Genomic DNA, 129,379 nt, shown 5'->3' with positions numbered 1-129,379 from the left:
TGCAACCTCCGCCTCCTGGGTTCAAGCGATTCTCCTGCTTCAGCCTCCTTAAGTAGCTGGGATTACAGGCACTTGCCACCACCCCCAGCTAATTTTTGTGTTTTCAGTAGAGACGGGGTTTCACCATGTTGGCCAGGCTGGTCTCGAACTCCTGGCCTCCGGTGACCCACCTGCCTCAACTTCCCAAAGTGCTGGGATGACAGGTGTGAACCATCACGCCCAGCCTACAGTTTAACTTTAAAGCAAGGATGATAATAGTCTCTTCCCAAAACTAACTCCCAAGGAGAAAAGAAGGGTGTACACACAAGTAACAATGTTATGTTAAAGATTTATAAGAGCATTGTGACCTGGCCAAGGACAAAGAAGTTTCACCTCCTCAGACCCTTGCTGCCACCCAGGTGCCTGTCATTGGTTATTTCTTTACCTCAACCACCTCCCTATTCTCCCTTACCCTAACATAAAAGGAGCCTGAAATGCATATTAACTTAAGGTGGCTTTTTAGGACATGAGTCTGCCCATCTTCTCAGTTTGCTGAGAAGAATAAATAAAGAATAAGTATTGCTGTAAGAATAAAGTTGCTTTCCTTGCCCCAGTGCCTTGTCTCTTGACTTACTGGCTGTTGTGCAGCAAGTGGTACCAGCTTGAATTTGGCTACATTTGATGAATACCAATTAGCCATCACAAATGATGTTTAGTGATATAGAAAATGTTTATGTTATAATGTTAACTTGCAAAGCAGGACAGACAATTGAAACTACACTGCCGTGACACAGCACTGTGTTTTTAAAGCACCCCTGCACAGCGGTGCAGGTGGGAGGCAGAAGCAAGGTAACACAATACAGGAAAATGTTAATGGTGTTTGTATTTGAGATATGGGATTGTGGGAGGCATTTATTTTCATTCCTTCAACTTCTCAGTGTTTTCCATAATTTTTTCAGTAAACGTGTCGCATTTAGAAATTTGTAGAAATAAATTTTTTTTGGCTTTTTTATTTTATTTTATTTTATTTTTTTAGAAACACAGATTTATTTATTTTTTTATTTTTTATTTTTTATCCCTCCCCCCTCCCCGCACCCCACAACAGTCCCCGGTGTGTGATGTTCCCCTTCCTGTGTCCATGTGTTCTCATTGTTCAATTCCCACCTATGAGTGAGAACATGCGGTGTTTGGTTTTTTGTCCTTGCGATAGTTTGCTGAGAATGATGGTTTCCAGCTTCATCCATGTCCCTACAAAGGACATGAACTCATCATTCCTTATGGCTGCATAGTATTCCATGGTGTATATGTTGGGTATATACCCAAAGGATTATAAATCATGCTGCTATAAAGACACATGAACATGTATGTTTATTGAGGCACTATTCACAATAGCAAAGACTTGGAACCAACCCAAATGTCCAACAATGATAGACTGGATTAAGAAAATGTGGCACATATACAACATGGAATAAATGTTTTTTAAAAGGAGGCTTGGTAGTAAAACAAATGGGGAAATAGGGAAATGGCTTGAGAGTGATCATTTAGCATGGGTGTCATCTGAGAGTGTGGTCAGTGGACAAGGTGATGCTGGTGTAGGTGGAGGGGATGCTGGGAAGGGCGAAGTGGTCGGGGAAGGTGAGGGTGGGAGGAGCAGCCAACCTAACAGAGGAGAAAGATACTTCCTCTGAGCCAGAGAGAAGGAGGTGAGAGTGGGTGACTTCAGAGATGTATTGGAGGGAATTTTTACCTAATAGCTTTTATTTTCTTTGGAAGCTGGGAGATTCAACTGTTGAGGGTTGAGATATGGGGGTGTGATTAGGATTTGAGAGGGGGAAATATGTAGCTGAGTCATTGTGGGGAGTGGGAAATGAAGTCATGAGGAGACAAGAATAATGGTGGGGCTCTGAGGGGATCCCGCCTGAGGCTGGAGCACAACCTTTGTCAGGGCATCAAGAGCCACGCTCTGGAGAGCCCTTCAGTGAGAACCGCAGGGTGGCAACAGGAGCAGAGAGAAAGTCCAGCTGGAGTTGGGCCCTGATAGGGCAAGTTGTCTGGAGGACAGAAGGTTAAGATCCACAGAGGGTGCTTACATGAATATCTTTGAAATGACCAATGTGGGGTTGGGGCCAGAAGACAAGGAAATGAAGCCAGGAAGTGTCTGACACCTTGAGCAATACACAGGACAGAGGGATTGATGCTCTCAGTGAAGCTGATCAAGAGTGAATCAAAGGTGGACAAAAGGTGGCTGAGGACAGAGTGAGGGGGACGTGAGGTCTGCCATCCAGGAAGAGGATCACTAATCCATGAGGGTGTGACTGAGGGAACCAGGGGGTGGCAGAAATGCTGTGGAGTTCGAGAAGGCAAGATGGAAAGAGATGCAGATGTTGGATGAGTGGGCCATCAGCAGGGTCATTAATGTGGCTGGGGCAGGGGAGGAGAGAATTGAAATGGATCAGACAAGCTGCCACATGTATATCAAAAAACGCAAAACAGATCAGAAAGACCTCTGTACCATAAAATAGGTCCAGAAAAAGCTGAGGTTTTCCTAGTTGGGGCTCAGGGGAAGGCTTCTGAAAAAAATGATATTTGAGGTGGGTGCGGAAGTAGCATTTAGACTTATGGTGTTGGGAAATGGGGCAAGAGGCAATACACACGGAGTAATATGCGGTCACCGAGGGACAAGAAATCCCAGGTTTGTTCGAGTAAGATCTAGTAGCTGATCTTACCTGGTTAGAGTATAGTATTTAAAGGAAATAGGATGGAGAAGGGGAAGGAACAGATTTGTAAAGCCTTGTTGAGTCCTTCCTCTAGGCAGTGTACCAAGAAGTAGTGAAGTGAAAAAGAAAGTCAGGACTGGGTGCTATGGAGAGTGCAATGGAGGATGAGATGGAGATGATAAAAACATTATTGCCCAATCCAGTTATAGCCATGGCTTGTCTCAGTGGAGACCTAAGGAAACACAGCAATGTATGGGCTATGGATGAGATGGGATTCCAGAAAGGGGCTGGCAGCTATCCAGTTTGGAAAAGTCCTCCCATCCTCCAGAGATTGCCATCGCTTCCTGTATTGAGGGCCTGAGAGTTCATTCATCCCATGGCCTGGTCTTGACCTGAATCATCAAACTACGATCAAGGCAGGCTGCTGCCTACTCATTCTGGACCCTAGCTCCTGAAAGCTTGATATGCCTCAAACAGAACCCTTTTTGTTGTCTGTCCTTTCTCAGAAGTATCATCTCTTTTCGATTTCTGCTTCTTCTTCCTCGACTTGCTTTACCATCAGGTATGCCTCCTTTGCCCAAATCCTTCCACCAGGCCTTCTGAAATTTCCATTCTATAGTGGATAAAAGACTACCTGCCCTACTAACTGAGTCATTTTCTGTGCTCAACTTGAGTCTCACTTTTGCTCAAGCACAACTTCTCCATAACAACTCTGGAATGGATGCTTATTTTTAGTAACATTGGTATCCTCCCCATTTTCCAATGTTACTTCCAGGATATTAGTCCTCTGTGCTCACATAAAACCCTTTTTCTCAGCCAGGTGTGGTGGCTCACACCAGTAATCCTAGCACTTTGGGAGGCCGAGGTGGGCAGATCACCTGAGGTCGGGAGTTCAGGACCAGCCTGACCAACATGGAGAAACCCCGTCTCTACTAAAAATACAACATTAGCTGGGCATGATGGCGCATGCCTGTAATCCCAGCTACTTGGGAGGCTGAGGCAGGAGAATCGCTTGAACCCGGGAGGCAGAGGTTGTGGTGAGCCGAGATTGCACCATTGCACTCCAGCTTGGGCAGCAAGAGCAAAAAAAACAAAAACAAAAACAAAACAAAACAAAAGAACGCTTTTTCTTTGAGGACCATGCCACCTAGCTTGCAGACACTTTCCTCTTCCTGTTCCTGCCATCTTCTGACCTACTGGCCTCTCTATGTTGCTAACATCTTTGTCTCCTGGCTTATACTCCTGCCCTCCACCTTCACACTTGTCATTATTCACATGGATTCATCTTCTGTACAGACAACACCCTTACTTCTTTCTCACCTGACCAGCTTGACACCAGAGACCAGCATCTAACTCCACGTGAAACTGATCTACTCTTTGACTGTCATTTTTTCCCCCAACTCGATTTCTCCTTATTTCCACTGTTCTAGGCCACCCTGGCAAACTATAGCCAAAGGCCAAATTCAGCTCCCTGCTAACTTTGTAATAAAAGTTTTATTGGAACACAGCCATGCCTATTCATTTATATATTGGCATATTGGCTATGGTTGCTTTCTTCCTAAAATAGCAGAGTTGCATTGAAATAGAGACCACATGGTCCATAACACCAAAGATATTTACTATCTGGTCCTTCACTAAAACGTTTTCTAACCCCTATTCTAGACAAAATAAAAATATCTTTCTACGAAAGTAAAACTTGAGCATTATAGAAAGTTTAGGAAATAAGACAAAGCATTAATACAAAAAGAAAAGCAGCTCCCCATTATTCCATAATTCAGACATAATCACTGTTAGTATTTTAGTTTTTCTTCCTGTAACTTGGTAATTTTTTATGTCTGTATGTATATATTAATATGTCTACATATATAAATTAGTTTTAGAAATTCAGGATTATGCCACTTTATAACCCACTTTTTTCATTTCAAAATATATTATCAATGTTTTTCTATATGAATTGTTACTTTTTTTATAACATTTAATTGTTACTTTTTTATAAACACGATTTTAAATTTCTGCAAAGTAGTCCATGGAGTGAAGATAACATCATTTCACTAGCCAGCCTACTAGTACAGAAATTTTTTTTTTTTTTGAGATGGAGTTTCGCTCTTGTTGCCCAGGTTGGAGTGCAATGGCACGATCTCAGCTCACTGCAACCACCACGCCCGGCTAATTTTGTATTTTTAGTAGAGACGATGTTTCACCATGTTGATCAAGCTGGTCTCCAACTCCTAACGTCAGGTGATCCACCTGCCTTGGCCTCCCAAAGTGCTGGGATTACAGGCATGAGCCACCACGCCTGGACAATTTTTGTATTATCTTAACATCCACCAAATATTCTTAATTGGTAGTAGTGACACAAGTATGGAAAAATGCACCTGAAATCCAATAACTTTGAAACATGTGTTAGACATGATTAAAATCCACTAAGAAGGCAAATAAATGAGACATATGTAATGCTATTAATTTAGGAGAGAACACGCTGTAAAATAATAATGTTAAGAAAGTACAGAGCAGCATTAATACAAAAAATGTGCTATAAGGGTAGTAGATTTAACAGCTCTATAACTCATTCTCTCTATTATTATTGGGAATAAGTAATTCTAAAATAATGCACATTTTGAATAATGCTGTCTCCAGGTATGCATCATTTAGAGGAAACAAGTCACATAGGAAACTGTTTTAGGTAATTCTAGTGAGGAAATCCTGAAGACATTTGGAAATGCAATGTTAGAATTCAAGAAAGAGGTCCAATCTGGAGCTATTAAGTTGCAGTTATCTGGGTAACAATGATAGTTTAAATCATGAGAGAGGATAAACTTGCCAAGCAGAGTACATATTTAAGAGAAGGTCAACAACATAATCTTCTGAGGCCACCAAATTCAGAGGATGAGGAGCAGCAGCAGAAAGGGAGGGCACTTACTGAGAACCTAGAATGTGTCAAGAAGGTGTCCTACATAAATTTGTAGCATCTCATTTAATCCTCCCAACACCAGTACATCAGCTGTTATCTATGTCTGGTTGTATAATGTGGGCAGCAGGAAGTGAAAGGTGAAGCAGTTTGGCTCAGGTTTTGCAGGTCTATATGACTTCACTGCTTCCTTGAGAGACATGAGATCAAGGCATGCATTAGCCAGACATAGAAAAATAGACATAGAAAAATCATCTGCACAAATTTTAAGTTGGAGAGGAGGGAAACTGAGGTAATGCAAATGAAACAAACTAGAATTCACTGCCTCAGTAAATGCGCCCCCCAACCCCGGCCCACTCATCTATCCAGTTCACAAAGCCACAAATCCAGGAATTATCATCCTTCATGTCTTTCTCACTCCCACATCAAATTCATCAGCAGGTCTTGGGAGTTCTACCTCCAAATTATATCCTCTTTTTATCATGTCCGCTGCCCACCACCTTAGACCAACTCATGTTCATCTTTTCTCTAGAAAGCTCTAGTGACTTTCTATCCTGTGGCTACTGTTGCCCAGCTACAGCCCACTCTCCACTCTCCCTACAGCAACAACACCAGTAAACTCTTGATAACCAGGATGCCCCAAGAGCAACTGCATCTGCCAGTGGTCACCATGACCTCAGAGTCAGTCATCCTTACTGCTCTTTCTACAGCATTTAGCACAGCTGCCCACACCTTCTTCTCTGGCTTCCGTGACACCTAGTGGTTTTTTTTACCTTTCTGGCCTTTCCTTTTGGTTACTGGAATATTGGCAAAACCTCTAGGCACAAGTGATAAGGTGAGTGTCAACACTTGATTCATTCTCCTTGGTTTAAAGTGAAGTCACTCAACTGGGTGTCAGTCCTACCCTCTAAAATTCCATCTGAAAGGGCCCATCACTGAGGCAGATCAGAAAAACTTAATGCTGATGGACAAAAATTGAAATTGCCCAGGGACCATGCTAAAATGGGGAGCGTTTATTCACATATGCTATCTGAGCACTTGGATGGTGTCTACAAATGTCCACGGGATTCACCTGTCCAGGTATCCTTTATCTAATGATACTACAAGTCACAGCTTTAACTTGGGTCCTTAAAATAGATTGGCTAGGAAGACCAATCTTGTATTATAAAATGAAGTGTATACAGTACACTCAACATACATCTTAAACATAATTAACAACAGATATAAAGTGAGGATCTTGTATTAATTACTAATCCCTCCTTACCTCGGTACTGGAGAAAATCAATGGATAGTTTATTCTGTACAAAGTTCAGGAGCTTGGCCCACCTTTAGCAATATTTTCTCTCTCTTATAAAATGAGAATTATTTTCTCATAAAGAAATGGTCATATCTTGGCCGGGAGTGGTGGCTCACACCTGTAATCCCAGCACTTTGGGAGGCCGAGGTGGGTGGATCATGAGGTCAGGAGATCAAGACCATCCTGGCCAACATGGTGAAACCCTGTCTCTACTAAAATACAAAAAAATTAGCTGGGTGTGGTGGCACGCACCTGTAGTCCCAGCTACTCGGGAGGCTGAGGCAGGGGAATCATTTGAACTTGGGAGGCGGAGCTTGTAGTGAGCCAAGATCATGCCACTGCACTCCAGCTTGGGTGACAGAGTGAGACTCCGTCTCAGAAAAAAAAAAAAGAAAGAAATGGTCATATCTTATGGGTTGTGGAAAGATCCTAGTCTCACTTTTTCCTGTATCTGGCAATACAGCAGGTTTTTTTCTCTTTTGGTTCTATTTTCACTTTGATTTTGATTAGGGACACTATGTGGTTGTTGGGATAAGAGGCTATGCATGTGAGGGGAACTGGGATGAAGTTGCAATAAGCATGACCACATTCAGCTTAGAACCTTCTTTATTAAGGAAGGTCTTTCAGGCACTTTTATTAACAGGCACATATAAGCTTAGCAAGAGCACCTTTCAAAGTCACAGTTCCAATGGTTTTTGTAAGGTCAACCAGAGGCAGAGAACACAATCATGGTGGCTTACCATCAAAATCATGACAAGTTGTCAACCTAATGCCTTCTGTCAAACATAACCACCACCCACTCTGCTTCTGTCCCGTGAGGAGTGACGGGAAGTAGGGATTCAAGACTTGATATTAATGTAGATCACATGTGACACTTGCGTGGCCAGCAGACAAGGCCTCCCACCCATGCCCGGGCTTGGACAAAATGGTGGCTATGTTTTCTGTGCCAAACCTCCTCATCTCTGCCATGTCTAGCCTAGACCTTGAAGTGTCTGATCCTCCCTGGACATGGAGGAACCACTGGCCCAGCAGCAGCACCAACACTAGGCTGCACCACTGTGCGTGTTTTCCGGGGGTGCGACACTTCTCCTGAGAGTGACCTCCATGAGACCACACCCATGAAGGTGTGGCGCAGGTCGTAGTGCGCCCGGTGCAACTGGTGTGCTGGGGAAGCTGCCGCTAACACATGGGAGTATGGGGGTGAGCCAGCTGGAGGGGGTCCAGGTGCGCCAAGTGGAGGGGATGGAGGTGCATCTGGGTCCACCACGGGCGTGGGGACTGCTTCATTGGCACCTTCTGGTTGGGGCTGTGAGGTCACGGGCTGGAAAAAGGACCATTTCCTTCAGTTAGTTTGCTTCCTCCTCCCAGGCAAGACCACCCACAGGCCCAGGTGGCACTGGCACCCAATTTCCTCACATTATACATTTTTATTTGCAAAGAGTCTAGCAAGAAAGGACCTACCTAAGTACGAGGGATTGTCATCAAGGTTACAAGGAGGGGTGACTGGCCTATGGTGGCCCTGGCCTCACCAGGATTGTCTTGGTGATGGTGGACTCACACACACATGTCCAATGAGTAAAAGCACTCCACCTATGGCTCACCCTTGCCCAGCAGTGCAACCCTCTTTGGCATCTGAAGCTGCAGCCACTGGGAGCTAACAGGTAGATCTGGCCACCTGGTCTCTGTAACTCAGAAAACCACTCCCACCTCCCACAAATAAAAAGGTGGCTTTGTCAACTACACAGTAAGATTGTTCTTCCCTGTAGTCACTAGTTCATGGGAGAGAAAGGCATAGCTGAAATATCCTTCCGTTTGATGATGATTCCACATACCCGAGTGTTATTTCATACTGTGAGGTTCAGAAGCACAGGAGAGCAAATGTCCTGTCATCACTACTGTACTGCATAAATGTGAAGGGGTCGTTGTATTCTGAAGGTGTAGGCAAGAATATTCACGGAGCTATTACCTGTGTTTGGAACACCGTGCAGGTCACTGCAACTTCTTCCCCACCAAGCTTCTCACTGAGTGTTGCCTTACAAAAGCCATATTGCTGCCCACAGAGAAAGAGGAGTTATTTTAACTAATTTAAAAAATGGATCCCCCCCAATTTCATTGACACTCCAACCTTAAATTAGTTTGAAAAACCATTTTTCTTAAAGTTATAGTTTCTGCTTGTGGGAGGTATATGATTCTATATATAACATGGAAATACAGAAATACTTTGAGAGTGAGAGAGATTACCCATAATCCCTTTCTGGTGATGGCCTAGAAAGAAGGACTGTTGACATTGATGCATTTCTTTCTTATTTTAAAATACTATTAAATATGATTTAAAAATTGAGATCATTGTGACTATACGATGTTGTACCCTGTGTGTTTTCACTTGCCATAATAGCATTTTCTCATATCATTCATTATTCCTTGAAAACACAATTTTTACTGTCTGCACAATTTTCTATTTACTGATGTGCATGCATTATTCAATGACACCTTCCTGTTGGACATACAGATCTCTCTTTTTTGGTCTCTTTATATCTATAATAAATCATTTTTATAGATACATTCTGTCAAATGTCACTGATGAATTCTTTTTTTTTTTTGAGACAGAGTCTCGCTCTGTTGCCCAGACTGGAGTGCAGTGGCACAATCTTAGTTTACTGCAACATCTGCCTCCTGGGTTCACACCATTCTCCTGCCTCAGCCTCCCGAGCAGCTGGGACTACAGGCGCTCACCACCATGCCCGGCTAATTTTTTTGTATTTTTAGTAGAGACGGGGTTTCACCATGTTAGCCAGGATGGTCTCGATCTCCTGACCTCGCGATCCGCCCGTCTTGGCCTCCCAAAGTGCTGGAATTACAGGCATAAGCCATCATGCCCGGCCACTGATGACTTCTTTAGACTAAAATCCTAGAAGTGTACATTATCGGCTCAAGGACTTGAAAGCTTTTGTATCAGGGTTATATGTATAGAAAATGTGCACTTCACATTCCCAGTGGGTGGGCGTGACTTGGCTTCATTAGCAAATAGCCTCTGTCTTTCCCCTAACTCCATGTGCTTCCAGTGGGTGAGATGATTTGATGACAGCTCTTAAAGGGATGAGGCGACACCCTAAAGGAAGGCTTGCCGTGATCCACAGGGAGTGGGCATTTGCACTGTTATTCTCTGTCTGCAGCCCCGAGATACAAACTAACCAAGGAGGTTCTGTTCCACAAACAGCTCTGTCCGAGTGGTAATACCCCAAGGTCCCGGCCCACTCACCTTTTCTGCCAGCAGGTTGCACTTAGCTGCCTCTGTGTCCTCTTTAGCAACACAGTCAGTGCCAGACATTGTAAACTCCACGTAGGTAGAAGGTGGGAGGGGCTGAGAAGAGTACATGAAAATGCTCTTGAGGAAAGATGACTTACAATGAAAAGGGCAGAGAAGGAGAGCAGGAAGCAGCCTCCTTCGGGGAGCACCATTCATGCAGACCATGGGTCGGCCCAGAAGACATGTCCCTCAATGGCTTACATAGGGCAGTTGCTATGGGGTTGTGTTCTCAAGTGCTTGTAATTTAGAGGTAGGGGTTGTGTCTTCCTTGTAGGAGGGGCAAGTATCCATCACCGGTCCTTCAGGGTGGAGGTGAGTTTGCAGATAGGAAACAGGAATCAGAAGGCCAGCCTTAGACTGATAGGAGTGGAAACCCTGCCTCCCCGCAGCCCTCACTCTTGGGCTGCACTTGAGACCCAAGGTTCAGGTTACTCCAAGATAGGGTGGGAAAGTGAAGAGATTAATACCTCTTCCACCTGTTTCATAGAGCAGGATCAAATGAAAAGATTTAGATGAAAGTATGGAAGATATCACTTGAGCTTTTCTTTCTTATAGTAGTTGGAGCATATGGACACAATAAAATATCTGTTATTTGGTGTAGTCTGGGGTGGGGATGTTCTGAGAATCACATATTCTGATTAATAGAATTGCCGTCTATACTAGCGTATTTCCAAGTATGGCCATGGCTGATATCCAGAATACATTTTCTTAAACATTTCAATTCTGTTGCATTCCAATGTGCTAAACCACCCACAGTACAATGAGATGTTTTCTCCAGTGACTCCAAAGGCATTTTAGGATCTTGCCATTATAAGCTTATCAGCACAAGTGAGTATTAATTACGAGTCTGTGGCAGACGTTCAGCGGAGATGGGTGATAATGGAGCCCAGCAAATTTACAGTGAGTGCTTCTGGCCGACGTGGGAACCTCTACTGGCTGACACTGAGCTTTAGTTTTAGCTGGAACGGAGGGAGTGGGGATGTACCTGCCGGCAGCTGTGGCTGCTGGACGTTACAGTGGCTCAGCATGGGGGAGGCGCTGAGGGTGTTGGGGTCCTCATGACACTCAGGAACCTCATACCCCCTTAGGATGCTTTCTTCCCTTTCCAAACAACCCTCTCCTTGCTTTCTCATCGCTGCCCCTGCGCCTGTTCTTCCCTCCCTCCCGCTCCACCACGTACAGTACATTCCTGAAGTGCCACCGAACCGCCCAACCTGTCAAAAGAATCTCAGTCTTTACCACAAGCTGAGCCCGGGAAATTTCCTCCAGCTGAAAACGGGAGCCGTTGTTTTGAGCGTTGAAGGCGGCCAGGGCAGCTTCCGCGGCGTGCACCACCCTGGTGTCGTTCAGCGGGGCCAGCAGGGGGCAGTCTTGGCACACCTTGCGCACGTCCTCGGCCGAGTCTGCTCGGAGAGAGGAAACCAGGATGTGGGCAGCCATTCTCCCTGGCATGGCCCCAGCTCTGCTGCGTTAGCAAGGGCTAAGGCATGCCCCAAATAGCTTCAGGCACTTTCTCTGCTTCTTACTAAACCTTCAAAAGGCTCGTGCTATGCTGACATTTCCGCAGGAGCTCTTATCATCACGAGGCAATTTTCACCTCCAGTAAGAATAACTTCTTATTTTTTTGAGACAGGGTCTGACTCTGTGTCACCCAGGCCGGAGTGCAGTGGCGCGATCTCGGCCCACTGCCACCTCTGCCTCCCGGGTTCAAGGGATTCTCCTGCCTCAGCCTCCCTAGTAACTGGGATTACAGGCGAGCACCACCATATTTTTTATTTTTAGTAGAGATGGGGGTTTCACTATGTTGGCCAGACTGGTCTCGAACTCCTGACCTCAGGTGATCCACCTGCCTCGGGGGGGTGGATTACAGGCGTGAGCCACCGCACCAGGCCAAGAGTAGCTTCTTAAAACACAATTTTAAAAATCCCAGAACCCAGGAAATTTGGCTTCTCCTTTTCCTCACCGACAAAGCAGCTAGAACTACTTAAGTTGAAAATTATTCAGATCCCTTCCCCACTTTCTCTACAAGGAAAAAATAAGAATAAGAATAGTCATCTGTACCTGGACTGGAATCGCATTTTGCGTATACCACGGAAAACTTGCCATCTAGTTTCAACAACTTGAAGTCACAGTCTCCTTCGACAGCCTGGAGAAAGAAATCCACGTGAGGATGGCTGCCCTTCCCCTTCTCACCCCGGGAAGGCTCCCTCCAGGCATGGCTGTCAAAGGTGCCCCTTGCAAAATCGCCTTCACTGGGTAATACTGAAACATGGCACTCTCTGCTTTCAGGGATACAACGATATAGTTAATCACTTGCAAAAATCAGCCCCAGGGCAAAGTGGCATCAAATGGCAATTTTATTTATGATGATGATGATGATGATTATTTCGAGATAGAGATTCACTGTTGTTGCCCAGGCTGGAGTGCAATGGCAGGATCTTGGCTCACTGCAACCTCTGCCTCCCGGGTTCAAGAGATTCTCCTGCCTCAGCCTCCCGAGGCGCTGGGATTTACAGGTGCCCGTCACCACGCCCAGCTAATTTTTGTATTTTTAGTAGAGATGGGGTTTCACCATGCTGGCCAGGCTGGTCTGGAACTCCTGACCTCAGGTGATCCACCTGCCTCAGCCTCCCAAAGTGCTGAGGTTATAGGCATGAGCCACTGCGCTCGGCCACAAATGGCAATTTTAGAAACTGCACCCTGGCTAGCCAAGAAGGCAGGCTGAGAAGCTGGGTGAATCGGTGGAGCTGGCCGAAGGGCCACCCACAGTCATCCTAAGAAGGGTACTCACATGCTCCTTCAGCTGCCTCACGCTGCATCTTGCCACAGGGGTGGGGTCCAGCACATGGCAGGTGGTTTCCAGGGTGTCTATTTCAATCTCAAACAGCTCTCCGGAGGGCTGCTGTGGAGACAAAGAGTGAAGCCGTGAGCAGCCTATTCCCCTGATCCTGTGGTGCGGGCCACGGTGTGCGCCCTCATTGGGCTTGAGCGCACCCCCCTTTTGGAGGTGAGGGAAATGTCATTCTTACTGTCAGTCTGCAACTCTGTCTAGCTCTGAACTGGCCTGTGGGCAGGACAATGACCAGGGCTTGTCTGGTCTTCGTCTGTAGATTAAGAAAGCACCAGATGATGCTCGCAAAGCAGACGGGGTCCTGGGCTTGAACAAGTCGATGGAGCCACAGCCCTCACTCTGAGCTCTATTTGAAAACTACAAATGAGTATTAACACTTATTTGTATTTATTATTTATTTATTATTTTTAAGATTTCACTCTTCAAGCAGTGCTTTGGAAAATGCAGGTTTGGATTTTTCTCAGACAAGCTGCAAAATAAGGTGGTGTAGGGTAATATCTTAGTGTCTTTTTTTTAATCTCCTCTATCCCTCCCTCTCCTTCTTTCTTTCTTCCTTTTCATTATTTACTTTCCTTCCTTCCTCCATTTTCTTTTCCCTCCTAGAGGTTTTTGCTGCTGTTGTCCTTGGCTTTTCCTCTGTCTTGGCTTGTGCAGCAAGTGCCGGCATGCAACGATGCTGCTCTCTACTTCCCCCTGCTGGCAATAATGGGGAAGGGCATGTCTCCCTCTGACAGGAAACTGGATGTCACTAGTGCAGACATGAGGGAGCTTGCAACAATCCTTGGAGATATTCTCGTCAGTTCACCTGTTTCTGTATCTTGTCTTCGAAGCCTGAAAAATCCAGAAGGTACAAGTATGCCTTTTCTTCTCTCAGCCCAGCTCTGCTTGCCTCTCATTGGTTCTGCCTGACTCACTAGTACCTGAAGCCTCAGCATCCCCTCCCCTGGGAGAAGCTCTGCATTTTATAATGTCCAGGTGTGCCCAGAGTGACTGCCTGAAAGCGTTCACAGCTCTGGCCAACAGGAACCGGGTGCACCTGGGTTTCTCAAGGAAACCAACTCTGAAGCTCTGCCTTTAGTGAAAGTCACAATGCCCATTCATGATTACCTTTTCCCTCAGATGTGCGTGTTGCGTGTTCATTTCTCCTGAATTGATCAGTGTTTCCTCCTAACCACCATTGTGCTTTAATATGGCTGCAGCACTCTTAAAATCCATCCGGAGCAATCCTGATTTGAAATATTTTGTCTCTTTGTGAGACGGATGGCAGTCGTCAGTCGGTCCAGGCTTCCTGTTGTTGACCTTATTTTCCAACCTAGATTGTAAGCTCTTATGGGCACATATTATGCCTTTTTCACCACTGTATTAGGTTGAACCATTAAAACGGCCAATATTTGGTTGCTTTTGATATAGAAAAATGGCAGTTTTATATGGTTCAACCTAATATCTCTGGTTCTTGTCCAAGGAAGGCTTGTAATACATATTTGCTGAAAGAATTGTCCTTAATCAGAAATAAATCTAATTTCAAAACAGGCAGTAGACAGACAGCTGCTTCCCACCTCTCCAAATCTCTTGACTGATCCCCGAGGCATATTTCCAGCTTGATTTTTCTTGTCACTGGCTTCAAGCTGTGTTGGTTTCTTGTCTAGTGTGTGAGGAGGTGAATTGTGTTTATGCCAAGACTTCTCTCTGGGATGTGGGTAACTCTCTTTGGGAGGCAGTTTGTGTAGAAGAAGGAACACAGATCTGGAATCAGATCCCAGCCTGAAGACTTAGTAATTATATGATTTTGGACCCCCCCCCCAAAAAAAAACCACACACACACACACAACAGGGCCTTGGTCTCCTCTTGGGTAAGACAAGAACAATATATGTATATATGTACCACACGGCACTAGGATGCAGGACCAGGAAAGAGTAAATGAGATAATCTGTGTGAATGGGGCTGGCATATAGTAGGCATCTGCCAGATGCTAGTTTTATTCATTCTCAGTCTTTGTTAGAGAGAAACCAACCAAAGACAGATACGTGATTTTCAGCCAGTGGTAACTTGGCAACTAGGAGCTGGTCTCTTGGGTCTTAGTTTTTCCAGCAAGTTACACTTTCCATCTGTGATCTGCAAACTACCATTTGAAGCACTTTTTCTTCTGCACACCACCCCACACCCCACCCAGCTCCCTCCTGACACCCATGACTGCCGTACAGAATGTCTCCTCTCTTGCGCTCTGCCTGCCCCTTCCCTCACTCCTGGGAAGAAATCAGAGAACTTACTCCTCTGTGGTTTCATTTGTACTGGGTGATGGTGATCTTTTGAGGCACCTGACTGAGCTCCACGTACACATTATTTCAGCTCATACACAGCAGGTCCACTTACCCGAGGCCACACCTTTACTTCATCAATCTGGTTCAAGGTGTGTTTGTATCCCCAAGGATGGTTTTGATTGATGTAGTCTATAGCCACCAGAGCTGCTTCCTCAGTTTCTGGATCATCGCAGTTCGGTTGTCTATAAATCAGCCCTGGGCCATGTGGGGCTGAGTGGCAGCCCCAGAGCTGAGCAAGACAAAGGAGCAGGACGAGGGACTTCATGGCTGCCCCAGAGAGGCCCTGGCAGGCGTGCAGGTGGTTGGAGGCTTCGGGACAAACCCAGGTGCTCTGCTAGGAAAGGTAGACCCATGGAGAGTGGTGGGCTTTATTTATCTGTTGGAGCCTGCCGGAAGAATTGCATAAGGATATAGGATGATTTCTGCTTTGGTTCAAAAAAAAAAAAAAAAAAAAAAAACACCCTGCAAACATCAGCCCTGGAAAAGCAAACAGGTTAGGACATCGCTGGTCCCCAAGAAATCTGCCAAAGTCCATGCTACTGTGGGGGAGATGCTCCAAAGTCTGCTTGGAACATGGTAATAGCAGCAAAGAGAAGACAGCTGAGGGAATGAGGTGGACATGGTCAGCCTCAGAGTGCCATGGGTTTGGCAGCAGAGGAAATGTCTTCTACTGTGATCTGAGCATGCCATGGGGTCTGTGAGAGGGAAGGGAGGATACTCAGCAATTTGATAAAATTCTCTAATGTCAGGAGGAATTAGCTTTCCAAGAGGAGTCCTACAGGGAGAACAAGGCCCACAGATATAGCAAAGGTACAGATGTGTATAGGAGATGCCAAGATTTTGGGGGAAGATTCTTGGAGAAAAGAAGAAAGGGTGAGAGATGTTTCTGCCTAAAGTGGAGAATGGAGGTGGAAGGAGGGGGTTCCTGTGGCAGGACCAGGGTGGGAAATGACCAGCAAAACATGTGGGGTTCCCTGCCCCTTCTCTTCCTTCTCCAGACGTCACTGCCAGGGCCCTGCATGTGACAGCACAGATGGGCACTGACCAGAGTCTCCTAGCACTAGTAACCTAGTGCCCCTGCCAGTGCACAAGGGCAGCAGAGGGGAGTCCTGATCTAATAGCTGCTCATTTGACACAGCTCTGGGTTTGAGTCCTACACTGCAGGCTGAGATGCTGCACGAGCAGCTAAAGACACAAATGCCCCTCAAACATTCTTTGCAGACTCAGCAGAATTACAGTGTGTCTTTCTGGCCAGAACAGAGGGCCAGTGTTGACTCCAGGCACTGCCTATTAAGTGACCCTTGACAATTCCAAGTGTGACATCCAAGGAGGTTTGGCAGGATAAAGAGAGGCTTGGGAAATATCACACAAGGACCTGGTTTGGTTTAATCTGAAGCAAAGAAGCCCTCTCATGGAGACCAACATGGGCTTCAAATATTTAGAGGCCATCATTGTGTGCGGGTGAATTTGTTCTAATGTTTGATATTGCTTCAGAGAAAAAAAAAACTGGTTAAAAAAAAGGAAGAAGAGGGGCCCCTCCAAAGGGAAGCTTAATATTGATTTTCTGGGGTGAGGATTGGGGTGAGGGAGGTGAAGTGAGTGGTGATGGGGCAGAGAAGGTAGTTGGCAGGACTGTTTTCACATTTACTCCCAGCTGTTCACACACCGCACAGAATCTTAATGACAGAAGCTCAGAAGGTGTGGCCAGGACTCCAGGTTTTCTCCAAGAGGGGGAACATGACTCTTCCAGATGCAAAACACACTCTGGTCATCTAGCAAGATGATCCTCAAAGCCAGGGGCAACCTTCCATCACCTTATACTCCATTTCACTCAGGGCCCTGACTCCTGAACTGTGTGTGGAAGTTATGCTTTTCTTTATATAATCTTAAAAAATATTGAAGGGCTGGGCACGGTAGCTTACACCTGTAATCCCAGCACTTTGGGAGGCTGAGGTGGGCAGATCACGAGGCCAAGAGATTGAGCCCATCCTGGCCAACACAGTGAAACCCCGTCTCTTCTAAAAATACAAAAATTAGCTGGGCATGGTGGTGCATGCCTGTAGTCCCACCTACTCGGGAGGCTGAGACAGGAGAATCACTTGAACCCAGGAGGTGGAGGTTGCAGTGAGCCGAGATTGCGCCACTGCACTCCAGCCTGGCAACGGAGTGGGACTCTGACTCAAAAAAAAAAAAAAATTGAATAAAGTGTGGTGTGGTGGCACACACCTGTAATCCCAACTATGAAGGCAGGATGATAGCATAAGCCCTGGAGTGGGCTATGGCTGCAGTGAGCTATGATCGTGCCACTGCACTCCAGCCCAGCCAACAGAATGAGACTGTCTGAAAAAAGAAATCATTCACGATCTCATCATGCAGAGATAAACAGTGTTAATGTTTTGGTGCATTTATATCTTTTCTTTTTTTCTATGTAAAATAATATTTTAATATAATTTTGATTATACTGCATATACAGCTTGTAAAATTTTTTCACCTATCATTTTAACTTGAATATTTTCCTATGTCATTAAGTAGACTTAAAACTATGTTTACAGGCCAGGCGCGGTGGCTTACACCTGTAATCCCAGCACTTTGGGAGGCCAAGGCAGGTGGATCATGAGGTCAAGAGATAGAGAGCATCCTGGCCAACATGGTGAAACCCCATCTCTACTAAAAATACAAAAAATTAGCCGGGCGTGGTGCTGGATGCCTGTAATCTCAGCTACTTGGGAGGCTGAGGCAGGAGAATCGCTTGAACCCAGAAGGCAGAGGTTGCAGTGAAGGGAGATTGTGCCACTGCACTCCAGCTTGGGCAACAGAGTGAGACTGTCTCAAAAAAAACAAAAAACAAAAAACAAAAAACCACAAAAAAAACCCACTTTTTTATTTAGGAATCTTTGGCTTTTGATTCTTTTTTTCAGGATAGATTTTTAGAAGTAAAATTATTGATTCTAATGATTTGCACATTTTTAAAGTTCTTAATTTCTATAGTCAAATCGTCTATTTGACTATGCCAATTTATCCCCCTTCCATTTAGCTGTTGTGTGATGTCAGCTCAGCTGTTTTCTCTTTTCCTCTGCTACTGCTTTCATGCTGACTTTTGTGGGAACGTAGATATGTGAACACTATCAGAACTCTTTTTTTAAAATGTAATTTATGAATACCTTTGCTTTTATCTCAACTACTCCGTATGTCTAATACTTATAAACTAAAATAACTTTGGTATCAAGCTGAATAGAATGATCCCTTAGATTTCTTCAGTTTCCTTAGAAAGAAATGTTGCCATTTACTTACTGGAAATGAGGAAGAAAATAGATGATATTTTGGTGTGTTTTCCAAGATGGCTGTAGCATTAGTGCCAATGGGTAGTTCCCTGTGCCTGATGACACCAGTTTTAAACTTTAAAAGATTCTCACTTGCCAAATGCATGTGGGACTCATAAGTGATCTTCACATGCTGAATACATATACTCATGAGTAATCTTGGGTCAGTTTGATCTAACTGGCTCCAGCTTCTTTGCATATCAGTAGGAGATAGGCATTTCCTCCGTTTTCTGGTCCTTTGCTGCATTATTTTAGTTACTTTTCTGTGCATTTTTCTATGAGGCTCACATCACAGCAATAAAATAATCTTCATTCCATTCACACTATGATGGCTGATAGTATATTGAGGATATCAAGGGCTTGTTAGAACTGGTCAAGGAGAGCAGGCCCAACAGTTTAAGGAGCAGGAGAGGATCAATAATCTCCAGGAGATGGCAGCAGGGCGCCGGGCAGTGCCTGCTGGGTGCAACCCTTGTGTGGCTGACGGCAGAAGTCTCAAGATGGCAGCTGTCTTAGTTCATCTGTGTTTCTATAAAGGAAAACCTGAGGCTGGGTAATTTATAAAGAAAAGAGGTTTATTTGGCTCATGGTTCTGCAGGCTGAACAAGAAGCATGACACCAGCATCTGCTTTTGGTGAGGGCTATAGGCTGCTTCCATTCATGGCGGAAAACAAAGAAGAGCTGGTGTGTGCAAGCACATGGTGAGAGAGAGAAGAGATGCCCGGCTCTTTTTTTTTTTTTTTTTTAAACAACCAGCTCTCATGGAAAATAATATAGCGGGAATTCACTCATTACCACCAGGATGGCACCAAGCCCTTCATGAGGGATCTGTCTCCATGATCCAAACACCTCCCATTAGGCCCCACCTCAAACATTGGGGATTAAATTTCAACATGAAACGTGGGGGGATAAACATCCAAACTAGAGCAAAAGCTAAGGATGGCACCAGGGTTCCTGAATTTGTCGAAAGGACTCTTTGCCAGGGAGCCACTAGAGCAGGTGTTGTATTTAAACTATTCCAAGGCAGAATTCAGTGTTTATAGTTGCAGGCCAGGAACCGCAACAAGAAAGATCACCATAAGCTCAGGGTCGGAGTTTCTCAGAGGTTGATTCCATTAGTGGATATGGGTATAGGAGGAAGAGGATAGATATAGAAAGATGTGAAATATCCAGTCAGGCAGCAAGAGCTAAGGTGATAGCTAGAAACCAGCCTCTCACAAAACAGAAGATGAAAAAGTGCCTGTCAGCAAAAGCCAGAAGGACAACTGGTTTCTGTAGGGAGGAAATAGCAGTGGTTGTTTTTTAAATCATTAGGTCAGGTTGATGACTCTGCCCTTTCTGGTACTTAAAGGGCCTAGGCCCTGATAGACTGGGTATTAATTTCACTCAAAGACTGGGTGTTTCTTCACTCATATGTTCAATGAACAAACATTCATTGAGCACCTACTATCTGTGTTATCAGATGCCTGGACACAGAGTAATGAGAACCACATGCTCTGGAGGAGCTCATCTTGACTCATTTAGTCCGGCAATGCCTGATCAGCAAAGAACTTTATGTTAATATATGAAATTATCATAATATTGTTATACAAATTATCATAATTTCCTGTGGAGACAGATTGGGATTTACTTCGCCAATGTAAAGCACCAGTGAATGAAAGCAAATTACCCTTGTCCAAGGACCCATCTGGTTTCTTGTGGAAGTAACTGAGCACCAAGTGCCCTGGAAGTCATCAACCCATAATTAGGAAGAGCCCCTTGTACTCAGCGCCAAAGTTGGGAGATGTGGGCCCAACCACAGCATGGCAAAAATGACCATAAGTAATGGCTCCATCTTTTGGGGTGGAAAAAGGGCTCTGTAAGCCTTCCTCCAACCCTGCCCTGATAAGCAGGACCTAGCTCTGCAAATCCAAACCCCAGAAAGGAAATTGCATTTGAGAACATATAAAGGGAAGAGTAAGGCCTGGATTAGAGTAGGGCAAGGGAGTGGGTAAAAGTGCAAATTTCAAGGAGGCCTCTCCCTTGGAGTTGCTGCTTCTTAAATGTTGTGCTCTAGACCTCTCTTGCTGCACCTTTGTCCTGCCCTGTGGAAAAGGCATAATCGAAACCCAGGATAGAATACATGTTTCTGGCTGGACGCGGTGACTCACACCTGTAATCCCTGCACTTCGGGAGGCCGCGGCGCGTGGATCACCTGAGGTCAGAAGTTTGAGACCAGCCTGGCCAACATGAAGAAACCCCATCTCTACTAAAAATACAAAAATTAGCCAGGCATAGTGGTGCGCACCTGTAATCCCAGCTACTCGGGAGGCTGAGGTAGGAGAATCGCTTGAATCCAGGAGGTGGAGGTTGCAGTGAGCCGAGATTGCGCCATTGCACTCCAGCCTGGGTGACAGAGTAAGACCCCGTCTCCAAAAAAGAAAAAATGTTTCTACTTCATCAAATATTTTTTCTCTTTCAAGGGAAGTTCTTTTAACATTTGGGCTGGTGATCCTATGTGTGCAATGGGCCCCAAAACACAGCAATCCTTGCAGTAAACTTTTCATCATCACATAAGAAACAATGGGAAACCTTCCATTCTCTTTTGTACAATAGGAAGGAGACTTACTACTACATACTGTTTAGTGTGGCCTTGACACTCACTTAAACATTCTGTCTTATAAGAGAATCACTTCACGGTTAAAGAAATCGGGAGAGTTGAGCTTTCCAGGCCTGGAACAGCACCTGCTCAGGAAAACAGCGTCATCATAGCTCCTGTTACTGACTTATTCATAAAAGGCATGAGAGCTGAACTATTCTTATCCTTCCTCCTTTACAGAGGGAAAAAAGGCTGAGAGGTTCTGGAACTTGACCACATCACACGCCAAGAAAATGGAAGGGCCTGGATTTAACCCAATCACTTTATTTCTGTATTAACCCCAAACCAAAAGTATAAGGGGCCCAAGAAAAGCTGGGGAGGTTGGCTGCTAGACACCAGTCTCCTGCTAGACACTAAATTGAGCAAATCATTATTCTTGACAATAGAAAACATGGCTGCATTAAAAAAGGATGAGTTCATGTCCTTTGTAGGGACATGGATGAAGCTGGAAACCATCATTCTGAGCAAACTATTGTAAGGACAGAAAACCAAACACCGCATGTTCTCACTCATAGGTGGGAATTGAACAATTGAACAATGAGGACACTTGGACACAGGGTGGGGAACATCACGCACCGGGGCCTGTCGTGGGGTGGGGGGAGGGGGGAGGGATAGAATTAGGAGAAATACATAATGTAGATGATGAGTTAATGGGTGCAGCACACCAACATGGCACATATATACATATGTTACTAACCTGCACATTGTGCACATGTACCCTAGAGCTTAAAGTATAATAATGATAAAAAAGAAAACATGGCTGCGTGTTGCTATATTAGAAAAGAAAACTGATTCAAACTCAATCTTGTTGATATGAAAATAAAAATGTAAAATATAAAAAAAGAAAGGAACAGAAAAATGTATTGAGTTTGGTCAACAGTTAAATAATTTAAAAGTTAGTTTGCGCCCATAATTTCAGTCAGTAGAAAATATCTGGATCTTAGTTTTTCCAAAAAACACTTTGACTTGTTGACTTTAGCAATGACTCAGCCGGTATTAAAGTTATCTCTATTTCAGGTTTAGAAGGTAAATAAAGGGTAAATGATTACACTGTTTCTAGTCAGATATTTTTCAGGGAAAATGCTAGTCAATGCAGATAGTCACATCCATCTTTCCTGCTGGTTTCTGTCACCAGACTTTGATGTCTTCAAAGCAAGGCGAGTGAGTGGCACTCTTCAGACAAGAAGGAAGATGGCAGGTAAAATCAGACAAGAAGGAAGATGGCAGGTGAAATGATCTTCTTCTAATGAGCCCCGTGCTGTGCTTGCCGATGTCCTTGGTCACGGAGATTTTCAGAAGAGCCATGGCCTTACCAGTGAAGGTTACACAGAGGCCACTGGAGTCAAGTAACTCATTGCACCTTATTACATTTAGGCACTTCTTTATCCATCATGCAGATTACTGGGATTGGAAAGGGTCCTTTCAACAATGAGTCAATATTGAAGATTCTGTGGAACCATTTATTGACACATATTGGGTATTCTCTGGACACATTCATTAACTTCAAAACTGTTTCTTGGACATTGTGCTAGGTGCTAAGGAAACACAAATGGAAGGTATAATTCTTGTCTTCTGGGTGTTCACTGTTGGGTCTGATGCCATACAACTATTGTGAACACACGAGGGAAGTGTAAGCTGTGGTTCTTGCCCTCAGCCTGAGGAGAACAGTCCCTGAGGTGGAAGGGTCTCCAGACGACAGCAGTGTCCATGCCTTATTAACTCTTGATTTCCAGCATCTGCCTCCTGCCCAGCGCAGTTGGGCCCCAAACCTGATCACTGACGGGGTTGCTCTGGACCAGCCCATCACTCAATGCAGAGCTTCCCTCCAGTGTTTGGTGTCTGCTTGAGGATGTGGAGATATGAGGGCCTCTCTCCCACTCCTGCGGCCCATTCCATTGTTGCTTCACACTGATTACTAAGAGATTTCCCTGCCTGCCTTGTAACCTCACCAACAAACCCAGATTTTGCCCTCAGGAGCTACACGAACTAAAACACTATACAGACTAAATCCCTGGTCTCTATATTATGCTTCAGGTATTTAGAGACATCTGTGCTGTATTTTGTTTTCCTTCTCTGGCCTCCAATATCCCTATTCCTTTAGATACTTCTCAGGTGAATTAGTTTTGAGACTACATCATCATCCTATTGACCAGGCAAGACTAGCACCAATGATTAAATAATAGGATGAATCATCCTGTGATTAGGAGTGAAATTAATTCTTAGCTCTCTGAGTGGGTGTGATCTGGTGCATGCACATGTGTGTACATGTGGACAATTCAGCAATTACAGGATGAAGATTAGCCAGCTGCTACTGGCAGGACAGGAGGGGTTCTCTTGGTTTTCAGAGGCATATCTGGACCCTCAGAAACATTAACAATGAAACCAACAAACAAGTCCTTCTTCTCCATAGACTACCTTGATGAGACTTCTTGAATGTTGAGAGGGAAAATATATGAGGCTAATGGAAGACCCATAAGAGGGGACTAAGCTTCCCACTCTGCTTGGATCTGGCATGGCTCTTGGCTGTAGCATTTCTTTACTCTTTGTTGTCTGATCTCTTGAATGCACTTGAGGATATGGGCAGTCTTTGCCTCTCATGTTCTTGTTAGAATAGTAGAAGGAGATGAATTGAAATTAAAAGGGTGCAGATCACAGGGCCAGGGCAGCTAATGTGGGCAGTTTTCTGTCTGTGCTGGGATTATGCAACAGGCAGTGAGATCATTTGGTGGGTTAAGCAACAGATTGAGCCTCCAGAATTTAGATTCTTTTTTTTTTTTTTTTTTTTGAGACGGAGTTTTGTTCTTGTCACCCAGGCTGGAGTACAGTGGCACAATCTCGCCACCTCGTGGGTTCAAGCGATTCTCCTGTCTCAGCCTCCAGAATAGCTGGGATTACAGTACAGGCGCCCGCCACTACGCTCGGCTGATTTTTGGTATTTTTAGTAGAGATGGGGTTTCACCATGTTGGCCAGGCTGGTCTCGAACTCCTAACGTCAGGTGATCTGCCTGCCTTGACCTCCCGAAGTGCTGGGATTATAGGCGTGAGCCACCGCGCCCGGCCAGAATTCAGATTCTAATGGAGACTGAAGTGTGGGAGGATGGATACTTGCAGGAAGGTAAGGGTAAGATGGAGAGAGGCTGGATGGGTGGGAGGCAGGAATGTGGGAGCAACCTGATGAGGGAGCTTACATGGAGAATCAGGATAGACCCAAGTCCAAACCCTGGTGCCACTATTTACTGGCTGTGTGACCTAACTAGAGATTAAATCTGGCTATGCCTTTGTTTCTTCATCTGTTAAACATGGGCAGTAAAACCTGGCTAGTAGAGATGAGCTGAAAATTTAGTGAGATAACATTTGCAAAATGCTCAGCGTAGGGCCTGGCACATGGTAAGCTATCAATAAATGGGGGTCCTTTTTTTTAGGAGGGGTGATGGAGTTTCACTCTGTCGCCCAGGCTGGAGTGCAGGGGCGCGATCTCGGCTTGCTATAACCGCCACCTTCTGGGTTCAAGCGATTCTCCTGCCTCAGGCTCCCGAGAACCTGGGATTACAGATGCCCACCACACCCAGCTAATTTTTGTATTTTTAGTAGAGATGGGGTTTCACCATGTTGGCCAGGCTGCTCTCGAACTCCTGACCTCAGGTGATCCACCCGCTTTGGCCTCCCAAAGTGCTGGGATTACGGGCATGAGCCACCGCGCCTGGCCGATAAATGAGAGTTCTCAATAGCTCTAATAATACACTAGGACTGAGAGCACAAAGAGGCAATATAGGGAACACTAAAGACCAAGATACGGTCTTTGCCTTCAAGTGGCCTATCTTTAGAAGCGATACATCCTGGTGGCTAAGAGTAAGGACTCCTTAGCTTTATCACCTCGGGCAAATTACTTAACTCACTGCATCTCATTTTATCCTTCTGTAAAAGGAATAGCAGCAATGCATACTTCAAAGGACTAATGAGAGCATTAAATAATACGGTATGCTTAGCATTCCTGGCATCAGGTAAGCGGCTGTATTACCACTTACTCAGACGGTAGAAATATAACAGGTAAACAGTGCTAGAGGCCACATCTTTTTGCATCAACATGCTGGCAAAGAGAGGGTTGTGTGTCGGCAACTTCCTGTAGCAAGAGGAACCAGAAAAAAAAGGGGATAGTGGTATTGTAGGAAAACAACCGATCAATCTTTCCCCATTCTTTGTGCTACAAAGACCATTGTTCCTGTGCTACAAGGAACAGTGGCCAACTCAGGGAAGCCAGTGAGACAGGACTCAAAGAGAAGAAGGCAGCAGGCATAGTCAGAGTGGCTGGTGGGGGCTCGGGATGCAGAGTACACAGCTAAGTTTCCAGCAAGGTGGAGAAGCAGGCACAGAGGTGCTGGGACACTGAAACAGGGCTGAGGAAGGAGAGGCGAGCAGCTCAGAAGCTTCCCTGGGAGGGGATTCCATAGGCATTTAAAAGATTGTGTTTGCCCGGTGGACTTTCAGCTTCCCATTGGAGTCTGCAAGTATAATCACCAGGGCCGGCTTCCCAGGTGTGTGTCATGTGCAGGGCCCTGCACTTAAAAGGACCCTGTGCTTGTGGAATGCTCTGCTGTGGCTGTCTTGAAATTCTTTTTTTATTCGAGACAGAGTCTCGGTTTTTTACCCAGGCTACCGTGCAATGGCGCTATCTGGGCTCACTGCAAACTGCGCCTCCCAGGTTCAAACGATTCTCCCACCTCAGCCTCCTGAGCAGCTGGGACTAAAGGCACGTGCCACCCCGCCCGGCTAATTTTTGTATTTTTAGTAGAGACGGGGGTTCACCATGTTGACCAGCCTGAATTTTTAACAAGGGCCCTGGGTTTTCATCTTGCATTGGGCCATGTAACTCATATAGCCGGTCATTAATCATAACTAGTACATTAGAGGAACAAAATGCTGTAGGCATTTGCAGGAGAGAGTGGGGGTGGTGCGGGGGGAGTGGATCATTTCCAGCTGAGGGTGGACAGGGGGAGAGGAAAGAAGGTGCTGTGGACAGGGGACACTTTGAATTTGACCCTGAAGGATGGGCAGGATTTGGATAGATAGAAATGGGAGTACAGCTATTGGTTGGAAGGAATATGTTGGCAAAGTTGAGGTGTAGGAGTATGGACCTTGCTTAGGGAATGGTAGAAATCCTTGTGAACCTGGAGTCTGCTCTTGAGCTGCTCACATCTGGGCCCTTCCACAGGAATGCCATGCTCAGCAGGCCTTTCTACAGGGAGCCTTTTTCAAGGCCTTTTAAATCCTTTCTTCCAAGTACCACTCTGCTAGGTGCCTGCCCAACTAATAAATCAAATCCAGCCATGTTATTCATCGAAACCTGAAAGCACAGGTGGAGAAAAGCAGATTTTTTAAAGAATCAGAAATTTTTAATTGAAAATATGGTCACTGCCGGGCGTGGTGGCTCATGCCTGTAATCCCAGCACTTTGGGAAGCCGAGGCAGGTGGATCACCTGAGGTCAGGAGTTTGAGACCAGCCTGGCCAATCTGGTGAAACTCAGACTCTACTAAAAATAAAAATTAGCTGGGAGTGGTGGTGGGCCCCTGTAATCCCAGCTACTCGGGAGGCTGAGGCAGGAGAATCACTTGAACCTGGTAGGCGGAGACTGTGGTGAGCTGAGATTGTGCCACTGCACTCCAGCCTGGGTGACAGAGTGAGACCCCGACTTGAAAAAAGGGGAAAAATTGTTATTTAAATAAAAGAAAAATACTAAAAACAGGTCAAATAATAGATCAAATACAGACCAAGGGAAAAATCAATTAAGGATCCCTATCAAGCTGGGTGTCATGGCATGTGCCTATAGTATCACCAGCTTCTAGGAGTATCTGGTAGCTGATGAGACTACTAGGAGCCCAGGAGTTTGAGTCCAGCCTGCGCAATGTAGCAAAACATCATGGAAAGAAAAGAAAAGAAAAGGGAAGGAAGGGAAGGGAGAGAGAGAGAGAAAAGAAAGAAAAAGGAAGGAAGGAAGGAAGGAGAAAGGAGGAAGGGAAGGAGAGAAGGAAGGAAGGAAAGAGAAAGAAAGGAAGGAAGGAAGAGAAAAAAATATATACAATTCTCATCATCTAACTTGCTCTCTTGGTCTTTTATATCACAACTTCTGTGTAGGGATTTGCACAGCTGGCAAGAGGTAGAGGCAGAATTCTCACCAGGATCCAAATCCTGCCCTGTGTCCTGTGCCCCACAGTGCGACAACTCCTGCTTCACTCCCTCAGGGTGGGTTTCCCCAAACAGAAGCCTGGAGTGGTTCAGAAAACAGTGCAAGTGTTGGCACTTATAAAATCACCTAGAGTCATACCATAGTGACACAGATGAGAAACAACATAAAAAGAAAAAGGCATTTTTCTTTTAAAAATCTCACAATTTCTACCCTCAACTGACTATCCTAAAATTTGCATTTGAAATTGTATGTCTATGAACATATGACTGTCATTACTTATATTAACTCAGCATATCGTGAATGACATGCCAATGTACATGTTGTTGTATTCCTTAGATTTGCATAAATATTGAGCTTTGCCACATGCTCAACAAGCTTTGATTTTTCTTTTTTCTTTCTTTTTTGAGATGGAGTTTCACTCTTGTTGGAGTGGAAGGCTGGAATGCTGTGGCACAAGCTCGTCTCACTGCAACCTCCACCTCCCGGGTTCAAGCGATTCTCCTGCCTCAGCCTCCCAAGTAGCTGGGATTACAGGTGCCCGCCAGCATGCCCGGCTAATTTTTTGTATTTTTAGTAGCGATGGCGTTTCACCGTGTTGGCCAGGCTTGTCTCGATCTCCTGACCTCAAGTGATCCACCCACCTCCGCCTCCCAAAATGGTGGGATTACAGGCGTGAGCCACCACACCCTGCCAAGCTTTGATTTTTCTTTTCCAATATGTGTCCCATAGCTTCTAAAATTTGAGCTCCTGCTCCTGAATTAAACAGGAAAGAGTTGCATAGATAGCTAGTATGTTTTGTGCAGCCCCAGAGCCTCAGCCTCCTCCAAGCTGTGCTGCTGCTCTCTGGGAACTAGTGGGACAGACCACCTGCAGTAGGGCTGGCGAGTCGGGACCTACAGGCCTGGCCTGGTAACAGAGCCTCCGTGATCAATGGGAACAACAAGAGTGTTGCTTAGATTTGGCTTCTGGCTCAGCCCTACTTTGAACTCATATCCAAGTTCTGTTACAAATAAGAACTGAAGAGACTGTCCCTAGAGGACCCCAGGAAGTTCAGGTATCTCTGTTTTGATGCCTGTTGACAGCTTGTAACACAGCAGAGAAAAGAGGCCTTCTTCTACAGTCTGCACGGAGCTCTGGATGGCCCTGGGTGCTCCGTGGCCTCAGCTGGGCAGGAGAGGGCAGGGTCCAGTAGCTGGGCAGTGCCCAGGTCGAGGAAGCGGTACCCAGCAACAGGCCGCAGTGTCTAGGAGAAGGCAGCAGTGCCCAGGGCAGGCAGTCACGCCCTGAAGAAGGGAGTGGTCCTCTCATAGTTCCTATGTCATTTGATCACTGCTAAAAAACAATGTCCACTCACTGTATACTAAAACACAGCATATTCTGAGAAGTGAACAGAGAATACAACACTTAACCAAAAGAAATTTGGGAACATCACGTTTAAGAAGGGATAGGAAATGGTTACCAAGGATGGACATGTAAAGAGGAGATTGTAAAGAGGGGCAGCAGCATTATCTCTCTGTAGAAAATCCAAAACTAACAGGTCAAAGTTCAGTGACTTTCTGATGTAATGAAGTGTAAGTTCAAAGTCCTTTTGTTATTCAGTGTCCAGGGAAAAATTATTGACCAGAGAACCCGAGCGGGAATTGGGGCATACAGGGTGACCTGGAGTGGGATGGGGATGGGGCCTGGGGCACCCTAATTTCCATCAGCACTTCCCTTCCTTTGCTATGAATGATTGGTGTTTTCTCAGTTGAACATAAAACGCTATGTGAGTGCCACTTTGTGACATGTCAGCTGCCTCCCCACTTCCACCTCACCACCGGCCAGGTTACCTGAGCTCCACCCCGAGTAGAAATTCTAACCCACCAGCAGCTACGAGCCTAAGTTCTGTCTCTGCCCTGCCACTCTCTGATGGTGTCTCTAACACACACACACACACACACTCATGCCACATGTACTTTTCCACTTACAGACCAGGCTGTTTTGGGGTGCACAAGGGCAGAGCCAGGGAGCCTACTACTCTGGAAACAGGGCTATAACCATGAGGTTGTCAGGCTTTGATTTTTTGCAATTGCCCCAATTGCTTAGTTTTTTCCTTAGCCAAGGCATTTTGTTAAATATTAAAATAAGTGTGATTTACAGTTCCTATCATATCATTCTAACACTTTCCATTCAGATGCATTCATCAACAAGGAAAGAAGTCACCTTTCAGAGCACACGTGTCAGGTCTGGAGCAGCCACATCTTACCGCTGTCCTCACAGTACAGGGCCTGCTTGGCACAGCTCCTCTACTATGGCCCGCTTCTCTTGCTGTAAACAGTGGTGGCCAGGGTCTGGTTCCGTGCCATACATAAAGGAGGTGGTGATGACATTTTCAAAGAAGAATGTGTGTGAAGGAGGAGGAAGGGGAGGTGGGAGGTGATGAAAACCATGCTGCAGGAGTGGAGAAAACCAGAACCAGGGCAGGCGCTGTGGCTTATGCCTGTAATCCCAGCACTTTGGGAGGCCAAGGCGGGCAGATGACGAGGTCAGGAGTTCGAGACCAGTCTGGCCAACATGATGAAACTTCCATTTCTATTAAAAATACAAAAATTAGCCGGGCGTGGAGACGTGTGCCTGGAATCCCAGCAATTGAGCAATTCTCATGCCTCAGCCTCCTAAGTAGCGGGATTACAGGAGGATTACAGTGAGCCGAGATCATGCCATTGCACTCCAGCTTGGGTGACAGAGGGGAAACTCTTTCTCAAAAGAAAAAGAAAACCAGGTTGGGGCACAGTGGCTCACACCTGTAATCTCAGAGTGATCTGAGGTGGGCAGATCACTCAAGGTCAGGAGTTTGAGACCAGCCTGGCCAACATGGTGAAACCCTGTCTCTACTAAAAATACAAAAAATTAGTCAGGCATGGTGGTGCACGCCTGTAATCCCAGCTACTTCAGAGGCTGAGGCAAGAGAATCAACTGAACCTGGGAGGCGGAGGTTGCAGTGAGCTGAGATCGCGCCACTGCACTTTAGCCTGGAGAACAAGAGTGAAACCCTGTTTCGAAAAAGAAAGAAGAAAGAAAGAGAGAGGGAAAGAAAGAGAAAGAAAGAAGGAAGGAAGGAAGGAAAGGAGGGAGGGAGGGAGGGAAGGAAGGAAGGAAGGAAAGAAGAAAGGAAGGAAAGGAAAGGAGGGAAGGAGAGAAGGAAGGAAGGAAGGAAAGAAGAAAGGAAGGAAAGGAAAGGAGGGAAAGAGAGAAGGAAGGAAGGAAAGAAGAAAGGAAGGAAAGGAAAGGAGGGAAGGAGAGAAGGAAGGAAGGAAAAAAGAAAGAAGAAAGAAAGAAAGGAAGGAAGGAAGAAAGGAAGGAAGAAAAAGAAAGAAGAAAGAAAGAAAGAAAGAAAAAAGAAAGAAAGAAAGAAAGAGAAAAAGAAAGCAAGCCAGACTCATCTTCAGCAAACCCCAGATGAGGATGCCTAATAGATTGGAAGGCACCTTCTTAAGCTGTGTGTTGGGAGGAGTCTGAGCTCAGGGATCTGCTGTGGAGGACAGGCTGGAGCACGGCCTGCACCCCACCCTGCACTGGCTGGACTCCTCTGTGTAGGAGCTGGGATCTGGGCATCCCTGGTTTCCCAGTGCCTCCTAAAGTTCATGCACATAGAGGCTGTTTAATAAATGTTTAAGCAACGAAGTATATTGTTTTAATCTTATTTTTCCCATTGAAGAAACCTACAATTGCTCCTGTTTCTTTATATCAAATGAAAGCTTTCACGAGTGAGCTCTCCCTCTCTCCTTTTAATGTAATTGTGCCCACTTCATCTCTACACCAGAGACCATGGGCTTTTCTCTGGCTGCCAAGAGTACAGAGAGCCCCTCCTTGAGTCATATGGGGAGGGGTGGGTATGAACAGGCCCGGGCAGCACTCAAAAGGGGAGTTAATATGACACTAGAATAACCTGGAAGCTGGACAGCAACCAATCGGTTTCCCTGCATGACTCTCCATAGTTGATAGAATGTGCACCGGCTCCATCCTTCCCACAGCAGGCAGTGCCCTTTCATGGAAATAGAGGAACGTTTTAAAAAATGTTCTTTGTGGCAGGGCGCGGTGGCTCATGCCTGTAATCCCAGCACTTTGGGAGGCCGAGGCGGGCGGATCAGGAGATCAGGAGATCGAGACCATCCTGGCTAACACAGTGAAACCCCGTCTCTACTAAAAAATACAAAAAAAAAAAATTAGCCAGGCGTGGTGGCGGGCACCTGTAGTCCCAGCTACACGGGAGGCTGAGGCAGGAGAATGGCATGAACCCGGGAGGCAGAGCTTGCAGTGAGACAAGATCACACCACTGCACTCCAGCCTGGGCCACAGAGCGAGACTCCGTCTCAAAAAAAAAAAAAAAAATGTTTTTTGCTTGTTCTGGGCTTTCCTTCTTGAGGGTTTTTGCAAACTGTGCCTTCAAGCTCAGACTATGACAGGGACTCTCAGACCAGCCAGTGGGCTGCTGCCAGCTGTCAGGAATCCAAGTCAGCCAAAAATCTGAAATATCACTGTTTATAGCAAACAACTAATATATTTTATTATCTAAATTGTAAAAATCCCTTAATATTTACCTTAAGGAGATTCATGAAATTAATATCTATACAACACACAAAAAGAGACAAACAAAAATTTTTAAAATAATAGAGCAAACAGGCTGAGCATGGTGGCTCCTGCCTGTAATCCCAGCCCTTTGGGAGGCCGAGGCGGGAGGATCACCTCAGCCCAGGAGTTCAATAGCAGCCTGGGCAATGTAGTGAGATCCACATCTCTATATAAAAAAATTAACAGCATTTTTAAAATAACAAATTTTTAAAGGAATACAGCAAACAAAAAAAAGTGGGAGAATTTTGCCAACATACAATTAGAAAAAAAAAATTTAAAGATATTTTCAACCTCATCTCTACAAAAAATATGAAAATTAGTCAGGCATGGTGGCATGCACCTGTGGTCCCAGCTACTTGGGAGGCTGAGATGCGTGGATGGCTTGAGCTCGGGAGCTCAAGGCTGCAGTGAGCCATGACTGTGCCACTGCAGTCCAGCCTGGGTGACAGAGTGAGACTCTGTCAAAATATATATATAATATATATATTTATATATAATATAAAATGTTTATATTATATATATTTTATATATAATATAAAGTGTTTATATTATATAAATGTTTATATTATATAATATAAACAGTTTATATTATATAATATAAAATGTTTATATTATATATTTATATACTATATATTTTATATATAATATATATTTTATATATAATATATAATATATATTTTATATATAATATATATTATATATTTTATATATAATATATATTATATATTATATAATATATTATTATATATTATATATTATATATTATATAATATATTATTATATATTATATATTATATATTATTATATATTATATATAATATATATTTTATATAATATATATATTTTATATATATTATATATAATATATATTTTATATATATTATATATAATATATATTTTATATAATATATATTTTATATAATATATATATTATATATAATATATATTATATATAATATATATTTTATATGTATTATATATAATATATATTTTATATTATATATAATATATATTTTATATATAATATATAATATATATTTTATATATAATATATAATATATATTTTATATTATATATAATATATATTTTATATAATATATAATATATATTTTATATAATATATAATATATATTTTATATATTTTATATATTATATATTTTATATATTATATATTTTATATATATTATATATTATATATAATATATATTATATATAAAATATGTTATATATTTATATATAATATAAACATTTATATTATATATTTATATATATTTATATATTATATTTTATATATAATATATATTTATTTATAAATATATTATATATATTTTTCCCTAGAGGCCTTTAAGCCCATAACCATGTAAATAGCCTATCTTCTTAGTATGTATAAATGTTTAACATTATTTATTAAAATAAATGGAAAACTGAAATGAAAACCAATTATAATTATGCTTATATTTTTATCATATAGTCAGTACATGCAATAATTTATTTATCTTTAATATAAAGGAAGAGGGTGTATATACAACTTGTACCAAAGAAAATTATTTTCTCCCTGTCCCCTGCATAAATGTGCAATGTAGAATGTTGTTTTCAGTGTGTGCCAATCTGTGAACCAGCTTGGGAAGGCTCTGCCTTAGCCTGGCCCTCCCCTTGCACGTGTTCACCTGGTGACAGTTGTGCTATGGTGCAGCCGGAGCTGGTCTCCATGCACAGCTCTCATGAGTTCCTCCTTCATGAGATAGTCTCAGAACTTAGCCTGGCTCTAGCCCCTCCTGTGCCTTCAGCCATCACTCTGCACTTGCTCATAACAGTTCTGAATGACGTGAGCTGCCGGGGCTTCCATGCAAGCAGCAGCTTTCATGCTGGGGCTTAGAAGGATCAACTGTCCAGGTTTGCCTGGGACTGAGAAGTTTCTGGGACATGGGACTTTCAGTGATAAAACAAAAAAAGTCCCAGGCAAACAGAGATGATCTGGTTACCCTAGTGCTGGTGGGGAAAGGCAATGGGTCACACCAAGCGCTGTAACTAATGGACTGCCAGATCTCTAGCAGTGAAGGTCAGAGGTCTGAGGCTTCCTGCTATACAAACACTCTGCCAGGTGGTGTGTCTCAGGCCAGCTCCTGAGACATCTGTTCTCATTTCTCCTGAGGCTCTGTGGCTGTTTTATCTTTCCCTCTTTTCATGTTTAGTAATAGCCCTCATAGCAGTTTCTGTTTTTCTGGGCCTAGAGCAGGCTGAGAATGTAGGATTGGTTTCCATGTATTCTCTGCAGATATTCTTCAGCAGAGACATTCTTGGTTTTCTCCCAAGGAAAGGGTGTCATGGGGTCAGAAATCCACACCTGTGCAGGTCAATGAATGTTTTGCGCTGTTTGACATTGGAGAAATGTGTTAGTGTTTCAAAAATATGTCTTAACAGAGATGCAAATTGGTTCAAAAAGTTTAGTCACATTTATTATATAACAGTAATAATACCTAATATTTAATGAGTGCTTGTTACATACCAGGTACTTTAAATATGTCATATTGTTTAATCTTCACAGTATGAGTTGGGTGAGGAGACTGAGGCTCAGAGAGGTTGTCATACTTGTTCAAGGTCACGGAGCTAATAATTGGAAGAGAAGGGATTTAAATCCAGTCTCACTGCAGAGCCAGAACTTGGACTTAGAACTGTAGACTTGGTGCTAAGCACAATCATGTTTGAGCAAACCAATGAGAAGACTGCAGTTTCACATACTGCTTTCTGGACAACTGTGGGGTGTATCAGTTAGGTGTGTCTCCTTCCTGAACCTGGGTCTATTAGGTGTGTCTCCTTCCTGAACCTGGGTCTATGTAAGTGAGGGGGCTCTCAGTTTCTACAGCAAGAGTTAAATAAAAGACAACATGATATCTGTGCGCTAAGTGGATCCAGGAATTATCCACGGTTTGGCCACAATGTCTAAAATTTTAGTATCATTCTGGGATTCATATTCATGTGGGATTCATATCACAAGAATTCCAGAGGCACCACACTCAGGGCTGGTAGTCTATGGCTACTTCTCAGCTCAGCCAGTTCCTCTCAGAAATGAGCCATGCTGATAAAAGTCTGGGCTTGAAAATTCCTCAGGTTTGTGCTTCAAAGGCCACCATAGAAATAAATTTTAGAAACTGCATACTGTGATAGTTTGTGACAGCTCAGTTTTGCATTCCCTCCCTTGATCAAATTCTCTGTATGCACATACATGCTCAGATGAGCTGGTTTGAGTTCTTCCCTAGAGTTTCAAGTTCAGTGCATTCAAATATCACATCAATAGTGTCTTAGGGCTGGGCAAGGTGGCTCACACCTGTAATCCCAGCACTTTGGGAGGCCGAGGCAGGTGGATCACCTGAGGTCAGGAGTTCAAGACCAGCCTGGCCAACATAGCAAAACCCTGTCCCTAGTAAAAATACAAAAATTAGGCGAGTGTGGTGGCAGGTGCCTGTAATCCCAGCTACTCAGGAGCCTGAGGCAGGAGAATCCCTTGAACTTAGGAGGCAGAGGTTGCAATGAGCTGAGAAAAAAAAAATTGTCTTGGTCTGTTTTCTGTTGCTTGTAACAGAATATCTGGAACTGAGTAATTTATAAATAAAAAAACGTATTTCTTACAGTTACGGAGGCTGAGAAGTGCAAGTTCAAGATGCCAAATCTGGCGAGGGCCTTCCTGTTGGTGAGGACATTGCAGACTCCCCAGATGGTGCAGGGCATCACATGGCGAGGGGGCTGAGCATGCTAGTTCAGGCCTCTCTCTTTCTTCATAAAAGCCAACAACCCTATTGATTCACTGATCCATGAGTAGATTAATCCATTCACAAAGGCAATCACCTCATGATCCAATCGCCTCTTAAAAGCTCCCCCTCTCAATACTGCCACATCGGGGATTTTCAATATGAGTTTTGGAGGGGGCTAAAATTCAAACCATAGCAAGTAGAAATGCCTATTTTTAGGTTGTTCTTAGGGGCTTCACAGAGAATTTCTCAAAGGTCTTGTTCTGAGTTCCAAAATCTCTTTCATTATCTACAGTTTTACCATCTAAGTGGATCAAAAATCGAGGAATCCTTTACATTCTTCTTCAATGTCTTCAAAATGCCCCCTACAAAGGCAATGGCCACACATGAAGGGGACATAGCTTTAACCACTTGCTCATCAACAGACTGGGTTTGCGAGGCCCAGGGCAAAAATCCTGTGATGGATAATGCAGGCAATGCAGAGTGTGGCCGCCTTCTCTGTTTATTGGATAGACTGTTGAAACATGTTTTACTGTCATCTTTTTTTTTTTTTTTTTTTTTTTTTTTTTGAGACAGAGTCCCGCTCTCTCACCCAGGCTGGAGTGCAGTGGCGTGATCTCATGATCTCGGTTCACTGCAACCTCCGCCTCCTGGGTTCAAGTGATTCCCCTGCCTCAGCCTCCTGAGTAGCTGGGATTACAGGCGTGCACCACCATGCCCACCTAATTTTTGTATTTTTAGTAGAGACGGGGTTTCACCATGTTGGTCAGGCTGGTCTCAAACTCCTGACCTCATGATCCGCCCGCCTCGGCCTCCCAAAGTGCTAAGATTACAGGCATGAGCCACCACACCCGGCCACTGTCATAATTTAATTGTAAGTGCTCTTTCTGTGGTAAATGAACTCAACTTTCCATATTTAAGATTTCTTACTGGCCAGTGATTCAGCCTTTGTTAGTTTTGCTTGCTGGCTAATTAGGTGTGTGTGTTTTATGTTAAAAAGCTCTCTTATATATCCCAGCACGTAGCACAGTGCCTGGCAATCAGAAGAAATAAATTCAGTGATGATTATGTTGAGTCCTATAGAGTAGTAGAAGATACAATTTACTTGAAGAGACTTTTCTCATACTATTAGGTTTAAAAAAACAGATAGTTGTCCTCTTTTTATGGAACTGGGATCTGAAAGGTGTTGGCAGCTATAGTGAGAAACCAGATCTGTCATTTGACATTCCTTTCAGTTTTGAGTGTCCATAGCTTTGATCAGCATCTCTCATGTTCTCATTAATATCACTGATGTGTAATCCACATTTCCCAGGCCCCCCAGCAGAGAAAGGGATAATCCTAGGGGCCAGAATGGTGTGACATTTGCTCAGATCTCATCCCTGAAACTCCAGCTGCGAGAATGCTTTCCATCCTTGATGGCAGGGATAGGGGTTGGTACTCATGGACTTGCAAATGGTCACCTCATTCTTTCTGAATTCACTTGCCTTTTGTGAGCACCATGTGGCCCCTCCATGGCTGTTCTGATGTTCCACAGTCTCAGCTGCTAATTGTATTGTAGCAGGATGAGTCGCAGACAAAACTCTTCAGACACCAGATTAAAGAAGGAAGAGGTTTTTTATTCGGCCGGGAGCGTCGGCAGACTCGTGTCTTAAGAGACAAGCTCCCCGAAAAAGAAACAGCCCTTTTAAGGGCTTACAACTCTAAGGGGTCTACGTGAAAAAGTCATGATAGATCAATTAAGTGTGAGGAACGTGACTGGGGGCCACATACATCAGCTAACAGAACAAAAAGTTTTGCAGTGCTTTCTTATACAATGTCTGGAATTTACAGATAACACCAGTAGTTTTGGTCAGGGGTTAATATTATTATTATTTTAGCCACCAGGGCCAGGTGGTGGTGCCAAGGTCGTCTAGCTATTTATCTTACTTCTGTTTCTTTCCAACTTTTTGCTTTCTCCCTTTTCTCCTGTCTTATAAACTAGGGAAAAGGGGAGGTTGGGGAGAAACTGAGAAGGACAACAGGAGAAGTGGTAGCCTCATACCATAGTATGGCTGTCTCATTTGATCACCTGGGGAAAACTGTATTTTCCAAAAATGGCCACAACAATATTTGCAGGTCTACATACCCTTCAGAACCTTAAAGATTCTTTTATTGAAAGGTTGAGTCTAATTCTCCTCCCCAGGAAGAGGGATGAGCCTTTGTGGCTGCCTCCATGAATGAAAATGCGATGGAAAGGATGCTGCACGACTTATGAGGCTAAGTCGTAGGAAGAACTAAAGCTTCTACCCGTTTCCACTTCCTTTTGGGAAACGTGTCTTGGGAGCCTTGAGCCAATATGTAAGAAGTCCAGCTATGTATAGCCACCATGCTGCAGAAACCACACAGAGATAAAGATTCGTGAGGAGTCTCCCCATTTCCAGTTCCCAGCTGCTTGAGTCCTCCCACCTCCCAGAATGAACTGTCAGACATGTGAGTAGAAATGACTCCAGACCCAGCCTTCAAGCTGTTGTCCCAGCTGACACCAAGTAGAGCAAAGGAGTTGTCTCCATCAGTCTAGCTCATATTGCAGATTTGTGAGAAAAAAACAAATGTTGCTGCGTTAAGCCGGTAAATGCTAGGATAATTTGTTATATGACAAGAGTAACCAGGACATCACCCTTATGTTATCATTACGTTCTCACCTTGCTTCTTGTGAGACCCTTGCTTTTCTTCTATACCAGTTGCTGAGAATTAGAGGAAGACCCTTGCTCCCACCAATGTCAACATTTCTTTACCAGAAAACACAGAGGCATTTAACTCATATTTCGAAGACTTACAGCTTCTTATAATGGCCCTGGTGGTTATACTTTTTGTTCAACTGACTCTATTTTGTTACAGTTACTCTGCCCACAAAGTGCAAGACCCCTTGTGATTATGTTGGGGGACATCAATTCAAATGACACCGTGATAGCATTACTGTCAAGTCATGCTTCCCTCTCAATGCTGTTGATGAAGCTGGTGCACCCCAACCCTGTTCTTACAGGTTAAGTTGCTTTTTCCCACTTGAAACATTGTACAACAGCCAAAACTCATCTGGTCAGTTTTAATGTGTCCTGCCCCTTCCTAGGACTTATTGCAATGACAAACATATAAGAGCTGTGAAAACTCTGTGACTTACACACAGTAGGCACCTGGTGTTTTAAGCTCTCTTCCTGAAATGCTCACTGACAATAAAAGTATTGAACAGATCAGGACTGAAAACATAGCTTTGTTTTGTGCCAGCAAAGACTCTCTTCTCTCCTTTCCAGGTTGACATTGAGCCATTAATCAACAGTATGTTCAACAGTAATTAGTGAGTTATGAATCCAACTATGTGCCTCTATTTTATCTCCAGGGGATATCACAAGATGAATCATAAAACACCTTGCTGAAAACATTATCGCATTTCCCGTTCTGGTTTAATGTTACCTAACTGGTAGAAAACACAGAAGACTTAATTACATGATTGCTTTTTTTTTTTTGAGACAGAGTCTCGGTCTGTTACCCAGGCTGGAATGCAGTGGTGGCGCAATCTTGGCCCACTGCAACCTCTGCCTCCCGGGTTCAAGTGATTCTCCTGCCTCAGCCTCTCGAGTATCTGAGATTACAGGCACGTGCCACCACACCTGGCTAATTTTTGTATTTTTAGTAGAGATGGGGTTTCATCATGTTGGCCAGGCTGGTCTCGAACTCCTGACCTCAGGGGATCCGCCTGCCTCGGCCTTCCAAAGTGTTGGGATTACAGGCATGAGCCGCCGTGCTCAGCCTTGTTCTTAATCACCTAGTTTGGCCCCTTGCAGTGGCTTCCATAACTAATTCTCAGAAACCATCCTTTAATTTATTATTATTATTCTTTGGCAGAATCAGGCTCCCAATCAAAATCCAGCCTGTATGGAATCTGCCTTGTCTACATTAAGATTAAGGGAGGCTAAAAGAGGAGGGTAGTTAAATGCATTATTATTTGAGTTTGCATTGAAAGTTATAATTATTATTATTTTACTCAATATCCTGATTTTTAGTGGCAATAGCTAGAAAATGGCTTAAAAAAAAAAAAAAAGGGTCTGGGGCTCCAGAGCTGATAGCTCTCACGGCATTATTTTAGCGCCACCTTCACACAAACATCATGCATTGCAGAGGGAAGGAAAATTTTAACAAATCATAAGCCTCCCAAACCTCAGTTGTGCAACATATATTATTAACTTGTTCTTTTTTGCCTGCCTGTCCCAAGAGAGGCATCCCAGTTGTAAATGTCAAATCAACCAACAACTCTATGAAACATGTACTGTTATTATCACCATTTTACAGAGGGAGAAATTAAGGCACAACTAGTAAATAGTAGAACTGGAACTTGAATCTGATCAGTGTGATTCTAGACCATGCACATGGTAACCACTATGGTATATAAAACCTCCCGTTTTGTTTCTATATTCTGCCAAAAAATGATGTTTTCAATATAAAACGGTAAAGTGAACATCAGTAAGAGGAAACGGAAGCCCAAGAGGGAAGAGGTGATTGATTGTAAGAAACATTTTCTTTGAAAGAAATCCTGTCTTCTGGACTGGAGACAATTCCAGAATACTGAGAAAATCACCTAAGTGTGAAAGTGAAGATCCCTAGGGCCCAGTATGGGTTCACAAAGAGAGTCATATCAGACACACCTAATTTCCTAACAGGCTGTTGTCTAACTGGATTTCAACAAGATCTCTCAGCATACCCATGTGGACAAGATAAAGAAATATGGCTAGATGCAAAATCAATTATTTTTATGGAGGTTGATATAACTTTACCCTGATGTTCAGATGATTGTCAACCTGGAAAAAGCTTTCAGGGGCAAAATCTAAGAGCTGACTTCAATTCTTTGGCTAGGGCTTTTATTCACTGTTTAGATGAAAATCTTATGTCTCAGTCAATACAGTGCACAGATAACATCAGGTGGAGAGGTTCATACTGAATGACTGAATTGGAGGATCCCAAAACATGGTAACAGACTGGACCACTGGGCCGATTGAGTGAGGGGGAGGTAACTGAATAGGCGTGAATATGAGGCCCTTTATCCCAAAGTACTAGTCAACTTCTGTTGAGTGACCTGGGACAGCCTGGGCGAGACTCTTAGAGCAGTGCAATCCACCGAAATATAATGTGAACTACATACGTAATTAAAATTTCCTATTAGCCAAATTCTAAAAAGTGAAAAAAAAAAAAACTCAGGTGAATTTTAGTAATATATTTTGTTTTTAATAATCTATTTTATTTCACCAGTTATATTCAAAATACTATCATTTAAACATGTAATCAATATAAAATTGAGACATTTTACTTTTTTTATACTAAGTCTTCAAAATCCAGTGTGTATTTTATGCTTCATAGCACCTCTGTTTGGATAAGCCACATTTCAAGTGCTCAGTTGCCACATGTGGCTACCAGATTGGACTATGCAGCTCTAGAGGGTTTTCACTGACACTCAGTGTGATGAGACTGCCCCCAAATTATGTCATTCTCAGGCTGGCCGCATTATTAGAGGAACTGTGCTTAAAGTTATACCACTCAGAAATATTTCATTTCTCTTAATGGAATAAGAAAGGGTCGGGGCTCTTTGACATCTAAACTCATGATGGAAGCTGTACTGGTGCCCACTGCCTGTGACCTGTGTCCAACCCTTCACTGTGAGTCCTGGAGCAATTTCAGTGACTAAAATACTAGAATTTAAAAAAGTGAACACTTACCAAGTGGTGTCTTCTCTCGCTTATCTTTCAGAGCCCTTGGATATCTTTTGTTCATGGTAAAGGTTGCTACCGGAGCCAATAGCAGCTTTTTTTCAAGGAACAGAATAAAATTATCTTTCCATTCCCATTTCTAGTAACACCCATTGGACCTTTTCAAACAGGTTTTAAGTTTCCAAATCCTGTTCCCTTTTCAGTGATTTCTGACCACTAACATCCATCTAGGATTTGGCAATCCAGCACCTAACCAATAGTGAATGCAGCTAAGGGGCAGAAGCATATGTAAGTGAATAAATCTCTGAATAGCCCAAAAAGATGTTTAAGATGCATAAAAGACCAAGCACAAAAATATCCCCCTTCATTATCTCCATTTTGCAGATGAGAAAACTGAGGTTAACAGGCTTCCTCAGTGTCATAGCGATTAAGTCTGATTCCAGGCCAAGCATCCTTTCAGCCTCATTGCATAGCTCCCTGGAATGGCTTTTTTCCTTGCAGAACTGAAGACACTATTTATTATCTGTTCTTCCACATTAATTACCCAGCATCCTTCCTCTACAGTGTTTATTTTCCCTTCTTAAGAAAATCTATGGAACTTTAATATAAATCTTTCCAAATTACAATGTGCCTCAGATAAAGCACTTAAAGCTACCTGAAGCTCAGAGTCCAATAATGAAAGAATATTCTTTAACTTATTAAATCACGACAATCTAGACAATGGATAAGAAGGAGTGACAAAGCCCAGGAGTGACAAAGCCCCATTAACATTCTTCTTTGTAGGAAACACATTATCCCTATGGTGTCTTTCTCACCAAGACTAGCAGCTCTAGCTTAGTATCATGACTGACCCTTGCATACATCTTGGAAAAATGGGGATTAGTAAGTGCAAATAATGATCAAGACTTCTTCAGGGCTAAGATGTATAAAGGAAATGACGATCACTCCTGAGAAATGCTCAACTAGAGGCAATTCAGTACATAATGAATCTTACAGGTACAAAAAGTCCACTAAACTTACATACGTTATTTGTGTGGTTTCACTTGATTTTTTGTTTTTTTAGAGATGGAGTCTTGCTCTGTCACCCAAGCTGGAGTGCAGTGGCACGATCTCCCCTCACTGCAACCTCCACCTCCCAGGTTCAAGCAATTCTCCTGCCTCAGCCTCCTGAGTAGCTGGAATTGCAGGCACCCACCACCGTGGCCGGCTAATTTTTGTATTTTTAGTAAAGACGGGGTTTCACCATGTTGGCCAGGCTGATCTCGAACTCCTGACCTCGTGATCTACCCGCCTCGGCCTTCCAAAGTGCTGGGATTATAGGTGTGAGCCACCACACCTGGTGATTTCTAAGATATGTATAGCCCAAAAGCAGGGATGCTGCTAGAACTATGCTGATGGCTAGAAGGCAGCTCCACACACAATACCCAACAGCAGTTGTTAAACAGAATTGAAATACTCACTAGCAGAGAGAAAAAGTCCAAAGTACATGAAAAGTAGAGTGTGATGTGACTATATATATGAAAATGAGGGAGATTCAAAAGTCAAATGTACTCGTCACATAGCATCTGAATTGGGTGCCATGAGATGAGCAAACATAATTTGCAACTCTAAATTCCTTTTCTAGAACCAGTGGTAGTCCTTGTTCCTAAACAAACCAAAGGCTTTCTAACCATGAGGTCAACTGAAATTATATACATGAAAGGTGCTTTCTAAACAGTAAAGTGTCCATATCAGATTATTATTCCCAAATTAAATGAGAGAAAATATACTTCCTCAAGGACAATTAGATCTTTGTGTAACCTTCATTCACGGACCCCAATCAACCATTCAGTTTCTTCCAAGCTCCTTTCTAGCAGATGCCGTATGTGTAATTGGGCATGGGGACTGGATCTATATCACTCTTTTGCATGCGTGTGCATCCATCTTGCTTGATGGGAGGACAACCCAAATAGCTCACAGAAGAAACAGGAGTCATGAAAAAAATAACAACAAAATGTATTTAAAAACAGACTTCTCCAGTTGGCATTTTGAATGAAATTGCTAACAACTCCAACCCTCTATGTTGTGTTTCTTTTGCTCCTGGAGTCCTCTTGCAGCTTTAATTCTTGAAACTCAGGCGGCAGCACCAGACATTAAATCCCCAAAGGGAGAGGTATTAGTAAACCTTTTGCTGGTCATTCTTTTCTGAATGCAAATGGACAAATTCTTAAGCCCTCTTATTCATTTCATGATGATCATTAGACAAAAAAATTAAGCCAAACTTGCATATTGAAAATAAAAACAAAAACACACACAAAAAAACCCTGCAGATAATAAATATCGCTTATTCACTTATTTTAAACAAAGTCCAATTTTATTCACTCTTAATATCCTTGCAGTCCATTGTATACCTTCTGCACTGACCCTTGTTTCAGTAGCTGTTTGATACCTGAAGAAAGAATGAACAAATGACTCCATTAACAAAAAAATGTTACTTTCCTAATGTTTAAAGAGCATATTTCAAGAAAAGGCTCATAAAAGGCCTTATGACAAACATGGATGTGAATTAAATAACTACCAGTCTCCAATGTAATCGCATGTAGGTAACCCCACACATGCACATGTGTGTCCAGGATGATCCCTTGTCTCTTTCTTTTAGGCTCACATACCACATACATGTCCCACAAAGCTCTATGAAATGAGGAATGAGAAGAGGCAATCAAAAGGGAAAGAAAACTCTTCAGCTCAGTCTTCCATTCCTTCTTCTGTATCCTCTTTTCAGTTTTTACCTCCTTCATTGCTCTCCTTTCTCTTACTATTTAGGATCCCCAGTGGGGCCCTCTTCTCAACCAGTCATCCTAGACATGCACCCATAAGCTTCTAATCTTTCTCCTGTCTACCTCATCTTCCCTTTTACAGTGTGGTCCAGTTCATTTGTTTTAAGTGATTCTGTTTCACTCCCATATACTCTATCACTCCCTAGGTTTCAAAGCACAGCTTACACAGACTTTTGCAACACAAAGATGCAGGATTTTTAATATATTGCCATTACAGAGAAAGATTAGTTCATTCCTATCTTAGTGTTCCACTAGCATTAACGATTGATGTCTCATGTCACTGGAGAGTTCTTCTATTGCCATCCTTTTCTCATCACACACACACACACACACACACACACACACACACACACACACACAAATATGCCATACCTTCTCTTGCTTCCTCTGTTAACTGTTCTTTTGGAAAATCCACATCAAAAGTGATTATCAAAGAGCCCTTGATATTGTTGTTGTCAAAGTTGGGGAGCCCTTCCCCTTTCTTCCATAGCTTCGCTCCTGGCCTGGTGATCTTATCCCGGGAAATATGTACCTAGAAAACCAAAGGGAATGTACTGCAGCAGGAGCGGTACATCTGAAGTACATCACACAGCTTCTAGTGAGCACTGGTACACAAAGCTAATGTCACAGCTCAGCAAAAAGAAAGAATGAGGGAGTAAAGGAAATACCATTAGGACAATGTGAGTCAACAACAAAGGATTTTAAAGAAGAAAAATCAAACACAAAAACAAGTAAACAAAGAAAGGTTTTCGTCAATAGAAACTATAAGGACAAGATTGTCAAAGGCTGTGCAATCCATTCTGAGTAGCTGAAAGGTCTGGCACTGTTATTGCAGTATGCCCAGCAGCAGAGTAAGTACAGACGGCAGAATACGACCAAGAAAGGAGTCCATCTGGTTCTCAATGACTGAAACAGCTGATACATCTCAAAACTACCCACACGAAGGCTTCAAAAGGATGGAGAACAAGTAAATTGGTTTGTTTACCTTGTGACCATCCAAGTGAGTAATATCCATCTCAAAGCCAACCAGTGACTCAACTAATGAGATTGTCACATTTGTGTACAAATCATCTCCTCTCCTTTCAAATATTGGGTGCCTAAAAACAGAATAAGGTAAAAATTATTAATTTCCAACTTTAAGTTCAAACAGTTGTTAGAAAAATCTTGGAAAAAGGTGAACACCACTCTTTCAAACAATAAACATTTCTTAGACATACCTTTGTGTGTAGTATTAATCGAGAATATAAAGTTGTTTAAGTCTTATTAAATGCTACTGTTAAGGAACACACAATCAGCAAAAGCCAGAGTATAGGTAAAACTATAATCATTAGATTATGGAAAAGAGAGAAAGACAGCTTCTGGGGAGATCATCTTCAGAAATAGGTCTATAGAAGTTTTCCTGAGCTGGGCTCACAAGACTAAGTTGGCTGTAGAAATGCAGATAAAATGGGTGGAGGGAAGGGGAAATAGAGGGAGAAGGAATTCTGGCAAAGACAAGGAAGGTGTCAGGTTTATTCAGGAAACAACACATGTTCCAGTTTCTCTAAGAAGTGATGATAAAGACAAGGTAGGTAAAGAAGCTGGGGAAAACAACACTGAGATTAAAGAGTGCAGGAAGGCAAAGTCCCAGACAGTGGGGGGCCATTTCTCCATATTCTGGTGGGAACCCTGTTTTGATGACTCCTTACAGAGACAGAGATATTACTAGTTTCCAAAGCGGTAACAAGAGAGAAACAGTAATCAAGAAAGCCGGAGACCCAGGCAAAACTGTCTAAGCAGCACTTCATGCTGAAGAGAAGCTCACAAAAGAAAAGCTCTCTCTTTATAGAAACTGCATATTATGTAGAAGGTTCTGTCTATGGAAAAGTCTCCTATTGTTGTATGGTGCCATACTTCTTCAGCTAAAATCTCAGCTTTGACTCCCTATCTTGTTTGTTTCTCTTTTATAACTCCTTACTTATCAATTCTTTCCTTTCAACATCTCTTGCATTTTTAAGTCCTAAGTAAATAAATAACTGGGGCTCAATCCTAGGGCCCAACCCCAAGTTTTCAGCCTTGTAGAGGAGTTACAAATCATCGTTTAGGGTAATAAGGGTAAGAAACAGAGAAAAAAGTCTCTAACTGCTTTGGTGGCCACCTACGTCTCCATAATCTGACTCATCTGAGAAGACCTCTAAAATTAGATTACTTACTTGACAACTTTGATTCGGAACCGTAAATCTCCAGGCTCCCCATCCACATGAGGCTCACCTAGTCAGAGCAGATTACAGCATATTGTAAATCATACAAGTTGAATACCACAGATCTATTTGGCAACTGATACATTTTTTTAATCCACTACTTTGGGCATTGACCTGTCAAATCTGTGACGGCTGTGTCTCTGCCTGGTTATATCAAGTTTCAGATTATTAGAAATCATCACCTTTGCCTCAGATACAGCAGTACATAACTTGACCCATTTCCTAAACAAAGAATGATACCCTGGTCTCCTGAACCTAAGTCTTAAAGCTTTTTTTATTGTTAGAGTTTTAAACTTAAGTCTAAAGGTGAGGTCCTGAGAGCATCTTATTAACGCCAACTAGAGTTACATATCTTCTTTCATTGCTGAATTAAAATTCATTAAGGTCTGAACACCCTAAATTTTGATGAAACTTAGGCTACCTCATAATAACTTTTGGCCATGACATTCAAAGGATAAACGGTAATGCTACTGCTTCAGGTAAACAAAAGGTTTTGTATATCCTAAAATTGGCCGAAGAGTGTTGGAAATTATATACGCATTTACTATGTGAACATTAAGATGGAGTAAGGCAGGGGTGAGAGGTATTCACAAACAAGCAGAGAGCAGAAAGTTATCACAATAAAAAAATCAAATATCAATATTTCACCTTCTCCAATAAAGGGGTACTCCATGCCGTCTCTCACCCCAGGCTCTATTTCTACTTCCAGCGTTCTTTCTTCATTCACTAGTCTGAGGTAAAGAGAATTAAAAGAGGAGAAAAATAATGAAAATATAAACAAAACATCAGATATAGATAAAGTTTTATCTATTTTATCAGAGCTTTTTCTTGGAAGACTGTAGTGTGCCTCTACTTGACAAAACTATCAGATAATCATTTACATCTTCTATATGCTAAAATCCAGGGTGAAGCTACTATACATTATATAAACATATAAGGCTTCTCTAATAGTACAAGAAGGAAGAAAATGAAGCATTAATACTTGTTGAAAATGTACCAGAAATAAAGGGCACTGCTTGTTAGTTCAGAAACATAAAAGGAGATATTTAGAAATACTTCAGAAAAAAATGTACATTGTTTTGCTCTATCCTTTTGCAGAACATGGCAGTGGGGAGGGGACAGAGAAAGATCTAGTATGGACCATTAGCATTTGACTAGATGAATGAAATTAACAAGTGTTTCTTGGTAGAACAAAGAAGGTGCTTTCACTTACTTGACATTAGGGCATTCGTCGCAGACCACCTCTTGGGTCATTTGGAAGCGCCCAGGGCCCAGCTGGGTGGTCCGCATCTCTTGCCGACAATTGCACTTCCGTTTGCCAGGAGCCTGCCTTGCCACAGGTTTGTTTCTAACTACCTAGGAAGTGCATAAACAACATCAGCTTCTCTCTTGTGTAAAATAGCCTTTCCTTTCCTCAGTTGATCAAGGCTCTGCACATATGCCTGGACTGAAACTTCCCCTTCTCTGGCAATCTATCCCTCAGAGATCTAAAGCTGACAAAACTCTTTGAAGAGTACAAATCAGCCCCCAAGCAGGAATGAAGCAAACACATACTTAAATGCCTCAAATTCTAAAGCTGGAGAAGTAGAGACGGGAGTAAGAAACAAGAGAACCGAAAAATAAAGTGGATGATATCAGCATTTCTAAGCCACAACTAAATGCTACTGAGTTAAAGTAGTTCATGTAATGATTATCTTTTAGGAAATCCGAGCTGTGTAAAGCATAACCCCTGAGGAACAATCACTGCCTTCAAAACCTGGTATGTGGCTACTATCCAGTCCTCTGACTAACCTAATGAAAATGTCTCCTTGTTTCAGGAAACGCAATCCAGGACTATTTTCTGGAGCTATCTCCATTCAGATACTTTAACACGTAGGAAGAGAAACAATGACCATCTCTTTGTAGTTGACTGCAATCAAACATTCTGATCCCTCTAAGAATGTAAAATTGATATATATGCAGAAATGTATTCCTAGTTTTGCCTGTTTAAATAGTCAAACATCTAATCACAAGGTATGTGCTCATGCAGCAGAATGACGAATGCTTGGAGAAAAATCCCTTAAAGCCTACCAACATATGAAAGGCCCAGGTCAACAGAGTAAATTATAGCAACAATAATAGTAATCAGAGCAAACACTTTATAGCACTTACTACATGCCAAGCAATGTGCCAAACACTTTTACATATTCAATTAACCCTCACAACTGTATGAGATAGGTACTGTTATTATCCCCATTTTACAGATGAGGTAACAGAAGTATAGAAAGGTTAAGTAACATGACCAAGGCCACATGACTAATACATGGCAGAGCCAGGATTCTAAATTAGGCAGTCTAGCTGCAAAGTCCATGCTTCTTAACCATTGTGCTATCCTATTTCTCAAGGTATTTTTTTTTCTTTAAAAAAGAATTTACATACAGAAGGAGCAGGATTGAAAACAAGGAAAAAAAGAATTCAGCATGGGGTTACTGAACCAGCAAAGCCATTTACAGCCTTTACAATAGCTGGATTAAAAAAGAGTTTGTTCGGGAACACATTAACAGCAAGAAGTGATGTCTACTGTGTATTACTGACAACTGCAGAACAGGCTTGGAAGGGAACATGGGCGCTAATTAGGCTCACCTCTTTCCTCCCATATAAACAACCTCACTGGTTTATGAATATTTTTAATGCCCCTTTCTCCTGCAGCCTGAACAGTATTACAAGTCAGTTGCATCTTCTGTGATTGTCTATATCTCTTCTTTCAATTATTCAGAGAAGCAGCTACAACTAAGCAGAATACGCTTCTTGTCAAGATGGCACATATGCACAGGCTACCGGCTGTCTCCTCCAGTATCCTGGAAAAACTACAAGAAAACATGGATTCCAGGAAACAGTAACTACAATACAGAATATATGAGAAAATCCTACAGATAGAGGGCTGTTTTGAACTGTTTCCGATGACTGCAGAAAACAAAAGACTCCAGACAGCAAACAAAACAAAAAACACCCCAAGACACCAAACAAAACACAGTTAAAACCAGCAGGCCAGGGCTCAGCCCAGGATGCTCTGCAGGGAAAGGTAGTTGCTGGTACCTGTAAGGGAATATCAGCTCAAAGGCCAAGACAGCTAGATACCTGAGAAGGTCTATCATATGCCCCGCAAAAGACAACAAACTGAATAACACATATATTTTAAGCAATTGTACTTTGCTTAAAAAAAGATTAGACAGACCAGGAACTTAAAACAAGCATGATAATACTTAAGGAGGGAAGGCATTAGTAAAATGATATAGAGTAAGAAATAATGCAAGAATCAAGTAGAAATATTATGCATAAAAATATGAGTTGAAATTAAAACACAGCAGATGGGTTATTATTAGAATGGATATAGCTGAAGACTGAAGTAGTAAGCTGGGAGATCAAAATGAGGTACCTCCCAGAAGAAGCAGTGAAGGATAAAGAAACAAAATTTGTTTTTCATATTTAAAAGAAAGTTAAGAGCAGACAGAAGTAGGAGTGATAAAATAATTATAAAAAATAATGAGACATATTTTCCAGAATTTAAAAAAGATGAATAACCTCATATTAAAAGATCCCAGAGTTTTAGCAGAAAATATAGACAGACAGCTTTCTTATTTTATTTTAAAATTTTTTTCCAGAGATGAGTTTCAGTTATGTTGTCGAGGCTAGAGTGCAGTGGCTATTCACAGATGCAATCACAGGACACGACAGCCTCAAACTCCTGGCCTCAAGCAATCCTCCTACCTCAGCCTCCTGAGTAGCTGAGATTACAAGTGTGCTCCACTGCACATGGCTGCTTTCTTATTTTAGAACAAAAAGGAATTTCTTTAAAAAGACACAAAAACTAACCACTAAAGACTGATAGATTTAATTACATTAAAATTAATTAGTTCTGTTTGCTGAAAATTGAAATAAATCTTAAACATAATGAAAAGACAAGTTACAAACAGATAGGCTATATCTGCATTACATACAGCCAACAAAGAATTAGCAGCAAGAGTGAAGTACTCTTAGAAATCAATAAGAAAGAGGCAAAAGAAAGAACAGGCATTTCACAAGAGAGGAAACAAATATGGCCAATAAACACAGGAAGAGATGCTGATCCTAATTGGTAATTTAAAAAAATGTAAAACAAGACCATAATGAGACAATATTTTATACCCATTTGATGAGCAAAAATTAAGAAGTCTAATAATTCCAAGTATTAGTGAGGCAGTGAATCTATAGGATCTCATAAATTGCATGTAGAAGCATCAGTACAATCAATTTCAAAAACAATACAGTATTAACTTGTAAAAATGAACATTGGTTCATATTACCCAGCAATTCTACTCTCAAGCATATCCACCCAAGAGATATTCTTGTTCATCTGAACCTGGATATATGGATTAAAATGTTCATAAAAGCGCTGTTTGGAATTGAATAAAACTGGAAGAAACAAAAATGCCTATTAATAAATTATGGTCACAATATAGCAATAAGCAACAAGGGTGAATCCTAGTAACATAATAGTGAGTGAAAATAACCAGTCCCAGAAAATAATGAATAAAATACCATTTCTAAAAAATCAAAAACAATACAATAAACAATACATTATTCAGGTATTCATATATACATGATAAAATAAGAATGGCAAAAGAACAATAAAGACATAATTCAATACACTAGTTACCGCTGAAGGGAGGCAGGGTAATGGAACAGGGAAGTGGCATGTAGGTGGATTAAGTCATGGTAATGTTTTACTTAGTTCTTAAGCTCGGTGATAAAACAATGACATCAGTGTATCATGAACCAAGCATTATAATTAATTCAATTTTGTGCATTTGATCACTCCCTCTTACCCTCAAAAAGACAGAGAAGGTACATATAAACCTCTTATTTTTAGTCAAAAGTACAAGTTCTGGGAGTCAATATGAACAGCTATATTGTTTGAACTTACTTCCACAAAATTTCCTGCATATACTTCTTCCAAAGTGACTTCTAGATCTACAATAATATCACTTCCTCTTGGAATATTTCTGTCTTGCTGACGAGGGGTTCCTCCAAACATGAAACCAAAATCCCCGAAGAAGCTAAAGATAAGTGCAAAATCATCAGGAAAAAAAAATTAAGATTCCATGTTTCACAATTAACTCATTTTCTTTACATTGATAAACTATTGTTTCTACCAATGCATTGTGCAAAACTACAAGGTATTTTTTAATACAATGGAGTCATCTATCATACATAATTTTAAATTTATATACTATCAACCATATTGTAACTATATGGTCCCTTACTACAAAAAAATTCACTTTTTAACAAAATATAGCCCATACATATAGTACAGTACATACACAGACAGTATGCCAATGAATTCAATGTTGGACCCAACCAATGAAATAATAATCTTTCAATATTGGGAAAAATATTGGGAAAAGTCTGAATTTCAATATTGGGAAAAATCTGAATATGAAGACTTATTGAGAAAGAGTACAGTATACATAAACTTGTGTAATGCTAAATGTAATGGTTAATTTAAGAAATTTTTATCGGTAATTTTAACATATGTAGTGTTCTCTTTACATGCTTTTTAGAAGCTAACTTGTTGAAAGAAGCTACTGCTCTACACAAAAATCTTGAGTATGTAATTAAATAAGCTAAAAAAGCATCAGCCTTATTAAAATCCTAGTGCTTAAGGAGAAGGAAGTTCTAGCCTCTATAAGACCCAAACTAATTTTTGTAAGTAACAAGAGTAACTTGAGATTAACAAAAAAGGTGACCTTCAATCCTACAGGTGGTTTAATCTAATGTTAATTTTTGGTGTTATTAAGAAGCCTCACATATTAGCACAGTGATGATGATAACTCTATAACTCCCCCTCCACCAACCAACTCAGGTGAATGAATTCCCTGAATCTTAAATAAAGGCAAGGGGAGAGAACAGGGTGGGGGCTGGGGAAGCTGTTTCTCTTTCTGATATCCCCTAGGGATCACTTCAGCCAGCCAAATTGATCCTGGCGGGGGTGGGGGGGAAGATGTCCTAATCATGTTACTCACACATCTTTACAGGCCCTAAAATCTACTACCCCACCCCAGGCCCTCCAACCAAGCACTAAATGGTGGTAACTACTATATGCAACAGTGATTCTTACTTCTTTTGGGGAAGGGTTCATAGAACCCTTTGAGAATCTGAAGAAAACAATGAACTCTCCCCACAAAAAGGCAGATTCGAACATCTTTTTGTTTATAATTTCAGACCTGAAACCCCAGATTAAGGTCTCTTAGTATATGTAATCATCAGGGAATGTGGAAATTCAAATGCTCAATAAAGAGTGGTTCAAAGAGTGAGGAGGAAAGTGTTTATTATTCCAACCACCCAGCACTCCCAGAAAGCAAGAGATAAAGGTCCTCTACCCTAATTCCTTCCCCTAATGCTGGTTATTATAATCACCCTCACTTGCTGATAGCATGAGGCAGAGGCAGCTCTGGGTATGGGAGCAGGAATTTTTCTATCTCTGCTAACAATAATTTTGCTCATTAAGTGGTTTGCAGATTCCAAGGTAGCAAGTAGGCAAGGATGAACTGATTTCCAACACATGTCCCCACCACAAATTGTCCACACTGATTTAACTGATACGGTTGGCTAGATGGAATGTCCTTTCAGTGCCATCCATCTTTCCTGAAGCTTTGTGAAAATAGAAGACTATCTTCCCACAGGGAGGACAATAATTGATCTTTGGATCAGCTAAATTGTACTGTTCATCAAAAGCTTCTGAACTAGGGAATGAGAATAATTCTTTAATCGCTAAGTGACCCTCTCTCAGACACTAACATTTTGCAGATGGGTAAATTACTCACTGTGAAAAAATGTCTCCATGGGAGCTCTGATGACCATCTTTTAATCCCTCTTCACCATAAGTATCGTACTGTTTCCGTTTCTCACTATCTGACAGAACCTGGGGATAAAAGCCAGTGGAGGAAAAGATCATGAGTTGGTAATATCCAGTTAAGGCACAGTCATATTTATGTTTGTTTTTACTTTGACAATGGGTCTAAAATTTTAATAGAATGTAGTTTCCATTATGTACTGTATTAAGGCATATTTACAAAGTTATTTTCTCTAAGGCTAAATTCTTTGATGCATTGTTCATTCCACATTACTCCATTCATGTTTTTAATTTAAAGTTGTCGAAACTCACGTAGTCACTAAAAAATAATACCTGAGATTAGCAATGCAGCTGTGAAGGCCAGGGTGGTTACAGTAAAGAGGTAAGACGGATTCCTCAGGTTTACTTCCCATGCAGTTTCACTCTGGTGCTTATGCTGTTAACCACTATACTGCCTTCAAAACAACTTGGCCCCACAGGTCTATAACACCCCCTACCCAACACACACACACACACACGCATGTATTAGGAGATTGTCAAGTCAAGGAAATCAAATGACAGGCCCTCCAGAGAGGCCTACACTGATCTTTTCATCCTCCTTTTTCCATTTTTTGGTATATGTAGAAATCCATTTGTGGAAGAATGCTGCCTGCCATATATATATATATATATATGTTTAAGTTTGTAGTGTCCTGAGTTTGAAATGCAGAAAGAGTAATAAGTCAAAATACTCTATGAAGGTTATTCAAGGTCAATTTCATTGCTTGAAATAATTCTTGAAGTTTTAAGTTTCAGAGAACTACATACACAATCATGACTATGCTTTCTCTCTGTATATTAAAGAATGTAACAACAAAATAAGCTTCCATCCTTTTCAAAATTTGCCTTCAACATGCAAAAATAACTTTCTCTTTTATTTAGAGCAATCTGATATATATGCACATATATACTTGTGAAAATTAAATGGCTTTAAAATCTTCGTTTGATATTTATAAACTCCTACTTAGAGGCTGAAGGAGAGAGTTATTTCAAAACCATACTCATGGTGGCCCAGAAAAAGAGAGGTTCAAAGTAGATGGGGCTTGTTGACTTAAAAGAAAGGCATATTCACACAGGACACACTTTTGGCTTAGGGCCCAAATGAGGTGTAAGGAGTCATGGCAAAAATGTATTAACATTTAAGATATCCTTGAAAGGATAAATAGAAATTGAGTATACAAGAGAGTGAACATTCTTAAAAGCAAAGGCAAATGGGTTATTCTAGAAGTGACCACAGTACTTGATTAAAGCCACTATGATAGAAAAAGGGAGAGGAAAGAATGTTTTCACAAGTATCTTTAGAAAATAGGTACTTTGGGGAAGCGGAAATGGGCACAGTTAACTTAAAAAAAAAAAAAAACCCTTATTATTATCTGGATCTCCAATATTTTCACTTTTAGTCTACTTCTCTGATCTGATCTTGGCAAATAAATGAACCCTGCATTTGAGACTATAAAAAACACCATTTCGAAACCCCCAAAGACTAGTTTTAAGTCAGTTTCTTTTTAGACATCAGAGGCTTCTGTAATAACCCCCTAAAAACTACTCTTGAAGTCATTATCATTTACTTCCTCCTCACTTTTCTTCCATCAAGGAATGCAATTTTATTCCATGGTCTTGGAAACTATTTTAAAAGAAAAAAGGTTTTTAGTTGATTGGCCAACCAATACACAGATTCTCAAGTAATTAAAATGCCAGCAGTGATCCTAGCTCTGTAGAGAAAACAAATTTGTATTCACAAAAGATTCTTCATAACTGTACTCGGATTCTAATTTGTGAACACTAATTTACCTAAGACTAAAGGCAATCAAGCTTGAATGATAAAAAGAAAAAAGAAATTTGAACTAGTGGCTAAAAGGATTGTTATAGTTAAATAAACCACGATTTCATGACTGACCTTTGTATAGCCTGCCTAGGTCATGGATAAAGAACGTGAAGATTCTTTAGAGAGCATGGTAAATTCAGCTTCCCTAGAAAACGTTTTTGAGTATTAGGTTCCTAGCAAACAAGGGGACTATTCATGGAAAATACAGTGCAAAATATAGAATGCATATTATCAACAAGAAACAAAATATTACATATAATTTAGGATGGGCCATCAACCTTCTCAAGTTTATTGATGTGCCTCAGGTTAAGAATTTCTGTCCCTTGGCCAGGCACGGTGGCTCACGCCTGTAATCCCAGCACTTTGGGAAGCCAAGGCAGGTGGATCATGAGGTCAGGAGTTCGAGACCATCCTGGCTAACACGGTGAAACCCCGTCTCTACCAAAAATACAAAAAATTAGCCGGGCATGGTGGTGCACGCCTATAGTCCCAGGAGGGGACTTTTCTTGAAAATTTTCAACTTTTCTTGAAAAATTAAATCATCCAGGAACATACTGTTTGCATTTGTATGACAAAAACTGGCTGGGGTTGAGTAACAGCTGCTCCCTTGAAATGGGGCCAGAAGACTTCAGTTTGTCAAAGTCCTCAACAATCCTTATTGCTTCCCAATATGGAGGCAGAATATCTGCTGCCATGTTTTAACTTATACCTGCCCTGCATGTTATTTGTCTAGTTCATATGAACACACAGGTTTGCAACTCTCATGAAGGCTTTCTTTTTATTTTTGGTTCTAGCTCCTAAACTGATTGAATGACAGACCAATCAGTTGATCTACTTATTAATCTATCTTTTATTTATTCTTTTTCAGCATTATTCTCCTTATTAAAATAAATATTAATATCAAAAGGCAGAAAATGGCATCTACTAACATGAATGTAATATCTAGTACAATACAGCATCAAGTACTACTTCTACTTTTATCTACTGTCTATTTTTAAATAAAAGTGACTTGGGCTGGGTGCGGTGGCTCACACCTGTAATCCCAACACTTTGGGAGGCCGAGGTGGGTGGATCACTTGAGGTCAGGAGTTCGAGACGAGCCTGGCCAACATGGTGAAACCCTGTCTCTACTAAAAATACAAAAATTAGCCAGGTGTGATGGCATGCGCCTGTAATCCCAGCTACTTGGGAGGCTGAGGCGGGAGAACTGTTTGAACCCAGGAGGTGGAGGTTGCAGTGAGCGAAGATTGCACCGCTGCACTCCAGCCTAGGCAATAGAGTGAGGCTCAGTCTCAAAATAAATAAATAAAATAAATAAATAAATAAATGTGAGCTGAAAGGGGTGTTTCTCTGTATTGTATGTTTTTTCTAGAGCTACAGATTTTATTCGTACTTTATCACTTTTCCCGACTCACCTCATAAGCAGCACCCAGATCCTGGAATTTCTCCTGGGCTTGTGGATCATCAGGGTTCCGGTCAGGATGAAGCTGCAAGGCTAGTTTCCTATAGGCCTTTTTAATATCCTTTATAGAGGCACTTCGAGGCACCCCCAAGATCTTATAGAAATCTCGTCTGGGAAGTAGAGGGAGAGAATACTTCATTAAAGAGTTACATGTTACATTTTTCAAAATAAAAGATTTATTTGTCCTCTACATTTAGGTTTGTATCTGAGCAAAGAGGTACAAAAATGAAGGTTTATGTGACACACACACATACACAAAGAATGACTAAAAAGAGAACACCAGAATTTGTAATGAATCTTATATATTGAAGTAATCACAGTAAGAGGCTATATACTTCTTTTCGGATTATTCAAAACATCTGTGGCACTTTTCTTTCAGAACCACCTTCAGTCAACAAAACCACTTCCTTATTTTATGGTCTCATGTTATCTTTAGGCAATAACCATATAATCAAATTAACTCTTTCCCCTTTCCCTATACTGGCTTCAAATGATTTTGACTTTTCTAAAAGTCAAATAACACTCTCAAAGGATGATTTTCCTTATTTAAAAAGATTATGCCACATAAATGTCCTAACAGTAGCACTGCCAGAATGTTAAAGATGAAGCAACTTAAGATAATAAATAGCTCAAGAAGCTGGGAAGTACAAGGGCTGTCTAAAGAGTCTTTTTGCTCCCCTCCCGCACCCAATTTCGTTCAGTCCCAACTCGGCCTGGCATCATCCACTCACTTTAATGTCAGCCCCCCAATGGCTCTTCGAAGGCTTGGCATAGAGCATCGTCCGCTTCTCCACCTCAGCGAGGCACAGCAACTCACCTCTTTGATCAAACAAACGTCCATCCCCTCAACCTCAACCTGGCACTGTCACTACCTTTCCTTACAGTCAGGCATCCCTCTTTCTTCCCCAGCTCTACGTGACACTGCTTCAGCTCACAACCACCTTCTTTACCTCATCCCCCAAATGCCGTTTGGCAATGCATCCAACTCCCACTCCTCTGGGCAAATCTAGCTCTACCTAAGACCCTCTCTGGACCTAAGGCCCTCTCACTGGTGTCACCCACGGTTCTCCTTTCACCCCACTAGCCTGGCCCATACTACCCCTTCCTCCGCCACCCCGCCAACCCACAGCGATGCCCCTCTCCACTCCGTCAGTCTGGCAATGCCACTTCCCTCACCCCCTCCCACCCCCCAGCAAAGGCTGACCCAGGGGCCCCGTTGTCTGCGAGTGTCTGTTACTTACCCGGCAATCACGGCCCCGATGAGGTACAGCAGCAACAGGCAAAAGGTGCTCAGGTTCTGCGGAGCCATGGTTCCTCTGTCCCGGGTCCTGTTCCACACACTTCTCCCAGCCTCCTCCGCTGCCGAGTCGGCTCGCCAGCCCACCCGGCCCTGTGAGGCCGCCTCACACCGGGGGGTGCGGAGGTCTCCTCCTTGGTCCGCAGAGACAGCTAGCTAACCCCCTCCTCTGCCAGTCCACTTCACGGGAGTCCCGAGTCCCGGTGAGAGAAGCCCCCGGTAGGCGAGAGCCAATCGTTGCCCGGGACATCACACGCGGCCGGCGCCTGGAAGCCAATCAGCGCAGTACACTTCACCTCCGAGGCGGCACGGGCAACCAGTTAGGCTTCAGAACTGCAGTCGCAGCTCTTGACCAATTAGAAGAGGAGACGTCAGAGGGTCGCGCCGCTGCAGGAACCCGCTCTGCCTGAGCTACCGCGAGTCGTAGAAAATTACGTAATGATAGGGGGCCGGTCCGAGTGAGGGCACCTGAGGTACACGAAATCTCTCCGGCTTGCCCACTTCCTCGGACTTTCCACCAATCAGGAGGCTCCTCCCCAGCACCAACCAATTGTGGGAGAGAAGTTTTCTCTGTGCTACAAGCCTGGAATTTCATTCATACCCAGCTACGCGCCGAATGAAGGAGCAGAGGTACAGCGGCCGAATGAGCGGGGACAGTTATTCCACGACAACTGTACATCGGACGCATTGCTTAGGCCTCTTATTTTACGTTCTCCGAGCAACTCCGTAAGACAACTGTCTCGGAAAGGCTACAGTGATGACAGACCGACTTAAATTCGGATTCGGCTTCCACCGCTTCTTAGTGGTGATACCCCCTACCCCTCCCCTCCTCCCAAGTCTAAGCCTAAGTTTCTTTATCAACAAAACTAAGGCAAAGCACTTATTGTCAGTTCTGTGAATTTTAACAGGGAAAAAAAATCTGTAAATCGTCGGGCATGTATAGTAAGCAGGCAACGAGTAAAAACCATTATTACAGTTCGAGCAGAACTCTGATTCCCCGTCTTCCCCCCGATTTTGCTCATCACAGTTACACAACACCTAGTTGATCAGGACAAAACTCTAGGTGTTTTTATTCCTTTCATGCATAAGCTATCCAAATCTTTACCTCTGAACTGTACTTGAATCTGTTCACTACATCTCCATTACTAGGATTCTGGGTCACAGTGTATCTCTCACCTGGCCAGGGCCTCCTAACTGGCCTCCTTGCCCCCATTCTTAATATCTTCCTTAGTACCTTAATATATGTTGCTCATCCCTGTCCCTCACTCCACGATTAAAAAAAAAAAAAAAAAAAAAAAGTCCGGGCGCGGTGGCTCACGCCTGTAATCCCAGCACTTTGGGAGGCCGAGACGGGCAGATCACCTGAGGTCAGGAGCTTGAGACCAGCCTGGCCAACATGATGAAACCCTGTCTCTACTAAAACTACAAAAATTAGCCGGGTGTGGTGGCGAGCGCCTGTAATCCCAGCTACTCGGGAGCCTGAGGCAGGAGAATCGCTTGAACCTGGGAGGTGGAGGTTGCAGTGAGCCGAGTTCCTGCCACTGCACTCCAGCCTGGGCGACAGAGTGATACACCGTTTCAAAATAAAAAAAAAAATAAATAAATAAATAAAAAAAGTCAAATCATGTCACTCCCCTGCTTAAAAGCCTGGAATGGCTTTTCATTTGCACTTAGAATAAAATCCCAATTCCATGCTAGTTTACAAAGCCGTTTATGCTTTGTACTCTCACCTATTATACTCCTAACCATGCTCCAGCAAAACTTGCTTCCTTTCTTTTTTTGTATACACCAAGCTCATTCCTGCCGAGGGCCTTTGTGCTAGCTATTCCCTTTGCCTGAAACACTATACTCTCCCTCATGTGCTAACATGGGTGATTCCTTCTTTAACTCATATATCAGCTTAAAGGTCGCCACCTCAGGGAAGACTTCCCTGACCAATTAATCAAAATTAGCCCCTACTGAGTTCCTTACTCTTACACCACCCTGTTTTCTTTTTTTTTTTTTCCTGAGATGGGAGTCTCGCTCTGTCGCCCAGGCTGGAGTGCAGTAGCGTAATCTTGGCTCACTGCAACCTCCGCCTCCCGGGTTCAAGTGATTCTCCTACCTTAGCCTCCCGAGTAGCTGGGACTACAGGCACACACCACCATGTCCGTCTAATTTTTTTGTATTTTTAGTAGAGACTGGGTTTAACCATGTTGGCCAGGCTGGTCTCGAACTCCTGACCTCAAGTGATCCACCCGCCTCAGCCTCCCAAATTGCTGGGATTATAGGCATGAGCTACCACGCCCGGCCTCCTATTTTATTTTTTTCATCCCTGGTCCCTAGACTTACACACTGAAATGCCAGTTTCATAAGAGCATGACTCTATATTGTTCTGTTCACAGCTGTATAAAAGAGCACCTTAGAACAGTGCCTGGCATGGAGTAGGTGCTGAAGTACTTTTGAGTCAAAGTTACTTGGATGGTGATCATTGTATGGCTGGCTTCTTACTCTTCAGGCCTCAGCTCAAATTTGGCACCACAAAGTGGCCTTCCCTGACCCCCCACCCCAATTTTCATAGCATTTATCACTATTTGAAATTATCTTATTTTATTCCTTAATATGTATCGTCTATTCTCCCTGTTATACACTCCAAGAAAGCAAGGACTTTGTCTGTTTTGTTCACTCCTGTCATTCTAGTGCGTACCACTGTGCCAGACACACAGTGGTACTCAACAAATAACAGCAGGGTCACTGAGCTAGTAAGTGGTGCAGCCTGGATCCTAACCCAGGTATGTGTAAATTTGAAGCCCTGCTTTCAGGAAGATACCCAGTAGGGACAATGGCCACACAAAAGAGGAACTAAATTGCATTTTATGGTCTAATTTACCTTTGTTATCTTCCACACCTAGAGAGGCCATAAACGAACTAAAAAAAGGAGGAAATGTCCAGAAATCCTGAAATGGAAGTTTAAAGGAAGGACTGATGGCTTCTGCCCGGTAATCTGAAAAAGCTTCATGAAGGGGGAAACACGGCAGGAAAGCTAACAGAGTTAAGGAGCTGACACTGAGGGGCTGCAGGGAGTGCCAGTCTTGCTTCAGACGCCCTGGGTTTCAATCTTGGCTCCATCTCTTGTGTGACCTTAGGGTTGTGTTACTTTCACCTTTCTACGCCCTAGTTTCTTCATCAGTAAAACGAATATACTTAAAGGGCTCTTGAGAAGACTGAGGAAATATACATAAAGTTGCTTTACACAGTGCTGAGACCATAGTAAGTGCTCTATAAAGGCAAACTGCCATTAGTATTAGTAGCATTTCTGATGAAAGCGTGCTGATCTTACCAGCAGCTATTAGCTGACCACAGTTATGCGGAGCAACAGAAAGCTTCCTACCCTCCCTGGGTTGAAAGGCGCGACACCAGAAAGCGGTGGCTCTGGCTCCAGGTTCCACTGTTGCCGACTCTCAACCCCAGCCTAGATTTTCTCAGACGCTTAAGCCGCAATCTGCCGCTCTAGCAACGGGGTCCGCCAGTTCTCGGTGGTGCTGGGCCTCGCGCTTGCGCAATGGGCACGGCGGCGGCGCGCGGAGGAGGGTGAGGGGCGGGCCCAGCGAACGGACGCGGGGCGCGGCGGCGCGCGGAGAAGTGCGGCGGAGCGGCCCCTGCATTAGCAGGTAACCGCGCACTGGGTGCGCCAGGGAGGGTGGTGTGGATTAGTCAGGCTTCAGGCTTGGGCCGGGGAGGCTGCCTTCGCGCTTACCGCGTCTCGGGTCAGCTACCGACCCTGTCAGCGTGAGCGTCTGTGTTCCTGAAGTCCGGTCGCGACGCTGGGGCGGCCCACGCAGAGTCCCACCCCGGATCGCGTCCAAGGTGGCGGCGAAGCCCCAGGACAGCCGCCTTGGACCCACGCCGATCTCCCGATCTGAAAAACCTTAACCTCAGGGCACCGCCAGGGTCAGAGCCCCAGTTTCTGTTTGTTTACGGATTGAGCCCTCTCGATTCTCGGAGTTAGAATGGAGGGCGCATCCCTGGGATCTGGCTGTTGACAGCGGCTCAGTACCTCACAGAGCAGCCTCTTTACATTTTGGAGAGAACCGAGGTCTTCCTTGCCTAACTTTTATCGTCTGGTTTTACTCAAAACGACTCCAGTCTCTCCACATTGGAAGACAGCTGCCTTTTGCCCTTCCACGCCCTTCTTTTGAGTTTACTCTCCCTGGTTCTTTCACCTGGCTTCCTGTCTAAGCCTCTTTATTCTGGAAATTGTCTTCTGGATCCACTCCCGTTTTTAAGAGATTCTCCCAAAACTGGATTCCTAGAGTACATTTATAGTAATGCAGTTCTCAAGTCAGACCTGAATCCTAATCTAGGGCTGTGCCAGCTAAGTAGGTGTCCTTAGGGAAATCTCTTAACTTCGCTAAGCCTCATTTTTTTTTCATCGAAAATGTGTACAGTCTTAAGTACTGTATCTCCAGGTGGTTGTGAGGATGAAAGGAGGTGAAGTGTGCAAAATCATTAGCATGCTACCTGCTACATAGTAAGCACTCGACTGATGTCAGTTATTTTTCCGAACAGTGATTCTCGAGAGAAGCACAGTTGGCAGGCCGGGTGCGGTGGCTCACGCCTGTAATCCCAGCACTTTGGGAGGCCAAGGCAGGCGGATCACCTGAGGTCAGGGAGTTCAAGACCAGCCTGGCCAACATGGTGAAACCCTGTCTGTACTAAAAAAATACAAAAATTAGCCTGGCGTGGTGGCGGGAGCCTGTAATCCCAGCTACTCGGGAGGCTGAGGCAGGAGAATCGTTTGAACCTGGGAGGTGGAGGTTGCAATGAGCCGAGATCGAGCTATTGCACTCCAGCCTGGGCAACAGAGCGAGACTCCGTATCAAAAAAAAAGAGAGAAGCACAGTTTTCTTAGAATCAAATGCAAAATATAATAATAGCAATAAAAAAATTTTCATCAGTCATATAATTGATTTTTTAAATTAGTTTTTAGATTTTTTTAAAAATGATGTTGCTAATGTTGAGGAGTGCATAGTGAAGTGGGTACCAGAGTCAAAGGATGGTACAATTTGATAAAATCATTTGGAAACAACAAAGATATATTTCACAAGCTTTAGAAATGTCAATTACTTCATTTCACAAAAGTACATCTGAAAATTTTCACACAGAAATAATTCGTAATGCAGAAAATATGAAGAAAGATGGTAGTGATAGCATTATTTACACTGGTGACAACATTTGAACTTTGTAATGAAATTTTTTAACATACACAAAAATAGAATCAATGAGTCCCCCATGTGCCCATCATCCCACTTCAATAATGATCAGTATTTTGCCTATGTTGTTTTTGTGAAAAATCTGAAACCTAGTAAGGTGTTTAAAAATGGGAGAAGAGTTGAATAAAATGGGATACATTTATTTAGAACACTATAAAGCTTTTGAAACAGTACAGAATTGTGTATGTAACATCACAACTGTGAAAATTCAAAAACTAACATCTAATTTATATGTAGAAAAAGACAAAGAGGCCAGGCATGGTGGCTCAAGCCTGTAATCCTAGCACTTTGGGAAACTGAGGCGAGGGATCACTTGAGGTCAGGAATTTGAGATCAGCCTGGCCAACATAGTTAAACCCCATCTCTACTAAAAATACAAAAATTAGCCAGATGTGGTGGTGGGCGCCTGTAGTCCCAGCTACTGGGGAGGGTGAGGCATGAGAATCACTTGAACCTGGGAGGTGGAGGTTGCGGTGAGCTGAGATCATGCCACTGCACTCCGGCCTGGGCAACAGAGGGAAACTCCATCTCAAAAAAAAAAGAAGAAGAAGGAGAAGGAAATACAATAAAATATTAATTTTTTGCCCTTTACTTGTGGGGATTGTGGATGATTCCCTGTTTTTGTATTTTATAAACATTCCATAAAAATCATGTATCATTGTTACAACAAAAAAAAAAATCTAAAAAATCACACCTGAACTGAGCAGGATCAAATATGCCAGAGTGGGTTCACTGTATAGAGAATAAAGACACTGTAACTTCTCCTGATCTATTCTTGCAGTCTACGTTTACATTAGCATTCTTGCCTGCTGCCTCACATTAGCACTTCATATTGAGTTTATATGCTCAGCTGACATGTCCAGATCTTTAACCAACTGTCTTCTGTGTAAGTGATTTAACTCTGTGAAATGTATTTCCCGTATTTTGAACAGTGTTCCCCCTCAGAGTAGAAAAAGGTTTCCTGTGATAGGATGACTTTTTTCCCCTCATTCCTTTTCTTCCTGGGATCTCACTCAGACTTCATGCATCTACACACACTTCCTAAAACAAGGATTTCTAACAATTCAAGTAAGATCATTTTGTTTTATCACAATTTTTTTCTCAGATTATAATGAGATCTGATTAAAAAAACTGTTCTGCTCTTGGTTGGTGAACTAGAGCTGCCTTTTAAGCTGATGATGTAGTACATGTGACACAGTTGAGAGAGAGGAGTCACCTTCCAAGAAAAAATGCATAAATGAGACTTGTTTCAAATCAGTTTATGAAGAAACTTTGTTTCCTAGGTATGCAAAGAAGCCTTTTCACCCAGATGTCCTTAGAGATAATATGGATCAGTCCAGAGTTCTCCTCTGGGTGAAAGCAGAACCCTTTATAGTGGGTGCCTTGCAGGTCCCCCCTCCATCCAAGTTTAGTCTTCACTATCTCAGGAAGATATCCACCTATGTGAAAATCCGGGCCACAGAAGGAGCTTACCCGCGCCTCTACTGGTCTACATGGAGGCACATCGCTTGTGGGAAGCTGCAGTTGGCCAAGGACCTGGCATGGCTTTACTTCGAAATATTTGATAGTCTTTCAGTGAAGACACCTGAGGAGCGCCTGGAATGGTCTGAGGTTCTGTCCAACTGCATGTCTGAGGAGGAAGTTGAAAAGCAGAGAAATCAGGTATGGATTGATATGTGTGTATGCTTAATTACTTTTGGAAAGAAACCATTCTTTTTTAAATTAAAAAGTGTTTTTGCTTATTACAATTTTTAGATAGAGACAGTCTCACTTTGTTGCCCAGGCTGGTCTTGAACTCCCAGCTTCAAGCAGTCTTCCCGCCTCGACCTCCCAAAATGTTAGGATTACAGGCATGAGCCACCATGTCTCGCCCAATAAACCATTCTTAATTTTTGTATTAGCTGTAAAATTTTAGGTTTTAGGCTAATGGCCATTGTAATCTCAAGTTATCATTTGAGTTTTAGTAGTTCCAGTTTGGCAGTATTTCATGTATTCAATGAATTAGTCCTTACTTACCAGACCTTACTCACCTACTCCCAAAGCAGTAATGTTACAGGGACCCTGTTATTGAAAAAGGGAAATGTTTTACTGACTTTAAAAAGATTTTGGGGTGAATGAGTGTTATGAACAACTGATATGTTACAGTCAGAGCACCTGACTATTTTAAAATGAACATCTGCTACATGATGGGATTCAAAGATGATTAGGATAGTATCTCAGCCCTCATGGAGCTTATGGACTAGTAGAGGAAGCTGGTATTTAAAAAAAGATGCTATTTAATAGTGTGATATGTATAATAAAAGAATACACAAAGTACAGAAATTGAATAAAGAGTGATTTATTTCAGTGATCAGGAAAGACTTCACAGAGAAAGTATATTAATCAAGTAGACTGATTATAGTAATAGACAACCAGTATTTCAGTGGCTTAGAACAGTAACAGTTTATTTCTCATTCAGGCAGCAGTCTAACACAGATGCTCCTGGTTGGACAAATCTCTGGGCTGCTGTCATCCAAGCAATGACCAGGGATCCATGCTTCTATCACTTGGAGTCACTATTAATCAGCTTTGTTAAAAGCTGATTTCATTCATTAAAAACAAACAAATGAAATTCCAGTGGCTTACAGGGGAAAAGGTTTATTTCTTGCCCATTTTACATGTGGGCTTCATTTTTGCTATGGCATTTGTCCAGGCTCTGTGTTTCCCCATTTAGGGACACAGGCTAAAGAAATAGCTTCTGTGTAGATCATTCCCATTCTTATAACAGAAGGGAAGAACAACAGAATGGAGGAAACTCATGATGTCTCTTTTTAAATTCTTATTTTATGTATACAGCTCAATCAGTTTGGGGATAAGTATATGCTGTGAAACCATCATGACCGTCAAGGACATAGACATACCCATCACCCCCCATAGTTTCCCCCTCCTCTTTTATTCTTGTTATTTTGTGTGTGTATGTGTTAAGAACACTTAACATAAGAACTACTGTCTTAGAGAATTTTAAGTATACAACATATAATTGTTATCTCTAGGCAGTATGCTGTAGAGTAGATCTTCAGAACTTAATTTTCTTGCATAACGGAAACTTTGTAGCCTTTGACCATCACCTCCCCATTTTCCCCTCCTCCTAGCCCTTGTCAGTCACCCTTCTGTCTGTTTTTATGAGTTTGACTATTTTAGATTCCACATATAAGTGAGATTATATAGCTTTTTCTTCCTGTGTCTGGCTTATTTTACTTAGCATAATGTCCTCCAGGTCCATCCATTTTGTTGAAAATGGCAGGATTTCTCTCTCTTTCTTTTTTTAAGAGACAGGGTCTCACTCTGTTGCCCAAGCTGGAGTACAGGGATGTAATCATAGCTCACTACAGCCTGGAATTTCTGGGCACAAGCAATCCTTCCACCTCAGCCTCCTGAGTAGTTAGGACTACAGGTGTGTGCTATCACGCCTGGCAAATTTTTGTATTTTTTTCATAGAGGTCAGGATCTCACTGTGTTGCCCAGGCTGGTCTTGAACTCTTGGCCTCAAGTGATCCTCCCACCTCAGCCTCCCAAAATGTTGGGATTACAGGCATAAGCCACTGTACCCAGCATGATTTCTTTCTTTTTTAAGGCCAAATGATGCTCCATTATATATGCATGCCAAGTTTTCTTTATCTAGTCATCCATCTGTGGACATTTAGGCTGCTTCCATATCTTGGCCATTATCAATAATGCTGCAGTGAACATGGGAGTGCAGGTATTTCCAGGATCCTGATTTCAGTTCCTTTAGATAAATACCCAGAAGTGGTATTGCTAGATCATATGGTGGTTCTATTTTTTATTTTTTGAGAAACCTCCATACTGTTTTTTTTTTTTTTTTTTTTTTTGAGACGGAGTCTCGCTCTGTCGCCCAGGCTGGAGCGCAGTGGCGCAATCTCAGCTCATTGCAAGCTCCACCTCCCAGGTTCACACCAGCCTCCTGAGTAGCTGGGACTACAGTAGTTCATACTCAGCCTCCTGAGTAGCTGGGACTACAGGCACCCGCCACCACGCCTGGCTAATTTTTTGTATTTTTTAGTACAGATGGGGTTCACCGTGTTAGCCAGGATGGTCTCAATCTCCTGACCTCGTGATCAGCCTGCCTCGGCCTCCCAAAGTGCTGGGATTACAAGCGTGAGCCACTGCGCCCGGCCCTATTTTTTATAATGGCTGTACCAGTTTACATTCTCACCGACAGTGTACCAGGGTTCCCTTCTCTTCACATCCTTACTAATACTTGTTAATCTTTTGTTAACAAGTGTGAGGTGATATCTCGTTGTGGTTTTGCTTTATATTTCTCTAATGAGTAGTGATGTTGAGCACCTTTTCATATACCTGTTGGCCATTTGTATGTCTTCATTGGAGAAATGTCTATTCAGGTCCATAGTCCATTTTTTAATTAGGTTATTTGGTTTTTCTTGCTATTGAGCTGTAGGAGTTGATTATATATTTTAGATATTAACCTCTTACCAGATACATGGTTTACCTTTTCTTCTGTTGATTGTTTCCTTAGTTGTGCAGAAGCTTTTTAGTTTGATATAATTCAACTTATTTTTGCATTGGTTGCCTGTGCTTTTGGTGTCATATCCAAACAATCATTACCAAGACCAATGTCAAGGAGCTTTTTCCTTATTTTTCTCTAGGAGTTTTACCATTTCACCTCTTACATTTAAGTCTTTCATCCATTTTGAGTTGATTGTGTATGGTATAAGCTATGGTCCCAATTTCATTCTTTTGCATGTGTAGATCCAGTTTTCTCAGCATCATTTATTGAAGAGACTATTCTCCGTTTTGTATTCTTGACACCCTTGTGGAAAATTAGTTGACCATATATGTGTGAGTTTGTTTCTGGACTCATGATGCCTCTTAAAACCTTGCTCAGATTTGACATAAACTAAGACTGCTTTCATTCCATTGGCTAAGGCATTATTCCCATGAAGATAGGAAGGTAAACCACCTTTCAGGAGATAAGGAAAATCCCATGGCCATGGGTAGGGCTGTATAAGCCTCTTAGAGAATTTGAAAGTGAACAATAGCAAATAATAATACAATTTGCCACAGCCATGCCCACTGGGGCCTCAGAGTCCTTTTGCTTCCATTTCTTTTGAGAGTTTTATGATTAAGCTTGAAAGTGATAAAGATAATTCATTCACATTCAGTTGCTGTAATTCATTTATGCCATGTCTAACTCCAAGGGAAGATGGGAAATGCCATCTAATTACATACCCAGGAAGAAGAAAAAAAGTATTTAGTAAGCATCTAGCAGTCTCTGCCGTATAGGGTCATATCTAAACAATGTTTTGGAAATTGAAAAGAAGTTTGTCAAGCAATGAAGAGGTAAAGGGCAGTACATTTATTCATTAATCAAATATTTATTATCTACTATGTACTCGGTATAGTAGTGGATGCTGGGCATGTAGAGATGAATAAAACCTTCAGGAAGTTCCAGATTTTTTGAGTGCTTTTTATGTACCAGATGCTTTGCTAGTTACTAGGGGTATAAAAATGGAAAAGGCAAGGATCTTGTAGTCTCCATGAAGAAATAATGATAATGTAACAAATAATTGTTTAAAATGGAAGTATATATAAAATCAGGGAATTATACTTAGTGAAAAAAGCCAATCCCAAGAGGTTACGTACTATATGATTCTATTTACCTAATGTTCTTGAAATAATAAAATTATAGAGATGGAGAACAAGTAAGTGGTTGCTAAGGGCCTAAGAAGGGGTGAGTGGGACAGAGAAGTGGGTATGGCTGTAGAAGGGCAACATGAGAGATTCTTCTGTTGATGGAAATGTTCTCGTATCTTGACTGTATCGGTGTCAATATCCTGATTGTGATATTGTCCTATAGTTTGGCAAGATGGGTAAAGGGTACATGGGATCTTTCTGTGTGAATTCTCACAACTGTATCTCAATCTACAATTATCTCAGGAGTTCAATTAAGAAAGTAAAAATTTATAAAATATACAAATTCATGGGGCTTCACATTGATAGTTGATTAAATAGGTCTGGGTGATCCTGAGAATCTGTACTTTTAAGTTTCTCAGATGATAGTGTTTTTAGCCAGGTTGGGAATCAGGGTGAATATAGCTGTAGACCCAGATGTATTACTTTACTTTTTTGCCTCTCCTGTATGGGGGTGGATAGAAGAGGGTAATCAGGAGCTTCAAGTCATGAGCTTCAACCACACCCTTCCTTGAATAAGAAATGACTATACGTCTATCAGACCAACAGTGTTTTTGTCTTAAAGTGAAACACCCCTTTAAGAATTTGCTGAAAACCTGAGACCTACTCCCTTGAAAAATGCACATATACTAAAAAATTACATACAATTTCAGGTATTGCACTGGTATCCTAAACTTTCTTGATAGGTTTGTGAGTCTTAAGTTAGACCTCTATGTCTTAACTGAATTTTCTTCTTTCTTACTTCCGTCTACTTATTTATTCAAATTACTAAGGTTGGTTTTTTTTAAATTGTAAGTTTAAACTTCTGAAATAATGTACTTAAAGTATGTACTACATCCTTTCATCAGTTTTGAGAGATAATTTCTATAGCCATAGACGTTATACAGCTTTCTGTGAAGGTAAGTTATTCCACTTTAATTCATTTTAGGAACTCTTGGCCAGGCACAGGGATTCACACCTGTAATCCCAGCACTTTGGGAAGCCAAGGCGGGCAGATCACCTGAGGTCAGGAGTTCAAGGCCAGCCTGGCCAACATGGTGAAACCCTATCTCTACTAAAAATACAAAAAAATTAGTTGGGCGTGGTGGCACATGCTTGTAATCCCAGCTACTCAGGAGGCAGAGGCAGGAGAATCTCGCTTGAACCAGGAAGGCGGAGGTTGCAGTGAGCCGAGATCGCATCATTGCACTCCAGCCTGGGTGACAAGAGTGAAACTCTGTCTCAAAAAAAAAAAAAAAAAAAGAAACTCTTACATCTGGGTATCAGAGACATACATATCAAAACTAGTAATGTTTCTAAGTTGGTTTTTTTAGGATCAGCCAACTTGTGATTTTACTTCTACTTAGTTGTTAGACTAGTGGTTGATGTTTTAAAACATCTGTTCATCTTTTATTTTCTTCTTGGACAGCTTTCAGTGGACACGCTACAGTTTCTGCTCTTCTTATACATTCAACAGTTGAACAAGGTCTCCCTAAGGACATCTTTGATTGGCGAAGAGTGGCCCAGTCCCAGAAACAGATCTCAGTCTCCTGACCTGACTGAAAAATCTAATTGTCATAATAAGGTACTCCTTATATCTTGATCTCATTCTCTAAAAGGGACAATTTGTGAGGGAGATGGTTCACTTGCATTAAAAATTATGATGGGATTTCTTACATAAGCCAGTGATTTGATGGCTTGTTTTGTTTTTCACTTTTTTTAAAAATTATAAAACAAAATCAGTGTGTACAGTCTTAATCAAAATAGAGAAATGGTTTCAGTTCCTTCACTGATAGAAAAATCACTTGCTTGATTTTTGGGCAGATCATTCACTATATTCAATTAGCATTGCCATTTTCAAAATGTTAATGAATGTGAATCAACTTATTTGATTAAGGATCATCAAGAAGATGTAGTGCTTGCAAAATCTTTTGAAATCTACTGAAAAAAATTATAAAAATATCTTCTCATGTTGTTTAAGTAATTACATACGTGACAACCCAGAAGCTAAATTTAACTGCCTCACATTGTGAATTTTAGAGGATGTCTTATTGCTTTTTTTCTTTCTGTTTTTGTAAAGAGAACCAAAATATTTTTACTTGTTCTTGTGTAAGTATTTTGAAAAACTTTAAGTAAAATGTAGACCTCAGTATTAATGCCACGTACAAGCTCTTTAAAAATGTTCTAAAGCTAAGAAAAAAATATCTCTTTGCTATTTGGAACTCTTATAATCTCCTTTTTAATAAGTCACTCCTCCTTTATATTCCATGATGCTGTTACTCTTGGTTTTGCTTCTAACTCTCCCTTCTCACTTTCTTTCATAAATTTTTCTCCCCTGGCCCTTACAAGCAGCTATTCTGTCTGGGGCAATTTTCTCTTCTCTCCTAACTTACTCATTCAATATAATTCTTTATATTCCTATGACTTCATATATCTCAGTGACTCCCAACTTTGTCTCCTTCCCAGAGCTCTTCCTTTATACTTACCACTTTATATAGATGCCCTAGCTATAGCTTAAACTCAGAATGTTCAAGCCCAGATGTATTAGAGATACCAGTCACTACCTCTCTCTCCACATGTAGTTCCTGCAGAATGGGCACTGTTAGGAGACGGTGTTTTGAGCCAAGGTAGCCTCCATTCATTTCTACCTCTATCATTTAATATCATTTAGTCATACGATTTTAGGCAAGTCAGTTAACTTCTCTATGCCTTGGCTTCCCTTCTCTAAGTGAGGATAATAATGCATATTTCTGAATGGCTGTGAGACTTCAGTAATATATTAGCATGGGACTTGTTGCATAGTAAGCACCAGTAAATGGTGACTTTGGTTTATACTACAGCATGACCTCTCCGAGTAACTGATTGGACTGGGGTGGACACTTGGGTAGCCCATTTATTGCTATACGTTTGAAATTGGCCAGATTTAAAGTGACGATCTGGGCCAGTCAGTTCCCCCAGGAAGAAATTATGCATTGGTGATAGGTGTTTGAACTGAAAACCCGTTTGACATTGGGACTGGAATAGCCATCATGCTTGTTAATGAACTGGAGTTATAAGGGATTAGAAATTCTGAGGCCAAGCCGGGCGGATCACCTTTATAAGGTTTATATAACTACCTAATTCCTTTTGGGGGATGAGGCAGAGTATAAATACAAAATAATTAAATTATAAAAATTTTAGATCTTGTAGAATCTCTTTATTAAGAGTGCTTTCTTTTAACTTTTTTTTTAGAACTGGAATGATTACAGTCACCAAGCTTTTGTCTGTGATCATCTGTCTGATCTCCTTGAGCTGCTTTTAGATCCAGAACAACTCACTGCGTCATTTCATTCAACCCATAGTAGTCTAGTGTCTCGAGAAGCTGTTGTGGCGCTCAGCTTCCTTATTGAAGGTACAATAAGTAGAGCCAGGAAGATCTATCCACTTCATGAACTTGCACTGTGGCAGCCACTGCATGCAGATAGTGGCTTCTCAAAGATCTCTAAGACTTTCTCTTTCTACAAACTGGAAACCTGGTTGAGGTCCTGTTTGACTGGGAATCCATTTGGTACATCAGCTTGCCTCAAGTCTGGAAAGAAATTGGCTTGGGCTCATCAAGGTATTTTTTAATATTTTAATCTACATTAAATTGAATGACAAGTTAAGGAACCTAGTGTTTTCTAATATATTAGTGATCTTGTGTCTTCTCTAGAAGACCTAAAAAATACTGCTCCTATAAAAGAGAAAAAATATTTTTATTTTATTTGTAATAAAAATAAACAAGAAATGTTTTAAAAGAAGAATAATAGCATACTCATGTGACCTCCCAACATTTCACTAGTATTGTTTACAAGGGTGTCCCAGTGGCTTGCAGGGAAGTACAGTCTGAGAAGGCAGTCACGTAATGGTGTGACTGTTAGGAGGGGAACCTACACATATTTTTTGAGTGTCAGGTTGTGCAACACACTGTGTGTGATAGGAAGATGTGCTCTCAGATAGTAATGATCTTAGGAGTAAAGACATAAACTCAGGCTGGGTGCGGTGGCTCACGCCTATAATCCCAGCACTTTGGGAGGCTGAGGTGGGTGGAAGGTCAGGAGTTCGAGACCAGCCTGGCCAACATGGAGAAACCTTAGCTCTACTAAAAATACAAAAATTAGCCAGGCATGGTGGCATGCACTGGTAATCTCAGCTCCTCAGGATGCTGAGGCAGGAGACTCTCTTGAACCTGGGAGGTGGAGGTTACAGTGAGCTGAGATTGCACCACTGTACTCCAGCCTGAGGGACGGAGTGAGATTCCGTCTCACAAAAAAGAAGAAAAAAAGGCATGAACTCAAATAGGATTAATGGGATAATGTGGTAAGTTAGGAAGGATACAGAATTAATATTATGGTAATTTAGAGAGGTGAATTATGTTTGGGATGATAAAGTAAAGCATCTTGGAGGAGAAGATATTTGAGTTAGGACAGCTTTGCCACTTACTAGCCATATGACCTTAGGCATAGACCTTAACTTGAAGCGTAGACACGAAAAAGTATCTTAGACCTATAGGCAATCTTGAATGCATTATAGGTTTTAAAATTTTTTTTATAACAAAAATGAAAATTCCAAACATACAGAAAGGAATAGAGAATAGTATAGCAAATACCTCTATCCAAAGCCCAGATCTAACATTTTTGTCCCTACATGTGGTATCTAATTTGAGACATATATACATGTAGACATGTGTAACCTCATACGTTTGTTTGTTTTTCTTTGATTTGATACTGTCTCATCTATTTATATGTTTTCTTAAATAGTTGAAGGGACCACCAAAAGAGCTAAGATTGCTTGTAATACTCATGTGGCCCCTAGGATGCACCGACTGGTAGTGATGAGCCAGGTTTACAAGCAGACACTGGCTAAGAGCTCAGATACTCTGGTGGGGGCACATGTAAAGATTCATCGTTGCAACGAATCTTTTATATATCTGCTCTCTCCCTTACGGTAAGCACAGTTTTCATGGTGTTCTGATGTTCTGACATTTTCTTTGGACTGTGACTGATTCTTTTTTTGCCATCAGATAATAATATTTTAGTCAAATTTTTAAAATCTTATTCAGAGGACTTCACCTCATTTTTCCTTTTTTTCAGATCTGTGACAATTGAGAAGTGCAGGAATAGCATCTTTGTCTTGGGCCCTGTAGGGACTACACTTCACCTCCACAGTTGTGACAATGTTAAAGTCATTGCTGTTTGTCATCGTTTGTCCATCTCTTCTACAACAGCTTGCATCTTTCACATTCTGACGCCTACACGCCCACTTATTCTCTCTGGGAACCAGACAGTAACTTTTGCCCCTTTTCATACCCATTACCCAATGCTAGAGGACCATATGGCCAGGACTGGCCTTGCTACAGTGCCTAACTATTGGGATAATCCAATGGTTGTGTGCAGAGAGAACAGCGACACAAGTGTCTTCCGGCTTTTACCACCTTGTGAATTCTATGTATTTATTATTCCCTTTGAAATGGAAGGGGACACGACAGAGATACCCGGGGGTCTTCCATCTGTATATCAGAAAGCACTGGGTCAAAGAGAACAGAAGATACAGATCTGGCAGAAAACTGTGAAGGAGGCTCATTTGACAAAGTGAGTATTTTTTACAAGTAACAGTTTGTGTTTTTTGTGAAACTCCATGGAGAAACAAATTAGTCTGCACATTTTTACAGCTGTGCTAAAGTAATAAAATATGTAAGTCTGGGCGCAGTGGCTCACGCCTATAATCCCAGCACTTTGGGAGGCCAAGGCGGGTGGATCACCTGAGGTCAGGAGTTTGAGACCAGCCTAGCCAGCATGGTGAAACCCCGTCTCTACTAAAAATACAAAAATTAGGTGGGTGTGGTGGCGTGTGCCTGTAATTCCATCTACGTGGGAGGCTGAGGCAGGAGAATTGCTTGAACCCAGGAGGCGGAGGTTGCAGTGAGCCAAGATCGCACCGTTGCACTCCAGCCTGGGCAACAAGAGTGAAACTCTGTCTCAAAAAAAAAAAAAAAAGTGTTTTTAAATTAAGGTTTGGATTTCAAATTAGTATTTCAAACACTGTTAGGTTGGGGATGGGGGTGGGTGAATATCCAGTATTAGACTCCCTTTTCTTAAGAAGCTAAAGTTTAGTTGGCAAATATAAGACTTATATGAATTTAAAAAATCATACATAGAGTATGCCACATAATCCAATACCATTCTAGGGACCTTCTATGTACTAACTAACTCATTTATTCTTTGTAATAACACCTTATTACAGGTGAGGAAACCGAAGAACTGAGGAATTAAGTACTTTACCCAAAGTCACACAGGAGCCAGGATTCACACCTAGTCAATCTGGTTCCAGAGGTTCTTTTTTTCTCTGTTCTGGCTTCTTAAGAACCAGAGGTTCTTAAATGCCTCTAGTGTCTTCACTGTTTTCTTTCAAATATTGTCATACCATATCATACTGTACAATAATAACATTATAATAATTTGTTGTAAAAATGGATGATCATGAAAAAACATTCTTATAAAGCAATTCTGTTGTTTGAATGGTTGTAGTATTTAAATGGTTAGATTCTCTACACTTGATCTCAGCCGAAAGGCCAAGAAACGATTAAGTGCTTAGATTCTCTTACATGTGAAAAGCTTATACATATGCATGTGCAGACTGTAGGATGTAAGCACTTAATAAATGCTGACTCTGAGTCAGTGTTTTCAAGTGGTGAGATCCACAGTGATCCCAGAAACAATGAAAGTAGTCAGTTTAACTTTGGGAATATAGGAAGACAGAAATCAGTTTGAAACAAATTGCCAGTGTGATCCTTTTAACAGTGATTAGATCATGTCATTTCCCTGCTCTGACCCCTCTAATGGCCTCCCATTATACTTAGAATAAAATCCAAAGCCTTTACCATACTTACCAGGCTCTCTCTTCCTCAATTTCTGCCATTCTTTTCCTCATTTCCTCCTTCCCGGCATACAGCAGTCATCTTTCTGTTACTTACTCACTGCCCTCTGACCAAAGACCACCAGGAACACATCTATAGAACAAAGGTGTATTGTGTTGACTCATGGAAAGGAGGGAGAGAAGTGTGTTTCATCTCAGTAAAAGGTTGGGGAACATGGAAAACTGTATTTCAACTCAGTAAATGGTGTTAAAAGGAACTTATTGTTGGATTTTGGCTTGTGTTAATGATTTGGGGGAGAGTTCTAGGAAGCAGGACTATCTGGAACTGAGAGTAATCTGTGATTTGGCAGTTTAATAATTTTTATATCTAAGGCAGGAGGAAGGAAGGAAGAGCTAAAACTGTAATTGTAAAGAAGTAGCCACTCCTCCAGGAAAGGAATGTTTGGTGATTTTATGGTTTGGGTGACAACATTTTTTTGGAGGTTGGTATGGGGGTTTCTGAACTGAGATACGATTACGGAGTGATCTTGTTCTTTCTTTGGTCTATCATCATTCCAGAGTGGCTTTGTCTAATGATGGTGGTTTAAGGTATTGTTTATGTTCAACAAAAGAATACAATAGCAAGTCCAGATCCTACACCAAGGCCTAGCTGACAGTGCTAGGCTAGCTCCTGGCTGTCAGGAGCTACTCTTCTCTTTCTTACCATGAACATGTGAAATATGCTCTCGCTTTAGAACCTTTGTACTTTTTTTGGTCTCTTCTGCCTGGTATATTCCTCTCCAAATACTCATTCTGCTTATTCCATCATTTCATTTAGACCTAAGCTCACATGTTATCTTAGGGAGGCCATCTCTGTCCATTCTTTCTCTGAAATAACATTTCCAGAATTGCTATTCCTTCACCCTGCTCTATTTTTCTCCATGGCACCTAGAACTACTTAACTTTATATTTTTATTGTAGTGTATTATATTTATTTATTTTGAGACAGCATCTCGCTCTGTTGCCCAGGCTGGAGTGCAGTGGTGTGATCTTAGCTTACTGCAGCCTCCACCTCCTGGGTTCAAGCGATTTTCCTGCCTCAGCCTCCCAAGTAGCTGGGACTTACAAACATGTGCTACCATGCCTGGCTAATTTTTATATTTTTTGTAGAGACAGGGTTTCACCATGTTAGCCAGGCTGGTCTCGAACTCCTGGCCTCAAGCGATCCACCCGCGTTGGCCTCCCAAAGTGCTGGGATTACAGGTGTTAGTCACCACGCCCAGCCTATTTATTTTATTTTTACCTATCTTTCCTACTAGAATATATAGTCTTTAGGAGCATGGATTACACAGATCACAATGTGAATGGTGCCCTCTGGAGTCGTGAAGTGTCATCCTGCTTCAACAGAGGCCTTGTCTCTTTATACATTTATCCCCATCAGTCAGAACAGTACCCAGTGTTCATTTGGTCCTTGGTAAATATCTGACAATGAAAAAGTAGAAAGAGGACATTGTATCTGATCAATCCTTTGTGGGGTGGGGGTGTCCAGTGTACTCTCAACAGTGAGAACAAAAGGATAACAAGAAATAGTTAATCATTTAACATTATCCTGTTAAAATATTGTATAATTGCTTAGAGTACAGTTTATATGAATTCATGTTCTTACATTCTTTTTACTCTCAATTGCAATTTTAGGGATCAAAGGAAGCAGTTCCAGGTACTGGTAGAGAACAAGTTTTATGAATGGTTGATTAATACAGGACATCGCCAACAGCTGGACAGCCTTGTACCCCCTGCAGCAGGCTCCAAACAAGCAGCTGGATAAGGATCTTACATGTAAACACTGGTAGGCATTTATACCACTTAAAACAGATTCTTCTGGGGAAATCTTTCAAGCATTAAAAAAAGGCACAGAATATTACATACTGAACATGTCCAAATTTTTTCTACCACTCCTACCAGCATACACAGACCTTTATGTACCCATATTTACCATATTTAATAGTGAGAAAAACAACCAAAATATTCAGATGGAGCCTATAGAATTTGGGGCCAATATAATGGCCAAATTTTGTCTTATTTTGCTTTTTGCCTGGCACAAGTTGTACTGTCCAAAGATACCACATTCCCCCATACATAGTTTTAAGTTTTATTCTCCCTTTCTAACACCTTTCCTCTTTTCCATTCCCCTCACAAAAACCAATTTACAAATTAGCTGATCTTTGCTAATTACACATATGAGCAGTAAGAAATTACCAGAATTAATCCAAATGAAGATTTGATTACTGAACACTAGAAGATCATGGATTAAATAGAAGAGAATATGCATACAAACAAATTTACTGGAAGTAAATTTAATCCAGACATATGGTATTCTTTTTTTTTTTTTTGAGACTGAGTCTCTGCCACCCAGGCTGGAGTGCAGTGGCGCCATCTCAGCTCACTGCAGCCTCTGCCTCCTGGGTTCAAGTGATTCTCGCACCTCAGTCTCCGGAGTAGCTGGGAAAACAGGCATGCACCACCACAGCTGGCTAATTTTTGTATTTTTAGTAGAGGCTGGGTTTCACCATGTTGGCCAGGCTGGTCTCAAACTCCTGACCTCAGGTGATCTACTCACCTTGGCTTCCCAAAGTGATGGGATTACAGGCATAAACCACTGCGCCCAGCCCCGAACATATGGTATTCTTTTTTAATAGAGATTAGTATACTGTGTTAGTTTAAATTTTTTTTTTTTTTTGAGGCAGAGTCTCACTCTGTCACCTAGGCTGGAGTTGCAGTGGCACAATCTCAGTTCACTGCAAGCTCTGCCCCCCGCCCCCCCGGTTCAAACAATTCTCCTGCCTCAGCCTCCCAAGTAGCTGAGATTACAGGCATGCAGCACTGTGCCCAGCTAATTTTTGTATGTTTAGTAGAGACGTAGTTTCGCCATGTTGGCTGGGCTGGTCTTGAACTCCTGAACTCCTGAACATCCGCCCACCTCGGCTTCCCAAAGTGTTGGGATTACAGATGTGAGCCACCGGAACTGGCCTAAAGTATTTTTAAACACTAGCAATAGAAAACAGACAAAGGACAATAATAGATAGTTCACAGAAAAATACTTAGAGACACAAAAATGCTTACTTAAAATTAAAGAAATGTGAAATACTTTTTTTTATTAGACTGGCAAAGAGCAAAAGCTGGTAGTACACAATACTGGCAAAACATTTCATTTACCACAGAGGAAAGTGTATATGTAACCTCTGTGGGGGGCAGTTTGACAAAATCAAAATTAAAAATACAAATTTTCTCTGACCCAGCGATTTCTTTTTTCTTTTTCTAGAGATCAGGCCTAATTCTCTTACAGCCTAAAGTGCAGTGGCACAATCATAGCTCACTGCAGCCTCAAACTCCTGCACTCAAGCAGTCCTGTCTCAGCTGGGACTACAGGTGCATGCCATCACACCCAATTGATCTTTTTATTTTTCTGTAGAGATAGGGTCTCCCTTTGTTGTCCAGGCTGGTCTTAAACTCCTGGCTTAAAGCGGTCCTCCTGCCTCAGCCTCCCAAAGTGCTGGGAGTACAGGCATGAGCTACTGCACCTGCCCTGATTTAGCAGTTTCACTTATTATTAGTAGAATTTATCTTACAGATAAACTCATGTATGTAGGGATCTATTAATTAATTAATTTTTGAGATGGAGTCTCACTCTGTCCCCCAAGCTGGAGTGCAGTGGCATGGTCTCGGCTCACTGCAACCGTCACTTCCTAGGTTCAAGTGATTCTCCTGTCTTAGCCTCCTGAGTAGCTGGGATTACAGGAACCTGCCACCGCACCTGGCTAATTTTTGTATTTTTAGTAGAGACGAGGTTTCACCATGATGGCCAGGCTGGTCTTGAACTCCTGACCTCAGGTGATCTGCCCACCTTGGCCTCCCAAAGTGCTGGGATTACAGGCATGAGCGACTGCTTGTGGCCTATTTATTTTTTAAATTGACAGCTGAATTGTGTATATTTATCATTTCCAGCATGATGTTTTGAAATATATAGGCATGTGGAATGGCCGAATCAAGCCAGTTAACATTAGAACCTCACATAGTTGTCATTTTTGCAGTGAGAATACTTAAAATCTACTCTCTTAGTTTTTTTCAAGATCACACAGTATTGTTATTAACAACAGTCACCATGTTGTACATTAGATCTCTTCAATGTATTCCTCCTAACTGAAATTTTGTAACCGAAGAAGATGTTTGATGTGGCATTGTTTAAAAAAACTGTAGACTAGAAACACCCCAAATGCAATGCATTTATATGCTAATTATAAGCCTAACAATCTTTGAAAGAATATAAAGAAATTATAAACAGTGTTTGTCTTTGAGGAATGAGATTGGGTGTCTAGGGTGGGAGAAAACTTCTTAAAAATTTTATTGAGATAAAATATTACCACATAACATTATGGGAAGTAAAATTCACCTTTTTAAAGTAAAGAATTCAGTAGCTTTTAAGTATATTCCGAAGTTTGTAAAACTATCACCACTAAAAAATCTAGAACATTTTCATCACCTTCAAAATAAAGCTCGTACACATTGTAGGCCACTCCTTATTCCTCCAACCCCTACATTTCCTCTTCCCCTTAGTCCTTGGCACCACTAATCTACTTTGTCCATTTTGGACATTTTATGTAAATGGAATCATACAACATGTGGCTTCTTGTGTCTGGGTTCTTTCAGTTAGTAGTGTTTTCAAGATTCATCCATGTAGCTGTGTATCAGTACTGCATTCTTTTTCATGGCCAGATAATATTCCATTGTGTGGATCTACCATTTTGTTTATCTGTTCATCAGTTGATGGACATTTGGCTTGTGTCTACTTTTCAGCTGTTGTGAGTAATGCTGCTGTGTACATTTGTGTACAAGTTTTTGTGTAGACATTTGTTTTTATTTCTCATGGATATATACCTAGAAGTGGAATTGTGAGGAATATATTTAACTTTTAAAGGAATTGCAGTTTTCCAAAGCTGTAAAAGTGTATTCTTTACTTTATATATTTACATTTCTTAAGGGTGTATTTTTTTTTTTAAAAGAATTTAGCACGCCTATAATCCCAGCACTTTGGGAGGCTGAGGTGGGTGGATCATGAGGTCAGGAGATCAAGACTATCCTGGCTAACACCGTGAAACCCCATCTCTACTAAAAAATACAAAAAATTACCCGGGTGTGGTGGCAGGTGCCTGTAGTCCCAGCTACTCAGGAGGCTGAGGCAGGAGAATGGCATGAACCTGGGAGGCGAAGCTTGCAGTGAGCCGAGAGCGCCCCACTGCACTCCAGCCTGGGCGACAGAGCAAGACTCCGTCTCAAAAAAAAAAAAAAAAAAATTTAGCGATATTTATTAATAAATGCTGAGAATTAAGAATTAGCAATTTGGCTGAGCGCAGTGGCCTATGCCTCTAATCCCAGCACTTTGGGAGGCTGAGGTGAGAGGATCACTTGAGGCCAGGAGTTTGAGACCAGCCTGGGCAATATAATGAGACCCTGTCTCTACAAAAAAATTAAAAATTAGCTGAGCATGGTGGCACATGCCTGTAATCCCAGCTACTCTGGACACAGACTGGAGGATACCTTGAGCCCAGAAGTTCAAGGCTGCAGTGAGCTATGATTGCACTGCTGTATTCCAGCCTGGGCAACAGAACAAGACCCTATCTCTTAAAAAAAAAAAAAAAAAATTAGAAATCTGATGGAGATTATGCAAAGGAAATGTGAACTATAAGCGGGTAAAAATTTTTGTTTAATCTTCACTGCTTAACAACTTTTTACATTCATCTATGAATTTCTCTTTTATTATGATCTAACATTACACCTAGCAAAAAGGAATATTATTAACTTTAAACTTTGTGTATTTTATCACTCTAATCTATCATTTGACCTTGATAATTTATGTGATTTTTTCAACGTAGAGTTTTAAAATTATTTACATGAAGCAATAGAAAATTAAGTGATTAATATTATTTTTTCTTTGATCTTCAGGGCCCTAGAAATACAAGGATAAATGGAGGATGGTGCTCATCTTGAAACTAAATTGGGAAGGTGCTGTTGCTGCTTAAGAGACATTGGGACTTTTCTGTCCTTTTTTTTTTTTTGAGGCAGAGTCTTGTTCTGTCACCCAGGCTGGAGTGCCGTGGTGCGATCTCGGCTCACTGCAAACTCTGCCTCCTGGGTTCACGCCATTCTCCTGCCTCAGCCTCCTGAGTAGCTGGGACTACAGGCGCCTGCCACCACGCCCGGCCAATTTTTTTTGTATTTTTAGTAGAGACGGGGTTTCACGGTGTTAGTCAGGATGGTCTCGATTTCCTGACCTCGTAATCCGCCCGTCTCGGCCTCCCAAAGTGCTGGGATTACAGGCGTGAGCCACCACGCCCAGACTTCTGTTCTATTTAAGAACTTTGATTTCCATTCCATTTTCATTTATTACTGTTTAGGCCGAATTTTCGCTGAACTTCTGACTTTCGTATAAACATATTGCTTATAGAACATCAGAAGACTCATTTTTGTGATGCCCAAATGAAAAAGTTGGTGAAGGTAGTACCATTGTATGTATGTTAATATTAAAGCAACTGAGTGTAGATTTGCAACTATAGTATCTATCGTCATTTGTGTGATGAAAGAGTTTTATTCTTTCTAGAGTTAAATAAGAGTTTTGTAGTTCTTTGTAACTAAAAGGAAATTGCTACTCCTTTTAAAAAATAATTGGAAAGAAAGTATGATTTGTTGGTATAGAGACATAGAAATAGTTTTATACTATATTTTAGTCCTTAAAGTATGGAACTTAATGAAATTGTGTAAAAAAATCTTTATTTTTCACTTCCTGCTTCAAATTTTCAATAAACAAACTCTAAAGAATAATTTCCTTTTTTTGTAAAAAGACAAAGCTTTAGTTTTAATTTTAGAAAAGGTTTCCAGTGTCATTTCTCAAAATATCTAGTAAAGTTTACATTTACTTGGGAAAACCTTCCTTCAGATAAATGAGTGAAATTACCAAATTACCAAATGAGTGAAATGAATCAGATTGCTGATAAACATTGGTTCATATGCTCTCTGACCATTTAATTAGTAATTCTATCAAAAAAGTCTTTTGTATTTCTAAAGTAAAAATTAACCCTCAGAATGTTTAATTCTAATTGAAGTTTACATGGTTTTTATTTTAAGATGAAATTCAAGAAGCAGACCATTACCAAATAAACACTGGAGTAATAGAAATATATTTTAGATATTGCTATTTGTTAATGAAATAAATGGCACTCAGATACTTTTTTTAAAGTTTTGAAGTTTTATAAAATTTTATAAAATTCAGAAAACTAAGCATATAGCTTAATATTTTCTCAGTAATCTTTATATTAAGGCACATTTGCCATTATCTGAATTGACCATAATGCATCCCATTTATTAAAATATTTGTTAGTTTTGTTAATAGAAAGATGAGGGAGTTGGACTTTTGAGAATATACTTGATCAGTTAAAGTTAAAAATGGAGAAAAGTTAATTCGTTGGTGTTTTTTGTATTTACGTAAGATGCAATCTCATTCCTAAAGTCAGAGGTGTATTAGGGCCAAAAAATGTTCTCTGAACATGTTCCAATGTTGTATTGTGGGCAAAGAAGATGACCTAGCCAGTAGCTTGTTGTGTTTAGTTAGCTAACCCTTGGCAAATTCAGGAGTCCCACAGTCACTTTTCTACATACGGTGGCACCCTTCTTATGCATTAGAGCTCTTTTTTTAAAAAAATTGTTTTGAAAAAAATTAAATAATAGTTGCAAGAATAAGTCAGTGAACTTTAACATACCCTTTATCTAGATTCCATTCACCAGTTGTTAACATTTTGCTACATTCTCTTTACCACTCTCGACATGATAGTATTGTTTTATTTTTGCTCAACAATTTGAGAATAGGTTGCAGACATCTTGAACCTTTCTTCTAAATGGTAGCATACATGTCCTGGAAGCAGACATTCTCTTACCTAGTCATGGTACAATGATCAAATTCAAGAAGTTAAACTTTGGTACAATAGTATTATCTAATTTACAGTCCATATTAAAATGTTTTCTGGTTGTCCCAGCAGTGTCTTTATAGTGACTTTTTTCCCCAAACACAAGATCATGCATTGCATTTAGTTGTCATGTAAGTTTTGTTGCCTTTAGAACATGTCACTTCTGTCCAGAAATAGAGGTAGTCTTCTGACTCTTACCTGTCACAAGCTTTGTGGAAGAAAAAGGACATTAGGAATTTCAAAGAGGCTGCTTGCTATTAAAAAGAAAAAAAAAAGAGACTCTTTTGTTCTTAATTTTTACAACTTTGTCTGGGTTTTGGTTTCTTGACTCAGCAAAGTCTATAATGCAGCACTGCTTGGTAAGCATTAAAGGCGGTACTGAAGCTTTCCTTTATTTTATAATCCCAATTGTTTTTTCTAGAAACCATCAATAGCGTCTAAATGACTGACTCAATTTTTGGATCGTATTCTCATGACTAAGCAAATGTTTGACTGAAACCAGACCATATAAATGTCACTGTGCCTCTAACTCTCTGTAGCCATTCCTGAATTTCTTTCAGCACTGGGAAAACCAGTCTATGCACCAAAAATGTCTAAAACTGGAACCAAGGTAAGTAGTCATACTGATTTTTAGCCTACCCGCTTTTCACCTAAAGATGCATTAAACACACAGAAAAGCTTTTGCTTCTTTGCCTAGAGGTGAGTATGATAGCGGTTAGACAACTGGGATTGAGAGAGAAGATTAAGAAATGCTTATTATATTTTCCACCCTTAACAGAATTACCGAACACTTTATTAAGGGTTTATCTTTATGTATGGTGCTATGTTGAATACTATACAGGTAAATAATTTATAAATATCATTATTATTTCTGCCTTCTAGCAGCTAATATTCTATGCAACTGATATTCTCCATAGGAATAAGGCATGCTAATGGGGATTATATTGAGCAGAAAACTTTTAATAATCAATTAAAATTTTGTTTTCTGAAATTTAGCTTCAACCATTTGTGTTCTAAAAGGCCAAAGTGGATGGGCCAATCAGGTGAATAAAGTCCTACATCTCTCCTCCATTCAAGCAATTATTTTTACTCGTTCCCCAAATAAAAGTGCTCCCTTACAGTCAGAAAATTGCCTCTAAAATATTTAACTCATAATTACTGGATTGGAAATTATTCTCTCAGGTAGGGCTTTGGGAATGAGGGACTATGCCTTCATTTTCTTTTTTGCGCTTCCACTGATGAGACAAAACTGCTGCCTGATTTTTACCCCCAGCTATTCGAAAATTTTCAAACCCATTGAATCCTCAAAGAATGGCAAAGAAATGTTGAATGAATATTTGTATATCTTTCACTTATATTCTCCAGTTGTTGACATTTTGCCATATTTGGTCTCTCCTATCTCCATCTCTCTTTACTAAACCATTTGAAAATTAGTAGCAGACTTTATTATACTTTTGCCTTAAATGTATTTAGGCATGTATCTCCTAAAAACAAGGGCATTTCCCTGTAAAAACACTGTATCATTAGCATGTCCCCAAGATTTATCATAAATATAATAGCTAATATTGAGACCATATTCAAATCTCCCCTGATTGTCCCCAGAAAAGTGCTTCGTGGTGGACTTTTCCCCTAATATAGGATCCAGTGAAAAACATGTATTGTACTTGGTTGTCATATCTCTCTATTCTCTTTAATTTTTTTTAGCCTCTCTAAAAAAGTCCCCCTACCCTTTTTGTTGTTGTTCTTGAGACATCGACATTTTTCAAAGCCTAGGTTAGATGTCTTTTAGAAAGTCTTGCAATGTAGATTTGTCTAATTGTTTCCTCATGTTTAGATTCAGAATAAATATGTTTGGCAAGAAAGCTACATAGGCAATGTTGTGTACTTCCTGTTGCATCATATCAGAAGGTACCTGTTAACTTGTTCTGTAATTTATTAGTGCTTGATTTTTTTTTTCATTGGAAAATAGAACTAATAATCATGCTTGTCATTCAGCAGGTTTGGGGAGAAAAATTAGTGTCTTCAGTGCTCTGAGGTTCTTGAAAATATACCGTGCAAATCCCACTAAAAAAGAATTTTTGGTCCTTAGAGGAGGGATATCCATGTATCCTTGAGGTAAAGCTGTTATACAACCATCTTAGATGAAAACATCTGCTTTTAAAGATTTGTAGAGTAGTAATAGTGTACTCTTTTTTATTTATAGCTGAGTCCTTCATTTAGTTAAGTAACTTTTGCTTGCTAGGGTAAAGGAGATGGTAAATTATTTCTTACTCTTTCTCATTGCTTCTTCCTTTCCCACTATCTTGCTAGCAGTTTAATCAGAGGAGTTATGGGCTTGGCAAAATGAACAGATTTTACTAAGTATGTTTTCATTACTTCTGGGATACTCAAGACATTTTTCTCTCTGCTGCATTGGATTAGTAGGCCATTTTTCCAAAAATAAACCTGATAATGATAGGAATTTTGTAATAATTTCTAGGAAAACTTTCTGCACATTTCTTAGCCTTCTCTACAAAATGTTTTGCCCAAGGGTCAAAACCTCTAGGCTGACAATAGCATGGATTTCATGGTTATTCTACAAAAAGAAATTGAGCACAGCTAGGTGCAACATTCTCTGGCTCTGAGATATAGAAGGTCTCCCACTGAAAGGAGAGCTTAGTCTTGGAGCTCAGTAATGATTCCATAGCAACAGGATGAGGGCTTTGTTTCAACTTTTGGATGGTTGGCTGGTCTCCTGGGAGGGTGGACATCAGGTGACCTTATCAGGCATCGTGCATATTTTTACTTAGCAGATACTGATAATTAGTCACGCAAATGTGTAGAAGGCAGTAAATGTGAGAAACTATGAAGTGAAATAGATGGTATTATTAACTTCATTTCCCATAGGATATCTTTTGCAAAGGCTCTTTTTGGTGACTGTTTGGTCAAAAACCAAAGGCAAATAGAACATACGAATTAAGGAGTTTAGAATCTATCCATTCTGAGAGAACATATTTGACTTTCCTAAAGATCTCTCCACAGGTCATGAGGAAGAGCCCCTCAGGCTTAGGCCCAGCCTTGTTCATTGTCCAAGAGAGTAAGTGCTGCCATGTTAAACGAAGCTAACTGGGTAGGCAGAAAGACAGCAAAGGAAAATAAAGTGAACAATAGTTTACTCACCAGGAGTTTTGCCTGCAGCCCACCAGCTTGTCTGCAACTAACTTGTAACTAGGTAGTGACATTAGGCCAATCACTTAACTTCTTCATCTGTAAAAACTGTAGCAAAAGCTTATTGCCAATTGTGAGTCAGCTATTAAACTAAATACTTTATCAACATCCCCTTGGACCCTCAGAGCATACCGTCTGCAAGAGACACTGTCATCCTGTTTTGCCAATGAAGAGCTGTAGAGAAAGGTTCATTGCCCTGTCCAAGGTCACGTAGCAAGAAAGCAGTAGTATTGGGACTTTTTTTTTTTCTTCATCCGTAAACTGAGGTACCATATATCTAAATCTGTACTGTGCTAAGATGGGAAGGGAACTGAAACACATAAAGAAATTTGGGCAGGGGATGGAGATGAGGTAGATGATTTAGGGGTGGGAAGGAAAAAGGACCCTTTTAGGGAACAGGAAAGAGAATAATTAAGATAAATGGGAAGGGAAGGGAAAGATTAAGGTGGAGGGAAACAGTTATTAGTATATTAGTATCTAGATAGAAAGAACTACCCAGGATAGAGGAGAATGAGATTTTATAGCTTTTTATGAGTCATTCTTGGTTTCTTCCTCTCATTCCTTCCATCTAATTAGTCACCAAATCCTGAAGTTCTTTACTGTTTTCTCATCATCATTCACATTGGAGTTGCCTTTTGGTTGGCCCTCATCATCTCTCACCTGGCCCACAGCAGCCATCCGTTTCTAGGCACACACTAGTAAGTCCAGCTCACTCATAATCACCAAAGGGATTCCAGCATGATTCTGGTGTCATTTTTCTGGCTTTATTTTCTAGTACTTCACCACATATTCAACATGTACTGGGCTGAATGAACTACTTATTGTCCCTATAATGAGCCATGTTCTTTCACTTTATTCTTTTGAACATGTTTGTTCCTTTTCATTTGCCTCTGGAAAACACCTACTTATCCTTCAATGCTCAGCTCAAAGATCCTCTCAAGACAGTACCTGGCTCTGCTCCTTTCATCTGAAATGACTCACATAGTTTTCTCCCGTGAAATCCGTAAAGTAAATCAGCCACAAGGTGGCAGCATAATGCCAGGTAATTAACTGTTTGAAGCATGACACCTGTGGTTTCAGTTTATAACCTAGCATTGATCTGAAATTCCATCTTAAAAAAAAAAAGATGAAAAGATTGTGGAATTATTGAATAACAAGGGACAAGCTCTGTAGCTCGTTTGTAATTTTCATCGTGGTTTTCAGGAACTGCTTGGTGAATCCTTGGGAGTTCCTAGGAACTCTGTCTCCTGTTTCAGCCCGAAAAGCTCTGAGAGTTGTTTTAAAGCCAGAACTTCCAGTCTGCTGTAGTCTTCAAATAGGAAGCTGAAGTTCAGAGAGGTGGCTGGATGAAGATAGTAAGGCTAATTGTGGAGAGAGAGCTCTGTAGTCCAGACTTACTGTTTCTGCTTTCACAGGGCTGCATATTTTTCAGTGCCCTCAGAGACTTACCCCAGGCATTGTGGTAGAAACTTGTTAAGAGTTGGAGGCAAAGAGGATTCTTATCATTTTGTTACTTTGCAACTACTCTGTTGGCAATAAACTAATAATAAAGAACATAATATGATACATTTTCATATATGAAAGCTCTACATCCATCTAAAATAAGCTCTGTAAAGCTAAGGTTCGTGCTTTATTTTTCTCTGTGTATCCTCCATATCACCTAGGAGTCGTCTTCATGAAACAATTATTGAAGTCAAGTGATGGGCACAGAGGACTGACAGCTCAAATAAGGCTTGGTACTTGCCCTTGGAAAAAGTGTACTAGGATTCTGGTGGGAGGGGTAGACATATAAATGGATAATTTATAATATAATGTGGTAAGTACAGAGAGCTGTGGGAACATAAAGGAAGGAAAATGAACTTGAGTCTGAGACTGCTCGCTTCTATTAGAGCCCTCTTCTGTTTTGCTTCATGTTCAGCCTTCAGGAAGTACTCATTTCTGTTGACAACTGAAGTTGTCTGTCAGAAAGCAATGTTGTAAGGTGACTTATGGCTACATATTTTTCCTCAAAATTGAGGAGAGAGGAATTTCTAAAGTAGGCATTATATTCTTAATTTTTATCTGTGAATTAAGCCACCCAACTCCTCAGCCCTTTCTCTGTTGACCCTCTACTTCAGATTACTTTCTATGAAGACAAAAATTTTCAAGGCCGTCGCTATGAGTGTGATTGCGACTGTGCAGATTTCCACACATACCTAAGTCGCTGCAACTCCATTAAAGTGGAAGGAGGCACCTGGGTTGTTTATGAAAGGCCCAACTTTGCTGGGTACATGTACATCTTACCCCAGGGAGAGTACCCTGAATACCAGCGTTGGATGGGCCTCAACGACCGCCTCAGCTCCTGCAGAGCTGTTCATCTGGTGAGTTTGGGGACTGTGTACTCCCTCTGTTTCCCACGCCCTCTGTCCGCTTTCTCTTGCTTTTAGGTGAACATTTTCTTGAGTTTTCTCTACCTCTTAATGAGTAGCTGCTTGTTGGCTGCTGAGGCTTGAGTAACATCTTAGAGCAGCTCATCACAAGAATGACTACACTAATTTCCAGGGTGCTGTCTCTGCCTCTTGAGTGTTTTGAAGAATTAATTTTTTCTTATTGAAAGTTAGCTGTTTTAGTCAGTACACGGTGAGATGGGAGTTCAGATCATCTAGCTTTCAAGGTGATAAGTTCTGAGCAATACTGTTCTCTAAGTTCTTGACCTGCTAGTGATTTCCATAATGGTTTCTGTTCATTTTCTCCTGTGTCTTTTCAGCCCAGTGGAGGCCAGTATAAGATTCAGATCTTTGACAAAGGGGATTTTAGTGGTCAGATGTACGAAACCACCGAAGATTGCCCTTCCATCATGGAGCAGTTTCACATGCGAGAGATCCACTCCTGTAAGGTGCTGGAGGGTGTCTGGATTTTCTATGAGCTACCCAACTACCGTGGCAGGCAGTACCTCCTGGACAAGAAGGAGTACCGGAAGCCCATCGATTGGGGTGCAGCCTCCCCAGCTGTCCAGTCTTTCCGCCGCATTGTGGAGTAATGACATGAATGGGGCCGTATTCTTCCTGGGGCCCAAATGCTGGCTGGCCTTGTGGTCCAAATAGGCATCATCAATAAAACAGTTGGCATGCATCCCACTGCTGATTATAACGCCTCTCCTTAAATGCTTCTAGGGACCAGCAATATAGTGCTCGCCACAGTGGGCAGTCACACAAAGCAACACATCTGCCAGATCATCAATCTAGATCTTTGTGCCAAACAAAATGAGATCTCATTAAAAGGTTAGAAAGTCATACTGCCATGTGGTGGTTCCTTTTGCTTATGTTTTGCATTAATTCAACAGGCACAGTAATAATTGCTACCATTTATTGAGTGCCTACATTATTTCATTTTCTCTTTACAACCCTGTGAGAGGTAGTTTGTCGGTATTTTATAAATAAGGAAACAGAGAAATTTAAAATTTGCCCAAATTCACCAGTTGGTGGATGGAGGAGCCAGGATTCAGTCCAGGCTACTTCTGCTCCCAAAGTCATTGTTCTTCTTTCTAACACATGCATTCAACACATTGGCTGGAGATCTGTGCATATAGTGTCTGTAGGAGCCCCTGGAAATTTTTAAAGGTAGAAAAGACAGGGTCCTCTGATGTTCCAATTGAGGGGACAGAGTATCTATCAAGAACAACCAGTGAAAATAGGGTTATTATTTGAAAATGGTGGAGCCATAAGCCATCTGAGCTCCTTGTTTAAGATCCAAAGACTGCTGTGTTAGTTACTTCTCAACTCTAAGTTTAGATTTTTTGTGTAAAGAAAGGACATATTAAAAATGTCCCTAAATTATAATAGTTGAAATGGAGTTTTATCAAGTTTTACTTGCTTTGAGTAACCCCTGAGATTTTATTTAATCTTGAAGGGGAGAATAATGAAGGAAACAGTATGGCCAGGAGTATTTAGTGAGCATTCACGTGAACCTGGGGATATGCAGAATGCACCCATCTGTAAATGAGATAGCAAAGCCCCTGTCGTCTAGGAGCCTTCCCCAGAAGGACAAATTAGAATTGCTAAATTCCCCTTGTGTATACTCTATAGTGCACAGTGCATACTCACCCCAAAATATGTTTATTCATGTTGTTATCTTCCCCTCCCGTTTGTCATTTTGTCTGTTTCAAGTGAGAGACTGAAAAAAGTGGGTGTAAGTAAGGGAGGGAAACATGACAAATGGAGAAGTAATGGGAAGCCATTTGCTGAGCTGCAAAGAGCTCTGGCCTGTGAGCTGACTGCAGCCATCAGCTCTGGATCTTGCCACCATACCATAAAGCTACCTTTCCTTATCTCCAAAACAAGGGAGTTGAGCCAAATGCTCTCTGGAGTCTCATCCAACACAAACATTCTAATTCCCCAGAGACCAGCAGGAGGACACTAAAAAACTAGCTGATGACCAAGGACCACTGACACTTAGTTTTAGAGGCACAATTTCCGGAAGTGACCTCAGAGATGCACTGATTTTTTTGCCAAAGACATAGGCTGTGATAAGTAAGTTAGTATCAGTCTCTTTTCTCATATCAACTGCTTGCCATGTTCTTTGGTGAGTTGGTCACAGTCTGTTCAACTAGAAAAGCAGTTCTGGCAGCAGGATAGGAAAACGAGAAGTGTCAGGATGACTAACCACAGTTTCAGAGAAGTAGAAGATGGCTTTTGACAGATAAAAGCAGGATTATTATTTTGGAGTGTTGCATGCCTCCTGGTTCATGCCTTGGTCCAGAAAGAGATTGCTGTCATTTTCTCCAGCTGCAGACACACCAATCAACTTTCTGCTTAAAAGGAATTTGACTAACAATTGATATTAGAGGTCAAAAACACTTTATATCCTTATCTATCAGTCAGTCCCAGCTCTTTTGGTAGAACATTCAGCCGTTAGGACAAGAAGCTGGTGTCTTACCTGTCACCCACACCCAGAACAGCACTTGATAATTCAGTTATCTCTCCCTACCTTTTATTGTTTTATCGCTCTGAAATGGGGGATCTCAATAAAATAAAGCAAGGACACCCTTAAACCATTTTAGCCCTATTTCCATCACAAGAATTTCTCTAAGACAAGTGTGAATATTCCCATATATGGAGCTCACTGTCTTTTGGGATAGAAAAATAAATATAAGTATGTCCCAAATGTTACATGGGACATACTTACTTATACTAAGAAATTGTCATTTGTCTGAAATTCAAATTTAACTGTATTCTATATTTTTATTTGCTAAATTTGAAAACCCTACTTCAAGGACAAGGCAAGTTACACAAGAGTGACATGGGGCTAAGAGCAGAGAGTGGTGCAAGCTGTGAAAACGAGCACATTCCCCAATAGAAGGGCATTTAAATACATTTTTACTGCACACCAACAAAATACATCTGCATCTGAATGTGGCTTGTGGACCACCAGTTTCCAATCTTGGCTTGTAGGACAGCTCTGAATATCAGAAATTGTTTTTTAGTTTGAGCCAAAATCTGATCCCTGAAGCTTTCAAACTGCAATCCTAGTTTTCATCCATAGGATAGCTCTTCAGGTATTTAAAGATGCCTCCAGTTTGCTTCCATGCTGGCATTTCTACGCTGAGCAATGCCTGTTTCTTTCATCCTTTCTCTCTTGATGTGTGGGCTCCCAGACTCCTCCCTGGTGCCTCTCTTCGAGCTAATGGTCATGTCTCTCTCCCCACTGTCATAGCTGTATGTAGTCTGACCAGTGCAGACTACAGCTGGAGGATTCTATTCAGTTCTTTCATCTTTTTTCTCTGATTTATGCTGTTCTTAACTAAGCTCAGCTCTCCCTGTGGCCCAGCCCTGATATGGATGACTGGCTACCTTTCCCTAAGAGCCAACTCTCCAGTCAAAGGGCTAAAGAGTTCTCTTCCTCTTTGGATAGTTAGACAGAAATGGATTGAAATTCTGCCACTTCCATATGTTAGCTCTAAGTCACATAATCTAACATGTATATCCTCAATTTTCTGTGAAACTAACATAACACCTAATTTGTGGGCATTAAAATGAGATAATATGTGAAAAATACGTAGCATATATGGTTAATTCTCATTATTTTCTGTAATTATACTCCATAAAAATACCTCAAACACTGAATTGCAAATATTGAATTATTGCTCTTAGATAAAATACTAGGTTAAGTTCCTGTAAGCCTCTGGTCACATTTTTGTCAACTGATCAATACATAAACTTTTTTCATATGTGTTTCTCTTTAAAGACTCTTGAATATATGTTGTGGATTCATTAACATGGAGCTCAGGACCAGCAGCACTATAACTGCTGCCTGAAGAAATATGATCTAACAGGTATCTCAGTAAGGCACGTCGCAGCCTTCTCATGCTTAGGAACACTAGACAGCCCTTCAGCACTACATTTGCGGATGTTTTCAACAGTGAAATTACCAACCAAGAACAGTGCAATGTGGAAAGCATGGCACTAAATAGGCTGAAAGAAGACTTGTTTACAGTATGGGAGCTGAAACAAGAAGGGGGAGCATTTGTTTGGCCTTAGCTGGGAATATGCTCATTGAATGACTCAAATTTTTCACTGCTCTGCTCATACCCATAAATGATCACAAGAACACCACAATTAGTGATTTTGTGATTACAATGAAATTGGAGGGAGTGGGTGAATTTGCAAGTATGAAATCTATGTTATAATGAGGGTCACCAGTTCTTTACCACCATGGTTGCCATATTAGTGTTGTTTCTGAGTACTAAAGTACTTCTATTATCAGTTTTGTGTGTGTGTGTGTGTGTGTGTGTGTGTGTGTGTGTTTTAACTTGTCTAGCTTTTTAAATCCCTGTTTCTACTTCCTAGTTGTTTTCAGAAAAGCATTTCTGCATTTTTGGCAGATGCCTCATAATTGGGAAGAAATATAGCAGAATGGTCCAACCCATCCTACTACCTTGAAAAAGAGCCGTATTTTTGTTATCATAGGAGTTCAGCCTTTTGTTAGCTCTCCCATAAGCTTCTCCCTTGGTTCTAGCTCCCAGCAATTTCCATGGCCAGCAGAATTGTCCCTAGAGTTCACACAAGTCCCCCTTATTTTTGTCTCTCTTGTCTGAGGTTCCTCAGGAGACAGAGGGCAGCTAATCACTGAGCTTTGGGTGACCAGCTTCTGGCACACACAGGAGAGGAGAATCCCTCATGGGCGTGACTTCAGAGCAAGGGAAACCTTTCTGTCCACAGACACCTCACACCTTTACCTCTTCCTTCAAGCCTCAAACTTCAAAGTCAGGCAATTTTAGAACAGGAGAGGCTGGGGCTTCCCCATATTCTGTAAAAACAGTGAGATGGGGCTTACTAACCCCAGTTTACAGATGAGGAACTGGGGCTCAAAGAGGCTAAACAACTTGTCTGAGGTCATTGGTTCCAAAGCTCTCATTCTTTCCACTGTACCGTGCAACTTCTGCTTCTCAACTTTCAAGACAGAGCCATGGTAACTTGTCTATCGTAGAATGAGCTATTTCTTTTTAAATAACTTTATTGAGATATAATTCACATGTCATAAATCCACCTGTTTAAAGCATACATACAATACAGTGGGTTTTAGTATCCTTACCGTTGTGTGTGTGCAATCATGACCACAGGCAATTTTAAAACATGTTCCGCACCTCAAAAAGAAACCCAGTACCCTTTAGGGATCACTGCCTTATCTATCTCCCCAGCCCCTCAGTCCTGAAGAACTACTTTCTGTAGATATCTGAATCTATTTTCTGTATGTATGTATTTGCCTATTCTGGACCTTTTATGTAAATGAAATGATAAAACACATGGTCTTTTGTGACTGGCTGCTTTCACTTAGCAAAATGTTTTCAAGGTTCACAGATATTGTGGCTTATGTTGTTGCTTCATTTCTTTTTGTGACCAAATAATATTCCACTGTATGGAAATTCCACATTTTGTTTATCCATTTATCAGTAGATAGACATTTGTGCTGTTTTCACCTTTTGGCTACTTTGATTTTTTTTTTTTTAAACAGAGACAGGGTCCCACTCTTTTGCCCAGGCTGGAGTGCAGTGGCATGATCATGGCACCCTGCAGCCTTGAAATCCTGGCCTCAAGCAATCCTCCTGCCTTGGCCTCCCAAAGTGCTGGGATTACAGGTATGAGCCACTGTGCCCAGACTGTGTGTAAGTTTTTATGTGGAGATGTATTTTCATTTCTCTTGGGTATATACCTAGAAGTATAATTGCTGGGCATCTGGGCTATTTATTAAATGCTGGAAGCATGCAGGGCCTTAAAGCCAATACGGACCTAGGTCGAATTCTACCTCTCCCACTTTCTAGTTGCAGGATTTGGGCAAACACACTTCTCTTAGTCTTAGATTTCTCATATGTAAAATAGAGGTAGTTATAACTACTTCACAGCGTTAGATGAGATAATAAGAGAAAAATTCTTAGCCCAGTGAATGACCCAAAGGAGCAGATCCTGAATAAAGGCAGCTGTTTTAAAATATGGAATCTCTGGAAGGAGGAGACCTAAGAGGAGTCCCTTGTGGTAAACAGATTGGGAACTAGAGGGCTGTTTGTTTCTCCAACCCCTCTCTGCGTTAATAATCAATGATTTTATGAGATCATTTCTGGGAGTAAGTGGAGGGGAGGAGGTTGGGGAGGGGAGGGGAGGTAGTGGTAGGGAGTACAGGAGAACCAGAGAGCTCCGTGCAGCTGATGGGGGTAGCTGATTGCACAGAAAGGGGAAGTTAATCTCCTCACTGTATTTCTGCCAGGCCTGTGCTGCCCACTTGGTCTTCTCTTATCTCAGCTAAATGATCTCATTTCCTTTCACTTTGGTCCTGTTTCCCCAGCACCAGTGTGCCCCTTTGTGAGTCTCAGCACCCTGGTTGAGTGGTTCTGGAATTGATTAGCTTTCAGGGGAAATACTGCCAGCACTTTGCCTTCTGGGACACAGCAGGCAGAGATTTATTCCTATTGTTCATGCCCCCACCCTGCTGAACAGGCCACATTAGCCTGTCCATTGAACCGTGGGGCCAGAACAATGGTGGGGCCTGGCTGTAGTGCTGACCTCCACAATTTCTGGGTACACACTTGATGGTTTGCTTGAGCTCACAGTGAACCTGGTGACCCTGGCTAGGCTAGTACTCCAGGATCCAGCACTCAAGACAGAAAGATGAATCTTTAGACTGTTTCTGTGAGCAGGGGGAGAGGAAAGGATGAAAGAAGCAGGAAGAGGGTTACCTGCAAGTTAGTTATAAATTAGAACCACTCACAAGCTTTTGGGGCCTCCCTAAGGGCCAGAGGTCCTAGCGGTTGTGAGGGAGTCACATTTACCTGCCACACTCACTGTGTCTTGCAACCACTTAGCAGCAGCTCATATTTGCACATACTATTTCAGAGTTTGTAAGGCTCTTTGACATGTGATGCCTCATTTGACCCTCACCATGATAACGTGAGAAACAGGAGATAGTTATCATTATTCCTATCTTACTCATGAATAAATTGAATCACAGAAAAGGCTCTGTGACTTTCAGGTGGATTACAGACTTTCTAGGCCCCCATATTTAAGACCTGCCTGTTGGTGTGATGGGGATTCATGCCAAAAGTCTTCTCTGTGATGTGACAATTTCAAGAAAGCCATTTTCCTCACACAAGTGTAAGGCATGCTTTCAGTGGACCCTATGGTTTCAAGTAATGTTAGTGAAATACAAGTGGGAAGTGGAGTGCTAGAGTTGGGGGAAGGTGTGAATGTCTGTGAGTATAGCTGGAAGACAAATAGAAATGTATTTATCCAGAAAATGCAGCACATATACACCATGGAATACTATGCAGCCATAAAAAAGAATGAGTTCATGTCCTTTGCAGGGACACGGATGCAGCTGGAAGCCATCATTCTCAGCAAACTAACACAGGAACAGAAAACCAAACACCACCTGTTCTCACTCATAAGTGGGAGTTGAACAATGAGAACACATGGACACAGGGAGGGGAACAACATACACCGGGGCCTGTTGTGGGGTGGGAGGCAAGTGGAGGGGGAGCATTAGGATAAATACCTAATGCATATGAGGCTTAAAACCTAGATGACAGGTTGATGGGTGCAGCAAACCACCATGGCACATGTATATCTATGTAACAAATCTGCACGTTCTGCATATGTATCCCAGAACTTAAAGTTAGATGAAAAAATAATTAATGTATTTATCCATGGTTTTGCTGATCTTTTGCCCTCCTGCCCTCCATTTCTCTGGTTTCTGTCTGGGTTCTGCCATAGTGGAAGGATGAATTTGGCCGATCTGCAGAGCACAATGGAGGTTCGGGGCATACTCTTCAGGTACCCTTCCTTTTAAGCAAATCTAATCAGGAAAAATTTCAAATTTTCACAACCAGTAGATTAGGGGAAAATATTCACTTTTAAATGACCATGAGACTGTTTTAAAAATGTACACTCAAAATTTCAACAAAAATTCAGTGTTCATAGAATGTCTGTTATCAAATAGTTGTGTGTTAAATGAGAGAAAAATCCATAGGATGTTGAAAGTTGACCTATGCCCAGACTTATCAAAGCAGATTCTCTCAGTCAGTGACATTCTCACACTGTCCTTAGGCCCTGGGAAGAGGAGCCCTTCCCTGCCTTGGGGAGGTTCCTACATATCTCAAACTCTACAATAAAAAACACTTTCTGTCTTTCCTGTCTAAATCTTTCTGTCTCTCTCTGTCTGGTTTGGTAACCAGTTGGGCGAAGGGAAATTATGGGAGAGGGCAATGGGCTGGAATAGACCCTGTAGACTAGGGGATACGGATCTGAATGCTCAAGTAGGGAGGTGGGTGAAAGGAGAAAATCACAGCCTCTTCTCTGGGAAACCAGAGAAAGAGGGTCTGATTGATTGATCAATTGCTTACTAATTACTTATTTGAGGGGTTTGCTTTATTAAGGTATCATTTGCAAACTATAAAATTCACCCTTTTAAGTGTTTGGTTTGCTGACTTTTGACAAATGCATACAATTGGCTAACTACCAACACAATCAAAACATAGGACATTTTCATCACCCAGTTAAACTCCTATGTCCCTTTGCAGTTAATCTCTGTCCCTGCCCCCTCACTTCCTGCTGTGGAATCACTGATCTGTTTCCTCTCCCCATAGCTTGCCTTTAGTGTCATCTAAATGGAATCATGCAGTATGTAGACTTCTGTGACTAACTTCTTTGATTTAGAATAATGCTCTTTAGATACATCTATGTTGTTGCATGCATAGTGGTTTGTTCTTTTTTATTAGAGTATTATTCTACTGTATGTAGACATTCTACTGTATGTATGGATGTATCCCATTGTTTTTTCTTTTCTTTTCTTTCTTTTTTCTTTTTTTTTTTTTTTTTTGAGATGGAGTTTCGCCCTTGTTGCCCAGGCTGGAGTGCGATGGCGCGATCTTGGCTCACCGCAACCTCCACCTCCTGGGTTCAAGTAATTCTTCTGCCTCAGCCTCCCGAGTAGCTGAGACTACAGGCATGCGTCACCATGCCCGGCTAATTTTGTATGTTTAGTAGAGACGGGGTTTCTCCATGTTGGTCAGGCTGGTCCCACTATGTTTTACCATTCACTAGTTAAAGGACATTGAGTTGTTTCCAGAAAGGCTACTATTATTTATAGTTGCTTCAAACCACCCAAAGTGGGTGTATAGCCAGGCTAGTTTCCCCAGGATAACTGTGCTCTTTCCCCTCTCTCTACTCCAGTGATGGAGTTTTGGCAGGTCCTTAGAAATACCTGGAAATCCTGAGTTGAGAAAATGACAAGTGAAGCCTATCTGCCTTGGCTTCCTGGGGATCTTGATTGTGTTAGTTTCTATCCTGGGTTCAGAAGGTCATCAGCTGGGAGTCCTGGAATTCATGTCCGGCTTTAGCCCCATCTTGTCCCAGCAGATCTGAGCTACTCCCAGGTTCACAGGAAGCAGCGGTGGCCTAGGGGAGGGCATGGCTCCTTTAGCCTCTGTGTTGCAAGCTAGGAATGCAGGCTGGCACTGGAAATAGCTTAATTTACAGATTCTAAATGTTTAGACATGGCGTATGTGGGCCGCCATTTGTATTCTTGCTCCAGGTCTGCAAATGTTAGGGAGGACCTGTTCCTGGTCGTAACTGGGGAGGACATCTTGCAGTTTCTTCCTACACTCCTGTAACCAAATTACTCCATCAGGCACCAGTGGCCCTCTGGTGGTTCAGAGGAATAAATTATTTACTAGAAGTACCTGCTTTGCTCCCAGGGTGTAGCTTCTGTGCTGGGAGAATCTTACCTCATTATTCCATCTGGTCCCCTGACTGACAGCAGCTGTCAGGGCAGGAGAAAACAACCCGTGCTTGGCAGTCCTCCCCTATGTCCCCAGTCAGCTTCCTCACCCACTCTCAACAGCAGCTGCTTCCTCCTCACTCTCCCCAAGTCCCCCCCATCACACGGCCTGGCCTCCACAGATACCTCCACCTTCTACTTAGTAGAGAAAAGAAAGACGTTTGTTCAGCTTCCTCCCCACTCCAGCACATTTCTTCCTGTCTTGAATATATCAGGGTTCCCTGACATTTTGTTCTTGGTCCTCTTGACGCTTGACTCTCTCATGGATTTAGCTTTCCTCTCTTCCTACTTATGACTTCCAAATCTACCTCTCCTGACTCATTCTCTCTTAGCTTCAAGATCCAGCCATCATCCTGTCCTTATCCTCTCTTCTCTCATATCCAGCTGGTTAGAAAATCCTGTCCAATCCACCATCTGCAGATTTCTCAAAGCCATCCTCCATCCTCTGCCTCTCTGCCTTGTGCCTCTGCACACGTCCTTGGCGTGTCCTCCCACAGGTCTCACAGCCTTCTCTGTCACTCCTCAAAAATCAAGAACCTCACTGCCTTCAGAGCATTCTTTCTACAACACAGTCATGAGTGTGTCAAATCCTTAATTTAAACCCTTCTAATCCTCTGGGTTCTAAGTGTTTGCCAAACAAAATCCCAACTTCCTGGACCATGACATATGTACTTCATGTCACAGTACACAGAGGCATCCAGCAGGCATGAGGGGTGATATGGTTTGGCTGTGTCCCCACCCAAATCTCATCTTGAATTCCCATGTATTGTGGGAGGGACCCGGTGGGAGGTAATTGAATCATGGGGGTGGGTCTTTCCCAGGCTGTTCTCTTGATAGTAAGTCTCATGAGATCTGATGGTTATTATAAGAGAGAGTTTTCCTGCACAAGCTCTCTTTCTTTGCTTGATGCCATCCATGTAAGACATGGCTTGCTCCTCCTTGCCTTCTGCCATGATTGTGAGGCTTCCCCAGCCACATGGAACTGTAAGTGCAATTAAACCTCTTTCTTTTGTAAATTGCCCAGTCTTGGGTATGTCATTATCAGCAGCATGAAAACAGACTAATGCAAGGGGCTGCAGCGTCGCTGGAGGAAGGGGCTTGGGAAAGCCTAAGGTCTGCAGAGGGGCCCCTTAATTCCACCTGGCACAAAGGTTCATAGCTCTCCACTCCCCCAGTACCCTAACTCCCACCTCCAATCTAATATACTTGCAGTGAATCACTGGTAATTTTCCAAATGTGTCATGCTGTTTTCCACTGGGAATAACCCTCGCTACATTTTTTTTTTTCTGTGAGTCTTCTTATCATTTTTAACAGCTTAGGTGTCCCCTCAGGGGCTTCTCTGACAACATACCTCTCTTCAGTGCTCCTGTGACACTCCAGCTTCACTGCTTCTCAGTCCATAGTATCCAGAGTAGTTGTTTCTCATCTCCTTTAGATTGTGAGCTCCTTGAGGTCAAGGACTGTGTCTTTTGCCCACGTATCACCAGGGTAAATGTTTGTTGTTAAATGGCCATTTATCACGCACTTACTATGTGTCAGATTATTTGTGTACTGTTGCCAGTACTGATACATTAGGAATTTAAAGAAAGAATAGTCCTCGTGAAGACCTAAATTTATCAAGTATCCTTATCAAGGATATAGCAGAGATCCTCAAAGTCATCTTAATAAGACAGATAGGTTCCCCATCCTTCCAGTTTTACTCTATCCTGATTGGAAGCAAAAAATGTCTTATATGCATAAACAAGTCTGCAAAAACAAGTCCTGTAAAAAAACAGGAGGGGCATGGCCAGCCACAGAACATAAGAAAAGTTGAGTCCTGGGGACCAAGGTTGGATGAGTAGGTGAGTATGTCCAGGTGTTGTTCCCAAAAGAGGAAGCCTTGGCTAGTGCCTTTACATGTTGCTGTCCCTTGGGCAGGAGCAAGCAGGACACTCACCTACTGCTGGTGGACTCAAGCTTCTAGCTGTCAGACACTTGAGTCCTCATCCCTTATCCTGCTCCATGTTTCTCAGGCAAACCTCTGATTCTGACTTGGCTTTCGAGTAATGTGACTGCTATTAGTCATAAGGGCTCATTTCCTATGATAGTTATTACTCTTTGTAAGTTACGAACTTGGATGCACCCACCCAACTTCACTGTGCTAACAGAAGCTGGTTTCTGGACTCAAGGCTAGGTGAGCCTTTTGAAATGTGAACTCAGATCATTTGCCCACTTTAAATTCAGATTATTAGATATTTTTTTCCTATTGAGTTGAGTTCCTTATATATTCTGGTTATTCATCCCTTGTCAGATGGGTAGTTTGCAAATATATTCTCCCATTCTGTGGGTTGTCTCTTTACTTTCTTGTTTCCTTTTGTCAAGACTCATAAGCCCATTCAATTTTTGCAGCAATTCTCAGCCAATGCATGGGGATGGCCAGAAATGCTGGGAAGTTAATGCTCCTGGGATCATTCCTGACCAATGGTGGGTGGAAGTTGAAAGATAATATGCCCATTTCTTCACCCCTCAGGTGGGGCAACCCTGAGGCATGTTCCACTCTGTCTCCCAGAGATCCACAGTGGAGCTGAGCTCCACAGACTGGTCACCTGCTCCATGACAAACTTTCATTGGTTTTCTTCTCATTCCTGTCTCACTTTCCCGCTCTCTGACCAGGGCTTCCTGGGGTCACCTCCCAAATACCTTACCTCTACTCAAATCCTTGTTTTTGGTTTTAGTGGAACACAGCCTAACACATCCTGTAAGCTCAGAGAGTTGAAGTAATGGCCCAGGATCACAAGTCACAAGTGACAGAGCCCAGATTCAAACAAGATCTGCCCATTTTGCCCCCACTGCCTTACCATGTGTGACTCTTTTGCTTTTCTCTCCAGTTTTGTGCCACAGATGGGGGTCATGCGCTTCCACCTACATCTGGTTCCAGCTACTGCTTTAATTCAACGCTTGCCTGCCAATGCTGCTGGCAACTCCCACTAGCAAAGGGAACCCCCCCACTGCCGCGGGCAGCCAGGCAGAGCTGGGTTCTTCAGATGTTTCCATCAGCTCGGTAGAGTTGGTACCCATGTGGCTGGCTTATTTCTGGTGGACAGACTTTCATTCTCTGCATTTGTACAGATACTGGCATCGAGCTCCCTCTTTTTAAATAAAAAGCTGATATTTTAATACACTTAAATGTGATTTTTAAAAATTCACCAAAGGCGGATGATAGCAAGAATTGCAAAATCCCCAGGGTGCTATTAGCAATTTGGCTCCGACAGAAATCTTACTAGCACTCTAGAAGCAGTGTCATTATGATTAAGACATTGTAACTGTAGAAACTTAGAAATATGAACTTCAGCATAGGAACAGATGCAAATATCCCACCGGAGCCGGTTATATACATAAGTTTCCATGGGCTCCTCCTTGTAACTAAAGTTCTAATCTGGTTACAAGGAACACCAAGAGGTTTGCTAGGATCATTGACTATTTGAGCTGCTGGGCGCATGAGACCATTTCATCCATCGACCTGCCTTGGAGATAGGAAACAGCTAGAGAGAATGCGTGACTGACCACAAAGTTCAAAGTGCAAAGCCAGGAGTAGGACACAGGTCTACCCCCCTCCACCCTTACCCCCCAAAGACCGCGCAGACCAGTTCTCTCTCTCTCTTATGTCATGCTGACTCTGTGCTCCTATCTTGGAGCCTCAATTTTCCCCTTCTGTAAAATGATAATTAAAATAATTCCTAGATTTTAGAGTTGTGAGGATTAAATTAGATAGTTTAGATGAGTTGCCTTGTAAACTGCAAGTGCCATGCAAATGGAGAGAGGTGGTGGGGCAGAGCGGAAGGAGTGTGCTTTTTAGAGACAGATCTGGTGGGAATCCCTGCTGTCCGCCTGCTTCTCTGAGCCCCCGTTTCTACAAAATGGGGTGGTCCCATCTCCTGCCTGAAGTTATTATGGGATATAAATGAGATATTTTATGTAAAATTCCTGGCAAAAAGTACAAAATCTCTCTTTTTCATATGCTACCCATTATTTTGAAGGCGGCACTGAAATTGGACATTTGGTAGTACTTCTGGAGATAGAAGAATGTTTATTGTAAAAGAATTGGCCCAAATGAAATGCATAGGGTCTTTTCTTTTCTAAGCCTGCCTATCTTTTTCAAAAGGTGTCAGTGAAATCAGCAAACATAAAATGCAGAAACGACATCCCATGAGGTTGACAGGGTATCAAGAGGCTGTCAGAAGGAAAACCTGTTGCTCCAGTGTTTAAAGCAAATGAGCTGTGCTGTTTGTGGGAGCCTTATTTATTTATGTAAAGAAAATACTCCAGGTTTGCCATATTTACAACCAGAAGCAGATTAGCTTGGCAGGGATGCTGTGTAAAGGGAAGGCTTCACTTCACTCCTTCGAAGGTGAGGGAGCAGGTACTACTAGTCCTGTGTCCAGCCCTTCCCCTTCTGTTGTAAGAGTGCGGTACCAGGAAGATACCCTTGACCAGATTTCAGATTCTTTCCAACCCATTTTTAGACTCAAGGGGTCCTGCTTTTCCTTTCTTTCTCTTTTCTTTTTTCTTTCTTTTTTTTTTTTTTTTTTGCTTTTCTTTTCTCTTCACTTCTCTTCTCTCTCTCTCTCTCTTTCTTTTTTTCTTCTTTCTTTTTCTTTTGACAGAGTCTCACTCTGTCACCCAAGGTGGAGTGCAGTGGCATGACCTTGGCTCACTGCAACCTCCACCTCCTGGGTTCAAGTGATTCTCCTGCCTCAGCCTCCCGAGTTGCTGGGATTACAGGCGTGCTCCTCCACGCCTGGCTAATTTTTGTATTTTTAGTAGAGACGGGGTTTCACCATGTTGGTCAGGCTGGTCTCGAACTCCTGGCCTCGTGATCCACCTGCCTCAGCCTCCCAAGGTGCTGGGATTACAGTCATGAGCCACCATGCCTGGCTTTATTTTCCTTTTTTTAAGGTAGGATACCTGTATAGAAAATGCACACAAGGCCAGGCACGGTGGCTCATGCCTGTAATCCCAGCACTTTAGAAGGCCGAGGCGGGTGGATCACCTGGGATCAGGAGTTCAAGACCAGCCTGGGCAACATAGTGAAACCCCCGTCTCTACTAAAGTTACAAAAATTAGCTGAGTGTGGTGGCGTGCACCTATAAACCCAGCTACTTGGGAGGCTGAGGCACAAAAACCACTGGAACCTGGGAGGCGGAGGTTGCAGTGAGCAGAAATCATGCCACTGCATGCCAGGTGACAGAGCGAGACTCCATCTCAAAAGAAAAAAATTTTAAAAAGTGCACACAATATGGAATGGTACTCAGTCTCCTTCTCATCCCTCTTCTACCCTTCATCCTGCCTGCCCCCTAACAGGTGCCCAGGAATGCCATTTTCTCATGTGTTTCTTCAAGGATATTCCTTTCATTAGGTTCCATGGACTCATTCAATAAATACTTATTGAGTGCCTGTTCGAGGCACTGGAGATAGAGCAGTAAGTGGAAAAGTTGAGAATGTCTGCCCTCCGGGAGTTACATTCAAGCACTCAAGCGGTGCTGCCATTCTTACATGCTTGTATATGCATTTTATGGCCATGTCTACCCTATTTCAGCACATCAGTCATTACTGATTATACACTGTACCTTGCTTTTTTCATTTTCTCACACATCTAGGAGATTAATAAAGGCCATGTTTAAACCTAGCCCGGAGGTTTTTTTTTGGGTCACTGGGCTCACAGACATCAGCGGCAGCCAGAAGAAAGGCAAAGTCCACAAATAACTCTTGATCAGACAGAGGTGGGAACAAAGGGCTGGCATTACAAAGCCATCTCTTTTTGGGACAGCTTTGGTAATCAGGTCCAGATTCCAGCAGGAGATTTAATGCTGAATTAGTTAGGATTCTTTATGAAACCCAGCTTAAACTGGCTTAAGCAAGAAAGAGAATACATGGGCTCTCCAAGCCAATGCGGACACAAGGGCAGCCCTAGGGTAGACAGAGGAGCCAAAGGAACCGGCTTGAGGACGCAAGGTTCCCCCCAACTCTCCATCTGTCTCGCGTCTCTGCTTGTCTCTGCTTCAGTGGGCAGGGTGCTGCTCTGTCCCCCAGCAAGCTGATCTTTTCATTTTGTGGGGAATTGGCCCTTCACATCAGGCAACCACTGCTATTGGCCAGGACAGGGTCACATGCTCACCTTTTTGTCCAATGGGATGGAGTCTGTTACTAGGAGAAAGAAGATGGGAAAGTCCTCTCAATAGACAGCAACAATGATTAAAGCCCTGTTTAATGTGTTTCTGGGCTGTATTCCTATTAGTCTAATGTATCTTGCACAAAATAGCATGCTTAAAACTTAAATTACAATTAAAATATCCAAAAGCACTTTTGACAGCTTTATACAACTTGTTTGCATTTTGCTGCACTAACATATTATTCTTTTGTTGGTTCATTGGCTCATGGATTCATCCAACACTAATAAAGCACCTATGATATGCCAAGCACTGTGCTAGGCTGCTAAAGATACCTGGCTCCTAGTCAGGAAAGAAACTCAGTCCTTGCCACAAAGTCATGGGGAAAATCAATGGGCAAATGGCTCCTTAGATCATAGCCACACATGGGATAATGTACAGCAGAACTGTGCACAAAACATAGTGGGAAGAGAGGCAGCAGCAGCTCACTCTGCCTGGAGAGGACTTCATTCAGAATGGGGAGATGCACACAACAGAATCTTAGCAAGGTGGGCCAAGGGGCCTGAGATATTTATTAGGACCTTTGGAGGATGACAAATAGAAAGCAAATTTAATTAGTTAACTCGCTGGTCGTGGTGGCTCATGCCTGTAATCCCAACACTTTGGGAGGCTGAGGACGGCAGATCACGAGGTCAAGAGATTGAGACCATCCTGGCCAACATGGTGAAACCCCGTCTCTACTAAAAATACAAAAAATTAGCTGTGCATGGTGGTGCACGCCTGTAGTCCCAGCTACTCGGGAGGCTGAGGCAGGAGAATCGCTTGAACCCAGGAGGTGGAGGTTGCAGTGAGCCAAGATCGCGCCACTGCACTCCAGCCTGGAGACAGAGCGAGGCTCAGTCAAAAAAAAAAAAAAAAAAAAGTTAGTTAACTTTAACTAATGGGATTACAGCTGGATTTGGGAAATTCCAGAATCAGGCCCTTGAGGAGCAAAAGTACCCAGGCAGCAGCCTTCTCTTCATCTTTTGTCTCTACTTCTCTCTGCCTCTGTTTCTCTCTTTCCCTAATTGCCTCCCCAGATGGGCTTTCTTTCCTCTTCAGTCCTCAAGCAGGAGCATGATGTGCTGGAAAGGGGCTAAGGGGCTGGAGGGGACACCGAATGGGAGAACAGAATGGACAGCTGGACAAAGGCTGGATGGAAAAGGGCAGAATTGCAGGTCGAGGACTCCTGCACTGGCCCTGGGCCCTCATGGAGGCCGGGCCACGTGAGCCTCCCCAGGAGGCAGAATGGAGTTGACTGGCCACACAGTGCAATTTGTCACAGCAAAGGGAGGACCACAGATTTCCAAAGGAAAAGGAAAGGAAAAGATGCCTGACCTCAAAGAGTGAGGAACATTCCAGCTGCTGAGGCCTCCTGACAGAAGAAATGTCCCAGAGAGCCAAGTGAGGGGACGTGGCCTTTCACCAGAAGAAGGAATAGTAGCTGGAGGTATGCCTCCCTTTGCACAGCACCTGCCTGTCACAAGCCAGTGAGTTTTGTTCAGAGTGCAATGCAACCAAAAAAGAAGAAAGTCCTTTCAGTTTGAGTTTCACACTCACACAGCCTTGTTTTCCCAGAAGCCCAGGCCCCGGGGACTCTGGAGTCAAAGTTACTGGTAAGAGTTACCTCAGCGGTCCCCCAGGGCTGCCCACACAGACAAGGACCACACAGACAAAGACAATCTCCAAGAAGCCACAGACTGTGGGCACAGCAGTGCTGAGTGACAAAGACATGAACTCAGCAAGCAGTGCCCTGGAGAAGGATGTGATGGGCATTACATCTCTGGGGCCCTTCTGCATGTCACCCACACCTCAGTTGGTTTATCAGTGGCCTGGATTCTGAAATCATTAACATCACTAACATCACACACACAAACACACACTCTCTCTCTCACACACACACAGACACACACACACACACAACTTCAGCCCTTACCCCTCCATAATCTACTGAGCAGTCTCCATATTTTTCACAGAGTTCAGAACACTCCCAGCAGCCATTGCTGCAATCTATTGCTCCCTTATTTCTCCCTGAGTGCTGGAGCAGGGAAAGCACTTATCCACCCTCCAGATGATTCCAGTCTCAAAGGCAGAGGGATTAACTGGGTGTTCAGACTATTTTATTTACATCCTGAGTGGCTTTGTTTTGGCTGTGCAAAAAATGTTTCCCGTCTCTGTCTGACTGGAGCAAGGAACTGGGTAGCATGGGGAGAAGGAAGTGTCAGAAGGGATTAAAGAGTGCCTGTTTGATCCACAAAGCTCTAGAACTATCCTACTGTCCTCTGGGATGTGTCTCTAGGTAGGTGATCTCATTTCATCTCTTACAAATATTCTATCTGCTCCCCACATTCCACCTCAGCCCGCTGGTGTGGGGCAACCAAGTTTCTAATAATACAAAAGGAGGTAATATATCTGGAAGTCGAAGTCCACGGGGCTGGTGGGCTTTAAAATGAGATGCATTTGGGGCATGCGTTTGGTCATTCCCTTTCTTCAAGCCTGGACTTTTGAAGACAAATGGTGACATCTGGAGCCCAGCACGCCAGAAGCCCATGTGAAGGGGCACATCCAGATGAAGTCAACACTTACAGAAAGTCATTTTTGAGTGCCTGGAAGAGGGATATGCAGCTGGCTAAAACCATAGTTTGCATTTATTGAACTCACATTCTGTGCAAACATTGTAGCAAGCATTTCACATGGATTATGTCATTTAATCCTTACACTTCCATCCTGATAAGTAGAAATAAATACCTTCATTTAATAGAAGAGCAAGCTAATGTTCAGAGAGATTAATAATTCACTCAAAATCACACACTTTGTAAGTGACAGAGCCAGACTTCAAATCCAAGAAGGTTGAATTCAGAACCAATACTTCACATTGTCCTATCACTTAGCTGTGTGTTTGGGGGAAATTATTTAACTTGTCTAAGCTTCAATTTCCTTATCTGAAAACATGGTTATAAATAATAGTACCTGCCATTTCGGTTGTTGAAAACATTCAATGGGATAGTAAATCTGAAGCAGCTCCCAGCACACAAGGAGCAATGGGTGGTAGCATTTAGTATGCGGTACTTTGAAAGAGACAAGCAACCAGGACACACATGGGAATGACATTTTTCCTATTTTTTTGAGACAGAATCTCGCTCGGTCGCCCAGGCTGGAGTGCAGAGGTGCGATCTTGGCTCACTGCAACCTCCAGCTCCCAGGTTCAAACAATTCCCCTGCCTCAGCCTCCTGAGTAGCTGGGATTATAGGTGCCCAATGCCATGCCCGGCTAATTTTTGTACTTTTAGTAGAGATGGGGTTTTACCATGCTGGCAAAACTGTCTCGAACTCCTGACCTTGTGATCCACCCACCTCACCCTCCCAAAGTGCTGGGATTACAGGCATGAGCCACTGTAGCTGACTGGGAGTGGAGTTTTTCAAACCCTGTGCTGGTGTCCCAGGCTGTGTGGTTCTCAGTGCTCAGATCTCTCCAGGGGAGGGTGGCTCAGGACAGACCCTGATTCACAAAGGTGCCACCTGTGAGAAGGAGGTTCCTATTAGGCACAGTGTGGAGCCCTTAGTCCAACTGGGTGAACAGTGCTCCTGTCCTTTGCTCCCCCAAGCTAAGCTACTTGGGGCCCAGAGTTAGGAGCCCCACTGCCTGGCACTCAGGGGAGGACCTTCTTCAGTGGCCATGGGTGGTGGATGGTCTTTCTAGCTGGAATGCTACTGAGAACAGATGGGGCTTTCCGAGCTGTTCGATGGTGGCAGCTTGATGTATATTAACTGGCAGACTGTTCATCGTGTAGGGGAGGTCCGGAAGGAGGCTGTGGTTATAAGTGGGCGAAGAGAACCTCAGAGGGAAGTTGGCATGCAGGAAGGCATGATGTAGGTGGAGGCGAGGGCAGAGCTGTGGGTGAGTTGTGCTCAGGAGGTGAGGAGGTGAGACAGCTTGTCTCAGAGCTTGCTTGGCCCTGACTCCTCACCAAGAGAAACATATTGGATAACATTTGCATAACTTGTCTCATAAAAGCAATGTCATGTGAGCCAGGAATCAGAGTGTGGGGCTGCAAGAGGCCTTGCAGCTCTTCTGGTGCAACCTGCAGGCCAGGAAACTGAGGCCCAGAGAGGGGAAAGGGTTTGTACAGGTTGCACAGTAAACTGTTTTCCTCTTGGTCTGTGTGAAAGTCATTCTCTGTATAAATTCAAGTATTCAGACATTATTTTGCTTTTTTTGTTTTTTTGTTTGTTTGTTTTAAAAGTATAACGATCAACACAAAAGACGTTTTGAAAGAAGAAAAAAAATCATCCGATACCGAAATTAGGATCATTTTGTGCTTTCATTTTCAGGCTTTTTAAATGTATATTTTTATGTAGCTGCAATCACAGAGGAGAGGAAATTCTGCTATTTCATTTAATAGTTTGATATTTTTTCATGCTATGGTTTTCAGAGTTGTCACAAAACACTATATCCCATTGTTGCAATGTTTAAAGAAACAGAAATTGAACCCGTGTAATATGACTGAACCTGAATTTAGTTAAGACTTGGCTGGCAACAGCTTCATGTCTGTCTCGTGTCCCTCCTGTCCTAGAAGGCCAGGCATGTTTTACAAAAAGCTAATTTGTAGCCCAGATAAGAAACAGGACAGGGCAGGAAACTGTTTGGGTTTGCCTGGAATCACAGACATCACTAGCGTTCATGTTCTGCAGAACAATGGTTCTCATCTCTGGTGCACATGGGAATCACCTGGGGAGCTTTTGAAAACATATTGATGTCTAGACCCTGTGCCCAGGGATTCTGATTTAATTACGTGGGCTAAGAACAGACATAGGTTTTATTTTCAAAGCTTTGCAGGATCCTATTATGCATCCAGGATGGAGAACGACTTGTCTCACAGGCCAACTCCTTAGAAAGAGCCTCACCACAGTCACATTTAGGATAAAGGCACATTAATTAGACTCTTCTCCTATAACAAAGTAGAGACTTTTGTCATCTGTATAGTGTGACAGCTGCAGTTGCATAAAACACACTTAAAATTATGTGGCAGAATATGACTGAGAATGATGGGAGGGTTGTTTAGTGAGAAGGGAATGGAGGTGGTTAGAGCGAGACCTGGAGAGTGCTTTAAAAGAGGGGATAATGACATGGAAGATTCATTTCTGGTCCACAAGAGGCACTTGTGGTGGCTTTCTGATGCTGAGACTCAACAATAATTAAAAGACTTGGGCTGGCACTATCTGGTAAACTAAGTGTTTGTAGCATCCATCTAAGCCAGCCTGTGGCGGATGTCTCTGGGCCACCCTGATGGACTAGAATCCTCCAGCCCAGAACCTGTGGGAGCGGTCCAGGGAGTTGGGAAGTATGCTCCTGGCCAGGAGGCACCAGGTCCACAAACACTGAACTGCTATTGATGAGCAAAGAGTGATGGTCACTTCCAACCTCCTCCATCCCTCTTTGGTTCAGCTTTTCCAACATTGGCTCAGAGGTTTTTCTTTCCTTTCTTATGGAAAGCTTTGCCAGCACTGATTTGGCACATTCAGCCTCACTAGTCAATTCTAGGCACTCTGAGGTTTCCTTGATTATTTCTGTTGGGTCTTGTGGCTGCCTATCTGCCTTGAGAGAATAGAGAAAGGAAAGAAAATCAATTAAATTTAGTACACATTGTCTGAGCATCTACTCCGTGCCACGAACCGTGATTGGCACCAGAGCTACATAGATGAACAAGACAAAAATCCTCGCCCTTCCCAACTGTTGTGAGTCAGCCCAGTGAGTCTCTGCCACACATCAAGAGCTGTGAAGGCTACAGGGAAGACAGCAATTCATTACACCCAAGGGCTCGGGGATCCCTTCACTGTGGAGGGAGTATTTGACCTGTACTTAGAAAGAAGCTGTTCCAGAAATCTATTCTCGTGTCACAAACCACTCCCAAACATGGTGGCTTAAAACAGTGATTTATTATACCCTCTCATAGTTCTGTGGGATAACTGGTGATTCTCATTTGAGGTCTCCCACGGAGTTGCAGTCAGGTTACAGCTGGGGCTGGAGTCATCCAAACGCTCAGCTGGGCTGGGCATCCAAAATGGCTTTGCCACTGCCATGTCTGGCACTTCCTCTAGGATGGCTGGAGCAGTGTTGGCTGGCAGAGTATCTCTCTCTACATAGCCCCCTCCACTTGGCTAACTGGGCTTCCTCACAGCATGACAAATTCAGGGTAGTCAAGCTTCTTGCATAGTAGTTAACTTCCCTCAGAACATGCACTCTGAGAGGCCAAGGGAGAAGCTGTGAGTCTTTTTATGATCCACCCTGGGCAGTTACGCAATATCACTTCCACTGCATGCTATTGGTGGAGCCAGATCCAAATGGGAGGGGATTCCATGATGGCATCATGACCAGGAAACAGGGTTCTCTGGGGAGGCTCGTTGGAGCCTAGCTGCCACCGATGGAAAATATTTTCACATCCAAGATAGGAGGAGAAAAACATACTTAGCAGAAGAGACCTCGGCTGGACACAGTGGTTCACGCCTGTAATTCCAGCACTTTGGGAGGCCAAGGAGGGTGGACATTTGAGGTCAGGAGTTTGATACCAGCCTGGCCAAAATCACGAAACCCTGTCTCTACTAAAAATAAAAAAGAATTAGCCAGGCATGGTGGCAGGTGCCTGTAATCCCAGCTACTCAGGAGGCTGAGGCAGGAGAATCGCTTGAACCCGGGAGGCGGAGATTGCAGTGAGCTGAGATCATGCCACTGCACTCCAGCTTGAGCAACAGAGCAAGACTCTACCTCAAAAAAAAAAAAAAAAAAAAGACCTCATGAACAAAGCGCTGATGTGTGTGGAGAATAAAAAGCAGTATTAGTCTTGATCATTTTAAATCTAAAGGGAAGATAAGATTGTGCAGGTAGGTGGGGGCGGGGCCATGGAGGAATGTGGATTTTCCTCAACAGGCCGTAGGGGACCACTGCATGTTGCAGGGTTGGGAAATCCATATAATTAGACAAGTGCTGTAGGGCATGCTTGCAGGGACATGGAGGACAGTTTGTAGATGGGGGAGTCTGGGGACAAAGGGACCTCTCAGAAAACTAAGACAACAGTCCAGGTGAGGGAGAATGAGAATTTCACCAAGGGCAGGGCAGCAGGGCCCAATGGGACAATGAGAGATGGTGGATGCAAGAAATGGCTCAGAAACAAAGTTAACAGGGTGGAGCAATGGATCATGTGTGGGGAATGAGGAGGATGGAGTAGAACAGGAGACTGGGTTTCAAGAGAGACGCCTGAAGGCTGTAATGAATCTGCAGCATTCAGAGTCATCAGCCTGCCAGTGGCAGATGGAGGCCTTGGAAAGGCTGGGCTACCGGGAAAGTACTGTTACTCTAGGGACAGAAGAATCTCCTGGAAAATTTATTAAAAATGCATACCTAACTTTGAGAGTCTGATTCAAAAGGTTAGGAGTGGGTCCAGGAGCTGCATTTTTCACATATACCCCAGGTGATGCTGATGCTGATCGCAGGGCCCTGGTTTGAGAAATACTTATGTAGATAGAGGGTCAACACACCTGACAGCAATAATTGAAGAGTACCCTCAGAATGGCAGATACACTTGAATGTGCGTTCCAAGCTAGGGAATCCAGGGGTGGCCAACCTGGAGATTCATTCCTTATCTATGATAAACTTCTGAGCCCCTGGCCTGTCCCATGAAACATGGTCCATACAGGGGATTGAGGCCCTGAGTTTGGGGTTAAATGAAGATTGCCAGGTGGAGGTCGTTAGGGGAGGCTGCTAAGTGACAATGTTATGTAAACTGCGTGATGTTTGCAGGCAGTTGTGGTTTTCCTGCCCAGCCCGCCACCACTGAACTGTAGGCAAGACAGATCTCTTGTCCAGCCTCCTACCACTGGACCATGTGTAAGGTGGTTCTTCTGCCCAGCCCACTGCCACTGGACTCTCTCCCCTCTATGTGAGCCCCTCATAAAACCCCATGTCTCATTTGCTGGCTCTGGGTCTCTTCTTTGGCCTCTTGAACCTGGTGCCTTCCCTATTGAGGTTAGTAGTAGTTCGATGCAAGAGTAGACAGTGATGATCATACTAGTTAGTACGTTTGGAAAGTCAGTGCATTATCTTTGCGGAAGGAGACAAAGGAGTCAGGGTCGTTAACAGGAGAATCCCATCTTTGACAGGTCAACCAGAGAGACGACTCTAAGAAGGAAGGAGCGGGCAAGGGAGCCATGTGCTGCGGGGAGGTGAGATAAGGCGGATGGCGTTCTCCAGGTTGTGTTCATGAGGTCTTTATGATCTTGGGCTAGTAGAAGTCAGAGTATGAGAGACTAAGAAATGAATGGGTGTGAGGATGAGAAGGCAGGTAAGTGTAGATGACTGTTCCCATCAGTGTGGGGGAGGGAGGAGAAGAAAGAAATGACTGTGCCACAGAACGGGTGGGTGGAAGGGAGTGTTCTTGCAGGAGGAAGGAGCCTGGAGGAAGGAGATGGTGGAGAGGGAGAGACAGGAGATGAGCGAGGGAGAAAGAGGGAAGACAATAGCAGAGCATAGTGATGAAGATCAGAGGCTCTTACATCTGCCTTCTAATCCTGATTGCCCCTGACTAGCCAGGCAATGTTGAACAAGTGACCTAATCCCTCTGAACTTCAGTTTTCTCATCTGTACAGCAAGGATGACAACATCCACCCTGCTGGACTGCAGGGGAATTACAGCACCAGCACAATTCCAATCTCACCTGACTGGTGCTATTGCTGCTGCTGATTACGGCGGCAATCATGAAGCGAGGGAACAGATGTAATAATACTAGTACTAATGATATCTCATACTAGAAACGCAGAGGGGTTCACTTGTTTTATTTTACTATAAAAATGAAAAACTCAAATAATGAACACGCATATGCTCATCATTCAGATTTAGTAATTCCTAAAATTTTGTCACACTTGCTTCATTTTGTTGTTGTTGAAATGTTTTAAAGCAAATCCTAGCCCTCCTATTATTTTGCCCCTTTACACCTAAAAAACCATGGATTTAAAAAACACTTCTTACATAACCACGATGTCATTACATACCTAATAAATTAGCATTAACTCGTTGGTAGCATCTAATATCCAGTTCATAATCAAGGTTCCCCAGTTGTATAAAATGATTGGTTCCATTCGAGATCCAAAATCCTGCATTTGGTTCTTATATCTTTGAATCTCTTAATTTGTAACAGCCCGTCCTCCCCTTTTTAAAGGTATTGGATTATTGAAAAAATACAGTGAGTCCATTGCTAGACAGAACGAGCTACACTCTGGATTTGTCTTCCTCACATTGTCCCTTAACTTGTTTCCCTATGCCCCAAAATATTTTCAGCTACAGATGAACTTGAAAGTCTTGATGAGAATCAACTCTTGCGGGAGCTAGCACAGTTCACACTGAAGCCTTGTGCTTCATTTGGCAGTGGTCTCAACCTTGGCCTCTCATTGGAATCAGCTGGAGGCAGTTTTTAACCATCTCTATGCCCAGGCTACATCCCAGGCATTTAAAGTCATAATCAGTGGAAATGGATCCCAGACATCAGTAGTTAAAGCTCCCCAGGCAATTCCAAAGTGTAGGCAAAGTGCCACCCATTGTATATTTCATCTCATCGGCAAACCTATAGCATTGTTTATGCCATTGTTAGCGATCGTGATAAAACTGAGCAGCAGGATCAGCTTGTGGCAGCTTTATCCCTCCATGGAAAGTCCCCCATTAATAAACCGTCTGATTGTTTCATCTGCTTATGATTTTTGCCTAAACCAAATGGGATTGAAAAAAGATGACTTTCTACTTCTGCACTCTATTCAAATTTTTAAGCTTTTATGAAAAAGAACTTTCCTTTATCAACCTGGGCTATTTGCTTACCCTACAATACAATCCAGGCAAGGCAAAATAAATGCTTAATTTTTTTTCCAAGGGGTTAATCTCAAAAAGAATAATCATTATTTCTTTCTGAGATCGTTTGAAGGAGACGGGGTTGAAGACAAACATTCTTTGAGGTGGAGATCAGAGTGGGAAGCACATCATAATAGGAGGTCAGGTCACCCTCAGTGAGTGGGGTAGGCAGGAAGAAAATAGAAGCCTGGAATATGTGCTGCTGGGAATGTGGCAGGCGGTTAACTATTAAGGAAAGAAGGAGTACCGAATGGCCAAAGATCCAGCTGGGATTAGAGTGTGAGTTTGTGTTGGAACCAGGGGTGGCAAATTTCTATAGGAATGTTCAGCAGCGGAAGAGGATTTACCGAGCCTGGCTAGCACTGGAGTTGCCTAGGTGGGGACTGAAGGACATGGGGGTGAGGGAACTAAGGACCCAGGCAAGGCCACCATTACAGCAGCATCATGGTTTCTCAGTTCACGTGTGTGGTTTCCCCTGCCTAGAACATTCTCATCTGGCTGACCTCACCCTTCAGGTCTCATGTCAGATGTCCTGGCCTCCAGAAGCCATCTCTGGCTTTCTGTGTCTGAGCAGCTCCTTTTCTGTGCTTCCACAGTCCCCAAAGCCGCCCCTATCACAGTTCATATCACCAGCACTCCAATGTTTACTTGGTTGTGTCTCTTATTAAACTGTAAGTTCTAGTTGAAGCCAGTTGAGTCCATGAGAGAAACAATGTGGGCTTTGGAGAGAGGGGGCTGTTGAGAAATAGCAGTGGCAACAGAAAGAACTCCTAAGAAAACATTACTAAAAATGCCACTATTGATCTCGTAACTGAGGGGGACAGCACATACATAAACTCATACTTTCAAGTTTTTAAAACATGGCGCAGATTGTGCCGGCCCCTTGTACAAGCCCCTCTGAGATGTTTCTAACACATTGGGAATAAAATTGCAAAGGCTCTCCATGCCCCCTGAGGACTTCCAGGCTCTGCTACCGTATTGTCCTGTCTCACTCTGCGCCTGCATTAGTGGGCTTCACTCTTTCTCAATCTCTCCACATATGAGCCACTGCAGAGCCTTGGCTCTTGCTGTTCCCTCTGCCAGGGAACACTCTTCCCCCAGATATCAGCCTCCCTCTCTCCCCCTCTTCATCAGGTCTCTGCTGAAATATCACATCCTCAGAGAAAACCCTCCCTGACCACCCCCTTACTCTCTGCCATTACCTGGCTTTCTTCTTCGCGGTGCTGACCACCACGTGGCACTTATTACTACTCAGCTGCTGATAGTTTACTGTCTGTCTCCCCAAGCAGAATGTGACACCATGATGGTGGGACCTTGTTCTTGTCCCCGCACTGTATTTTCAGCACCTAGAACAGTGCCTGATGTGTGGTGGATGTCCAAACATTATTAGTTGAATGTATGAACACACACCCAGTGCCTTTGAAAGGCAAAGAAAAATTTGAACTAGGAATGGGGTACAAGTTTGTCGGTACCCACAGCACCCCCTGAGCTCCACGGGATGAAGCACTGAGCCCCAAACAGGGGCAGGCCCAGGGCTGGAAGCTGCAGCAATGGGGTTCCATCCTCAGCACTGAGAACAGGGCCAGGGACATGGGTTGGGTGAATGGAAGAAACAAGAGCTGTGAAGATGCGTGTGAGCCATAGGAAGTGGCCACTAAGCACAGGGACATTGGGCACGGACACATGTGTTCAGCAAGTGTGGATTAACCCCACCCACATACCTATGGTCTCGATACTGAGTCAAGCACAGAGATACCTAGAGGAATAAGACAGAAGTCTTCTCCTCAAGTAGCCCACAGAATAGAGGGGAAAGCTGAGACATCAACAAGTAAAATGAGATGTGACTGGAGCTGAAGTGGCCATATGATGTGGTAGTTACAATAAGCAATTTGGGCCAGAGAGAAGCTCAGATTCTGGCTCGACCACACACTAGCTGAGTGAGCTTAAGCAAATTATTTAACTTATTTTACAGAAGGGGAAACCAGTGACGGATTGGTTTCCTATAACCAAGGTCAAATAGCTGTAGACATGCTCAGTAAATCTCACTAAACCAATTACAGATTGGTTTCCCTATCTGTAAAATGGACAGTAATAATACCTATTTCATAGCATTGTGAAGATAAAATGAGTGTGCCTGTACATAGATAGATAGATAGATAGATAGATAGATAGATAGATAGATAGATAGACAACAGTACTTGGTACATAAGAAGTACTATATAAATGTTGGCTGGTATTTAATATTATTGTAAGAGATGTGTATATATGTGGAGACAGTGAGGGCACAAAGCAAGCAGGGGCAATGCTACCTGGGGTGTGGGAGCGGGCAGAGAAGACTTATACAGGGGAACCCCTGGAGCTGAAGCATGAGAATGAGTAAGTCTGCCACCTGCAGGGGAGAGGGGCCGTGTGAGGGGAGTGGTACAGGGGCTTGGAGAGCAGTTGATCATATGTGGAACATCGGTTCAGGGGAGACAAGGGTGTAACAACATGTCACCGGCAGGAGCAGAGGGGTCTGGCCAGAGCAGAGCACAAGGCTTAGACCGCCTCAGGGAGGGGCCCTTCCGAGGGGCCTGATTGCTGTTTCCAGCCTGTCCAGTGGAAGCAGCCACAGGATGGCTCCATGTCCCCAGAATAAACCAGGGCCCTTTGCAGCCTGACTGATTTTTCAAAGAAAGAAATGCAATTTGCTGGTGCTGGACAAGACATTAATTTTGTTCTGTGGGCTGCATGAGTCATCTAGGAACAAAGCAAGAAATGTAGGTACACTTTCCACAGCCTCTGCATGTCACTTCATGCTTGCCAAGGGCTGGGCATTATTTCACGCAGCTCAGAAGACACACCATGGGAAAGTCCAGGGCTGGGCCCCTCTGAGCTGGAGAAACTGTGTCATAGACCCCCTGGGTCCAAATCCAACCCAACCCCATTTTGCAAGCTCAAAAAGAGAGGGGAACAACTGCCTCCTTTCATTCCATGGTGCGATTTTGGAGCCAGCAGGTGTGTGCTCCCACCTTGTCTGTGCTTCTTCTCATGTGACCTGGGACACCTCCCAGGACCCCTCAGCTTATCAGGCTTCTCATCTGGAAAGGGGGTGCAGGGACCTCGAATCAGAGCTATGATGAGGATGAATGAGATAGCACAACACTAAGGACTAATACCTGCAGACTCAGAAATAGTGCTCAGTGAATCTTCATCCTGCTCCTCCCAACAGGTGTGGAGCACGGAGAAGATGGTGTCCTTTCTCGTGTCTCTCCTTGAAGCCCTCAGGCCAGCCCCTTCCCTTCTCTGAACCTCAGTGTGGATCTGTGAGAAGAGGTACTTGAACCTGGTTGTCTCTAAGCACTCCACTGCCTTCCAGCACTGTAGTCTAAACTGCCATGACTGCAAACAAACTGCCTTGGGTGATGTAAAGAATGTGTTTGTACCAGTAATGGCTCCCAGCAGGTGTGAAATGAATCCAGGTTGTTGGTTCCAGTGGGCAGGTACTATTTGAATTGACAGTTACGTATTTAGGTTATGTATTTAGGGCTGAATCACAGACGGAGGCTGGAGAGAGGATCTAGCCCTTCCTGGGAGGAATGTGGCCCCTCCCAAGCCTAGTATCAGGCTTTATTGGTCCCCTGTGGGAAGAAGATGAAAGGACATTAGCTGTGTCTCAGAACAGGCGGTTTGTACCAGCCTAGAAGCAGAAGCAGAAGCAGCAGGAAGGCCTTCCCCACCCACAGCTGTATGACAAAATATCAGCCTTATTTCAGGCCCAGGACGAATTCAGCCTCCTCTAAGAAGTAGGTAGCCTGGCCTTCTTGAAAAAGCACATGTTTCAGACTCAGAATCTTGTCTCGGTTGTACCTCTTACTGGCTATGTGACTTCTGAGCAAGTTATTTAAACTTTCAGAACCTCAGTTTCTTCATTTGCAACATAGGGGTGACAATAATCCCATTCCTCACAGAGTTGTATAGATTAAACAAGGGGAGTATCCTGCACATAGTAGGTACTCAACAAATGACAGCTGTATGAAGCCTTTCTAGGGCCCCCTCTGGTTGCAAAGTCTCATCCTTCTCTATAGTTCTATGATAATTTCTCAGTGCCATACTAGAGGCTCAGGACTGGTCATAGATTTGCCTTCATCTCTGTTAAATTCTAAGTTTCTAGGGAGTGAGGATTGCTTTAATTCACATCGGATCCCCCAGTGCACCTGGCACAGAGTAGGTGTTCAATTAAAGCTTCCTGAATTAAATGGGATTCAAACTCCCAGAGAAGAAACTGTATTTCTCTCCTTGCCAACCTCCTCGAACCAGCCTCGCTTCCTGGCTCCTGCTGTCTAGCCAGGTGCCACCGAGCCTGTGTGAGTGTGCAGGCCTGGCCCTCAGGACTGAATATGCCATGGGGACCCAGATCACAGGACAAAATTGTGCAGAGGGAAGGACTCAGGCCAGCCATGACCTGCCTGGGGGCCCATCTTCTGTCTCTTTAGCAATAAATCGTGAGGTGAAACAATCAAGCCCACCACACTCTGTTTAGGCCAAAGTAGCTGTTCTCGTCATTTCTGATGGAAGCCTCCAGTAGAACATCACAGTTCATTGCAAAGAACGGTGAGTCACACAAAGCGGCCTGGAAGGAGAGGGCAGCCACTGTGAAAGGACAAAAAGACCCGCCAGAAGGCAGCCCAGGACCAGCTCCGGTGTCCGGGGACCTGCAGGGCATTCAGGGCGAAGAGCAGAGAATGATCATCATACACATGCTACCTCTTTAGGTGCCAGGGACCAAACATAGGTGATCATTCTATAAGTGCCTTTTATTATTGTATTTTCAGGTTTTAAAAACACAAAACAAGTGCAAATAATATAACACATCTGCATACATAATTATTTCATCCTTGTGGCTGTGCTGTGGAGTGAGACATATCAGCCTCATTTATGGATATGAAAACTGAGACCTAGAGATCTTGTGGTTTGCCCAGTGTGCCAGTGGTAGCTGCATGATGTGACCAGAGCTGTCTACCACCAAAGCTCATGCTTTGTTCTCTGAGCCATGGTATGGTCCCATCTCCCACTCAGTGTGGGAATGGCCTCTAACATCTGTGACATTTGTCTTGCAGCCATGGTTTAACCTTTTCCAGCAATGAGGTGCTGATCACGTCACAAGCATAATCCTCCTTAATATCTAGCACTTTGATAATCAGTATATGTATATATCAGGCACTATTCAATGAAGCTATATTGAGCCTTTCTAGGACCCCTTCCAGTTGGAAAATGTTTTTTCTCCACACTTCTATGGCAATTGGTCAGTGCCATAGTACAGCAATATTAACCCTCACAAATACCCTCTGAGGTGGGTACTATTATTTCCTTCCCTTTACAAATGAGAACAGAAAGACTCAGTAACTTTCAAAGGTCATGTGACTGTTAAACAATAGGGCTGGGACTTGACCATGGTTGCTGCCTCCTAACGCCAGACTCTTGTCCACTATTCTGTCAGCCCCCGAGAAGTATCCCACGTTGCTGCTATGCTGCTTGGTTGAAAAGATTTTCCTGGCCGGGCGTGGTGGTTCATGACTGTAATCCCAGCACTTTGGGAGGCCGAGGTGGGCAGATCACGAGGTCAGGAAATCGAGACCATCCTGGTTAACACGGTGAAACCCTGTCTCTACTAAAAATACAAAAAAAATTAGCCAGGCATGGTGGTGGGCGCCTGTAGTCCCAGTTACTTGGGAGGCTGAGGCAGGAGAATGGCATGAACCCGGGAGGCGGAGCTTGCAGTGAGCCGAAATAGCGCCACTGCAGTCTGGCCTGGGCAAAAGAGCGGGACTCCATCTCAAAAAAAAAAAAAAAAAAAAAAAAGATTTTCCTTACTCTGATCCAAATCTGCTGCCCTAGAACTTCTACCCATCGGTTTCAGTTTTGCCCTATGATTCAGAAACATTCTAGTCCTTCTTAGATGTGTTAGCACTTCAGCTATCTGCCCACTTCACTCTTCCTCTCCATCTGAATCTTCTCTTTCTTTGTTTCTGATTTCCCTCTATCTCCTGGTGTTGAAGTGCCTTGGTGGGGGTACAGAGCTGGCCCCAGTATTCCAAACATCATCAAAATGACTCTCCAGATTGACTGAGCTTATTGGGAGTCATATCACCCCATGGGTCTTGAGTTGTCTAAAACCTCATTTTCTGTTGAACATGGTGAGTCATGTGACCCTCAACCTGTGCTTATGCACTTAGCTATGAGTCAGGGGGCTCCACAGTCCCACTGGCTCAGCTCTTGCCTCTCCAGAGGGTTCAGTTCAGCAACTGAGCCTCAGCACAAGAGCTTCGATACCACCCCTTGGGGTACGTGCCCTTTCTGGTCTTCCTGTTGTTCTGAGAGCCCTATAAGGGTATCCTCATAGATGAGGCCGAGTGAGAGCAGAGCAGAGCACTGATTCACAGCATGACCCAGGGTTGTGGATCATGGGCACGTGGAGTGAAACTCTGTCTCACCTCAAGGCTGCATAGGAAACATACTTAGGGCTATTGCAAGCAATATGAAGGTACCACTCATGGGAATAATGAGGATGGGTTGCAAGCTGTCTGATCTGATTCCTCAGCACTTACTTGAATACATAGAGGAAGTTCTTCTCTTAGCCCATCATTAAGCAGCAATGTCTCGAGGGAGAATAAAGGAGATAGCAGGAAAGTCCTTTGACTTTTTGATCTCTTGGTGACTTGACTCATCTATCTTGTTGCTTATTTCTAAATAATTCAAAGAATGCCAGGGAAGGAAGTCATCCTTGGTTTTGGCCAAGTCCTAAAACATGATCTATGCAGAAAAGGAAATTTATTAGAAAGTTATCAGAGAGTTCATGGAAGTGCTGGGAAGTCTGGAAGACAGCTTGGAAACAGGAAGAAATCAGGACAGGATGTACTTGACAGGGTGTTGCTTCTCCCCTCTTGGCATCTTTGTGTTACTCTGCTCAACATTCAAAGTCCCAGGGGAGAATATTATTAGTTGGGCTTAGGTCACATGCCCACATGGCTGTACTGGGATGAGAGAGAAAGAATCTGGTGAAAGGAGCCCACAGTAACCCTTCTGCTTCTGTTATTTGGGGGCAAGACACACCAATCTGTCATACACCAGTCTGCAAACAATGGGGGAGAGGATTTCCTAAAAGGAAACTAGGATGTTATTTACTTATTTTTATTTTTATTTTTTTGAGATGGAGTCTTGCTCTGTCGCTCAGGCTGGAGTGCAGTGGTGCAATTTCAGCTCACTGCAACCTCTGCCTCCCAGGTTCAAGTGATTCTCCTGCCTCAGCCTCCTCCCGTAGCTGGAATTACAGGCATGTGCCACCATGCCCAGCTAATTTTTTTTTGTATTTTTAGTAGAGACAGGGTTTCACCATGTTGGCCAGGCTGGTCTCGAACTCCTGACCTCAGGTGATCCACCCACCTCGGCCTGCCAGAGTGCTGGGATTACAGGTGTGAGCCACCACATCCAGCCCTAGGATATTTTCAATTAAGAAAAGAATGCTGGATAGCCAAAGTGAAAATACACACACACCAAAAAAAACCCCATCCATAAAAACTGGAGCTCAAATAATTTGTAATTATTTAATAAAAGAAAAACATCAGAATCTTTCATCTTTGATGGCATAAAGAGTTAGTATTCACAGAGGATAGCTATCTTAACTCTCCTCTCTGGAGGGGTCAGAAAATGTTTGATCTCATCCCGGGAGAAGCCAGATGATAACGTTCAATGGAGCAAAGAAAAGGTGCAAACAAATTGAGGTGTCTTACAAAACAAATGGAAGTTTCATATCCTGCTACGAAGGGCCAGAGGAATGTTTCCCATAAAAGCATTGTTGTGAGGGATGAATGAGATGAGGATGTAGACCTCTGAGTATGATAAGTGGTTAGTTCCTCCTATTAGTTGTTGTTTCTGATGTAGAAACAGCGTCTTTCTCCCTATATCTGGTCTAAAATCTAACCTGATAGGAGACGTTTTCGTTTGGGATTATGGAAAGGTACAACAGTTCTGGGGGTTGAGTTCAGGGCTAATTTTCTGAAGGATAAGAGAGCAAGCCCCAGCCAAGAGCCAAGAGAAAGCAATGATGAGGAAGCGGGCAGTAGCAGCCATTTAGACTGGTTGCTTTGTGGGACTCCCTTCTATTTGTAGATTATTAGGTTTTCCAACAGGGGACAATAAACAGTATGAATCCAGACAGGATGAGGGTGGGTTGGACAAGCAGCTGGGCCCACTGAACTAGGGCCTGACTCAAAAAAGGAAGGTGGCTGGGAGCGGTGGCTCACGCCTGTAATCCCAGCACTTTGGGAGGCCGAGGCGGGTGGATCACGAGGTCAGGAGTTCGAGACCAGCCTGGCCAATATGGTGAAACCCCGTCTCTACTAAAAATACAAAAATTAGCCAGGTGTGGTGGCGGGCACCTGTAGTCCCAGCTACTCGGGAGGCTGAGGCAGAAGAATCGCTTGAACCTGGGAGGTGGAGGTTGCAGTGAGCCGAGATTGCGCCACTGCACTCCAGCCTGGTGACAGAGCGAGGCTCCGTCTCAAAAAAAAAAAAAAAAAAAAAGAAGATCTGCCATGGTGTTAGGACCCACCATCCCTTCCTTCTGATCGAGTCAGCCTGTGTCCCCATTGACTGGGGCATGATTGCACTTCTTGTGATCCAGTAGCAGGTTCCCAGGCCCAGGGAGGGTCCAGGCAGTGCATCAGATTATCAGGCATTGACCAGAGATACCTATAAGCTGAGAGCTACAGCCATTTCAGCAAGCTCTGAAAACCCAGAGTTGGCGCTGTTCATGGGGGAGGGATCTGCATGGTGACTCGCTGAGCTGGTGGTTTTTGTGTTCTGTTTGGAAAGCCCACACATATGTGTTTAAACCATGCCTATGCATCATTAGCCTGCTCAAAATATTGAAGAGGGCTCACTGGGTCCCTTGTTGGCTCCATAACTGGTATAACATCCACCAACATATCTCACCTGGGGCATTGTTGTTTCAAATCCAAACAGGCCATCCTTCTAAAGACCTCAATGCCGTGCTTGCTCCATTGCTAGCCACTCCAAGTGATGGAAATTCTTCCTGTGACTCCTGCCCTCTGATTCTGGTTCTGCCTAAACGCATCCCCTAATTATGGCAAATTCCTTTTCCACAGATGAACCCTCACATATATAAACCCAGGTGTCCTTAAAGCTTTTCTTTCCCTACTAAGCACCCTCAGCTTCTTAAATAATTAACTGGCAATTTTTCCAGATCCTTGAGCAGATCCTGGCCACCCTCCTCAGGCCTCAGCCCAGGAGGGTTTATTAACCTTTACTATGTCAGTAAAGGCAGCCTGCACTGTGGTGTTACTCCTGCTTGTCTGGTCTGGAAATTTTTAGATATTGAGGGTCTCACTCTTCCTCCAGTCCTAGGGAGCTATGGGTCAGGGCTCAGTTTGGTTGTCCCAAGCTCAGGCAATGGCTATTGTTTGATTTGGCCCTCCCTTGACATAGCAGCTGTTCAGGGCTTTCCTTCCAAGCCCCTACTTCTCCCAGAGCTGAGTATGGGTGGCAGGATGTGAGCTGTGAGCTGTGAAATTCCAGGATTGGGCCCCACTAATCTTATTCTCCGTCCCTTTGTCAAAGGCATTCGAACCAGAGCAACTCATCTTGAATAAGGGCTGGGTAAAATAAGGCTGGGACCTGCTGGGCTGCAGCCCCAGGAGGGTAAGCATCCTTAGTCACAGATGAGACAAGAGGTTGGCACAAGCTACAGGTCACAAAACCCTGCTGATAAAGCAGGATACAGTAAAGAAGCCAGCCAAAAGCTACCAAAACCAAGATAGCGACAAAAGTGACCTCTGACCATCCTCACTGTTCATTATACACTAATTATAATGCATCAGTATACTAAGATTGACTCCCACCAGTGCCATGACCATTTATAAATGCCATGGCAATGTCCAGCAGTTACTTTATATGATCTAAAAGGAAGAGGAACCCTCAGTTCTGGGAACTCCTTTCCCCTTTCCCCGGGAAACTCATGAATGATCCACCCCTTACTTAACATACGATCAAGAAATAACCATAGAAAGAGCCACTCAGCAGTCCTCAGGGCTGCTCTGACTATCGAGTAGCCATTCTTTTGTTTCTTTACTTGTCTAATAACCTTGCTTTCACTTTACTCTGTAGACTTCCCCCGAATTCTTTCTTGTACAAGAAAGATGCAAGAACTATTTCTTGGGGTCTGGATCAGGACCCCTTTCCCATAACACTTTGACATCCCCAGAAGCCCATGCTGTAGGACCTGGCTCAGATGCAGAAAAGACAGCAGTGGTAGCCTCTTAACTCCTGCTATTTGTCCAACACCCACCCAAGTAGGAGCAAGTCTCCTCTGAGCCCAGAGTGGTGACAGGCTCTGTGCAGCCTCGTGCAGCTCTGCAAAGGCAGGGCTGTGGTTTTATTCTTTGTAGAGGATCTCAGTGGGGTAGAGATATCTGAAGGGGGGAGTGTGCATTGGGCAGGAGCCACAGAGGAGCTGCAAAGCTGACGGACAAGTTGGAGTGCTCTCTGTGCCTCCAAGTCTCGGCACCTCCCACCTTCCTTAGGCTGAGAAAACAGTCCAGAGGCAGAGGAGGCTGCACTGGAGAGACAGGGCTTCAATTTTCAGCTGTGAACAGGCTCCCAGCTCCAGTTGGCCCCATTGTTTCTGGGCACTGTGGAGAGTTTATCAGAGGCTCTTGTGGAAGCTGTAATCTGCATTTCATTTTACGGATTTATATTTGCTTTGTTCATTTCCCTTTGTTTCCTCAGAGTCACTTTTGGTGTAAATGTTTCTTTTGAATATCCTTCAATAATACTAAAGAAGGAAGGAGTCCTCCCCCAACCCCCGTTCTATCTTGATGACTCCTAAGGCTGCAGGGACTAGGTACAGACACCCTCCCCCAGGCAAAGGATGGCAGCAAGAAAGAGCTCGAGGCAGTGAAGTGAGGGGTGAGGATTACTGAGCCCCTTCTAAGTGCCAGGCACTTTTATGTATGTAATCAGATTTAATTCTCACTGCAACCCTGCAGATAAACTTGATTATTGCACTTCATTTTTTTCAGAGGTGAAAACACAGAGACTCAGAGTAGTTAAGTTACTTGGATTACCCGCAGTAGTAAGTGACAGAGTAAGGATTGGAATTCAATCTGACCCCAAAGCCTTTCTCCTCTCCATGGTGCCTTGAGGCTCAGAAGGGAAAGAGAGGAATGCTCCACCTCTCCAGCCCAGAGCTGATTTCCTCGGGACCCTGTCTTTTCTCATCCCTTGAAAAATCCTGCATTTTATATCTATGGGCTGATCCTCTCCCAGGTGTATAAATGAGCATCCTCAGAAATAAGGCATGCCAATGGGAGAAAGAAGAAATACGGCACTTCAGTCTGAAGAGCCCAACCCATTTAGACAGGCCCCTAGACTGCACTCTGTTCTCAGAGCCTCTGGGAAGGGCATACATGTTGGAAAGGCACCAGCTGGCATGAGGTGTTCTGACTGGGCCAAGGACTCATCTCCATGCTCTTCTGCAGGAGAGAATATAGTCTAGTGAACCCTGTGCTGGGGGGTGTAAATGTGGCCAGTGCCCTCAGACACTTTGCCTCTGTATTCTCAGCCAAACCAAGAGTTCTGAGTATATGGAACTTGTCAAATGGCACAACCCTGGGATGTCAGAACTGGAGGGTTCACTGGGGTTATCCCATCCAGCTTCCTTATATAACAAGAGGGAAGTGAAGGAATTTGTCCAAGTCACACAATTTGTTCACCCAGCAAGCTCCAGATTCCAAGTTTTTCAGGGACTCTCCCAGTACTCTGTCCTCTTCCTAGTGCTTTTCACTGGCCTAGGGGTCATGTCAGTTTCAGCTTAGAATCTCCAGAGGAGTGTTGAGGAATCCACATTTTAAAATGGCCCCAAGGTAATCCCTATGCCCATTAAAAGTTGCCCACATCAAAAAGTTAGAAAGATCTCAAATTAGCAACCTAACTTCACAACTGAAAGAATTAGAGAAGCAAGAACAAATCAAGCCCAAAGCTAGCAAGATGAGAAATAACAAAAATCAGAGCTGGATTGAAGGAAATTGAGATACAAAAAACCATTCAAAAGATCAACGAACCCAGGAGTTGTTTTTTTGAAAAAAATTAATAAAATAAATAGGCCACTAGCTAGGCTAATTAAGAAGAGAAAAGATCGAAATAAACACTATTAGAAATGACAAAGGGAACATTACTACTGACCCCACAGAAATACACACAACCATCAGAAACTACTATGCACACAAACTAGAAAACCTAGAAGAGATGGATAAATTCCTGGACACGTACACCCTCCCAAGACTAAGCCAGGAGGAAACTGTTTCCCTAAACAGATCAATGATGAGCTCTAAAATTGAATCAGTAATAAATAGGCTACCAACCCAAGAAAGCCAGGGACTTGATAGATTCACAAGAAAATTCTACCAGATGTACAAAGAAGAGCTAGTACCATTCCTACAGAAACTATTCCAAAAAACAGATGAGGAGGGACTCCTCAATTCATTCTATGAGGTCAGCATCATCTTGATAGCAAAACCTGGCAGAGACACAACAAAAAAGAAATCTTCAGGCCAATATCCTTGATGAACATAGATGCAAAAATCCTCAACAAAATACTTGCAAACTGAATTCAGCAGCGCATCAAAAAGCAAATCCACCATGATCAAGTAGGCTTCATCCCCAGGATGCAAGGTTGGTTCAACATAAATGTGATTCATCATATAAACAGAACTAAAGACAAAAACCACATGGTTATTTCAGTGACACAGAAAAGTCTTTTGATAAAATTCAACACTGCTTCATGTTAAAAAAAACTCTCAATAAACTAGGTATTAAAGGAACATACCTCAAAATAATAAGAGCCATCTATGACAAACCCACAGCCAACATTATACTTAATGGGCAAAACGTGGAAGCATTCCCCTTGAAAACCAGCACAAGACAAGGATGCCCTCTCTCACCACTTCTATTCAACATAGTATTGGAAGTCCTAGCCAGAGCAATTAGGCAAGAGAAAGAAATAAATCAAATCCAAATAGAAAAGAGGAAGCCAAATTATCTTTGTTTGCAGACAACGTGATTCTGTATCTAAAAAATCCCATAGTCTCAGCCCAGAAGCTCCTTCAGCTGATAAACAACTTCAGCAAAGTTGTAGGATACAAAATAAATGTACAAAAATCACTAGCATTCCCATACATCAACAACAGCCAAACTGAGAGCCAAATCAGAAAGGCAATCCCATTCACAATTGCCACAAAAAGAATAAAATATCTGGGAATACAGATAACCAGGGAGGTGAAAGATCTTTACAATAAGAATTATAGGCCAGGTGTGGTGGCTTATGCCTGTAATCCCAGCACTTTGGGAGGCCGAGGTGGGAGGTTGCCTGAGGTCAGGAGTTCAACACCAGCCTGGCTAACATGGTGAAATCTCATCTCTACTAAAAATACAAAAGTTAGCCGGGCATGGTGCCACACTCTTGTAGTCCCAGCTACTCAGGAGGCTGAGGCAGAACTGCTTGAACCCAGGAAGCAGAGGTTGCAGTGAGCCGAGATCATGCCACTGTACTCCAACCTGGGCGACAGAGCAAGATTCTGTCTCAAAAAAAAAAAAAAAAGAGAATTACAAAACACTGCTCAAAGAAATCAGAAAAGACACAAACAAATGAAAAAATACCCCCTGCTCATGGATAGGAAGAATCAATATCATTAAAATGGTTATACTGCCCAAAGCAATTTACAGATTCCATATTATTCCTGTCAGACTACCAATGACA

General features: G+C 42.6%; 4 protein-coding genes across 6 annotated transcripts; 2 read left to right on the top strand and 2 right to left on the bottom strand.

Annotated features, from left to right (window-relative positions):
* Nucleotides 1-7,489: 7,489 nt before the first annotated feature.
* On the bottom strand, nt 7,490-15,733 carry AHSG (alpha 2-HS glycoprotein). The gene is made up of 7 exons (XM_054480030.2): nt 15,431-15,733; nt 13,000-13,110; nt 12,270-12,354; nt 11,448-11,611; nt 10,161-10,262; nt 8,868-8,951; nt 7,490-8,222 (listed from the first exon to the last, which is right to left on the bottom strand). Exons 1-7 carry the CDS (start codon nt 15,641-15,643, stop codon nt 7,878-7,880), a joined length of 1,104 nt encoding a protein of 367 aa, XP_054336005.1. The 5' UTR covers nt 15,644-15,733; the 3' UTR covers nt 7,490-7,877.
* A 27,845-nt stretch (nt 15,734-43,578) lies between these two features.
* On the bottom strand, nt 43,579-61,696 carry DNAJB11 (DnaJ heat shock protein family (Hsp40) member B11). 3 transcript variants are annotated; one of them, XM_054481494.1, is made up of 12 exons: nt 61,477-61,696; nt 61,027-61,360; nt 58,102-58,906; nt 56,814-56,970; nt 53,506-53,603; nt 51,606-51,738; nt 47,877-48,019; nt 47,312-47,394; nt 46,616-46,673; nt 45,409-45,520; nt 44,796-44,955; nt 43,579-44,035 (listed from the first exon to the last, which is right to left on the bottom strand). In XM_054481494.1, the coding sequence occupies exons 3-12, from the start codon at nt 58,167-58,169 to the stop codon at nt 43,971-43,973; spliced, it is 1,077 nt and encodes a 358-aa protein (XP_054337469.1). In that variant the 5' UTR covers nt 58,170-58,906; nt 61,027-61,360; nt 61,477-61,696; the 3' UTR covers nt 43,579-43,970. The 3 variants fall into 3 exon arrangements, with proteins under 3 accessions (XP_054337469.1, XP_054337470.1, XP_054337471.1); XM_054481495.1 differs by lacking the exon at nt 61,027-61,360; XM_054481496.1 differs by lacking the exon at nt 61,027-61,360 and having other exon boundaries at nt 61,528-61,638.
* An 18-nt stretch (nt 61,697-61,714) lies between these two features.
* Nucleotides 61,715-82,840, top strand: TBCCD1 (TBCC domain containing 1). The gene is made up of 8 exons (XM_054481492.2): nt 61,715-61,807; nt 64,693-65,071; nt 70,527-70,682; nt 72,329-72,695; nt 73,876-74,062; nt 74,209-74,706; nt 77,666-77,816; nt 81,968-82,840. The coding sequence occupies exons 2-7, from the start codon at nt 64,736-64,738 to the stop codon at nt 77,793-77,795; spliced, it is 1,674 nt and encodes a 557-aa protein (XP_054337467.1). The 5' UTR covers nt 61,715-61,807; nt 64,693-64,735; the 3' UTR covers nt 77,796-77,816; nt 81,968-82,840.
* A 1,539-nt stretch (nt 82,841-84,379) lies between these two features.
* On the top strand, nt 84,380-90,305 carry CRYGS (crystallin gamma S). Its single transcript, XM_054481493.2, has 3 exons — nt 84,380-84,592; nt 89,307-89,549; nt 89,936-90,305. The coding sequence occupies exons 1-3, from the start codon at nt 84,572-84,574 to the stop codon at nt 90,206-90,208; spliced, it is 537 nt and encodes a 178-aa protein (XP_054337468.2). The 5' UTR covers nt 84,380-84,571; the 3' UTR covers nt 90,209-90,305.
* Nucleotides 90,306-129,379: the final 39,074 nt, after the last annotated feature.

The sequence above is a fragment of the Pongo pygmaeus genome, chromosome 2 (assembly GCF_028885625.2).
Source record: "Pongo pygmaeus isolate AG05252 chromosome 2, NHGRI_mPonPyg2-v2.0_pri, whole genome shotgun sequence".
NCBI classification, from domain to species: domain Eukaryota; kingdom Metazoa; phylum Chordata; class Mammalia; order Primates; family Hominidae; genus Pongo; species Pongo pygmaeus.
The sequence above is the reverse complement of the archived record's forward strand: the minus strand, read 5'-3'. Positions and strand labels throughout refer to the sequence as shown.

Coding starts and splice junctions, on each gene's coding strand:
- TBCCD1 (XM_054481492.2), top strand. CDS start 64,736: ATGGATCAGTCCAGAGTTCTCCTCTGGGTGAAAGCAGAACCCTTTATA. Junction 70,683..72,328: donor AATCTAATTGTCATAATAAG/GTACTCCTTATA, acceptor CTTTTTTTTTAG/AACTGGAATGATTACAGTCA. Junction 74,063..74,208: donor TATCTGCTCTCTCCCTTACG/GTAAGCACAGTT, acceptor CCTTTTTTTCAG/ATCTGTGACAATTGAGAAGT.
- AHSG (XM_054480030.2), bottom strand. CDS start 15,643: ATGAAGTCCCTCGTCCTGCTCCTTTGTCTTGCTCAGCTCTGGGGCTGC. Junction 13,111..15,430: donor AAGTAAAGGTGTGGCCTCGG/GTAAGTGGACCT, acceptor TTGTCTCCACAG/CAGCCCTCCGGAGAGCTGTT. Junction 10,263..11,447: donor TTTCCCGGGCTCAGCTTGTG/GTAAAGACTGAG, acceptor TACTCTTCTCAG/CCCCTCCCACCTTCTACCTA.
- CRYGS (XM_054481493.2), top strand. CDS start 84,572: ATGTCTAAAACTGGAACCAAG. Junction 84,593..89,306: donor TGTCTAAAACTGGAACCAAG/GTAAGTAGTCAT, acceptor CCTCTACTTCAG/ATTACTTTCTATGAAGACAA. Junction 89,550..89,935: donor CCTGCAGAGCTGTTCATCTG/GTGAGTTTGGGG, acceptor GTGTCTTTTCAG/CCCAGTGGAGGCCAGTATAA.
- DNAJB11 (XM_054481494.1), bottom strand. CDS start 58,169: ATGGCTCCGCAGAACCTGAGCACCTTTTGCCTGTTGCTGCTGTACCTC. Junction 47,395..47,876: donor GACGAATGCCCTAATGTCAA/GTAAGTGAAAGC, acceptor TCTTTACCTCAG/ACTAGTGAATGAAGAAAGAA. Junction 46,674..47,311: donor GTACCCCTTTATTGGAGAAG/GTGAAATATTGA, acceptor TGCTCTGACTAG/GTGAGCCTCATGTGGATGGG.